The following is a 129,384-nucleotide window of genomic DNA, read 5'->3' as shown; positions in this document are numbered from 1 at the left end:
GGTGTCACCTTTGATGCTCAACCCGGGTTGGACATTCCCATCTCACTAAGCAACTTGGGGGCAGCTAAGGAAACCTCCCAGGCAACTGCTGCTGTGGTGCATTGTAGTACGAGGCTTGGTGCTGGAGTGTTTGCTGCGAGAGGGAAGTGAGACTCAGGAAGATTTCATTGAGGCTGTTGCCTTCTGGTGGGGAGGGACCCCAGCACTGCTGAAGCAAGGGCTGCCCCTGCTCATAATAGACATCTAGGATCTGTTATTTAGCAAAAGTTCACCCCGGATTGTGTCACCTGCAAGGTAGAGGGGGATTTGGTTTCCTGCTCTCTCAGCTGCAGTTAAATTCTTAGGAATTAAAAACATGTTCTTTAGTGAGATCTTGACATGAGTGCTGACATCTCTTGGATGTTTTTGAGCCAAGGCCATTGGGGTCCCTCCCACCTCTTTCACCTGAGACAGCTCTCTGGTGACTATTGCTTCTGCTAGGAGAGCTGATGAGACATACAGGTTTAACAGCCAGCTTCTCTCACAGTTTCTTTCCCTGTGAGAAAGTCACTTTTGAGATCTATTCTAAATCCCCCCAAAATTACCTCTGAACTCCATTTAATTTCAGAGGTTAAGCAAACAGGCAGATTATTTTCTTCTCTAAGTCCATGCTTCCAAGGCTGAAGGACTTATTTGTACCTAAGTTGCAAAAAATCCTTAACGATTTTATCTGACTAAAGCAAAATGAGAAAGGAAAACAATATTTAGAAAATTTCATTAGAAAAGCATTTCTTCTTTCTTTCTTTAACAGCCAGATTTCTGGGTAATCTCTGCCTTAACTCATCAGGGATAGCTGTTTGCATCAGGTATGCTGATGGATCTGATATTGACAGGCTGAGTATGCAAAGCATACACATTACCCTTTGGAATACTCATGCCTCAGACCAGGAATGCGGAGAGCGTCTGCCCCCTGAAGATATCCCAAGGTACAAAACAAAAACCAGACAGGAGGTAGAAGAGCTCAGAGCAGCAGCAGAGAGTCAAGGGCAACTGAACTTCCAAGAGCACCAAGCCAACCCTGCTGTCTGCTGAAGGCTGGGGAAAGCCCTGGGAGAGGAGCCAGCTCAGGTGGTGAATTGCTGTTCAGTGTGGAAACTGTGGCAGCAAGGGGTGCAGTGATTGTGTCTAGTGTTTCAACCATTTGGGATGTCACCCTTCATTCATGAGGGATGGGGTTCCAAATCTCCCCCACCAACACACCTGGCAGCAGCTGAGTAGGAGGCAGGCAGCTGGGCTGCCCTCAGGTTGGTAGGACAAAGTTTGGGAAGGGCTTCACTGTGGGAAGGAGGAACCACTGGCCAGAACTCTCATTGTACATGGGCAGAAGATGTGGCCTTTCCTACAGCAATGCAGTTGATTTTATTTACCAATAAAAGGGGGACCCTGACTGTGTTTCATCATCCACTGTGAGTTTGTTTTTACCTTAAGGAACTTAAAATTTACAAATAAAGCACTTTACATTAGCATAAAGTTTATCAGATATTTAGCATCAAAAGTCGAGACTTCATCCACTGCCTGAATTTGGCATAAATCTGATTGGTTTCTTTTGTAGAAAGCCACTTTAGGAATCAATTATATATTGTGATGGGTGTGAAAACAGCTCCTCTTTGGTCATTGTAGTAGATTGCAGCTTGTAGTCTGACATCACTTAACTGTGTAGCAAATTGTCTGAAAATGAAAACTCCTATTAGGACACTTAAAAAATGTCTGTTTCAAAATTACTACTTAACAACCATTAAAGCGTCTCTATAGAAATGTCACTACCCTCGTTACATCTGTACCTTTGGTTAGTTTCTTTCCCCCTTTCCAATTTTCTCCCAACATCTTGCAGCTTGCCTATTATTTGGATGTATAATTAGAAATCCATTATTATGTTTTATGGAGATGTAAAGAGTAGGAAGAAAGCTGCGTAACTACTTTTTACATGCAGCATGCAAATTATCCACCTTGTGTATTTTGGCTCTGAGTGTTCTGCAGATGTATTTTCATTTCCCTTGGATCTCTGTTTACCCATTTTTATTGCTAGTCATCAAGTATAGGAGCGGAAAAATCAAAGTAGCAGGGGAGGAGGGACCTTCCCATAGAAGCAGCTTCACATGCCCCCATCACAGAACAGTGTCAACATTAATGTGCTTCACCTACACAATTCTGTACATGGCCATTATTTATAATAGATGGTCATGGAAATGGTAGGTGTAATCAACATGTCATGGAAAATGGTCACTGCCAAAGCTGAACAGTTGGGAAAGTGCTTTAAAGGATTCCATTTAAAATGTTCTATCCAGACGCTATGTGTATGGAGGAAGGATCCAGGATGTACCTCAGCTCAGGATGAGCAAACACCTCTTTCCTCAGCCTGACTGTTTCAGATGGCATTTGTTCTGGTCTTGCCTAAAGATAATATCCTGCTGTGTGCTACACTCAGGACCTGATCCAAAGTCAGTGGAAACCTTATGGACTTCATGTCCCTTTACATCAGGCCCTTATGTTTTTAAGGATTTAAGATCCAGTCTTTATCCTCCCATCAATGCACATGGCACAGTGCAGTTTATGGGTTGCACTCCTGCCATGGCTTCTTCAGATTTCCCAGTTCACTGGAGAGCAAATGGGGTGGAGGTTTGTCTTTTCTCCCTCTCCTACCAAATAGAATTGTCCTAAGCCAAGAAGCTCCTCCACTCTCTGCAGCTGTTAATCAGAAAGGTCTGGTGAGACCAAAAGCTGGCAAAGCCTCTAGAGTTGTAAATACCCATTTCAATGCAGCACTAAATGCTGAACACTGTGAAAGAGCTGTAAACTTTGCCAGGCCTTTTAGGTGTTCCTTGTTGGATCCCTGCTGGTGTTTCCCCAAGTGGGAGGATGCCTCCAAGTGGGGAGGTGCCTCAGTGCAATGGCCTTAAAGTAAAGATTACTTAAAAGTGGTGTTGGGTGTGATATCAGTGCACAGAAGTGGCTCCTGGAGAGAGTATAAAAGCACATCATCTTTATTTTGGGGGGGAAAGGAGGAGGCTGCCAGCGTCTGAGGAGGAGCTGGCCTCACAGGAGAGAAGGAGCCTCTTCAATGGGGGTCTGGTAAAGCTGTGATGTGGGAATTATGACTGCACATAATGCATGGTGTTATATGGTTTAGTGGCTCAGTGTAACTTTTGAATATTAAATTTAAAAAGAAAAAAGGGTAAAGTACACCTAGTAGGTGCATTTCAGGTTTTTATAATTGAATATCATCTAATTCATTTAGTCACTGACTGGACAAAACAAGATATAACATCTCTACAATATACAGATTTTTCCCTATTCTAAATAGCTGCTAGTGTTACTTAGCTTTTAATTTCATATAACTGGCAAAATAATACATTGCCCTAGAGTTTCAGTCTCTTTTAGTGATCGTAAAAGTAGGACACAGATTGTGGTCAAGCAGACATTAACACTTCATTATAAAATAGTATTTGATCAGCGTATTATATGCATGTACATACACGCGCACTCTCATATACATCTAGGTATTATACACATATATTATATGTATTAGAACTAGGGAAGAGAGTTTATTCTTTCTGATCGAAGAAAAAAAAGTATTCCATGAGCTAATTTGATAACTATGCTATAGTTATGGCCTAGGGAAGCCATATAGCTATAAAGACTAGAACAATTCAGAATAAAATTGCAGTTAAGGAGCTGTTATGGTGCTGGACTAGCACATAGTTCAGCTCCTGCTCCTTTCCAGAGTTTGTATGGGACTACAGAGAAATTTCTTACTGCTTGACCATGAGCTGCAGGAATTTGGTAATACTTGAACACTGGGAATGGCACCGGAGATCTGTTTGGCTCATGAGGGAGTCCAAGGTTTGAGCAGAGAATCCAAATAAGAACGTGCTAATGCCAGTTGCCCTGATCCTGTCTGTCTGTCCTCAGCAGCTTGCAGCTCATGCTGCAGCCCCTGTGCTTTGTCCTGAGTCAAGTTGCGTCTGATGGCACCAGAGATGCTGCTCTCAGAGAAGAACAGTGCTACCTCTTTACATGCTCCAAGTTGGCCACCAGACCCCCAAGGGCTCAGTTCAACAGGCTATTGGGACTTTTTGAACCTAATATGGCTGCACAATTTTTATCTGGTGTTCAAAACTGGTCTATGGCTTTTTGGAACTGTAGATGAAACAGAATTGTTTCTAGGATGTGAAGCAGGGTACAGAAAGAAGGAAAGGAGAGGCAGGAGGGTGCATCAGACCTTTTGTTTCTGCTGCCACTAGCAGTGCTGGAGAGGTACCATGAATGACCACTGCTTTGAGGTGGCAGCATATCATTCCTCAAAACTGAATTATATCCTTTCTCTGTGTCTTCACCTCCTCTGTGATGGCAGCAGCAGTGGCTGAGCTGGCTCTTGTGTATGTGCGTGAAAGAGGCAATAATACTGCTGTTGCCAGTTTGTTGCAGCAAGAAGTTTCCTTCCATAGATGATGCACTTGCTGTGCCTAAGCCTCAGTTGACCTGCTCACCAGGCGGGTAAAGGAAGCTTTGTCCCAACTAGACATCTGCCACATTTATTCCCAGGCATAACCAAAGGGCAACTCATCTGCATTTGTGAAAGCTTACATATGTTTTTCATTTTAGGCTTGCTGTAACATTTTATCCTTACTTGCAGAAGAGGATGGGATTTCTAGACGTTGGGGTTGTGGCTTGCAGTATCGATACAGTGATGCAGTTTGGCCACATCTGGACCAGAAAGTCTCCAGCTCAGTCCTGTCCCATTTATGGGTTGTATCTTGCAGGTCAAACAGCTGTAGAAACTTTTTTTAATCACTAGTTTAAGAAGATATATCTCTGGATACATCCACAGAGTAGATCTGTTGAGGAAGCAGGTGCCAGTTTTCCATAGTTACTTTTAAGAGCCAAATTGTGCCTTAGTGCTGATTTTTAGTTTTAAGGCAATAGTGAGTATTTAAAAACCCTTCTTTCTTTTTTATTATTTTTTATTTGATCCAGCTGGAGCTCATACTTCCTCTTTAACTTTTTCTTTTATTATTTAAAATCCTTAATTATCTGAGACAAAATTGGTAAGAAAATCTGCAGAATCTAGGGATTCCACAGAGCTCTCTCTATAAACACTCAGGCTATTCACTGTTGCCAAATAGACATGTGCCAACTCTGAAACACCCACCCACTCCCTCCTTCTGCTGCAGCAAACTAATAAGCACATTGATTACATTCATTTAAGGAAAAACACTGCTCTTTTAATCTTTACATCCCGCATGCTTTAGATTTCTGATTACGAGAGATATCCTGTTTATCACACATCATGTGGTGAAAAAGCTACTTGACACACCTCAACGCATTAGATATTTTAAAAGAATATTTTATAGTGTACTAGCAAGTGGTAGTAGGAGATAATTATCATTTCCTGCAAGCTCTTCTACTATTTGCAAGATGAACGAGAGGTCTCTTAAATGTGATTTTTGTAAAGGTCCCTTAAATGCCTTCAATCCCCTCGAACAAAAATGTTCACACGCAGTTTCTCTCTTCTTCCCTCTCCTCTCACCACTCTCTCCCCTCCCCAAATCTGGAAGAACTTCGTTACAATGATATGAGACAACACATAATGCCTATTTTGCTACCCTGTAGGAATCAGTCGTTAAGAATGATAATTATATAGTTACATATTGATAATTATATAGTTACATATAGGTGCATATGTGTATATATACATATAAAAGAGAATACAAAATCATACATATCTGTTGAACATGCCAATATATATTATATATTATATTATATTTGAACATATATTGCTAAAATATATAGTGGACATTTAAGTGCAAAAGTTGAAACCCACCTTTTTTAAGAGCAACTTTTTTGATTTGAGGACTGGCAGGAATGTCCCAAGCCAGGTGCAAAATTCTTTTCAAAGAAAGGTATATGTAGTTATGTACACAGACAGCCTTCCTTTCCTCCAGCAGACCATTGTGGAACTCACCCAACAAACCCCATGGCCATGGAGCTGGCCAGCGGCCAGGGTCTGGTTCTGGCCAGGTTCCTTGGAAGTGTTGGTGCAGGGAGGGGAGACAGGTCCCTCTTGGGGGCAGCTGGTGCTGGTTATGATCTCTGAGCAGCTCAGAAATCAGCAACAAACTCATTGAAAAGCTGTGGAAAACCTCGCTTGAAATCCTCCTCTGTGCCTGTTTGAGTTTACTGTGGTAAATGTTTGTCACAGATGAGTGATTTGGCCACTTAAGGTATTAAAGTCAAAGGTATGGGCAAAAGCAGGGTTTAATATGATTTTGTGAAAATATGACTTAGAAAGTTTGATGGCATGGTTTAATCTGTTACTTACTACACAGCTTAAAGCATCCAAAGGAAGATCAAAGCTGGAAGAAATTTGGAATGATTTGCATGGAAGCCAGGAATGCAAAAGTGGTAAGGGTGCAAAGGATATGGATGCAAAGATAAGGTTGCAAAAGGGTTTAGCAGCACTTAATCATTGAGTAGGTTAACATTTACAAAAGGATTCAATAGGGTTCACTACAATTATGACGATGACTTAGCTATAGATTTGAGATAGTAACATTCATACCATAATCTATTCAGAAGCACACAGGTAAACCGGTGTGTGCACCTATTTATTTGTGTGTAAAGGAACCTACCAAAAATCCCCCTCGGGTTCAGTGAAATACATCAAATCCCTTAGTGTTTCCCAAGAGGCAAGTGTTGCACCTTGAGGAGCATGGAGATATGGGGGGGAAAAAATCAACATGGACCTTATCATCCATGATGGTTCTTTGCGTATCACAAGCTTGAGGGTTTGTGAGCTCTAAGGGAGGTGCTGGCATATCCTGCTGCAGCTTAGGAGAGCTCAAAGGGCCTCCCCTGGGGCCACTGTTTACAGGGTCACAAGGTGATTGACTTTGGTCATCAGTAAGTTTCCATCCTGGCCATAACCCGAGTCAGTAACCACTGGGCTGTTTCTCTGGAGAGCAGTAATGCTGGTACCATTCTGCTAAGGCTGTGATTCACAAATGGTACTACTCCACTGGCCCTGCAATTCAGGTAAATGGTTTACCAAGCCTACAAAGGATAACTGTTTATCCTTCGTTTCCCACCTTGTTTGGGCAGCTGATGTTTCTGGTTGTTCCCACCTCTACCATGCAAGGGCTCCAGTATGACCATGGAATGCCTCACAGTCCAACTGATATGGTCAAGGGATCTTTCCCTGCTCAGTCCCTTCAGTCAGGGCTTGTCAGGAGTTTCTGAGGTAGAGCAAGTCTGAGGATGAAGGTGGGTGTTGTGCACACCAAAATTTTGGATACTGGCATTCAGTACACAGGATCTGCAGAGATGCCCTGGCTACAGCACTGCCTGTGCCCCTAAAGGCAACTGGCATTTGCAGTTCTGATTTCTAAAGCTTCCGAGGCTCCCAATCATATGGAGAGGCTTCTACAGCCTCTTGAAAAGCACCTCAAATTCAGTAACTTGGACCAGATTCTTGAGGTATTTACTGTTTAATGAGCTTGGGTGTCCAAGCACGACCCTTGTTTGGGATATAACGTTCCACTTGTTGCTTCGGGCCACTCTCCCACTCATACTGAGAGGGAACAGTTTCCTGTTCTACCAGCAACCCAGTCAGTCCCCAACTGAGACTGAGGGAAGAAGAGCCACAGGAGCTAAAATTTGCTGATAATCAATTCAAGTCTGTATTGTTTACTTCTGAAGAGAAGGGTTGGCCTTGCTCTCCTGGTTTCATTGCAGTATGCTCTTTCCCACTGCATCACCAGTGATGCAGTTATAGCACCAGCATTTAAAGCATCAGTTGATAATAATTGCTATAGTGTAGTGCCAGCCTGCAGTTTTCAACAGGAGTTTCAGAAGGGAGTTGGGAAGGGCTGGACAGAGAGTTTCCATGGATATTAAGCTCAGTGCCTGAACTGGTTCTCAGGGGCAACATTCAATGCAGGCCGCATGCCAAGTACGGTGGGAAGGGGAACAATACAGAGCTGTGGATTAAGTAAGAGGAGATAAAAGGAGGCCCTTCTGCAAGTGTTATACATGAATATGAGTTTGTAAGAGAAATGATACTCTGCCAGTTGGTGAGAAAAGTAACTGTGCAGCTGCCAGTGAACTTTAAAAGCTTTATTTTGGAGACTCTAAGGGAGACATGGAGGGAAGGGGGCTCTACTCCACAGAGAAAGGCAGAGTGTGAAGGGAAGCACCCCAAAGTTACAGTCTCCTCCTTGCTCTTGCATTAAACCAACAGATTTGGATGTGTGTGGGTGTGTATGGAGCTGGGGAGGGCATTGGTTTGTTAAATGGGAAAAACACCCAGAACCTAAGTAATAAACCAGAATTCTGATTCAAACCCTTCACTTGAAATAACCTGAGTGAAAAGGGTTGATGTTAGGACACCAACCATATTTGCAAACCAGCAACATCCCACAACACTGGGACAGCAGTGTAGTTTCCAAGTCTCAGTATTTCACACCCATGAAGATCTTGACCACAGCTCAACCTTGAGCCTGGCAGTGCTCTCTGAGAGCTTGACAAGGCATTATAATGCAGAGGGACAGCATCTGTAGATTCCCTGGCATTTGACCCTGCAACATATCTACAAGCAAGAACTATCCTGTGCTGGCTCTGACAGTAGAGCTTTGCTTTTCTTTCTCCAGGAAGGAGAGGATATCTGCAGGTATGGGAGAAATCTGTTTGGATCTGGTGTGTCTTTGCTACCGAACTTCAATATTTGTGATTCTGAATTCGATGCCATGTGCTATATAATAGGGAACAGAAATTTGTACATCTGTAAAACCAGTCACCATAACCCAAATAACTCGTGGGCATGAGGCAGTGTGAGTGATTAAAACTCACTGTTCCCGTTTGTCACCTGGAGTAAAACCTGTGGGATTAACATTTGTTTCAGGTCCTGCTTGTGTAGTCATGTAATGGCTATGGCTGAAGTCAGATTGATGTTTCCACAGCTTCTCATTGTGGGTCTGGGGCCTGCTCATATTTCTTAGTATAAGCAGGTATCCTCAGTTATGGATTCATTTTGTAGTTACCTTTAACACTATATATTGTTGTCCAAGTCCATAAATATTTCTAAAAAATTATGTTTTCCTCCCTTGGCTCTGTTCGCCTATACAGTACTAATGCAGATTGAATCTTTCAGTTAAACCCAGGTATGGACAGATATTAGAATAAAACTATCTGGGGTTGTTTTGGTTTTTTTTTTTTCCATTCCATATATGTACAGTCTCCATAGCTATTCTAGTAGACTTTTAAAGGTGTCATTTACTAAGAATTCTTCCTAATATTTTGACTACTAACCAGGGTTTTTTCCCCTTAGAATAGTGTTTCTAATGGAACAATTCAGAAAAAGCACTATCATCATATCATAATGTACTGTGACAAGAACTGTTCATCTTTATGTTTTGGCATTTAATGTATTCTCAGCTCTTCACTGTATCTGGCAAGATACTGTAGAGAAGTAGTTTAGAAAAATTTTCATAGTAATATAGGACAAATTGTAGCAGATCTTCTCTTGATGTTTTCCAAAATGTGTGCGTTTCTGGCGTCTTCCAGCACAAGTAGAAGACACGAGCTGAAGACTTCTATGATTCACAACCACAAAGTTTCTGTAGATTTTCCAAGATTTCCAACTAGACCTTATCTCTGTCCTTGCAAAGAAGAGAGCAACTAGCTCACACAGAAACCCAAAATATATAGAAATCATGGCTTACAGTAGAGGGATTTAGTTGTAAAACTTGTCACTTCCAGAAACTTCATTGGGTTGCTGTTTGAATATGAATTACTTTACTTTGTTATGGGTTTGGATATAGGTCACAAATAAAGAATCGCCTGAATTTTCAAGTACTGATGAGAAACCCACTATAGAGAGTTCAGTACAAATTGTAAAAACATTTCTTCGAGTCTAAAGGACTTGGAAATAAATGAAAGTATAAATTTATGCTATAGAAGCTTGTTCCTCTGGCTACATATTTCTGTTGCTCTTCCTGTTGAGACTCTGCTGTAGTGATCCTTACAGGGAGGATTCCCAGAAGGCCTGATACCTTTCAAATCTTATTGCTTATATGTTTTCTTTTCTTGACAGAACAATATGAAATAGCTGACCTTGCCCAGAGCAATATCATTAAAGCTAAACAAGATGACACTTGTACTGTGTCTTGGTCAGGAGCTGTCTAAAGCACTTTCTTAGTTCTTGTGAAACAATAAGAAAAATTTCAAGCAATTGAAATACATGTGATGACAGAAAAATAATGTTTCTCATTTTAACACAAATTATTATGATATTAATAATATTATATGTATATTGATATATATGTTTAAAACAAATAAATGGAACATTTTATAGCTCAGAAGCTCATCTTGATTTTTTTTTTTTATGGTACAATAAATGAAATTCAGACTTTGGTATTTTGAAGAACCTTTGTTTGAAGGTCTACTAATGTGCTTTGGGCTAACATCAGGTGACCAGCAGAGATCTTTCAGGATGTTTTTTATACATCATATGAAACATAGGAGAACATATGGAGCCCAGCTGACATTATCTACCAACTATCAACTGCATTTCAGTCGAATGGAGAGCCAGTAAGGGCTAGCAAAGGCCACCAGGTAGGGGGAGTACACAGCAATTTTCTGCATTGAACACGAGAAGACAAAAGTGAATTTTTGACAGACAGAAAATCTAGTCTTCCTTTTTTTCCTTTATGTGTGAAGGAATTCAACACAATTTGCATATAGGTCCCACTCATGACGCCTTTGTGTCCACATGCTTAACCGGCCAAATATTTAACATCATTATTCTCTTCAGCTTTTTCTCCCCAGTGCCCCTGAGTCAGTGCTTCGGGAGTTTATGCAAGCACTGCTTCTGGTACTGTGCTTGTGCCATCCAGTGAGCTGCTGAGTGGCAGCTGCCAGTTAAAGGAGTGAGATGATGAAATCTGTTCCTGAAGCCCTGCAGACAGCACAGGCAATACCCTACTTTGGGCAGAGCTTTCCTTGCCTGCCCACGAGCTAGGTGGAGCATCTTTATTTCAGTTTGTGCTTGCACAGGATGGATAGCACTGAGGAGGGCATATAGCCCCATAAAGAGGATTATTCTCCTTTCTGTGTCACCTTTTCCCATTAGGTACTGGTGTATTTTTCCCCGTACGCCACAGCTTTACTAGGCTGGAGTGCCATTCACAGCACACTTCCCATCCTGGAGATTGTAGTTGACACAGATGGCTCTTTGTCGCTGAGTATATGTGAGAGCTAAATTGAATGTGAGCTCTTGTCTAATATTTAACAAAGCACATATTGAGTTAATGACTAATGTGTCATTATTGCAGGAAGCTTTTAGTTCCGAAAGGTTAAGTGGTTCATTTGAATATTGCCCAAGTATCTTTGCCCTGTCAGGTTTTTTTTCCCTAAAGTTAATTTGCTATTGTTGTGATCATGTCTGACAAGTGGTGACTAAAAGCAAAGGCAGGTTATTGGAGTCTGTTTCCATGACATTATTTTACTGGTATTTAGCAAGCTGGATTTACTTAGCTGAGCATCTCATTTGCATGGGCCCTTATTCAAGGATGAAAATCCAGTTTTGAGCATAGGTCATCTTCCATGGGAATTATGTGCAGCAGAATGAAAGGACTTCAGGGAAGTGATAGAAAAGTGGACAAAGTTAATGGAGCTAGAAGAGGTTACTAGAGCTACCAGAAGAGGTTTGCTGTGCATTCACAGGTAGAGGAGTAGGCTTAGGAATTATTGTTGAATATAAATGTGTAGTGGCTGAGTACTAGTAAAGCACCATGGAAACAAGTTTCTGTTGCACTGACATTAATCATATAAACTTAGGACATGCAGTCCTTAAAATGGAAAAAAATATTTCTCTGTGTTACTTTGTTTATGCTGAAATTTCAGTTATTTGAATGAGTTTTTCAGTGAAAAAATAGATTCCTCTTAAACTACTTCACCACATATTTTTCTGTTAGTTTGTTGAGAAAGGGAACACACGCACAGATGAAACCCATACTGTCCTACTTTCCTGCTTTCCAGCACAGGAACAGTTTATTAAGCTGGCATCTGAACCATGCAGGAAAAACACAGCTGTTGCAATTAATCAGCCCTTTTTTGCCATAGTCATTGTAGCGGCTTTGCCACCCTACAGCAGAGTGCAACGCCAAATGTTCACCTGTGGCTTTGTAACACTGGCACTTTTAGCATAGCTGCTTCTTAGGTCTGTATGCTTCAGTTTTATTTGGAATAGATTATAGATACTTTTTATTCTGAATCTTCAATTCAAAAGGCTTTTTAGTGTAACCTCCTATGGCTCCAATTCTCTGGAAAAGAGATCCAACTTAGTACAGCAATGCTAATACCAAGAAAAAAACAATCAGGGAAGCTTTGCTTTCAAGGTAGTGGGTGTGGTTTGGTTTTTTTCTTTTTTCTTTTCCATTTCATTTCATTATTACAATTTCTTTATCAACTCCTTAAATTAGGCAAATTTCTTTGTTTTAAACCATCTAAATTATTTTTTTCTAAATCATTTTTCTAAGGCCATCTAAATTAAGATGGCTGTTTAATTAAGACTTGCTTGCGAATGAACCAGAAAGGTGGATAAAATGAGGCACCTCCTGGTTACATATTGTTGTACAATTTGTAAGATAGAAGTGAAGCTTCTTTTCAGCTCTCAGTTCAATGATCTGCTCTGCCTTAAGCATTAGTAGGGAGAATATCCAGGAGCTAGACTGAGAACAAATATGTCTGTGTGCTAGTAGGGAGATCTAAATTAACAGTCATCAATTAATTTGACACATTTGCAGACTTCTTAGTCCAAGCACCAAAGTGTCTTTGAAAAGGTATCTTTAAAAGCTTTTAAAGAGACTTCTGTGGGCCTTCAAGTAGCCTGTTAGGTGTTCTTGCAGTGGAGTGATTCTTCTGTTCAGGAACACAGCTCTGCAGTATTAGAGTTAAGGTAGAGCTACTAAACTCCTTGCCTCAGAAGTAAACCCATTTTGTCTTTGTTTACTTTGTAGTCTAAAGCTGAAAATGTTTCTTCAAATGGTTCTCAATGGCTCCCTCTGCATCTTTTGAGCACAAGAACAAGCATGAAAATCAGCTTCACCTTTTTCATATTTAGAGTCCAGAGAATTTTGAGGCAAAAAAAATATTAAAATATATAATCTTGCATTGCTACTCAAAGGAACTACTCTCTTCAGGAGAAAACACTGACTGCTCTTGTGCCAAAGACCTTCCCTTCCCAAGTCCAGATCTTTTCCTTCTTTAGAGCAAAATCTCCATGATTCTTACCTGTAATATAATATTGCTTCTCCATGTAAGAAAGTGCTTTGCTAAACGAGGGTTCTCTGTGCATCTCAGCATTGAGATCCAATAAAAGGATCAGCCCCTTTATTATGAGTTTAGACCAAAAATAGGCATGAGGAAGTATTTTTGTAAATATGCTCTAATTCATCCAAAGGCATTATTCTCTGAGACCTAGAGAACAAGATCTTACAGGATTGACCTGATTTCACTACTAGCTTGATATCATCCTTTTTTTTTTTTAACATTTTTTTCTGCCTTATTGTATCCATAGATCCTTTTTGGTGGTATCTCTCACCTCTGACATTTAAAACAGGCAAAGTATATGAACTCAAACTGCAGTGAGTGTCATAGCAAGAGCAGACCTTGAGCCAAGACACTGCATTCTATTTAAATGACCAGGAAGAACCGCTTCAGGAGAGACACCAAGGAAGGGTGACCAAAAAGTGCACCCACAGTGGAATAGACACCTCCTCTACTTCAGGAAAATGTAAAATAGAATGGCTCATTTCAATAGACACTTCTCATTTCGAAAGGCTGCCCCAACAGACAAATAATCTTGGAGGTTATCACTCAGGGATGCAGTGGTGCAGGCACCAGGGCAGCAGCTGTTCCCAGCTCTTCCCAGCAGGAAGTGAGGTGTGAGGGAGCTTCTTTCATTATGCCCGTCACTGCCTGTGCCGAGGGGCCAGACAATGCTGTGCTGAAGCCTGAAGCAGCACTGGAGTCTGTTTATTCCATGGATCTGAAAATGTTTGACCATTGGCACTGTTCTGCACAAGTTGACAGGGGAGGAGAACTAAAAGCATTTTGGTCATTAATTGGCCCTACAGATTTAAAACTCAAATGTATCCAAAATAAATGCAGCAAGCTGACCTCAACTGCTAACCTCAGTGTAAAGACAATATCCTTCTTTTTCATGCACATCAGTGCCCTGCAGATTGTTTTCGAAAGAAGAAAACAGAAAAAAGTGAATGGTGAAAGTGAAGGTGCCGTGTCAGTGGTTACAAGGCTGGCTAACACTCCTTAGCCTGCAGCTTTTGCCATTGCAGTCATGCTTGATTTTCCACAAGCATCTGTCTAGCTGCAGCCTGCTGAGTTCTGCCTCTTACCATATGCTTCTCCCCTTTAAGCACAGCATTTCCCATAGGAACTGTTTCTAGTGCCTGTTTCTAATTACTCTGTTTCTTCCCTACTGGCAGGCAATGGTTGCTGTAGGCAAGAGGTGCCACCTTTGCTCAAGGAGCAGGGCTGGCCATGCTGGCTGTGGCCGGGCATCGCCTCTGCTGCTCCACAGCCCAGCCAGCATCCTGCTCACTCAGTCACTTCAGCAGCTGTGCATGATTAATGGATTATTTACCTTTTGCCGTCTGATTATTATTTTTCTGCCTCTAACCTTTTCACTTTTACAAATATATTTTGACTTTGAAATTCTGGGGATTTCACTTATAACCTTTATGTTTATTGGTGAAGTAGCTATTATTAGACTGTTTTTCCCCTTCTTTCTAATTCTGGAGTTTAATTATACTTTTCCTTCTGCCTTTTGGTACAGGTGCAGTGATTACCTGGCATTAAGTCTGTTTCATGATCATTAAGTAGGCTTGTTATTGTCCTTTTTGTATATATTTTAAAGTTGTAAATAAGTCAGCTTTCTAACGAATCTGCCTGGTAAAACTTTGCTGCATTACTGAGGGCCACTATGGTTTTATGAAAAAAAAAAAGGCCTTTAGTCAGGTACAGTCTCTGTCCCTTTCCAGCCACCAGCACAGAGAGGTCAAAGTGATGAGAGAACTGCTGCACTTGAGAGTGTGGCAAAAGACTTCCAGGTGGGACGAGTCAAGGGGAAGAGGGTAGGTAAGGAGGGGAGCAGCAGGACAGAGATTTTGGTTGACTCTGAGGAGCATCATTCCCAACACCCCAGGAGCATGTGTGGGTGTCTCCAGCCAGGTAGTCCTAAAATCTGGGTGGGTACTGGGGGATACTTGCATAATCTTATTTTTCCTCTGCCTTTCCTTTTCTTTCACCTTGAATTTGACTCATTTTGCCATTCTGCTATCCTTCTCCAGCCTTATCTCTGGATTTTTTAGTCTGTTTTCATAATTCATCTGCTAAGGCACATTGTGCTGATTCCTTCCCTAGTTTTCCTTTGGAGTGTTTCTCCCTCTCCCTGCCTTTCTGATTGCTTGTGTGCGCTGACCCGGCACAGACATTCCTGGGTCTCTTGCTCTGTTGCAGCTGTTCTCCTGCATCTCTGTAAAAAACAATCTGAATTGTGCTGAACCTTAAATAATAAACATAACTACTTAAAACTGGCATTATTCAGGTACAAGTTTGTTTTTAAACACAGCCTTGTGAGCTCAGGGCTCTTGGATGAGATCCCTGACATTTTCTGTGTGTGTGGGTTTTTTTCAGTGTTTCTAAACTACAATTGATGGGATAATGTAATGTGGCCTTTTTTACAACACTATTTAAGAGGTGAAACACTAGATAGCATATTGATGCAGTGTGCATAATTTCAGAAAGGGTGAATTAATCAGCTTTATGTGTTGAGTGCGCAGGAATGGAGTTTGCATGATTACAGACAATCCACTTTAAAATAGGGTAGCGAGAGATAGCAAAAGGAATAGAAATGTCCTGAAGGTGTCTAGGGCAAGGAGCAGGGAGGAGGAAGAGAAGCATAACTCTGTAGTGTTAGTGCTCTTTTCCAGCTAAGGCTGGAAATTTATTCTCTATGATTACATGAGAGGAAAAATGTACTCATCTTTTGGGGCTCATACTCAGGTTTTAATATTTTCTTGTAAGAAACCACATCGAGTGACAAGCATGGACCAGAATAAATATCACCCCTGTGTGGTATGCACCTCTTTATGTTGTGAAAGACAGAGCTGCCAGTCTTTTTTAGATTGTGTGGATTTGTTCAATGACCTTCACTGGTACCATCAGAACAAGTAGAAACATGTTGCTCCTGAGGCCAGGCTGGGTAATTCGATTGAGGAAACAACTCTAGTCAAGAATAATTGTCTTGGGCATCACCAAGTAGGCTGGATGCTGCAAATCAATCTTTATTTTTCTTATAATACTGTTATTGTTCTGCTGTAGGGTGCGTGAGACTAAATTTGGTACTAGTCTCCGGTGCATCTCTTTGTTAGTGCGCTTTTAGAAGAGCAGCGAAGGTATTGAACAGGTCTTCCCTTGGGTGCCCAGCCTCCCACCTACTGCTGGATGTGGCTGAAAGAAAGCTTTCATGGGAAAAGGTCAAATGAAGGACAGCCTTGTAACCAGCTTTGCTGCACAGCTGAGTATGTGATACGTTTGCCTCCAACTTATGTGCTCACCACAGTGCTGGAGCCAGTTCTCGCTCTCTGCAGCACCAGGCAGCACCTGCAGTGGGCAAAGTTGTACTGGCAAGTACAGGTTATACTGGAGAGGACTCACACTTGTACCAGTGCCTTGTGCTTTCTTCACATTGTCGTTATATTACCTACTGGAAAGTACAGTCAGCATGAGCACAGTTTTAGCACCGCCACTATCACTTCGCAGGTAGAGCATGACAGTATTTGAGAAGGAATATAAGATCCTTTTCTACCTTGGGTACAGGTTTCTTCCTCTCAAATGTTACAAAGGATGGGGAAAAAAAGCTCTTTGTATGTTAGAGCATTCCCAGCACTCCAACAGCAGGGGGACAATTCTGTAAAGCAATGGCAGGTGATGAGGCATAAAATAAGCATATCAAAGCTGCTAGGTTTTTTTATGATTTCCACCACTGGGACTACTTCAACAAGACATTTTATCAGTTTTCTGCAATGGGTCTGACCCCATGCTGCAGGTAGCATGCCAGATCTCAAGCATCTAGATAAGACATGATGAATAAATATCTTTTCCTCCACCTCCCTCAGTTTACCTCCACCAGAGACAGAGGTCAGTCTGAATAGGCCCAAAAATGAAGAGAACTTGAAGAGAACTGCCCAAACAGGCTGGGTAGCTTTAGTGTTCTGATGTTATCTTGATGGCATAAAAGCAATAAAGTTCAGATGTAGCTGCCTGTTGCTCTGTTAGCAAATGCTACTGACTATTCTGTTAGGCTGCTGCCAGGGTCTCAGGCTAGATCTAGAGGGACTTGGACATAAGAACTGAGGAACAACCAAGGTCCCTGCACATTTGCCAAATATCCATCATGCCCTGGCAGGAAGGGTTCATTGGTTTGGTGTTTTGGAGATGAGAAAGAATGAAAATGAAGTTGAAGGCATCTCACAAATATTATTCTTGTAAATAATTGTTTAGACATTAAGCACTGTCAGTCCTCATCCCATTCCTCTCAGGCCCAAATCTTGCTGCTAGAGGGTAAAATGAAGCAAACTGTACAATGTTTGCTATGAGTCTGGAGGGGAAAAGTGGTCAAACCCAGAGGGTTTGAGTTAGCCCCTCAGGCGGGACACAGCCTGCACTGCCCTGAAAGCCACATGGCTCTTCAGCTGGGAAGACACAAAAGAACAAGGTGCAGCCAAGTAAGGGAAGATGGCCAGGGACCAACAGAAGCCTGTAGGCAGAGCAGAGATTGGCTGTCCCTGTTTTGGAGCAGCGTGGCTCATTCCCAAGGGAGTGTGAAGGGGCTGAGTGGAGGGGGCTTTACAATTTAAAAAGTCACTGAAGTTTCTTCTGACACAAAGTCAAAACTTGACCTGACAAGACACAAGGTGGGGAATTTGCTTGCAAACCTTTAAAACTTTCTCCCCACACAACCCAGGAGCTTTTTCCATTTTAAAATTGTTCTAGCTCACAATTTCCTGAGGCCTGGCTTTTGCATTCAGAGCCCTCTCGCTGCATTTAGGAGCATTTGTTTTGAAAAAAGTCCCTGGCAGGTCTTCTTTTTAGCTGGCTTTGAATCCTGCCATGACATGGCTTCAATCAAGAAAATCTCTCCATTTTACCTTCCACAGGGAGGCAAGTTATCAGTACAAGTGATTATTTGTATGAAACACTGCACACTCTTGTGATTTGATATGAGGCAGATGGGAAAAGCAAAAGTGTAGGGTATTGAGGCATCGATAATTAACAGCAGCTTAACAAGAGACTCCTCCCTCCTCTGGGATTGAGATTTATTTGGTTTGTAGTTTTTAGTTTTGACCATCTGTGCTGGATTTGGCTTGGATAGTGTTAATTTTCTTCCCAGTGGCTAGTATAGGGTTGTGTTTTGGATTTGTGCTGAACACAGGGTTGAAAATATAGATATGTTTTTGTTATTGCTGAGCAGGGCTTACACAGAGCCTTTTCTGCTTTTCATACTGCCACGCTGGTGAGGAGACTGGAGGTGCATGGGAAACTGGGAGGAGACACAGCTGGCACAGCTAACCCCAACTGACCAAATGGATATTCCAGACCAATGACACCAGTATATAAAGCGAGGTTAAGAAGGAGGAAGGGGGAGGAGCATTTGAAGTGATGGCATTTGTCTTCCCAAGTCACTGTTAGGCGTGATGGGACCCTGCTGTCCTGGAGAAGTCTGAACACTTGCCTGGCCACGGGAAACAGTGAATTAACTCCTTGTTTTGCTTTACTTCTGTGTGCAGCTTTTGCTTTCCATATTAAACTGCCTTTATCTGAACCCATGAGTTTTCTGGCTTTTACCCCTCTGATTCTCTCTCCGATCCCACTGGTGAAGAAGTGAACGAGTGGCCGAGAGGGGCTTGGTCGTTTGCTGGGGTTAAACTACGATACCATCACAGGCATGGGGCCATTCAGCATTACAGAATGAGCAACTGCTGTCAGAAGTACTCCTGGCATGCTGATGCTGACTGGAGTATCTAGAGGGGATGTACTGAGTGGCTGCTGTCCAGAACAAGACCTTTTGGGAAGGTTTTGAAGCAAGGACACTAAAGCTTCTGCTTGACAAACCGGTGTGTCACAAAAGGCCACAGAGATGCTTTGAAATAAGATACGACAAGTTAAAACCTAAAGATGGATCAAACAAGTACAGAAATAAAAACCTCCCTTCACTTTGCAAATGTAAATCCCCGGTGAATAACATCTTTTCAAAAAGCAGATACAAATCCATGCTGTGCTCCTCCCTCACCATCTTCAACTGCTTGTGATTCAAGTAGAAAAACCCGTACTTCTGTCAAATTCTGGGAGCTTTCTGGCATGACACTGCAGAGTAACCTTGTATGTTACAGGGACTAAAGGGATTGAAACATCTTTTCATGCTGCCTGTGACTTTCAGATATAAAGAACTTGCATTTTATTTGAATATACTTCCAGGTCAGAGAAACACGAAGTGCATAATCTTGAAGCTGTCACCAGTTACTTGCTATTTTTTATAAATTCCTTGTTTATGCAGTCTTTACATAATATTCAGAAAAAGAAAACAAAAACCCCCACAAAGCAAATTATTTATTCAAGACAGATGTACCTTTCAGCCCTTTACCTCTCTCTACCAGAGAGTATTGTGGATGCTTAAGCAATACATTGATCTGGCAAAGGGAAGAACAGAAGACATTTGGACCCTTCCCAATCTGGTTTCAAGCTTGTCAGCACTGGTCTAAACCAAGAAAACTAACTTAACAGAAGTTGATCCTGCTTCAAGTTGGGCTTGGACAACACCGTCTCCAGAAAAACCAGCCAGCCTAAATTTTTCTAGGATTTTTAACATGCATTGGGATGGTCAGGCCTCACTCAAAGCAATTAATGTTGACAAGGGGGTTATGGGACAATATCTTTAGGGGGTTATTGGCAATTACAGGCATTATAGGCATTGGTGATGCTGTTCATGGCTGCTATTGGATTTTTAGGAACTATTATCAGCCTTGTTACCTACTGAAAATGTGACATGCGTTCAGCCATCAGCTTTCTGTTGGCAGCCCTAGCCTCTGACCTCACACTGTCCTGCAGCTACAGCTGGTGCAGTGAACTGGACCTTTGGGACTCATTTCTACCTAAACTCAGCTATACTCTATTGATTACTTGTCTTAGAAGGAGTTGCCATCTGGATGATTTAGCATGGACCGTTTTCTAACCATTTTCTAGAGGCAAAACTAGCTGAAATCCCACTGTGCCAGAGTCACAACTTGTTTTGGGAGGTGTTTTTAATGCTTTCTGCATTACCTTTCCTCCACTGACTGGCTGGATGGATAGATGGTTGGGGAAATGCAAACCAGGGCTCTCCAGGGTGTATTTCCTGCTGGCTAATAAAGTCATGCTTATTGAGGCAGTTTTCCATTCCTTTCAGCATTGTGCTGCACTCCAACATTTGCATCCCAAACACCCTCTGTAAGAGCATCCTAAGCACCCATCGATGTTCCCACAACCTTCACTTCAGCCAAAGGAACAAACTTGACCTGACAGGTCTGTAGAAACCTTGCCAAGAGAACACAGACCTGAACTTCAAAACAAGAGCTCTTCCCTGTAGTTCTCACTCTGTTGGATTTTTGTCCCTCTTGATCCTCCTCTACACTGCCCACACAACCTGCGTTTGGCATCCAGCAGATGCCTGAAGCATTGCTAGTGCCTGCCTTGCCTGGCAGAGTGGGGCTGGAAAGCAGTCATGTCCTAAACACTTCTCTGTACTTGTCCTTTCTATTCCTCTCTCACTACCTCCCCTTGGAGACAACACGAGTTTCTGTGGTTTATCACAGACTACCTACCAGCCCTTACCACCCTTCCTTTCCCAGGGTTTCCTCACGAGTAGGTCCTACAGTACCATTGTGATGGCTCTTGCCCCTCCTGCTGGAAATGGAGAACACCTGGTCCTTCGACCCTGAAGCCAGGGCCATTAGCCCTGAGCAGTGAGGAGCAAGATGAGGAACACTGGCTGTCTTCTGCAGAGTATGCCAGCCTCACTTCCATTTTGCAGGGATATAATAATTCCTTTTTCCTGGGAACATGGGCTAGGCTCTGGCAGTAACTTTGCTACTGGCATCCTAAGGGTGAGTTAGGAAGCTCCAGTAATAAAAATTACCACCGTAAAATCTTGGTGGCACTTGCATCTTTGTTTCCCTAATTTTTATTTTTTTAAATTAAGCTCCCTTTCTACCTCTTTCCAGAGGTGCCTCTGCAAAACAGCACTCACTTCCACTGCTCAACTACCAGCTTATGCTCCCAGACCAACACCAGCTCTGTTTCAAGGTCTTCTCCTCAATGGTTTAGTAGTTCAGTTCATATTGCTCCAGGATGTCCATGCACCTGGCACTGACCCGACTCCCTCTGCAACTGCCCGATTACTTCGACTACACAGAGGCAGATCAAGATCTTCCAAAGCTGTAATGGCAGTGGTCGCTTTCATCTGAATCTGTAAAAACCCAGGTTCAGTCAAGGAAGAGGTAAGAGGCAAAACCAAAGTAAAATTCACCGGTTTTTAAGAACACCTGCTTATTTCCATTAACATCCTGCACTTGTGTAATTCAGCCTCTTCACCTGACCCTCTGTGTCAGTCACCCTGATGAATCCTCTATTTACCACTAGAAAACCTTTCCCCTTCACTTGGCCATTCACATTCCAGGGTCTATAGATCTATGAATCAACAACAAACATAATTAAAAGATTTTTTTATTAAAAATCAACATATATATACATTTGTACATTCCACATACTGCTGTATATGTTCACCAAATAACCACTAAGTCCGAAAGCCTTAACAGTACAGATTTCCACCTGAACAAATTTACTGCAGGGGAACTTCAGTTTTGCAATCAATCAGATGCTACAGAATGTCATTACCTTCTTTTCTTCTTTTCCCTTAAAAAGTAGCAGCACATTTAATTACCAGTGTTCACAAGGCATAAGCCCCAAAGTGTTGTACAACAAGAGAAAAATTAATTAGCAAATATAGGCAATAGGAAGAGAGCTCACAATGAAAATTTATTAGTTGCTGCCTATTATGAACAGCAGGATGTTAATAAAACACTTAGAGCCGTGCTGAATAGAGGGAAGAGTTATAAAATAAAAAGTTACTTCTTGATAGAACTGTATAACGCAAAATACTTTTCAATGTCATTCAGGACAGGAGTCCTGCAAAGAACAGATGTTATAAAGACTCAGCAGAGTTGGGATAACACTTGTGTGTTTAAACATGTAATAAAGTTCTCAGAAAACACACACATACTCCATCCCTACCACCAGCTTTCCACAGCTCAGGTTAGTAGGGTTTCATGGGGTTGATGTAAAAAAGAGACATTTTACTGAAGACAAACGTGCTCAAGAGTCCCCCAGACCTCTCAAGATTTATACCCATGTCAATTAAGTGCTAGAAAAGACAACAAAGGCTGGAAAGTTGCTGGAGACTGGGAGCAGGGGGAGCAAAGAGAGAAGTTATCATTGTAACCTGGACTCCTGAGCACACCCGAGTCACCACAGTATGGGCTGCCTGAGGAAGGCAGTTCATAGGTACCTGTGGTGTGCTCTGTGTAACGAATCCCAAATGCTTATTTTCTCCGGACTTTGACAATATTACAAGAATACTGATCTCAGTGTGACAACTTATCCATGTAAATAGAAGAAATGGAGATGTAATTGAATTCTTTCTCATGAATGTACAGCGTGAATCTTATTTTGAGCAGAGTGCCAGATTCTGAGCAATTTTTTCTCATCAGGATTTTTCCTCTTTTTGGCTTACAGAAGGAAAAACTGCATATGATGACATATCCGTATCATAGGTAATTTTTATGTGAGGAAGCATGGAGATATGAAAGGGAAGAAGAAGGTTTAACAAATGCTTTTTGTATGTACCATCAACTGTAACGGTGGATGGCTAAAAAATTCAGAGCTGCAATATTTCAGTAAGTAGAAGCTACATGTTAGGCAAACATGTCTTAGTATTTGCAGAGGCATCCGTATGAGAGACTAATCTTAGTTACTATGTCCTGAATCACAGACACACTATCACATTAAAAAAAATAAATCTATCTGCACTTCTGTTTTGGTTTTCACACATAAAAGTTGGAGGAGACTCACTGGAAAAGGGACAGAGATGAATTACAAACAATTTAACAACAGCTAAATTAAGAAGAAATATTCTGACAGAATCTCCTCTCTCCAAGGGCAGGTCTAAGACATCACATTTCCTGACTGTAGAGAAAAAGATTGCATCAAGCTTAAAGTCCCAGAAAGCATTTAATATCCAAACTATTCTTCTTTCCTGCCTCTCCTTCACGTATCCAGTCAGCTAGATTACCAGTCATTCCCTCCACACTGCTGCAGCCATACCAGAACTTAACACAGTAGCAATGCTGTCCCAGGACTTCACGTACATAAACCAAGAACGAACAAACTGACAGTGCCAAAATAAAAAGAGAAATGAAGTCGTTCCCCAGTGTGAAGTTCTCACCCAAGGGGTGTTGCAGTTGTCCTACCTAAGGAAATTTGAATGCAGACCTTTCACAAATTTCCTGGTGACAAAGTACGGAATACCACATACCACTCTGACAGAGGCCAACATCTCCACTCATCCAGTAGTATCCCCACTGCACACACGGTGGAACAGCATCGTCCTCCTGCCACCTCCCTGCTGAGCTCTTGCTCTGCCTCAGCCTCACATTGTTTTTTTTTTCTTTTCCCTTTTATTACCTAGGGATTACTTCTCAAGTCCACATTTCGGGGGAGGGGGAAGACCTAAAAGAATTAGATGCCCCCAATTTAAATATTAATCGCACTTTCAAACACCTATGATTGCAAATATGCTACCTTGCATTACTCTGATTTCTGTATTTGTTCTGTATGTCAGAACAATTATTATTTCTGCTGCATTTTAGCCAAAACACATATCTGCAAAAAAATATTAATAAAGGATTGTTTAATCTTTTACAGACATACCTTTTCATGCAATAAAAATTAAGAACTTTCCTGTGGCCTGGAATGATATGATCATTATTCCATTGCAACAGTAGTTGACAAGACTAAGTTCATCACAGCCTGGTGACTAGAATTAGTCTAAATCATGGAGAAGGGTCTTTGTTTTAATACTCCTTATTAAATAGAACAAAGAGCACACTGAGGACGCTGGTAGCATATGAAAGTATTTCTTATGAAATGCAGGCTACTGCACGTAAGTTTTACAATCTTAGTAAAAACCACTTCTTCTCTATCAGTAAGTATTTTGAGGACCAAGGACTAAAAATTTGTCTATGTCATCATTGCCAGTTGTATACACAATGTTCAAAACCCACGAATACAAGATAGTCTGCTCATACCAGTGCCACAGCAGAATCACTCAAGCCCGAATTGAGTCAGAAATGCCCATACCTGACTTCTTTGTAAGTGCCTCTCACTAAATATGGCTTACATATCTTAGTAGAAAGCACTACAAAATTCCTTACTTGGGTTTTTAAAAATAAATAAAATTCAACACAACAGTTATACTTTTCTAATTTCAAAATAAGGAAAGATTCAAAGGTCTTTTGCTTTAAAGCAAAGTACTCCCCATCCCAAGTGCTGTGTACAGCTCTGGGGCCTCAACACAAGAAAGATGTTGACCTGTTGGAATGAGGCCAGAGCAGGGCCACTGAGATGATCAGAGGGCTGGGGCACCTCTCCTGTGAAGACAGGCTGAATGCTGGAGTTGTTCAGCCTGGAGAAGAGAAGGCTCTGGGAAGACCTGAAGGGAGACCTCCCAGTACCTGAAGGGAGCCCACAAGGGAGCCAGAGAGGGACTTTGTACCCATGTAGTGATAGGACAAAGGGGAACAGCCTTAAGCTGAGGGTAGGTTTAGATCAGGTATTAGGAAAAAATTCTTCAGAGGGTGGTGACACACTGGGCCAGGTTGCTCAGAGAGGCTGTGGACACCCCACCCCTGGATGTGTTCAAGACCAGGCTGGATGAGGCTTTGAACAACCTGGCCAAGTGGAAGGTGTCCCTGCCCTTGGCAGGGGGGTTAGACTGGGTGATCTTTATGGTTCCTTTCACCCCAAACCACTGTATGATTCTGTAAAAGACATGGATATATTTTTCCCCTGGATTAGGTCTGGGTGCCCCTTCTTGGAGGCAGCGCTACACTTAGAAGCCAGTTTCGTAAGCCAACCTTTCTATCAAAGGAGACTGTATCTAGACAAGGCTCTCAGGCATGTGGTGTGATCCTTGGGGTGTCCTGCAGGAGTTGGACTCGGTGATTCTGATGGATCCCTTCCAACTCAGCATATTCTATGATTCTATAAAGTACCATGCACATACTCCATTTTGCTGTAAGTCTCCACTGATTTGGAATGCTGAAACACGGAAGCAGCTGCATGCTGGTCAGTAAGCTTGGCATTTATTAGAGCTTTACAGAATGAAAAGAAATGCTTTAACTTTGAAATACTTAACTTTTATTTAAAATTGTCATTTTTCTGACTTCTCTTGGGGAAAGCAGCCTCTTTTAAATTCCTGCTTTAAAATGGTTAAATAGCAATGTGAATACAGATCAGGGCAGTTAAATAAGGAGTTTGTGTTACTTGCAAAAACTTAGTTTACAGAATGTTTAGTAGAATATAAAAAATCCAGTACCCCTGTAGTGCACTTTTGTAGATTTCTTGCCAATTATACCTTCTTTCTGTGGTTTTGATTGCACGAAGTCATCAACAAGGACTAAAACCCATTCTTGTGAAGTTCCAACCTGCCTAAGTTATGTTATAGCAAACACTTCGCACATAATCTGTACACTTACGTATCAACTACATCTTAATCCTCCAAAGAAACTCTAGAATGATAAGATCAATTTATTCAACTGTATGTACAGTATATTTGCATATTAATAAATAAATCAATATTAAAGTTAAGGTCTCTTCCCCCATATAAAAGTGACTACAGTCTGACCAGACAATCTTTGTTGTTTTTTTTTTCTTCTTCTTCCAAGCACACCTGTGTGACTGAGGCTGTCAGCTTCCACTTACAGTTTATTACAGTAACTACAGGAGCTGAAACCCAACAGACCAGTGCTTAAATTTAAATTCCATATAGGTGGATGGGAGGGAGGTACTAAAAAGTGCATCAAGACCCAACATTTTGTAGAGCAAAAAAAATGAACTTCATAATGTGATCCTGGGGAAGAGAATCCAGCCCAAAAGAAGACATGCTGCATCAAACATTATAATTGACACACGTTTCTGTCTTGATGGTAAGCTGCACCATGCCAATCTTGTCCTGTCATGTTTCTAGAATTCCAACTCAATAGATGCCATCTCCACCTCTACCAACTTATGAACATCACATTCAGTGCAAAGTGACAGTTCTTAAAATAACTGTTTGCCTTGACTCAATAACATTCCTCCTGACTGTGAAGAAAAGGCTCATTTTCTTTAAGTGTTTATTCCTATATACAGAAGAGCCCATATTTGCACCTCTCCGTGTCTGGTAGTGAATTTTTTTTCTATCTACATTCATTAGAAATCAGAAAGATAAGTGGCAATATTTCATATTTACTGGAAGTTTTCCTTTTAACCCGAAAAACTAGCTGTCCATCTTGATTTATACTTAAAGTAGCTGCACTTCATCCTTTCTCTCCAGCCCACTTTCAATAGGGTGTAAGTCATGGGAACCTGTGGGACTGGAACACAGTTCAAGTCTGATTGCTGGAGCTGGAAGAGTGATGAGTCACATTTGAATTCAGATGTCTGTTGGCAGCACAGTGCGTGTGGACCACACTCCCATTTGGGTATCTTACAAATACAGGCTCACAGAAGGGATTTTGGCACACCTGACAGACTTTTTTGTCTGAAAGAAGAATGGGGGTTCCTCTTTGTTTAACCTAAAGAGAGAGAAAACAATTCCAAATATGAATCTAGCAAGAAAGGAAGGGAAATGATGAAGCATATCATTTCATATGGATAAAACAAAAACAATTTTAAGAATCTGCTAGGAGCTTTAAGCAACACTGCCCTAGCTAGGAAAAGAAGAAAGCTTCACAACTGAATTTACCATTAATGAAATCTACTAACAAGCTTCAACTAATATTGAGTTCTGGAAAAATTTTTTTACAAATTTTGACAGGTCTCCCTCCTAGCAAAAGAAATGATAACTCACACTTGTTAAAGTTTCTGCAATAACTTTGCTAATCTGTAGATTCACTTTCATTCAGCCCAGAAGCTCACCAAGGTTGTTCCTATTTCAAGGCCCACATCTTCCCTTTTGTTTTACAGGGAGAGCATAAAATTAGTTCTGAATCTAGTAGTCATAGCAAAAAACTCTAATAAATGCAGCAAATAAAAGTGCCAAGGACACGAAGACAACTTTTGTCCTAATTCTTCAAACTTCTTCTGATTATTATATATCAAAGGACTCAACTGTAATGCTTCAAAGTGCTTCCATTTAAAAAAACCCAGCAACCTACCTTCTCATGCTTGTAAATTAAGTTTTCAGCTTGTGCTAAGCCAAGTGCAACCTGAGTCATTCTTTTTGTGTGGATGCTTTGTCTCACTGCTCCGGTCAGGAATGGGGAGAGGAGCTGCACTGACCAGCTGTCAGGCACCACCTGCAAAACTAGACCCGCATCAAATTCAGCAGCGTGGTTATTCAAGAGATCCACAGCAGCCATGACTAGTGCACAGTCCGAAGTGCCTGGAGTTAAATACACTGACAGCAGCATATGGAAAAGCCTCCGTCTGTACTGCATGTCTCTGTTCTCAGAGTTCCATATACAGTATTCTTCAGCAGCATGGAAGTCCTTTAACTCGTGGACAAGGATATGCAAAGCCTTCTCATGTTCTTCTAGTTTCCCATATAAAATCGCACTTTCCATATGAAGGTCTGTGCCCTGGATTTTGTCTGTTAAGTGAGAAATAAAGCAATATTTGCTCAGTGGAATAGACAACTGCTCTCTCTCCCAGAGTCAATGCAAACATGCCCCCAGAACTCAACTCCTGCTATTTTTGCAGGGGTGCTGGCAACTACAGAGAGGACAGATCACAGAATCAACCAGGGTGGAAAAACCTCTGAGATCATCCAGTCCAACCCAGGACCCAACACCACCCTGTTAACTAGATGCTTGTAAGCACAGGAGTGCCTAGATGTATGGAAACACATCTCCAAGAAAAGAACACCACAAAATCTGGGACAAAAAAATTACTAAATAACAGGTGATAAGCCACTGTCTTGCATATTTCTGCACACACTGCTACCATGTATAATAAACTGTAAGATGAAGCTGCAATATTAAGCTCTGCTTCTCCCAATACTACAAGTAGTTACAAAATAAAGTCCATAAAACCCACTAAAGATCAAATAGCACTTTCCTTTAAGAAAAGGACACTACAAACACTTAATCCAGTGTGACAGTTTAAAGTTTAAGTGTCAGCAATAGGCAGGTGGAGTGACAACTTCATCTGGCATTTCAAGATAAAGTAGAAAATCCTCTACTTATTGTAAAGGTGATAAAGATTTGGCATAGGCCTATACAAAATGTATGGAAATACAATGTTTTTCTCAACATAATATTCTGGTTATCAAGGAAGAACACACTACCTTGCATTGATGTCACTTCCAAGTAACATTAAGAGTTGAAATACAGGATTTCTTACTTGAAAAAAAAAAATCTATTTTGTAACTCTTGCCCTTAAAAATTTATTTAAAAACTAAAAGATGAAAAAGAGGAAGAGTTTCAATGACTGTGTTATACTTGTACATTATCTGTCATATAACATTTTGCTGTCTGGAAAGGCAAGGGAACATTAAACATTGGTAAATTATTTTAGTTGCTACTCAGCTATTTTTATTTCCACATCCACTGGATTTTTTCCATTGAATTTCAAAAAAATCATTTAACATCGTTCAGTGCAATAACAAGTCACTTCCCTTCATTCAATATTCCATCCTTCCTTTCATCCTTCAGCCATCATCCTCCATACCAGAGAGGCTTTAAACACATGACTTCTTAATTGCAGTGTGTTTTGGAAACCAGTGGATGAAACATTAAAAATTAACCATTATAAGCACTGACCAAGGAAAAGATTTAGCTCAACTGTTGCTTGCCTTACACCAACAGTAAGATGTATGTTGCACTTTTCACTCAAAAAGATGCTCATGCTTTTGTTTAACATGAACCCCAGCTTTTTGGGTGAGAGTTTCAAGGTTACGGACAACAAACAAGTCCTTGATAATCAAATTCCTCCAGGTTTCACTTCCATTCACTGAAAAACAGACTGCTTAAAAATGAACTTGTAAATAAATAAATAAATAAACTTTCATTTGCAAAAGGCTGTCACAAGTTACATGCTCATCATTAAGAAAACCACTATTACAACAATTGTATGAAGATATTTTTTCTAGTCAGTTATGGTATTTGGTCTTTGGTGCAGTGCCAAGCATATGATTGTACCTCATGAGCTATAGGAGAACACGGACAACACTATATGTTGATATGACTTCTAAATTAACTTGTGTCTGTTAGAAATATAGCCTACCAAGCACACACACCTAGAAACCTCAGATCTCTCAGTTTTATATCCTTGCAAGGACTTTTATTTTGTTTCCTGCTGGAAATGACATACAGCATTTCTAACAGATGACAAGCAACTTACCCAAAATAAAGCGAACTCTATAAAGATCAGATTTCTGAAGCAAACTTCGTAATTTAAACAGCAGTTCAGTTGTTTCTGTACAATTATCTGTGGTCTCAGATTTTAGCTGAGTTATTGCCTCCAAGTACAAGACAGCCAGATGAGTATGGTACTTCTCTTTCTACAGATGAAAAGAACAATGTTAGCTCAGTTTGCAAAGATAACTTCCTCTCTCCCCCAGTAATAGTGATGAATATTTATTTAATTATATAAAAATGTATTTTAACTTACTTCATTTGAATTAATCACAAAGTCTTTTGTCCATGCAGATAGACAACTTAATTCAGACCAGCTTCACAACATACACTATACCTCTAAGCATGGGATTCCTCATATTCGGGTATGTTCTTTGACCTTTTCTATTTCTGCAATAAAATCTGACAGACAGAGCTACCAGAGGTAGACAAGCACTCTGTAGGCACAGTACTTTTTCTGTTATCCACTACCTAATATTGATCAAAACAAGTTGATGATTTGACTGTTTGAAATACTCTCAATCATTCGATCTAAATAATTTACAAGAACCTAGTAATTTCTAAAGACTGAACTGATTTATAAGCCAGTCTTTACTAGCAGGTAGATTTCATTGCAAATTATTTTTGTTACAAATAGTCTACAAGGCATTGTGTATAACTCAAAAAGTTTGTTTGAAAATATCCATGATATCAGAGACCAATACCTTCATCACTCATGGTGTAACACACCTTGACATATTTGCAATAGTGATAAAGGGAAACTATTGATTCAACACATGTATTTGAAAAATGTATATTAGTGAACTGGTCATCATTTCTGCCAAGTTCTTTCACTGTTCATTTCCTTGCTTTATTTGCAGGTTAAAGTAATTTCTCCTGTGCTTAAAATGTCTCATATCCAAATACAACAATGTTTGGCTGCTTTTGTACTGTGCTAAAAAACCCAAAGGTAGAATACATTGTCACGTAGGACTTGTGAATGCATCTTTTGGACATTCAACATTTAGAGTGGTTTGGAATTCTACAGTGAGGGGTGCATGGTTTAACTTGATAATTAATTGCTCAAATCTCTCCAGACAGACAGAATCAAACACTCCTACTAGCAAAACATTGAATTAGCAATTTTAATATACTGCTGCCATAGTGCACTAGGATTAGCAGTTGCTCAATCATTTTTTTATGATCTTACCAGGAGGTTTGAGCCTCAATGAAACAGAAAAGTGTGCAATAATCAGATGCAAAAAAACCCCCCAGAATCTGAGGGGAGGTAACTGTCTTATCAGAAGAGTTGAAAAGTTCAAAATAATGCAGTTATCCACTCCTCATTGTTTACTTTAATCTTAAAACCATTCCTACCCTACTCTGAGTACATCTGAAAGACTTCATATTATGCCTATTTCTTCTAGCCTTTGCCTTTTTTCAAGCTTGCTGATCATAACTTGCATTCTGAATCCTATGACTACCTTTTACCATTCTCACAGGACTCACCTCTATCTTTCTTTCCAGTACAAGATGCTCTAGATATTTGACACGTGCTTTAGGATATTTGTTAAGGCAAGTGATGATATCATCTGGATTAATGTTTTTCTCCTGTTCTTCCAAAGGCCTTTTAGTGAAAATCTGTACGCCAACCTAGAAAGAGTTAATTGCATTTAGGAACTCAATTGCATTTAGGCAACTATTTTATTAAATAAGTATTTAAAATTAAAAGGTAATAGCAGTGTTGGATTAGTTAGTGCATTATTCAGGAAGATAAACAACAAAAAACTGTGCTCAATACCACAGGATTACACTACTCTGTGTTTACTGTGATCTCACTCACTCCTATCTCCACTGCCTCAATCTGTAATCTATATATCATCCAGCCTAAAAACCTTGGCTTGGGCACAACTTCCACCAGCCACAAAGAGTATTGAACAGATTTGCAGAACTGCAGAACAAGAGATTTCAGCCTTTGTAGCAAGAAAGTTTAATTTAAAACCAGAATGTTTTAATCCTTTTCACATGTGATGACGTAGAGCAAGAGATTTCTGTAATGACCAAAACAAAAGTTTAGCAATCTGCCATGGTACAAAATAACTAAGCTTTAAATTAATACAGATCAGGAAGTGACAAGTTCCATCAGCACAGACTCTTTAATACAGGATCAAAACATCTCACTTAACACCACACCAAAATGATGTTGCAATTTATTTTTTTTTAAATTTTGGTGGATTAAGTTAATTCTGCTATCAATGAAGTTTTGTCTTAAAAGAAGGCTATTTATTCCATGTCCTGGTGTACACAGATACCACCCATTCGTGGAATATATTTTAAAAAGAAGCAGCAGCAAGAATTAATCTGTAAATTGATTTACTTATTTTAAGATTTGAAAATTATCTTACTCAATATGAAGAAAACAGAAGACATGCTGTATTTTTCATTGTACACAATGCCCTAAACTTTGTTTTCAGAATTAAAAGAGGCAGTTATCACTAGCACTTGTCAAGAGAGGGACTTAGAAGAACTTAGAACATGGAAGTTTTCTTCTGCTGATCACTATTTAACTGGCATTAAATATTCTGCATAAAGGCCAATTAACTAGCAGGAAGGACCAACACAAAGGAAAACCCAAACACCACTGCAGAGAAACACTGGTGTTCTGTGAAAAGTATATCAATCACAAACCTCTTCATTCTTTTGTAAAATCCATGCAGAGTACTTCCACACAAGGTCTTGGTCTGAGCAGAATGTCAGGAAGTCTACTATATATTCATAGAGATCTGAACGTGTAGAATCTTCAATGTCTCCATCAACTATTTTCACCCATAACTGCAACAAAAACATACACATATTAAAGTGCTTAAAACATGTAACTCTTCCACCTCAAAATTTATGCAAGTTACTACAAGATTTGTGGAATTAGAAAGAGTTGCCAGGAACACCAATTGCAAGGAACTTCAGTGGTCACTAAACTTTGGCCATCGCAGTTTTCTCTTGCACCTGCCACATTCACCCAATTCAGACCCCATGTCGTGTGTGTTCTCATTCTGAGAGTGACTGAAGGAGGTACACTAATCACAAAGAAAGCTTCTATCAGAAGTCCTTCTCTCCAATGCACGGTATACTTTTCATGTGTTCTGCATGTTTGCAAGACTAAAAGCAAATTATACAAGCACCTTAGAAGAAAACCTGACTTTTTGCTCTTCTTTCATTGTGACTGAAGAACTTCAAGTACCATATGATATTGTTTCTATATACATTATAATCGGAATTAAACAGGTGCCATATCTAGCAGAACAGCTTAGCAATAAACCTTGTTTCTTGAAACATCAAGAAAAATATTTTGCACGTGACAAAGGTACATATTGCCTTTGTTGTCCTTACTGGTTTTCTGCTCAGGCAATTAGTATTTACACAACTGACCTGAATGCATCTGATAGGGTTACTATGATTAATGTGCTCAAAAGCCACACAATAAGGCAAACTATTTAAGGTACTGGATGTGGTCTGAAACATACATGCTATGTATTCATCAAGAATTTACTAATTTCTCTAGATGAAGTTATGCAGACAGGAACAACAAAATTACTGTGTGACATCAGACGGAGGGTCCCCAGAGGTATTAATAACCCAGCTGAAACTTAAGATCCTGCAGAATGCATTCACTTTCCATCATCAGATAAGGAAACAGACTCTCAGTTGCTGTCCATGTCTGCCATAAAGATTATAATACTGTTTTGCTGTGTGTACACAGATCAATCAGCCCAGGCTATACTCCTGAAGTCCCATAAATATCTTTTAAAGTGATCATTTGATTATTTTAGCACTTCTGTCTAACTTTTAGGAATACAAACGTTTGTTCTGGTGTGCAGTTTTGCTTTAAAAATAGCATACATGCATCTAAATAGCTGTCAACTTGAGTAAGCTCTTCAGACTTTTAACATCTAGCATATTAATTTATTCAAGACAGTCTTAGCATAAGTTTCAAGTTTCTCATATATATACATACACATTACAAGTTTTCAAACAGATAAATCAATACCTCAGACTTATCTCAGAGCTAAATCGCTATTTTGGAATGGTTTACAGATGACAGTAAAAGTTTTATTCTAACCTGAAGCGCTGCAGCATCCTGACCATTGTAATGATACAGGAGACCAAGAGCAAAATACCTGTAAAGAATGAGAAAATAATATTAAAATTGCTAGAACTTTTCCATTGATTTAATTATGGATGGATTAGCACAGAGTATAACAAATAATTGCTTACAATGACATGTTCATGGCCATGTCTACACTTGAACACTAGTCTCTGTAGGTTGTTTTTCTGAATCGAAGGAGAGAAGTTCTGCCTTAGAAACGTGTCTCCATCGCTCCTGTCTCCCAGTTTCCAGTTACTAGATCCAACTTAGGTAAAGTATGTGCCAAATTACAGATGTTTCCCATGCCATTCTTTCAATTTTATGGAAAGACTTAACACATTAACTCCAAATAGATATTCCTCCAATGGTTAATCAGCTTTCATTAAATCAAATTTCACTATGTTTTTACTTAAACTCTTGTTTTACTATCAGAAAAGTTTTTTTTCTTTACTGCAGCACGAAGTCAAGTCAGGCAAAGAAGAGCTCTGTACAGTGCCATTACAGAGTGGCTTTTGTGTACTGTAAGAAAAATACAACTAAGTTCTGCGATGGCTGTTCTCATGGGACAATGTTCTAATATTCATTCACATCTACAAAAGTAGAGGCCATGCAAACCACATTTGCCAAGAGGTTTTAACAAAACACCTGAAATAAATGAAATCACTCTAAATATAACCACAATTAAAGACTCTGCCTTACCACTGTACTACAGTGGTACTGCACCACACAATTTAAAGCTTAAAGAAATTAAAACCAAAACAGACATACTACCTAGGACTGGAGTCTGTATTTTACACATTTACTACATAATGTTTCATGCTTAATGACTGTCAATTCTCTGCCTGCTGACAGAGAATTGAAGTCATTTGCACTGAAATCTTAAGGAACCTCCTTTTGGTGAATCAGTGGGAACACAAAGTATGCAATTCAAAAGTAAGAGCTCCTTCCCTGAATAAGCAACAATTTTAAAGACAGATAAATGGTTAATAGTTCCTATCTAATGCAGTGCATGCTTTAAGGCATCTCTTCATTTTGTGTACAACTACTGCAGCCATTCAACTCTCCCATTATCACATGGGCAAACAATTCACTTTTTTCTCCCAAACTGGTATCAATTCTTTATTTTTTTATTGGTTACAGAAAATTTTAAATGGAGAACTCGCTATTTACCATGCATTTCCTTTACCTCAGACTGTCAATCAATAGCTTTTCATCAATATTTTTAAATGCTAACAACGTTAATTCAGACTGAGTTGTCTTTTGGATCTATAAGCACAGAAACTGCAAGTACTTGAACACACTGTTCTAGAAGCCAGTAGCATCTAAGAATTTTCCCTCTGGTCTCGAAGGCGCAATAGTCAAAAAAGCCACTCACTTCTTGTGTTTTTCCAGCCAGGCAGCACTATCTGTCAAAAGACAAAAGTTCTCTGAAACTAGCAGGTCCAGCAGGCTTTCATGATTTGCCTCTGCATACAGCTTGAGTAAAGCAGTGTCGATATCCTCCTTGTAGCCATTCGCAACCTCGGTGCTGCGGACTTCATTCAAGTAACTCATGAGGAATCGTTTGCACTTTGTCATCTTCTCCTGGTCCCCTTGGGTCAGCTGGTTTAGGTCAGCATACTCGTGCAGAGGGGGATGAGACCGGATAAATGAAGAGGAAGTAGGCAACAGGAAGGGGTAGAGAGAGATCAGCTCCCGGACATCAAGCTGGCCGCTTCTGCAATTACAGTGTCAAACTAGATGAAGCAAAAAGAAAGAAAAAGTATACATAGGCACAAAAAAAAGATGTGTGCTCACATATGCTTAGAGTCAGGACACTAACAAGTTGTCAGTTTCTGAAAGCTATTGTCTTCTATGCTGGAGAAAATATATGCAGAACAAATCTGGAACTTTTTTTTGCTATTTCTTTATTTGTTTTACTTATCATTCTTTTTCCTTCTCTAGACATAGGAAGCTCCAAGAATTTGGAGACTGGCTAGCCTTTTGCTTTTGACATCCTACAGCTGAAGGGCGCATATACTTTTATCCAGCAGCAAGTTGTAATATAAATATGCCATGCAAAACATTTTTCTTTAGGCCTAGATTGAAATTCCTCAAGCTTTTGAATACTGCATGTTGTGATAGAAGAATGAAATGAATGGGGTTTTTTTTGGGTTGTGGTTGTGCAATGGACTGAATGTTATTTATGTCTTAAACATTGTTGAAATCATATAAAGACTTTTGTCAAACTGCAAGAAAGCAGCAGCCTGTCTGCAGCCACTGAAGCACTTTTCCCCCACTCCCCAATGCCTCCTGACTGGAATTTGGACTGTGACTGGGAACTTGAGATAGGACTATTGTCTAATCATCTCAGGTCTGAGGAGAGGTAAACAAGGCTCAGGAAAGAATGTCTCTGTGTTAAGAATTCAACCTAGCTGAGATCAGTGGGTGGCAGGGGAGAGGGGTTTTTGGTGTGTGATGGTGAAATCTCTCCTCACTAAACCAAAGCAGTAACCCCCCCACCTCCAGGAAGACCAGGTACACAAGGGACATTCACATGAGAGGCAGCTGAGAAGGGGTCATAAACCACCAAAGACCCCCAAAGTGCCCCCCAGGGTCCAGAGTCCATTACAAGAGACTGCAAAGCTTCCCCCCCCGCCCCCTCCCATCCCGTCAACGGGAGGTGCCTGGCATCTCCTGAATGTATACTAATCCATTGGACTCTGTTTTTGGGAGACACTCACCACCAAGAAGACCAGAAGAACTGGACCGACAGGACATTGCCAGGTTACACACAGTGGTGATAAATTTTCTATTTTAATCTCTCTCTGTCACTCTCTTTCTTCTCCCCCCTTCAATTCCTTTTTCCTATTTCTTTCTCTCTCTCTTTCTGTGTCACATTTACCATTAAATAAAACCTATACTACTGACTCTGGCATCTAGTCTTCTTTGCACCTTAATTCAAGCAGAGGCATTTTTAATAATTTTAATAACCAGACCACAACAGGTTGTTGGGGTTTTTCTGGTTTGGTGGGGTTTTTTTTTTTTTTTTTTTTTTTTTTTTTTTTTTTTTTATGGCAAACAACTCCCTAATTTTCACAGCCAGAATGACCTCTCTTCCCAGGTCTTGCTTCGGGAGAACAGCAAGACATCAGGATTTATATTTTAGTTCACTGTCAAAAGCTTTTATTCAGAATTCATCTTTAAAAATGAACATTCTTGAAATAAAGGAGATACTGTTGCTGAAAAAAAATCAAAATGATCTTGACAGTTCTCTGAAAGAAATCCTGTTTTGTTACTACACCTTTGCAAATAAAACTCTTCAAAAATAGTTCTTATCTATATAGTGATCAGCGAACTCAAAAGACTTTCTCTTCACAACCTTGATTGGAATGAATTCCAAAAAGAAACAAATTATAACCCAGAAGTAGCCAAAGCAGCAGATTTCTGCAGGCCGTAAAGTGTGAAAGATCCTCACAAGCAGGTTCATCCCTTCCATACTGTTGTAAGGTAACTGAAGAGTGGGGCGTGCTCTGCATTGTTCACTTGTTGCCATTGACACAGTTCCGAAACCATCCAGGAAATATGAACTAGTGGGAAGCATCACCATGACTACACCTGTTTAGAACTTCTTTTTAATACTATCCTTTGGTTACAAAAATCTATACCAGAAGAATGACATTCTGGGAGACAGCAGCAACAGCAAATTTAAAAGCAGCAAGTATCCTGCTCCAGAACCTCATGACTGCAAAGCACAGGAACAGCAACATGGACAACAGAGGACCACAATATAGAAAAATCTGAATATGAGAAGCCTTCCCATAAGAAGAGGCTTGACCAGCAGGTCTTTCCGATTCATACACAGAGCTCCTACTGCCTAAAAACCACCTCCTCACTAGAACAGTCCACCTCTTTCCAAGGGTAAAGTGTTCGTGCCTACTTTGCAGATTTCTGCAGCTGAAATGTCTTTTTAGTTCCTCTTTTCAGACTTAATATTTGGCTTAGAAATTCTGAGATCTACATTATGACGGAACTCACAAGGAGACGAAGACTTTTTTTTTTAGAGGCAGAATAACGAAGATGTAGCAAATTCTGTCAGTGGTGTGACCTGATGGCTCAAAGAATATTTGAGTTTTCAGTATGAACTTGTTACAGTAATCTAACTGCAGTTTTGACTAGTCCAGCTCCTCTGAAGGTCCTGAGAACCTTCTATTACATGAGATGTTTTACACTAGAAAACTAACCCTATTTGAAGAAAGATTTTTTATTTTGCTCCAAGGTTCTTCCCTGATTCATTTTAGAACAGAAGTTAACCCATAACTTGAATAAAATCCAAAGGCTACTCAAAATTTGTGCAGAAACAAGGAGTCAATAAATTCGGAGAAATTCATGTATAAACATTCGTTCTCTTGCAAGCTATGCTGTCAAGTATTTGGAGGTGGCCTAAGCTTGAGATGGAGACTATGACCATGCAGATGGATGAAGTTAAAAAATGCTATATTTAAATATGCCCCTTATAATAAGCTTTAAAACATTTTCCAACTTCTACAGTAGCTTCTGAGTCCTTTCATCTTACCATCCAACTTTTCCTAGATGAGAAAGTAGTCAGCTACTTTCTGACTAGTAGTCAGCTACTACCTCTGACTTCACAGACTCTGGCCTCAATGATGATCTGTTTCCAAAGGGAGAAATAGCTTTCGAGGAGAATCAGCTTCCAGCTTGGGATAGCCCAAAGCCTGAGCTGTGAATCACCAGTGGTTCTCTCAGCAGGTCTGACTCAAGCTCATGTTATACAGTTTTGCTCTCCCCACAGCAGTGGCAATCAGAAATCAAGCAGCCTCCTCAGAAGGGGGCTTCCACAAGCTTCTTAAGGAAAAATAGCAAATACCAAACAATGACCAAGAAATGCATGAATGGCTAACATTCATCCCAAGGCTTATGGCTTCTGGGATCTGTGGATGTCTTGTGGCTCTTTCCACTACATCTGGACAAAACCATTTAAGAGCAGGTACAAAGGACGTCACCTCTTTCGAAACACACATCCGAGTCTTCAGCTTCTAACATCTCAGGTTTAGTAAAATATAGGTAGCAACTTATCTCACATTAGAAAACAAACTCAAGACAAGTTGAGTCATCAATGTTAAGAGACAACTTCCCTTCAATCAATTCTGCATTAGCTCTTTTTGGGCTTCATATATACAAATAATTCAATAGGTAGAATCCACAAGTTTTCAGGAAACTTTGGTCTAAATTCAGACCCTCATATTTACAGATATCAGAGATGTCAAAGAAGCCTACAGTATTAACTATTTTGCCCAGATCCCACTGGCTGTAACAGAAGCTTAAATTCTGAAATCATTTAAGATGCAAATCTTACACTGTCCCTACTTCTTATTTCTCAAGGCATAAGTACCAGCAATTTTTTAACCTTTCCAGAGTAGGAGACACTTATTCCTAAAGCCTCTCTATAGATTTTATGAGGTGAGAAATATCATGAAAAGAGTTAACATTTTGATTTGTTAAAAAGAGCAATAAAGTTTAGAAAAGTATCTGGTGTGTCAGAATGTAAGCAACATCCAATCAGTGAAAAAACACTGAAGAGAAATAGTTTCACTGTGACAGCTGCCAATACCTCAGTAAGACATCTAGAATTCAGCAAATGGCCTGCTAATCAGCGCTGATTGGTCTAAATGCATGTGACCCTCTAATGATAGTAACATGAAATAGCATAAATATAAATCACAGCTACATAACACAAACACAATTCTGTTATTGTTTATAACAGAATTTGTCAGACCAAAGAAGCCCTACTGCGACAGCTCACTCAGTTTAAGATTAACAGATCCAGCTGAAGAAAATTCTCCTCCCTTTGTTGGCTACTTCAGTTTCAATAAAACTATCACTTACTTCCTTTTTGTCAACCTTCTTCAGTATTCAGAAGTATCAGCATAACCACAAGGAATTTTGCAAAGTATTCCTCTTAAAAGTTTCAGTATTTAAGAATTAAGAATTTAAGCATAAGATATAACTGTTTCTTGACAGGTTATCCAAGAGGGATAATCGATGCAAGAAAACAAAGACCTTTAGTCCAATATAGTAGTTTCCCCAGCTAACCTGTAACTGATAGATATTTTCTGAGTAGTAAGATAATCTCACTTCATATTTGTCCAGAAGTAGGCTCAAATCCCACCAAGTTCCTGAATGTACTGCTATCACTTTGTTTCACTGCTTAAACCCATCTTTTCTCAGATAGGTATCAAGTTTCCCTTTGGCATTAAGACTGAAGTTCTTTCTTATTAACACAACACCTACCGTGCAACACATCGGAATGGGAGGAAGTATTTGCACAGACTGCCATTATCTTTCCCATTTTTCCTCTGAGCATCAGTAAGTCTAAAATGAGCAAGACTGATTGAGAGTGTATCAGGACACACCCAGATACTACTTTAATTGGGTGTGTTCACCAGGGCTGAAAATCAAGGAACCTAGATTCCATAACAAGCTTTTTTAGAGTCCCCAAAATACTCTGAATAGTTTATGTATGACTGGACAGAAGAAAAGCACAGATAAACTTATCCTTGCTTTCCTCCTCAAGCAGACATCAGCAATTCATGAACTGTTGTTCTGCTTTGGAGTTGCAGCTTTTAGAGGAAGGGAACAGCCTGGAATGCTGACTCAGCTACAAAATTCATGCCTGGACAGCATGTTCTCATGAAGCATGTTTGTTTCTGTAGAGGAGCTCCCACAATCCTATTCACTAAAGCTTATTTGTCAGATGGACTGACAGCTGGATGGAGGCTGCATAACTGATCTTGAACTCCTTCCACAAGGTGGTGGAGCTCCCTGCAGGATACATTTTCCTCTTCTCACTCCTTTTCAAAGATTCCCAACTATGTACAGATTGTACTCCTACTTCAGATACACAACACAGGGTTCAGATACACAGTGCGTGTGGAAGATTATAAGGGTGGAGGAAGACTGCAAGTTGCTCACTAATGACAAAAATTACAGAGTGATACAGAAAGTGCTTGAGGCTGGAAGAAATTGCAAACAAACGCTACTCAGGCCTTTCCTGTCAGTCCCTCATCTTCACTCAGAGTACACTGCCCATTCAAGCCCAGTGTCTCCCATTACACTGGCGAGCAGGAGGTAAAATGGCAAAGTCCCTCATCGGTAGCAGAATTCCCCAAAATCTTTTCTTCAACTCATTTCCATAAACCCAAGGACAACTTTTTTCCTACACTGTACATGTTTACAATATACAGAAAACTATCTAAGCTTAATCCTATTCCATAGACTCTACATAGGTTTAAACTGAATTTCAGCAGATAACAAGGAGAGTTATTTTATGTAGTCAGCACGGATTACACTAATAACAGACAGTGCCCCATCACAGAATGAGGCATGGCTAGCAGAAATGAAATTATCAGGTAGAATAAAGATAGCTAGCGGAATTTTCTTAATGCAAGTGGAATACCAAGGTCAATTTATAAACATGTGACTGCTGAAATGGCTAAACTGGGAAAGTTAATACAGACTTCAAGAACAAATAATCAATCTGCTTTCTGGAAAAGGTCTAGCAGAACAAGTGTTAAAACAAATTCAGTATCAGCATCCTCAAAAAAGTTAGAGCACTTGTATCAATAGTATTTAAATTGTAACTAATATTTAAATTATACCTTTTTGTTAAAAGTTTTTTAAAAAAAAAACCAAAGCAATATTCATGCTGTAAATCACAGCACAGGCTCAATAACAAAGCCTTGACCCCCATGGATATAAAGTAAAAAAATCTCCACATATACAACACTCAAATATCTAAAGCTACTGTATGCTAGCATACAAAAGAAAAAAACCAGTTGCATTAACTCTTCAGCTATAAAGTTGTTTCAATGTTACTTTGTTCTTACCCCCAACAAAAACATTTTCTCACAGTGAACTCACAGCTGCATCAAAAGCCATTCAAGTTTTTAAACCCAAGAACACTAACTCCTTATTTAAAGAAGGTAAATTAATAAATTTCTTGTCACACAATTACCTGAAGAGTTCTTTTGCTTCAAGGAACTGAAGCTGTGCAAACTGTATAAAACCTGCTTGCTGCAGGATTCGTTTGTACATTACCTATGAAAAAGAAGGGGGGAAAGAAAAGGTTTATTATATTTGTATTTACATAGTGCTAATTCCAACTGCAATAGCTACCTGCCACAACACTGAACACATGATCTTCAACCACACTTGTCAAGTCACATGCAAAATAAAGCCTTGATCCTCTACATTTTAAGTTATGTACATACTGAATCTGCTGCCCAGACTCAGTTTCTTACACAAATTGTTGTGTGCTCAGGAGTCCTTATTAAAAGCAAAGTCAACAGGCAGTAAGTTGAATTTTTCCTGTTCACATAATGACTTATCTGACATCACACCAATTTGCCTCAAGTTTCTGCTCGAATTATTTGTAAATGTAAAAGTCAATGGTTATCTTTGAAGTTCTCCATGATTCAGTAAGCACAAGAAAAAAAAAAAAAAAGGTAAGGATGGTCCCACTTGACCACACACAGCCACTTCCTTCCTGTGTCATCTCACTGCTACAGCAACCTTGCTGGCAATTCTGTCTCACCCCCAGCTGATGACCATAATTTTGACTTTTGTTATTTTGATTTTTTTTTTAAAATAAAAATACTTCCAAAGCAGTTCAACTTATCCAATATGAAGTAAATTATGCAATGTAGATCAAAAAACAGTTAAAAACCAACTAAAACATATGAAAAGCTATTTGTTATCAAGTTTTACTGTTAAAGTCACATCTAGACAGAAAATGTTGAAAAGAAGTTCATCAGAAAAAGAACATAAAAACTACTTTAAATGATAGGTAGTTATTAAATCTGAATGGTCAACCAATTACACAAGATTAAATGAAATCCTTATGCCTAGAATACTTTTAACAGCAAAAGAGAACTACTAAAAGCAAGGAACCTAAACTGTGCTCTGCAAAGCATCCCGTTTGTGACAATGTTGGTATTTTGGCAAATACACCCAGCTACCTCCACATGCCTTCAGTTTTTCCCTTCAACTTGCTCATGAATATACAGCTTTCTAACATTTCACATTGTACATGAAGGCAGACTTAAAACAGACTTAAAAAAGACCATTTTCAATGAAAATACCCTGAGAAACTACAACACAATAAGAACACATTCCAGGCAGAAATTACTAAAGAACATCAGACCTCGAGTACAGTGGATTGATTCTGTAACTGATGATTTTTCACCTTGATTAAAGATTATGGATTTACCAAGAGAAAAGCTTGGTTTCAGTCCATTTAGTCATGCTTTAAGTATTTCCTTAAGACGAACCATTAGTAATCTTGGTAATTAGCAAGCCACTGAAACATATTGATTTGTAAGGTTCTGTGGGATTTTTCTGGACTCTCCAGTGTGGAGGAGAGAAGGGGAAAGAGAAATGTTATCTGGCACACTTTTTCAGACAATATGAAAATATAAAATTAATATAACAATATAAAATTAAATGAACAATATTTCAGGACATCTTTATATGAATTAATGTTTTACATTCATGTGTAATAATTCAAAATACACAGTTAACTAAAGTTAGTTTTCTAAACCTAAAAGGGAATTTAACTACGGTTATAAAGTAAAACTTCCTCAGGTGATTAATTCATAAACTAACCAAAATATTGTGGATTTCTGATAGTGTTATTACATCAATACACAGTAATCTGTGAACTGATGAATACCCACCTAGTCACATTCTTAAGGCCACTGCTAAAGGATTTCAATCTGCAAATAATCTGCATCTTGTGGCAGCAGAAAAACTTTAAAATCTGGCTTGACTTTACAGAAAAAGTCTTCTCACCATGCTGACTAGTATCAAAAGTAGATAGGCTGGAGTTTTTATCCTCCCTCAAAGTCTGTTTTCAATTTTTGCAACAGAATGATCACTAAAACTTACATATTTAGTAAATTATGATATTGTAATTAAGCTTGAATTTATCTAAGACACTGAAAATACTGCTTTAATTGCAGAGCTTAGTCTGTACAGCATCTTTTCAACAGAAAGTTGAAAAGAGCACATTAATAGTGTAACTACAGCTTGAAGGAATAGTTTTAAATCTAAACTGATTAAGTGGTATTCACTTTCCTTTAAGTGTTGACATATCTTCACTTCTCCCTGCATGCAACAGAAAAGTTGTAGAATATCTACAGACAGGTGCTTTCCCAACTTTTTGAAGATGCAGTGATAGAATAGGGAGCATCCAGGTAGCTTGTTAGTCAACAAGATAAACATTAGACATTAGGTTGTCCTGGGGTAAAGATTAGGGAAGCAACAGACCAGACTGTCTGTGGAAAATCCAATATTCCCTGTCTTACAGGTTGTTAAGAATGAGCTAGCTATATGCCAAATACATACAGTTAACTTCTGTTTATGACAGAAAAAACACCTTGAGTACTTCCAGACCCATAGGCCAGAATACTGCAACAGGCTTTTTTTACCAAGGTACTAAGTTACATCCAGTCAAAATTCAACACATTCTTAATCTCTTATAACTTCTGAAGAACTACCATAAGACTTGAAGTGCTTTAGGCAAATTCTATACTGTTGACTGAATTCACATAAAAAAACTCACAAAATAAGTTTTGTATTAATTCATGAGTGAAAAAGTCCTAGACAACAGAAAGATGACTGCTGAAGCTGTAACAGATATAGCAAAGCCTTAATTCACATAACTGCTAGAAAAATCATTTCTAAAATGGTCAGAATTACCAACTACATTGTCCAAAAGAATTTTTCTAGAAAGCTACTTTGTCTTGTGGTCAGGTTTGGGTGCAGTCAATATGTTTTTTTGAAACTAAAAAGAAATGAGAGGGAAAAAAAAAAGAAAAGAGAGATACCTATGCAAGATGTGTGTCAATCTAACCAAGGTCTTCACTACCATCAACCATGATTTCTGCAAACGTCAGCTGTCCTGAAAAATTAATAAGTAGTATTCAGTCATTTCATGGTAGCATGGTAGAAAAGCCTTTGTATTCTTCTATCAAAAATGATATCCAGTAAAGCCATCTCCTTGGAATACTTCAGCTTAGCATCTTTTACCTAGCAGGAATTCCTGATGCTCAAAGACATTTTCATCTGATATGGCAGAGCTAAATTTGCAGTCTGCAGGGACTACAGGTTAAATAACAAGTTAAAGCTACTAATGCATGACCTGCTACTTTCCCATAACTAAATATTGACTATACAAATAATTCTGAGTACAGAGCTTCATTGCTATTCCACCATCATTCTGCATTACCAGCACATATATATTTATGCTGATATACTACTGCTGATATACAGAGGGAGAGCATGCACCTGTGCTTTCATGCAATGACAAAATATTGAACTGTAGGAAAAAAAAAACATTTCCTCAAGGTCTACCCTACAATGCCCTGACTAAGTTCAAGTCACATATAAGATGGCAACAGCCATTGCAAACTGCAGAACTAAAGCATTACATGGCAAAGGGGACACTCTACTTCATGAACCAGATAACTAAATTAGTATTCTGCATGCATCAAGTGCCTTAATGCCAAACCTAAGCATTTATTCCTACTGCTTGTATACAATGGCAAAATAAAGCCTTGAAATTGTCAGCTACTAAGGAAAGTAAAGCTTGCAAAATAGATATCCAAAGATAGCTGTTAGAAGATGCCTATTGTCTATCTAACATCAATTATCTGAAGATAGCTCTTAGACAGGACTTAAAAACGAGAGAGTATGTGATCAGTTAAAGTATGCCAAAGAAATGTTACAACAAACATATGTATGGCATTTAGTTTGGTTGAGCTCCATCAGATTTGCATTACATGAGACCACAGTAAAAGAAAGTCTGGTGTGCTTGGAACAGACCTGTAATGACAGCACTTGGTATTGGAGTCCCATTAGAAAGCAAGTTCAACATGCTGCATTTCCAGCTACGGAAAGGCTCTGAAAAATTGCACTAACATGTCAACAACTAAGCCAAGTTGGGTCATTTTAATATGAGTGAGTGGGAGACTCCATCAATTCAAACTGGTTAATATCAGTTTGCAAATACAGCCCAGAAATAGAACAGGCCATTTTGCTTGCAAGTGCTATGTTTTCTGTTTTTCAGCTGTAGCATTGACTTAAAGTAAGTGAACACCTTTAAGAGCACATTAAGCTAGAAATAACTTAGAATACTCTAGAAAACTAATTTCAGGAAGACAGATACTGTGCACATAAGATATCTGTGGACAGAAAGTAACTTGTTCTAAAGACTGAAAAATCCTAAATGCAAGAAAACCGAAGAGGAACGAGATTTGATATCACATGTTTTAGGTAATGAACTGCAGTTCATCCTGTGGCAAAACACAGGAAGACATCTCCCACACCACATCTACATAAACTGGAAAGAAATAATTGCAGACTCATAGGTCATAATACATAGTAGAAGACATTGATTAGATCATGCATACTGTCCTCACAGTAAGATATTTGTTTGCTTCTGTAAACAGATCGCAAAGGAAAAGTTGGAAATGAAGATGCAAAGCAAAACATGCTGGAAAATGAACTCCATATTTCCCTAAATACTTTTCAGCTTCAAGTACTTCCAGATAGATGTACCTTAGTAAAAGGATGGAAACACTTTTCTCAACAAGCTTTTTACTTCCAGAAGTTTCCCATCTGTTCATTCAACAGAGGAGTCAGGGATCAAAATGAAAACGGATACAACCTTCATTTAATTTAATGACTGCTTTTCAAGGGCCTTGACCAAAATTGAAATGACAAGGAATTAGAAGCTTCTTGAAATTTAAAAAAAAAAAAAAGAAAAAAGAGATCATTTGGAGCACTGCAATTCTGTAACTTCCACAGTCACGTTTACATCTTTCTAAAGAAACCAGAAGTAATAACATAACTGGTACTATTTTAATGGCAACAAAATGCACCGAAGTATATTAAAAAAACAAAAACAAAAGACACACTAGATTTTCTTCAGGTTACAGATCAAATTTTGCTTTTACAGAAGGAAAGAAACCAAATATTCGTTCACGTACTCAGTGAGTAGAGGTTTCATGCTGTTTTTTCCAAGTCTCTAAATAGAAACAAATACAGTAGAGTATGTATTGTAATGTAAACCAGAGGTAGAAGGAAGTGAGTACAAATCTCTAATCAACACTCAAGACTTTGTAAGACACTTTCCCATACAAAACCTTTAAAAGTTGAGTTACACAGCAATGCAAGTACTACTTGTAAGAGTTTGGAAGCAGGATGTATTTGCTTTAGATTTCCCATTACTTAACTTTGAAGTTGTACTGCTGTGGAATTTAGGATACAGTGAGAATCTTTGGTAAAAAAGGTAAAATGTAAAAATTCTCATTTATACATTTTTAAATAGCAATAGCAAATAATAACTGAACCTAGTACTAAGAAAGCATAACATTGGATTTTCTGTCACTAGGTTTTTGGTTTGGTTTTGTTTTCAATTCTCTCAAGTTTCTTGGGGGGGGAGGGGGGAAATCAACAAAATCCCAGAAGAGCAACAGCATTCCCCCTGCCAATATCACAGCCTTCACAAGTACAAGCCAATTTAGCAGCACATGTATTTCCTCAGGTTGAAATCATAAAAGGTATTACAATTTCTCTTCAATGTAAATTCCTCCCCCACCCTCTCCAATCACTTGAACACTGGAATACATGGCCCCACTGTGAAATTTACGTTTTCATGAAAACTAAAGGAAGGACAGACCTGAAATTTCTCTTTTGGAATATTCCTTCGAGCTCCTTTTGCTAGAACAAGGGCTTCTTCTACTCTGTGGCTAGCTAGAAGATCTTGAATCTGTTTTTCCAAAGGTAGTGGTACCAAGATATATACACCCTTGTTAGTAGCAACAATCACCTTTCCTGGACAGAACAAACAGACATATTCCGTTTACATTCTCTACAGAAAAAAAAACAATTTCAGAAATAAGCTTTAAGATATACAATATAAGATTTAAGAACCTATGCAGTGTTACAGTTCCAAAACGGACCTTTGCTGTTACCTCATTCACTAGATAGCAGCTTACCTGTAAACTCCACCTTAGAAATACAGAGACAATGGTAAATTTATTTATTTACAGCAGATTTTGTTCCACTCTAAGTAAGTGAAACTGGCTATAATCACTCATGATGAACTATGCTGTCAAGACCACTGAAATCACTGCCCAGATTCCAGAGATTAGGGAGTTTTAACTGCCAGGTATTTCCCCAGGCTTACATTTGGAAATCAAAGGTAGGAAGTAACACACAGTTCATAGTGCTAGAGTTTGTAGCTTCTCTGGAAAAAAAAAAAAGTAGTAACACAATGTATTCCATACTTAAGAGTTCTTAACTGAAGAATACACCAAAGGAAATGCTTGTATTTTTTTTTTTGTTTAACAATTCTTTATATCCAATTTTAAAATTCTTACACAGATATTTTAAAAATCACTATTCTTTTGTATTCTTTTCTAATTTGGTAGAATTTTGTCAGGATAGCCAATGTACCAGTAGTTCACAATCATTCAGATGTAACATTAACACTGCTCCTTTGAAAGAAATAATCAAGTTAAAAAAAAAAAAAGCTGTAAACCCATGGACTCCTACCCAACAATCACCTTGACAATCAGAGCACATTTAATGAGCATACATTTTGTTAGAGGCATAGAATTTTGGATTACTGAAGTCTGCAGGAATCTAACCAGCAAAACAGTTGCAATAAAAGTTTCAACAGTCAACAACTTGCTAGATACTGTGTTTAAAAAACAAACTGAAGAGACTGCAGGCTGTTCCAGAATTACTGATGCAACAAAGTGTCCTTTTTAGTACCTTCAAAGTCCTGTAGAATGTGACCTTCTTTAAAAGGCAGGGTTTGCTTTTGCTGCTGGTCCAGCATGCTGTGCACCGTAATGAACTCATCATCGAGAGCCACCACATAAGGAAAGCACAGAGCTGCCCCAATCACATTCTCTGACCAGTGCACTGGGGCGCGCTGTGAGATCCCATCTACAGTTGCAAACATGCCTGCAAAAAGGGAAAAACAAAGCCTGAGGCTCATGCTAGTTGAAGCCTAGTTGTTTTCCCAGCACAAAGCATGGGTACCAAGGTACAGCGATGAAAACTCTCAGAACAGATACAGGCGGCATGACAACAGCACATCACACCTCCCTGGACCTGGCGATTAATTCAGTTCAGTCTTTTTTTCCCTTCTCCTTCACCACATGAACAGACAACAACAAAAGCTGAGAAGAGATGAATACTGAAAGAAACTACAAAGAATTATTCAAGTTTAGTAAGCTTCAGGGTTTTCTTATAAGAATTATGCCATGCAGTTTGAATTAATTTCAGAACATTAACATTTATTGAGACCCAGTTTTCAATCTTGCCTTAGTAGGAGCTGCAGACCTGCACTGCCTGAGCTGTCTGGCACTGCAGGCACGTTAGTTCCTTGCTGTATCAAATGTCTAAAGAGCATTTTAGTGGACACAATAGTTTACTTATACTTCTTCACTTTTGACAGCAATGTTTTCACAGAACAAACGTCCAGCTCCTTGGGATGAGTCACTTCCTGTGAAGCATCTGTGTTTTCAATCATTTGAAAAAAATGCAGAGGCTGTTTATAAAGCAGCACAGAGTAAAGACTTCCTAATATCCCAATGATAACTCCTATGCTGCCTTTGAAATAATCAGATTAAAACTTCAATTAATTTGGGGGGGGTTTGTCACTATCTTTCCTCCTGTCTATTTTGTCCTCCTTCCTTCTCCTAGCTTAACAGACTTCTAACTTGCTTTAGGACTGTATGCCAGTGGTTCTATTTATGCTACTTTGTATTTCCCAATTCCTTCTGAGACACTGACTGAAGAAAAATTTCAGTCAAAATTTTGAGGCCTAGTTCAGTAAACAATTACCAGCTGAGCTGTACTGAAGCAGTACGTAAGCTTCTGTTCGAAATATTAATTCATACCCATTAAACCCAGTATTCTCATGCCATTAAAAAGGCATGCTCATGAAAATTGATCTTTGGCAGCAGTGAGCCACTTGACAGCTGGCAGAGTAAGTCTGAGCTCAAAAGAACACAAGAGATTAAAAGATTATGTTATTTAATTTACAAAATCTCTTCTAAACAGAGGATAATGAGGCAAGGCGAGCTGGGTAGAAGGACCATCTTGGAACTGAAAAAAAAAAAAAAAGGGAAAACAGAAAACTAACCACAAGATTGTAGACTTACAGAACTATGGTGTAGAGACTAAGTTTCTGTATCCCTTATAGCAGCTTTTAAATGATCAACCTTTCCCCTTGAGTAAGGGTTCTTTTTCACTACAATGATCATCTTTTCAACCAAAGCACCTTACAGAAAATCATTTTTGGGGGTTGTAATATATTAATTCCCAATTTACTCTATTGGTCTTGATATTCTTATGACTCAGAAGTAAAATTTTATGTCAGGTAAACCACATTGTCCACTTTTAAAGGCTTTCTATTATTACTCCGTGCTATAATCCCATTTCAAAAAGTGGGAGAAAACTTGAACTAAACACATCCTAACCAGTAGTAAATTTAGAGCTTATTATATTTAAAATGTTAATTCTTTGGTTTTCTATTTCTCTGATGTTTTAACAGAAATAATTATAAAACACATTTTTTTTAAATGAAAGAGCTCTTTTTTTAGGTAATTTAAAAAAATCCTTTACAGAAGTGAAAGGGTATGCACAGCAATGTGTGCTACTTTTTCAAGTCAGTATCTCTCTACATCCCTCTGCCCTCAATAGCTAGGTGGTCTATCATTCTGTGGTAGAACGATGCATTTTCTGTCTTCATCCAGCTCTCCCCTAAGGATAACAATAAACATAACAACTACAATCAGAAACCACAGCCTTTTTATAGTACAGGAATGCATTTGATCAAACTTGAGATGAAGTCAGTAATCAATTCCATATTAAAAATGCATAGGCTATCTAAAGGTTACAAGAGTTACCCAAAACACAGCTAGACTCTTTTCAGCACCAAGAGACGTAGAAACGTTTTGTATACTCTCCAAACTTGTTGAAGGTGTGCTCTTCCCCACCATCCATGTTGTTTAAAGATGACATTAGTATTGACCTCGCATTGGCCCCCTGGGGTCAGGACTAGTGACTGTCATCCAGCTGGATTCAGTCCCGCTCACTACAAACCTTCCAGTCAAGCTTTCAATCCACCTCACTCTGTCTCTAGCTTATTCTTCATCTGTTTGTCTACAAAGGGTGTCATGGGAGATAGTGCCAAAAGCCTTATTGAAGTTCACAGTATCACTGCTCTCCCCTCATCCACCAAGCCAGGCATAGAAGGCACTCAGTCTGGTCAGGCAATTGTCCCTTTTTAAATCCATGTTGATTACTTCAAATCACACTCTTGCCCTTTGTATATTTGGAAATAGCTTCCAGGATTTTCTCAATCACCTTCCTGAGGATCAAGGTATAACTGGTCAGCCCGTACTTCCCTGGATCTGTTCTCTTGCTCATCTAAGACAGCAGTGAAGACATTTGTTTTCTTCCAGACCTGAGGAACATCCCCTGATCATCACATCCTTTCAAAGATAATAAAGACTGGCCTCACAATGACATTGACCATCACCCTCAAGCATTCATGGGAGCATCCCATCAGGTCTGTCAAGTTTACTTGAATGTTTCATAACATGATCCTTCTCTGATGAAGGCAGGTTTTTGCTGTCCCAGATTTCCCCACTGTTCCTAAGCGCTGATAATTCCTGAAGGAAGGTCATACCAGCAGACTGTTGTAAAGGAGGCATTAAGCACCTCAGCCTTTTCCATGCCCTTTGGCACCAGGTCCTCCACCCCATTTAACAGTGGGCATCCATTAGCCTTCCGTTGCTGCTGATATGCTCCTTTTGTTGCTGTTCATGGTGTTCAGCAGAGTCAATGACAGACACACATTGGCCTGTGTCCTGGTTTTGGATTAATTTTCTTCTTAGGAGGTGGTACAGTGCTGTGTTTTGGATTCAATATGAGAATGATGCTAACACACTTATATTCAACAGAGCACATTGCTTCATCGGTTCCTTAGTTACCAGCAGTGCACTCCAGAAAACTCATGGACTGCTTGTGCCCTGCTGTGCTGCCCCTCTGGCAAGAACTGGAGTGGTTCAAGTGCGCCCCAAAAATTAGGGCCTGCAAATGAAGGTTTCTTCCCATTACCTGAAGAAGGTCTTACCTTCCTGATAAAGTGGTCTCTAGCAGTCAGCGACCACAATGTCACCCATATTAGTCTGCTCTCTAACCCTAATGCATAAACTCTCATCTGCCTCCTCCTTTGTTCCAAGGCACACTACCACATTTTCCTACTGCTACCACGTAGAGAGCAACCCTATGTCTCAGCTGTTAACACACAGGTGTGCTGATTTCCCAGAAAAAGAGAGCTTCCACTATCCTGCTGTTTTGTAAAGACTTCGTCTGTATATGCCTGAAGTATGACCTCTTCAGCTCTGTTTGCCGCTTATAAAGTCTCTCATTACACCATCTTGCACTCTTTGCGTGCCAATTCAGCCTACAACCATCACCACACCTAATTTAAATCCTCCTCACCAAGCTGATCGCTCAAGCTGGCAAAAACGCTTCTGCCTCACCTGGCCTGGTGGATCCCATTACTTCCTTAAACAGGGATCCATAGTCATAAATTCCAAAATCCCTCTCAACACAAGCTGTGCAATCAGTTGGTGACCTGCACCATCCACACATTCCTCAAGATGTTCTTCCTTACCAGCAGGATTGATGAGAAAACCTTCATTGCCAATATGAGGGAGTGTCCCACTACTCTTACTTGCTAATTCTTCCTGGTGCTACCACATTGTACAGGCTCAGACAATTTGTTGGGACAGACCTTCCTGCTCCTCATGTGCTACTATAAGCACTGAACTTATTATATAGATGTAGATCTGCAGGCAGAGAAGGAGAATTCTTCCTTCTTTGGTTATGACAAGTACTTCCTTTCTTTTGTTATGACAAGTCACAAGTTTCCAGCCTTGGCCATCGCAGAACAAGCAGAGACTTAGCCTGTCCTTCCCTCGGTACAGTTGGAGGTACAAGGCTCACATCTGGATCCTGGAGAAGAAGTGGCCATGCACTCTGCTGACCTCCTCCTGCACCTCCTTCACATGGCAACAGAAATCCTCCACGAAGCACACATCTCCTGTGGGCAAGGACCACATTCTCCCCTGCTCCAGTCTCCTTGCAGGAGATAGGAGGTGCTCTCTTCAGCTTAAAGCTTGATAAGCTGCACCCCCTCTTGGGAGCTCAGTCTGAGTTGACACCTCTGATGTTTTGGGACAGTTGCTCCCGCTGGTGCTAAGAAGCACACACCCTGTGCCAATATGCAAGAACTGTCTGCTGCAATTTTCAATACTTAAAGCCTCTGCACAGCAGGAAATCTGATTAAAAACATGCAATAACAGCTTCCCAAACTCAGAAACTGAATTTTGGTAAGCATAGTTTCATACATATCAGAAAGAACTGATTTTTAATTCTAAATGAACTAATTACTGGACAAAATGAAGATGCATCAAAAATGAAGTTCCTCCTCCTCCTTCTGAAAGAACAAGCTAAATACTAACTGCAAGCAGAGACAAAAGAGTACCAAATGGCTAAGATCAGGGATCTTCTGTGAACAATTCTAACAATGAGTCTTAAATCCAAAGAGTCCAGGTAAGGAAAAAAGTTGCATACCCAATAAACTCAAAGACATTTTACTTTGATAACTATTTTGAGCACTTGCTTTCTGCCTATTTAAATTCCAGTCTTAATTCAAAAGCAAATTAATCTAAGTGTATGCCACTTCAAACACTATAAAGCCAAATATATTAATGTAGAATACATCCACCTCAGTAAGAGGCTGGATTTAGCAGAGGCTTTACCAAGTGCCAAACAAGCATGCCTTAACCAATGAGACACACAAAACCAAATCAAAATTAGAACTCAAGATTCACATCGAGCCTTTTCAAGTCCATTCATTTTACAGCAGAAGCCTACCTCAAATTCCAAGATACACAATGCTTATCTATTATAAAGGTGCTCAACCACCTTCATAACATCAAAGAGACAAGTGTTAAAGACACTAAGAATTTTACCAAGGAAGAACAGCAAGATGGATAGTACTAGTCAAAACAACAAAAGGGAGGGAATAGAAAACAGGAGATTAAAAAAAAACAAAACAAAACAAAACACAAACAACCCACAGTTGAGTTAGGCAAGGAAACACTGTACAATTGATAGCAAACAGTCTGCAAGGTTTCTGAGGCAGTACAAGATAGACTTTGCCTGTATCATGAGGAAAAGGGTGGTTTATAGCATGTTTAGAACAGCAAAAGTGCATTTACTTAATATCTCACATACCTGATATTCTAACCCCAAGACACGCTACTTACACAAGTATGTTGGATGAGTAACATTCTCGTATCTCTGTCTTACAGGACACCAGATAAAAGCAAAAGTCAGACTAAATAAAATTCTGCTTTCTAACTAAATACAACTATGCTTTTGAAAGTATATCTATTCTTCTTAAATCAAAAAAAGAAAATTAACTACTTGAACAGAACCTCGTTTGATATTCTTAAAAACATTAATAAAAATTAAAAGTAAGACTGGGATCTTCTTAGTAATATGTCAAAAGGGAATATTTTCAGACAGCTAATTCACAAATTTAAACTTTTACAGCACTCCTAAAACAGTTAATATCCACAAATACATATACACATTTAAAGCAACTAGAAGTTTCAATAAGAAGCGGGCAGCCAAAATGACTTAGAAAAGCCCTACATCTGAAAAAAGCAAATTCATCTTGGAAATCTTCAATTTGCATAAACTGACATTCTAATGAGAGTTTATTTCTTTCAAGAACAACTGGTGAGTTGATGTACATATCCCACTCTGGTCAAGAGACAAAACTTCAATATAAGCAACTAATTGTATTCTTTATTTTTCTTTGGAATTTATATTAAAAAGCTAAATTCAGATCCCTGAATTAAGAACATAAATACTTGCATCATGCTATTCCTAATGTGTCAGGAAAACTACATACACTGCATCTCCTAACAGGAGAGTCATATGGGAAACAGCATGAAAGCCTTCTGCCTGTGGTCTGTCAGCTCTGGGATATTGCAGCTTTTCCAAAAAAATGCTCAAGATTACCAATTGCACAGCATATTGTTGATTTTGACAGATTACAGCAGTAGTAGTCCTCACAGTCATTTATCTATTAGGCAAGAGCATTATTTCACATGATCTAACTTTGGTTTTACAGTTGTTAAACTACCATTTTCTGTAATATGGACCTGAAAAACACCATTAAAAAAATTAGGCAAATGGAAGCATAAAAACTGGGTAGTATCTGACAACACGCAGATTTTAAAAGGAGTTAGGATACAGTATATATCCACTAAAATTTCTTACTAGCAGTGTAGTACAACAAACATACTTGTGAATCTGTTTCAATGTAAAATGGACTTCATGTGAACTCCTCTGAATAGCAACTGAGGAACAAATTAACTCATCTACACGAATTTAACAATTTTATAGCAACACAGGGCTCCTCAAACCCAATCTGACTGGTCACTACAGAGAGCCTATCGGTCTCTGAAGTTTCACTTGGTACCAAACAATTCTTTTGCTCAGGGCTGCACGATACTACTACTCTTAGCTGTCTATACAGCAATGAAGCTTTCTACAGACATGATTAAAATACAAATAATCATAGATTTTTGTGTATTGAAAAAAAAAACAGGAGAGTTATAATAGTATTAAGTACCAAAAATTTACCATCTCCCTTTTTATCTCAGCATTCCAATATAGACCTGTGAAGTAAATCATTATTATGATGAAAAATACTTAATTAGTAAAGTTTTGCTTCACAAATGAAAGAAATCAAGAGAAGTAAAAAAAAAAAAAAAAAAAAAAAAAAAAAAAAATGGAAAAAATTAACATTCTTAGTCTCACCTAGGCCTCCAGGGCCAGCCAAGAGAAACTCTTGTCTTCCTATCCTTTTCACAATTGGCCGTTTCTCATCACTGCAATAAGGAAAGAGATCCTGGGAGACGCCAGTATTATAATTCAAAATTATATACTGTGTAGTAAGTGCAAGGCATAAGTAGTATCCATCTACAGCCACAGCACAGGGTTGCTCTGGAGTAAACACTTCCTTCACTATCTGGACCCTGTCTTCAAACACCATGAACATCTGAATGGTCCGACGCTTGACCGAGATGATGCAGACTTCCACACAGAACGGATCCCCGCTCACAGGGTTTTCATTCAGCGTGAATGTCACAGCTCCTTTGATCCTAGCACCGGTGGGGACGGGTTCCAAGTTTATCATGTTAACTAGTGTTATCGTGTTGTCACAAAGCACGAGAAGTCTGGTGAGGGCAGAGGCCGCTTTCAACTCGCTCACAGGCTTCTTCAAGCCCAGGTATTTATGCAGTTGTTTGGTAGCAGCAAAAGTTATTTTCCCAGCTGCTGATACCTTTTCATCCAACATGAAGTGATAGATAAAGCAGTCATTGGTTCCAATGTAGAGGTTCTTCCCACAGCACTCAATGCACTCGATGTTGATGTAATTTTTGTCTCCCATTAACATCTCCCGCTCAACAGCAGAAACGAGCTTGAAAGCTTTAACGCTCATTGTGTCTTCTGGGTGATCTGATTAAAGAGAAAAAAACACTATTTACCTCCACACACATAATCAAATATCAGAGGCAGCAATTTAATATTCACCAACACAAAAACTTAACTGCTGCATTTTTTAATAGCCTGTACTCTATTTCCAACCCAATTACACAAGCCAGAGCAAGCACACTAATAACCACAGAAATTAATCAAATTTTATGCTTCCACTCCAAACCTATTCTGAAATAGATTCACAAGAGCACCCAGTTATTTTGAAGTGATGCTTTCTCCACATGTTATTGGCTCTCTCAGACACTTTGGCACTACAAGTGGTTATTACCAGTACTTAGTGATTTATAAACCTGTCATGCACGTGTTTCTATCACCTGTACATGAAAAGAGACAAGCTTCAGGTCTTAGATTTCTTGAGAAGCCACAAGGCATTCAGTGCTATTAGTTAACATCTCATGTTGCTTTACACTCAATTGTAGGTCTCTTAGTTCATAAAATATCACAGGTTTATTGCATTTTAACACATACTTTACATTCCTTACTCTTCAGCAATCAGAAATACGTAACTTCCAAGCCAGTTAAATAAAAAATTATGAAAAATATCGTCCAACTCATAATAAAAGTTGTTGATTTGTAATTTGTTTTTGTTTTTTTAATATCTGCAGAATGCCCATTGTATTCAGTGCTACTTACACATTCTCTGCATCAGACTATATGCACCAGCAATTATAAAGCACATATACCCAGAAAATTTGGAAGAGTAGCCCATAAAGCATTAATTAAACTCAAGGTGCAATATCGCAGAAATTAAGACTTCCTGTTCTCTACTATCACAATCATCCCAAAAGTCTGTCTTTAAGTGCTAAGCAGCACTTCTAATATCTATTCAACAAAATATACCTACCCTTTTGCAATCAAACATTGTCAAGGGACAGATGCAATTTATGAAGCAATTAATTGTGTTTTAAAAACAGTTGCAACTTTACTGTACTCCAGATTTGTGCTATTTTTTTATAAGAAACCAGCAGACAGCTGTGCTCAACACTCCAAAAAAAAGCAGATGAGAAATTGCTAACCTGTAATGGCCACTCGGTCAACACAAGGGAAGACACAACACTAAATATCTTGCGTGGATTTAACAGGTAACATATACAATTGCTTCTAGTGCACAGATACAAAACATCAAATGAAATCTCTGTGCACCAACAGAGAGACCAGTATCAACAAAATGCTCTTTTGAACAAACTTCAAACTAAGCACAGTCAAAACGAATTTAGTTTATAATTATTACATATAACAAAATCCTTTGCTTCTGTGAGAGAATATTGAAAACCATGGCAAAAAAAAATCCAAAACTGAGTGAGAAAAGGTAAGGTACACAACGTGCAAGTAACCACTACATAAAATTAGATCAAACTAAGAATACAGCCAGAAGCAAACCATGTTACCAAGAGAAAGGAGTTATCTTTAATGCCAAGAACTTCAGGGTTTGTTTTTTCAGAAGTTAAAAAGATTTTAGTTTAGGCTTCCAAATTTTCAAATTCCATCCTCACCTGGAGTGTAAATTAGTGTTCTGTCCTTCAGCCAAAAAAAATCCAAACAAACCCAGGAAGTGCTGGAGAAATAGCCTAAGGTAAAATGATAATGCAAGTCTCTGGCAACACAGCCATGTTATCCCTCAACGTGATCAAAAGAAACAAGGCATGTTAAGTTAGAGAGGGCTGTCCAAAGGTTGACTGACAAAAAAACCCAAACCCAACAGTTTTTAAGAGTCTGTGTACAGCCTGAACTGATAAACTATCAATTGCAGAGGTCAGGCAGCTTTCATACTTGAAGTTGCCAACAACTTAACGCTCCTGTAGCCCAAATTACAAATGTTAATGTATGCCATTGGGAGAATTTTACTCTCGATCAAGATGTATTAAAAAGCTCCAAAAGAATTGCCTGAATGAAAGTAGATGAAAAGGAAAAGTACAAAAGAAATCATAACAAATATACAGTTCCTGAGTAGAAGTAACAAGGAATCCATAGCACTACTTAAGTCTGGTAATAAAGACATTCATTCTAGGAAAAAAAAGCTCTGAGAAAAAGCTTTTAGGAACAATCAATGTCAACAAATGTGATGTGGATTTTTTTTTTTTTAAATATTTCTGTCCTCATTTATAAAACCTTAAGGGCCTACGTGCACTGCAAAGGAACAGGTTCTGCAGAACATGATGTTCCTTTTAAGTGCAAGAGGCCACCCCAGAGTTACAGTCAGTATTTTTTGTAGTATTTCTTAGATGTTCAGAACTCCGGAAAACAAGATAATGGGGATGTTTGCTATCAAAACCCAAACCGCTATAGTCAGGAAAATTACCAGTCTAGTAGACACTATTTTTTAGGCACACCAGTAACCCCGCACGCACACATTTCCGGAGAGAAATGCGAAGTAGCTCTCTCTCCACCGCTCTTGTTAAGTAATAACCTTGCATTGCCTGTTCCCGGCTGCTGCTCTGCAGACCGGCCCCCTGCCTGCCTCACCTCCGCACCGCTCCCTCACCCACACCCTAAGCGAGCGCTAATTAACCTCTGGACACGATCTCACCGAGCCCAGGAGCTGGGCCACCCCAGCCCCCGGGAGGGCAGGGGTGCGCTGCCCGGCGCGGTTCCTTCGCCCCCGTCCCCTCACTCACACACACACACACACACACACACACACACACACACACACACAAACACACACACACGCCGCGCAGCCAGGCCCGGCACCGACTGGCCCCGGCGCGCCGCCTCCGCCCCGCAGCCAGGGAGCCTCCCCCGCCCTCCCTCCGCCCCGCACTTGCCGGCGCTCGGCGGGAGCCGGGCCCGCCGCTCCGGGGCCTCGCGGTGCGGTGCCGGCGGCCGGGGCCGCCTCGGGGCGCGCTCGGATCCGCCGGCGGGCGGGCGGGGAGGACGCGCCGCTTCCGCTGCGGCGCCGGCCCCGCCCGGAGCCGCGTCAGCGGGAACGGGAGCGTCCGGTCACGTGCGGGAAAGGCCGCCCTCCAGCGCTCGGGGACCTCCGGCTTTGCACCCAGGAGGGGGGACGTACACATCTATATATATGTGCGTGTGTGTATGTACGTATATTTATACATGTATATGTATGCATACAGCTGTGTATATGTATATGTGTGTGTGTGTATAAGATAGATAGATAGATAAAAGAGATTCCAATGACTTGGAATTATTGGACTTAATAGTAGCAATGTTTTAAGTCTCTTTATATGTGTGTTTATATATATATATATATAAAAAATATACTTAGTTGTTATAAGTCTCATATATGTGTATATATTTATATGAGACTTTATACGAGACTTGGGAGCTGCTGTTTTCACACTCCAAGAAAGTGCTGTCAATCTAATTGGACTTAATAGCAATATGTCTCATATATTATAAAACCTATAATATTGCCATTATTATATATATTATATATGCTACAAGTCTCTTTTACAAGATATTTATACTATGATTATTATACTCTATATGAATTATATATATAAATTATTTATATAATCTACATACGTTATAACATTCTTATTATTACTAAGTCCAATTAGAGTGAGAGCACTTTCTTGGAATGTGAAAAAAGCTGCTCCCAGTGGATGTCTGGGTGTTAGAAAGATAAATTACTTTTCAGTAGAATTGCCTTGTTAAGGTTTAGAGCTTCACACGCCTCAATGATCTCAGACTTAGCAGGAGGTTAACAAACCTTGGGGAGAAGGATGTACTGCTGATAGTGGACACAAAGAATGCAGAATTGTGGGCCACAGGACATTTGGCAGAACTCCCAAGATAATGAAGAAACTAACAAAGCCAACTCAGCAAATGTGCTGCAATCAGCTCCGACCGGCAAAAGGTAATTCTGGCTACAGGAGATGGTGACCACTGACTCACAGCCCACCGACTCAAAAGAAAAGAAGGACTGAGCATGTGGCCTAATTAACATGAGAAGCAAGGGAATCATTAACCAATAGGAGGTAGAATACTAACTATAAGGGAACTAGGCAACTTGTAGCCAATGAACATTAATGCCTTTGTTTGCTAAAATGTATAAATAATGAAAAGTTTTGGTGGTCGTTACTGGCTTTGTGGAATTGCCATCCCTTTCTGTGCAGAACTGTAAATAAATCAAATACCTTGACTCTGTGTGTGGATTGGCCTCTTGCACACCAGGTGAAAGAACCTATTTTGGGGCAACATATACAGCTAATGAACAAAGTATAAAGGAAGGTATCAGAACTGATATAAAGCATTGTTTTTCTAGTTGGAAAATCTTAAAAAGAAAAATAATGGAAAATGACATGTGGTATCATTAATTTTAAAATTATTAACCAAAAAATAGAAAAAATTATCTCTACTATAAAATGCAATAGGATCATTCAGCAGATCTATGAAAACGATATAGGTTATAAAAATTTTATCATTTTTACAGCAATTTGAAAAGAAACATTAAGTTTTTATCACACTGTTTACATTTCATCCCTGTCAGAACTTCACCGTGAGAGGACATGGTCTGGTTAACCAAAGAGGAACTGTAATTTTGGGTACAAATCCCTACAAAATAAATATTAACATAAGAAACTCACAGAGTGAAAGTCATGATCAGCAAAACTAATTTGGTTAGCAAGGATATGTTTTCCATGAGGAAAGAGCTTACAAGATACTTTAGGAAGAGAGAGATGATCCATGTAATTTACAAGACAGTCATTTCATTGGCTGAAATAAGCACCAAAATACAGGCTGAACATTTGCCTTAGAAAGTATATTCATTCACAAGATTACTCGAATTAAGGTGATTTTGTGATGTAATTGGCTAAAGTGAGAGAAGAGTGAGAAAATGAAAATAGAATTAGTCTATAGGTGTGTTTGTGTGTTGGGCACACAGCTATAAAGTTGGGGCTCTTGGCAGTTGGCAATCCCGGCGCACAGCCTGCGTTTCCCCTCGGATGCAGCTTCCCTGGAGAGAGAGGAGAGGGAGGGTAACTGTGCCCTTGTGCTGCTCCAGTGATGGGAAGCTCCTTCCTTGGCCCACTGGACCCCAGCCTGCCCAGTGCGGTCTCAGAAATAACCTGCGCTGAGCGTCAGGGCCAGCATCCGAATTATGCATCCATGCAGAGGAGGAGCCCATCCCAGCAGCACAAACACTGGACACCACTCATGGTCTGGGCAGCTCTGGGAGAATCCATTTGTTATTTCCAAACACTGGAGTCACATTACAGATCATAGTAACGGACCGAGCCCAACCCAGGCATACAAAACATACACATAGGTAGAAAAAGCAGTGCTTCCAAGAAAAATCAAGCAGTAACAGTAGCTGGGGTTGGTTTGGGAGGAGGGACAGAGGGAAAGCAGAAGGAATTGAATTGCATATGCTGCCAGATGGCTGTTTTGATGACACCATTATGAAATAATGTTACTACTTACTTGTACACTTAAATGATTTTTAAATATTCAAAATTTGAATTCACACAGAGAAACACTGCATATATGTAGCAATAATGTGGCATACATAGTGATATATCTGCAGCTCGTTCATGTGGATGTACACTTAAAACCGTGACATTATGTTACTTGTGTTACATTGTTGCCTGTACCTCATAATTCTGTAAAATGAAAATCAAGTACTTCAAATTACGTTGCAATTTTGTATTGTAACAATGACATGGTTATTTACTCATAATCATTTGTAATTCCCTATTCTGCTTTTAAATATGTAAGCAGATGACTAACTCCAGTGGACAGGCAACTATTTTACTTTGGAATTACTAAGCAACTTTTGTTATTGCAGATCAAGCTGCATTAACAAGCAGGTGCCACAGGTATGGGCAGGATGGAGATCCCGTTTCATTTCAGTAGCACAGCTCTGGCATGTAGCAGCAAAAGTGGTTTGTATTCTTGTATGTTGACAGAATTATAATAAAGTGTGTTTTCCCTGCTCAATGCTATCAGCTGGGGGATAACCTCACCTCATCAGCAACACCTAACTCCATGGAAGGCAGGGAGGCCCTGCAGAGAGACTCAAGACAAATTAGAGGGCTGGGCAATCACCAACTGTATGAACTTTAACAGGGCAAGTGCAGGATTCTGGGATGGGGCAACCCTGAATATACGTACAGGCTGGGGAATGAGATGCTGGAAAGCAGTGCCATGAAAAGGGACCTTGGGGTCCCGGTCAATGGCAAGTTGAAGATGAGTCAGCAGTGCCCTGGCAGCCAGGAGGGCCAACCGTGTCCTGGGGGGCATCAGGCAAAGCATCGCCAGCTGGTCGAGGGAGGGGATTGTCTCACTCTGGTTTGGCTTCACCTCAAGTACTGTGTTCAGTTTGGGTGCCCCAATATAAGAAAGATGTAAAGCTATTCGAGACCATCCAAAGGAGGCACATGAAGATGGTGAGGGGCCTTGAAGGGAAGCTTTATGAGAAGCAGCTGAGGTCACTTGGCTTGTTGCAGAAGAGGAGGCTGAGGAGAGACCTCTTAGCAGTCTACAACTTCCTTGAGAGAGGAAGAAGAGGCGTAGATCTGTTCTCTGTGGTGACCAGTGACAGGACCCAAGAGAATGGCCTGAAGTTGTGTCAGGGGAGGCTTAGGTTGGATATTAGGAAAACATTTTTCAGCCAGAGGGTGGTTTGGCACTGGAACAGGCTCCCCAGGGAAGCGGTCACAGCACCAAGCCTACCAGAGTTCAAGAAGCATTTGGACAATACTCTCAGGCACATGGTGTGACTCGGGGCTGTCCTGTGCAGGGCCAGGAGTTGGACTTCGATGATCCTTGCGGGTCCCTTCCAGCTCAGGATACTCTGTGATTCCGTGTGATTCTGTGTATTCCCGTGCACCCTCAGTCCCGGCCGCCTCGCGGAGCGCAGCTCCCTGACCGGGCACGCCCGCTCCCGCTGTTCCCGCCCCCCTGCAGAAGGTGACGCCACTGCCCCGCGCGGCTGCTCTGGAAACGCGTCTCCAGCCCCGCGCGGGATTGTGGGAGGCTGGAAGGGGCTGCCGGGGGTCGAAGATGGCGGCGAAGGGAAGGGCCCGGGCGGGCGGTGGGGACTGCGAGGAGGAGCATCCGGGATCGGCACGCTCGGAGTCGGAGGTGCTGCTGCTGCACCCGGAGCTGCTCTCGGAGGAATTCCTGCGGCTCACCCTGGAACAGGTGCGTCCGGGAAGCCGGGCCGGGCCGGGCCGAGGCGGCCCGGCGGCCCCTGAGGGGGAGTTCGGGGGAGAGCAGCCCCCGAGTCGGTGCTCCATAGGCCACGGAGTTGCTGAGAGGAGGCCCGTGGCGTGGGAGATGTCTCCGTGTTTGCAAAGGGCTGTGTTTGAACACCGAGGCTGCTAAAGAGCAGTTTGCCCAAATGGACATAGTGTCTGCGTACAGTAAAACTGTCTGTGGAAAGGTGATATTTACACTGTTGAAGTTGCCACGTCCATACCCAGTGTAACCTGCTCCAGGTGACCCGGCCTTGGCAGGGGTGTTGGACTAGGTGATCTCCAGAGCTCCCTAAATATTCTGTGATTCTGTGAGTTAAGGAAGTGCAGCCTACGTAATCAGTCAAACTAATGCTTAAATACTGAAGTATTACTTAAGTATTATTAATTCTTAATAGTTGAAAAAAGAAATTCAGTTTGAAAGTGAATTCTAAGCAGTTTAGGACCATACAAAGCTTTTGTTGATGTAATTTGAAATACTTGTTACCGCTCTGCCTGAAAATTTTAGGTTTATGAAACAACAGGAACCAAAGTTTCAGGTTTTTGTATGAGCTCAAAGAATTTTCATGTGCTCTCGTCCATGTAGTTTATGCGGACAAAAATGTACACCTTTCAGGCCACCATCAGAAGTCATGAAGTGTTGCCAAAAACATTAGTGACAGAGGCTTCACCTGCTTTTGGTGACCTCTAATTTGGAGGATGTTAGTGGAGTTTTTTTTCTCTTTTAATAAATCTGACAGGAGGTACCAAGAAATGTTCACAACCTCATACATGATTGAAAAGAAAACTGGTGTTCTGGTAAAACTGACAGTTCCTAGAAATCTCACAAAATCACAGAATATTTAGGGTTGGAAGGGACCTGTGGATGTCATCCAGTCCAACCCTCATGCCAAGGCAGGGTCACCTAGAGCAGGTGACACAGGAACTCATCCAGGTGCATTTTGAACGTCACCAGAGAGGGAGACTTCACAACCTCCCTGGACAGCCTGTTCCTGTGGTCTGCCACCCTCAACATAAAGAAGTTTTTCCTCATGTTGAGCTTAAACTTATCTCCCTTATTCTTTGGGAAGTGGGGAAGGAAGCACAGTTCTACATTCACAAGTCTGACCTGCATTATGTTCTAGTCACCTGGTTTTTAGAAGAGTGAAGAAGAGCTCTGGTACTGTAGTTGGATTCAGAGAGGTGTGTTTAAGAGTGCATGAAAACATCAGCCATCAACAGTATCTCTATCAAATTTTTTTTCCTTTTTTTTTTTACTGCTGTTTTTACTGGCAGAACCTGTGGGGTTTTGGATAGGGAGGGCCACCATTGCAAGTGGTAGAAAAAGAAACCACTATGCACTGACCAAAACATCCTGTGTTTTCCATCACCTCACTGAAGGGAGGAACTGAGTCTAATCCACAGATTACCACAGTTTTCTGCAGAGAACAAGGGAATTTCACAGTAGGAAGGCAGGAGACCAGGCTGTCATTGGCAGTGGGCAGTTCACGGCCTCTCCAAAGTGATCATCCCAGCCACCCGCTTATTTTTGAAACTCTGACATTTATGCCCAAAGCAGTACCTTAAAGTGTATTTTGAACAAATAAATGATACTATTAAGATGGTCGTGCTTTGAATTTGTCATGATAATAACAACTTTTTTTTCTGTCCCCCGCAGAAAAATATATTAGTCGAAAATGATGCGAAAATGGACAAAGACAGTCTCACTGATCTCTATATTCAACATGCCATTCCCCTGCCTCAGCGTGACTTACCAAAAAGTAGATGGGGGAAAATGATGGAAAAGAAGAGACAGCAAAGTGACCTGAAAAGTGAGAATAAAAGGTAAGTTAGCTTTTATTGGGCTAGACCTGGAGAATTTAGGGCAACGCATTTAGTTCAATCTTTGTTTGCCTGATTAATGAAATTTGTGCAGCTTTTGGACATTGTCACAGGTTGCAGAGGATGCCGTGTCAGGTTTCCTGTGTCAGAAGTGATAGATTCTCCTACTGCAATAACGGGAAAAAGGGAAAGATAATGTTTTTGTTTTGTCATCCAAATGTTATTAGTGGTATTTAGCTTATATTGCTTCTTGATGTAGAACCATAGAATAGTTTGGGTTGGAAGGGACCTTTGATGGTCATCTAGTCCAAAGAAATAAAGATAGGTGGCTAGATGTTTTTGGGAGAAGGAGGCAACGTTAATTTTTAGATGACAGAATGACTTCATCCAGAGTTTATATGTACAATATATGTACAATAACTTTATTTTGGTACAATAAAATGCAGTAATGGTTAAACCATTTTATTTGATGGGAAAACAGTAAGTATAAGGAGATAACTTTAATCTACCAGTCGTTCTTTGCACTTAGCATCTAGCACACTAGACTTAGTCTTTTGCTCTGTTTTTAGACCGTTTTAAGATTTTCCAGAAGTTGCTGTTTTTGCTTTTATTACCTCTTTCATACTTAACAAATATACTGACAAAATACTGTTTAGAAAAGTTAACCTTTTCCTACTAGTATTACTAACCCTAGAGAAATGAGAGAAATAGATTATCATCACTTTCAGCAAGTAAAAGTTGCACAGAAAAAATTTCAGTTTTAGTACACTATATCAAGGAAGTTCAATTGTCCTTTTGGAATATTAGAATATTACACTTTTCCTCATAATTGTGTGCACCACTTAAACAAAATCAACACGATGCCATTGTGCAAAAGAGGAAGTAGAACTTGGCATTCTTGTTTCTAAAACAAAATCAAAAGTCCTAGATATTTTGAAGCTGTAAGTTATGTGCAAGTTGGAGCTGGGAACTAAGTGTGCTGTTAGTTCACTTTAGAAATCAGATAAACTGATTGATTGTATGAATAAGAGAACTCTCTGATGAGTTCTCTGTGGAAATCACATGGAATTAGTATGAGGCTTGAAGACTTGATCAGCACAGTTCGGTGAGTTTTGGCTTGCCTCTGGTAATTACAGATTGGAGGTAAAAACACAATGAAATTTAAAAATCAGTATTGAATATTGTGTTTAGTTTTACTGCTGGTGATTAATGTCATGTCCTAGAAGACTTGCTGTATGTCAGCTGATTTGATGTTATACTTCAGTAATGCAGTCCCATATCTGAGGTTACAGATGAAGGTTTATATATCTTATTACTGAATATCTGAGTTTGCAGACAATCATAGCAAATAAGAACAAGCACAGTCTTTCCAATTTCAGACATTTCAGAAAGTATTTGTGTTCAGGGATAGTTAATTTTGTAGATCTGTAAGATCATCTTGCCTACTGAAAGAGAGAGGATGATAAGAATCTCACAGTGTATATGTAGTTTCTGAAATGCCAGCAAGTCTAAAGACTCTCACCTGCAAAAGCTCAGTCTCCAGGAGTGCTGTGGCTATTCATCCTCATAGCTGTGGTCTTGGTAGGGCTCATCATTTCTACTTAGTCTTCTGAGAGGTCACTTCAGTATGCCCTGAGAACTGCTAAGGTGCTGATAATACTGAGTTCAGTGCAAGACATCGTACTTCTGACCAGTTTCACAGAAGAGGTGATCACGTGCCTGTTTTGGTAACAGGCAAATATTTAGGATAATCAGGGTGTGGGAGCTAAAACCTACACTTCTCTATGATTACCTTAAGTACCAGATTAAGCTAGACAAAAATAGGAACATTTTTCATTAAATTGTCCTCATAACTGGGAGGCCATCCTGACTGCATGAGTAATCATGTGAGAGAGTGGAAACCCAGATTGCTCATGTAGTGAAGCTTTTGCTTTCTCTAGTAAATCTTGTATCTTACCGTGCACTTCAAAATAAGCAGCAGGATTAGATGTAGATGTGCATTGAAATCTAGGTTGCACAGAAGGTGATCTGCAGGAGGGGACACAATCCCAAAATGGCTGATTTCAGCAGTTAGTGAGTATCAGTGTCCTCCCTCAGAAGAGTGCTGGTCTACAGGAGTCCTACTGTGAAGCTTTTATAGTGCCTGTACTTTATATAAATGAAGCAAATGTCACTCCCAAGGTTCTGTTTTGTTCTGTGAGACATGTATCTAAAAATTGGATGTGACATTCCTTGACAGTACAGCATCCAAATTTCTTTTGGAATGTTCCCAAAGTTTTTCTCTGGGAGTGTTACCTGTATTATGTCATTTGTACAGGTGCTGCAAATTCTAAAATTGGGTTTAGAGTAGATAACAGTCCAGGAATTGCAGTTAGTTCCTCACTTGCCACTTTTCACCAATCTGAATATATAAAAACCCTGACTCCATAGGAAAAGCAGACTTATGGTAAGGAATGTGACGGGGAAAAAAAATCTAAGACCTGAACTTTGTCTTGCTTTATGAACTCCTAAACTGTGACCACTTCCCTTTTTTTAAAGAAACCCCTGTTCTTGACAGAAACTGTGCAAGTGATGTGCAGTTTCTTAATATGTGAGGTTTATCAGCGGCTACTAATCTAATGTTGTTCCAAGTCCAAACTGATTAAGTCTCTGCTTGTGGCTTATTTTGAAGTCTGTTGAGATACCTAACATCAAAATTGTCAAATTCATATAGTTGCAAATCAATGCAAATATATATTCAATTGTTGAAACACTGTAATTCAACTTTTATTCATCTGTTTAGTATGAGATGACTGAACAGTCAGTGTATACTGAAAGCTGAAGTTTCTGATCAGGAATATTATATACCTTAATGGTGGTTTGGGTTTTTTATTTGTTAAATATGCACTTTCCAAACACTTTTTCTTTGTCATTCTTGAGCAATGCTTTTTTAAATCTTTGAATTCATGTAGAGTGAGTTATGTTTACTTTGTACTTTATTTTTTCGCAATCAAAATATTTTCTGATAATATTGTTTTGATATCAGCTTGATAATATTCCTTTTCATGAGTCACTGAATTGGCCAGCTCTGACTACACATAGGCTTTAAGGCACAAACTATTAAAGAAAAGTCATTAAATCCACTTAGGGTTCCTGTTTAAAGACAGCTTGTTTTAAAAACAGGTGTTCTTTTTTTGCTTAATGGTTTTATTCCTTGTGTAACAATCTTTTGGACTATCTTAACATTATGATTTTGAATAAGAGTGGAAACAGGGAAATTTAGAATTATCAGAATATTAGATGCTGTTCTTGTAGGTAAGGCGGCACATGTTTTCTCAAATATTCATCTTTTGAAATACTTAACACCTCTGTAGTTACTCTGGAAGAGATGCAGTGGTACAAGCACAGAGTCTTTGTACAACTGTGATTGTTTGCCTTCACAGTTCCTCACACAACTGTCTTTGCTGAGGAACGCTGTTCCTCACACAAACCCCTGCCCCTTTATATTTTGGAAGCAATTTCTGTTGCTTTTTATTTTTATTTAAGTATATGTAAGTTTATATAAGTATTTTTATTTTAAGTTTGGAGCAGATCAAAGTTTAATTTTAGTGTTTTGGAATACATATTTACTTTAGACAAGATTAAATTCATTTTCACTACTCGTGTCTTGACTATGCTATTTTTTGATCATATAACTTGTGTTTCTGAGAATTTTACGATTTGTATTTTCAGTGTTACAACAGTGGAAGGATTAAGGAAACGGCCATTGATTGTATTTGATGGTAATTCAACAAGTACAAGCATAAAGGTGAAGAAGACAGAGAATGGAGCTGCTGATCGCCTGAAGCCTCCTCCAGCTGGAAGCCCCACCAACACTGTTCGAAGGTTATCGGTTTCTTCAAATGCCTCAACATACATTTCAACCTCCAGTTTGTCAGAGGACACTAAGCTGGGAATGAGGAATAGTGAGGCTCAGCAGAACAATATTTCAAAGACTAACAGTGGTGTGCTGACTGGCCTGAAGGTTTACCCTTTGTCTCCAATAGCAGGAACTACTGTTGTGAAGTTAAAGAGGTCTGTTCCAAAAGAAGAATCCAGTTTGCCGGTACGTTTGTGCAGTATCTTCTTTTGCAGCTTTTTTTAGTTGAAACTTACAGAAGCTGAAGTTAGACCTTTGTAAGAGTTTTCAGGATTATTTTATTTTGGAGTAATAGAGTATTTAGAAACAGATGAAGGTGTAGCTGGTTGGGAAAGATTAGAAGGAAATAAATAAAGTACTTTGCACTTGACGGTGGGAAACTTCTGTGTGAGAGCTGCAACTCTGTAGAAACCATGCCCATAATTTTAAAACGAGTAGGTAGGTAAAACTTAAGGTGGTGCTGGTAGCAGTCAAATAAAACACCAACTAGATAATTCTACTGGTAGGTCTGAGAGAAAGAACAGGTTTTGTAGAACAACATGAACAGCCATGGAGGGAAGACAAGTGATCTGTTTTCTGTAGTAGGGAAGGAAAAAATGAAATGGTTTGTAGCAATCACAGTTGAATGGTTGAGTAGGACAAGCTTTCACTTGTCACAGTAAAGGAAGAGATATTACAGTAGCAGAAGTGAGATGCTGAGAACCACAGAATATATCCTTAGAGGAAGAATGCCATCTGTTTAAAATCTTGCATAGGAATTAGAAAACTGGAGGAAGGAACTGGATGTGTTAATCTGGAGAGTGCTTAGACTGTGGGTCTGAATGAGAAGCCAAAACAACAAACTGTATCAGTCGAGGTGAGACGCCAAAGGTTGAGGGCTCGTTTTGAGACAGGATTTTAATTGGATACTTGGGCATTGAGGAAGACATGCTGAGATTTTGAACAGAAGGGTGCTGTTCTCATGTAGAAGTCTGATGAGTGAGATGTTAACCATAAAGGTAAATAAGTACCTTCTTTCTGCAAGTTGGATTTGGCTGTAAACAAATTTTGTGTGTACAAGAGAACTACACTACAGATGGGGGCAGAACAAAGCTGATGAGCTGAAGGGATGAGTGAAGAGCTAAGGCAGGATCTATGAATTCAGCAGGATGTTATAAGATGTAGGTAATGGTCCTGAATGTAGCTCCCAGATGGGGAGATGGAGCAGTGGTTGATTTTGACAACTGTGTAGTTAGTCTTAAAGGGCTTGTCAGTGAGCAGGAGCAATGGGTAATCTCTTCAGAACATGCCACGAGGTAGGGATAAGTCTTATATTTGTGTGGTATTCCTTCATGATACAAATGAGGGAGTTTTCACATTTCCACTGGAGTACAGGAATATCTGAAATAAGTCTTGGCTTCAAAGGAAGAAAGAGAAATGCAAACTCTTAGTTGAACTGCAGGGGGAGCTTTAGATATACAGTGTGCAGTTACATTGATTAGAATTTTCCCAAGACATGAGACTGAACTGTTTTCTCAATATTCCCTCATTAAATGCTTTCTGTTAATATCTTCTTTAAAAATCCTTTAATGAAAGAATGCAGGTAATATCCTTGCTGCGTGGATTGGTAGGTTCCATCAGACTTGTGTTAAACACGAGCACCTAAACATGTGTCTGAAAGACAGCTTTAGCAACTTTTACAAGAACCATGGCTGAGGCTCTGAATGAAATTTATGCTGGAGAGATGTGTTTCTTACTACCCGTATTACTAACTTCTTTTAGTATTTAGAACTCTTCCAAGTGTTGGTCAGATCTGAACCTACAGAGCTTTTGAAACTTGTTTAGTGTGCACCTCTCAGCTTCTTTATATTTCATTTAAATGTTTTGTAGACACAACGATGGCACTTGTAAGTGCCACTATATAAGTGACACTCAGAAGCTATGACCTCTGGCATTTGACTTTCTACATTAGCCACAGTTAGGTTGTTCCAGTTAATACCTGCAAGTTCAGTCATGCCTTGGCTAATGTGGGTCAGACGTGTTTGAAGTTAGGCAAGTGTGTTCTATGGATGGTACTTTACTGTCTGAAATTAAAGAATGTGGTGTTGAATAGTAAGTGATGCAGTCAGGAAGTATCAATGTACTTGGCAGATGGCTGTGGAGTGTAAAGCCTGATCTATTTTTAGTATAATGACAGTAGTGACAATTTTCTCTTCAAGCAAGTTACTGTTCTTTGACTTTCAAGAAAAACTGAAGTTCTTGTGCTGAATAGCACATAACTATCCCTCTTATCTTTGGGTCTGATTCTCTTAAACCTTTCAGTGGTTGCAGTCCACAGGATTGCTGTAAATAACAGTGAGACTCTTAAAGACAAGAGTTGCAATGAGTTTTAGAATGTTCTTGAAAACTCGTATACCTGTCTTTACTCTGCTTGTATGAACTATTAAAGCTCCATTTTTCAGATTTCTTTTGTTATTATTATTTTAGATGGTGAAAGGTAATTATTTCACCGCTTCATCTCCCATTGTTTTGCTTCAGATTTTCTTGATTTTTACAAGTTCCTTGGGGTGGGGGGGCTTGAAAGATGAGTTCATCTGAGGCTTTGGCGGTTATTTATCTTTTTTTATCCAGATCATTACAAAGGAAGACCAAATTTTCTTTCTCTTTTTCTAATGCTTTTACTATTTGACAAAACTAAATTGGTTTCCTACTTGTACGCTCGGATTTTTTTCCTTATGCAATTCCATTTCAACAAGTGTTTTAAGAACACTATCTGAAATAACTTTGGAAGTGTGTTTTGAAACTCCAACAGGTACCTGTTTCTAACCTGCATAATTGAAAGACATTTTTTCAGATTTGATTTTAGATTAGTTAAAAACAAATACTTGTATGATTTGCAGGTAGTTAAATTCATTGGCTCTATTTTTATCTTCTGTAGAGAAGTTCTGTGATATTTAACTTTCTCCACAAGATGGCAATAGAAAGCTATTGTAGTAACCTATAGCTGAGTACAGCAGTAGTAGCAGATTTGAATGTGTCAGATTAATGACTGACTTCTATTTGCACAGTATGCCTAAGAATACTTATATATTTCTTTGTATTTCAGAATGACCTAAAGCCTACGGAAGCAAAGAAGAAAATCCAGCATGTTACATGGCCATGAAGTAGCTAATGGTGCTTGAAACATAAATATTACTTCCATATTTTAAAATAGATAGGTATATTTAAACAATTTAAAATTGGTTTTGAACCTTACAGAGATTCAGATTGCTGTGAAGCTTTAACAAGTTTAACAGTTCCCTGTCGTAAATCTGGAGTCACTATCACCAGTAACCTTAAGAGTGTCTACTCTTGCACAACAAGTAGTTAATTACTTCTTTAGCAGGTGGTGATATTACACTATACTAAACCCTTCACTTTTAGTTTTCAAGGTTATTGTAGTTCATCTCCTCCATGTCACTATGATTCACACGTTGTTTCACTAAAGTTCAGTTTTGTTCCACATCTGGTTAAATAGTTAAAACAGCTGTTGAGATTTAGAGTGATCCCAAGAGCCTTCTTGGCTTTAAAAAGGTAATTAATTTGGCTGAGAACACTGACCATTCTGCTGATAAGATGGTCTACAAGAAATTTTTTTCGTTTCTGTTGCGCAGAACAGGAGTGTAAAATTTGCAGTGCAAGTTAGGCTGGTAACGAGAGATGAACTATTTTAACAGCATTACTTCAAATTGAAGTTTCTCTTGATGTATGTAATAAGAAATGCACTGATGGAAATATGTTATTAGACTGTGTGATATGAAAATTTGAGAGGAAGTAGTGAATGGATTAGTGCCATGTTCTCTTAAGTACATAGGCATATTTTATACAGGCATAAGTGTAAAATTGTGCCAATGTAGCAAATTTGGTTGCTTTCCTGGTTACAATCATGCTTATAAAATATGGGAAAAAACAGTGGAATGCAAACCAGTGATTTTTCAGCTTATGAAGTTGGAGAGGGACATGGAGAGGAAGACAGAGAAGTACCTTGAGAGCATTAACACATGTAATTGCACTCTAGAAAAAAATACACAAACCTGTTTTCCTTGCTTTGATAATTTAAGATGGATTTTGGTTTTCTGTGAAACTTGATGTTTCATCTGAATTGTTGGTAGTGCCTTACAGGGCAGAAATCCAATTAAGTTGATAGAAACATTTTTATTAAAATTCAGTGGCTCAGGGTGAAGCCAATTTAGATCAGTTTTAGATATGGATGGTAAATAATAACAATGGTCCCAAACTTAGTAAAACAACAAAAAAAAATCGACTTCTGAATCCTCTTAGTTAACCCACTAAAAGAATCTGTCAATAGTGATCAGAAAGCTTGTTTACATTTTTAACACTGGTTTATATTGAAACCAAACCCTGTAGTTTAGTTCATTACTTTACAGAAGTTCTCCATTCACTGTTACGATATAAAAGGCACTTCTCGAATGCTGTAAAATTGTAAGAATGTGTGTTTTAAAATAGTGTGCTGTTTCCCTTTTACTAAACACTTGTGCAGTTTTTGTACTTGAGTACAGCAAACTTTAATGTAATGTACATTTTGTATGTAAAGACTTGTCTTTTAAGTAGCCTTATCCTATTTAAATAAATTAAATTAAAAGCAGACAAAGCAGTGCTGACTTGTTTTTATGATGTAATTAAGCTTGTTGATTTTATACAGTTATATTTCAGTGGACTTGAAGTGATCAGGTTTAGCAGCAGTAGTATCATGTGAAGTGCTCGTTCTTGCACTAGTGTAACAGTCTGATAGGAATTCTGTTTTGTGCTTGGCTTATTGTCAGTGATCTAGAGTGTAGGATGTATTTTGTGTAGTTCCAGTTTCTAGGAGCACGTGTGTGTTGGTATGTGTTAAGGAGGGATATTCAGAGCTGTACTGGAATGATAGCATGATGCTGCTATTGCATGGTAACAGTCTTGGTTTTAAGCCGGTATGCTTTCCAGCCTTGCCATGTTTCACCTACCTTTCCCCAAAGCTGGGACCATTTTGCCCTCTGTTGTAGTACTTGGGAGGCAAGGTGCAAGCCATGCTGCTCTTACTGTCTTCATAGAATCATTAAGGTTAGAAAAGACCTCCAAGATCATCGAGTCCAACCCTTCCCTGGATACCACCACACCCACTAAACTATCATGAAGTGAGTGATTCCACTGCTTCCCTGGGAAACCTGTTCCCGTGTTGGACGACTTCCACTAAAGAAAATTTTCCTAATGTCCAACCTGTACCTCCCTTGTCACAACCTGAGGCTATTTTCCCTTGTCCTATCACTAGCTGCCTGAGAGAAGAGGCTGATGCCCATCTTGATTCAGTCTCCTTTCAGGTAGTTGTAGAGAGCGATAAGACCTCACCTCACCCTTCTTTCTTCAGGCTAAGCAACCCCAGCTCCAGCCCCTTCACCAGCTCCGTTACCCCTCAATGTCCTTCTTGTAGTGAGGGCCCAAAACAACACAGTAGTCGAGGTCTGGCCTCCCCAGTACTGAGTACAGGGGCATTACCCCTTTAGCTAATAGTAATCCTTCTCTCAGCAAAGCACTAGGGCAGAGCTGCAGCGTGCTGAGGGATTGCTGGACCCCAAAGGAGAGTAAGTGAGGTGTTCGCCCTCCTCTGGGAGGTGTGGATATAAAAGGGAGTTTTGTGGCTATTTACTACAGCTTTCATCATAAAATGAAATCACCAAAGGATAGAATTCAGTGAGTTCTGGTTAGCACAGTGTGCACTTCAAAAATGTCAGTCAGCGAAGTTCTTCAAATGGTGTGCAATACTCTAAATCTGATCTGATGCATATATTCAGCTTGTTGAATTAATGAGAGGGGAATGACCTGTGAGCACTTCATACTTGGTACAAAAAGAGACAAATTCAAGAGTGGTGGCAGAAAGTAGGAGCAAACTTTCCCTACCCAGTTACACACAGAGTAAGTATATTCCTAAATCTTTCCACATCTGAAGATTCCTGTTGGAGGTGTGACATATTTCTTTCCTCCTTTTGCTGGACACAAATGGATTCCATTTGGAAGGTGTACTGTGATCGTACACTGCATAACATGGCCATATTTCTTGCAGTTTGCTTTGGGACAAGAGTTATCTTCCTTTGGATTGTTTCCTTTTGATTTTATTTTCCTGCCAGCACCCTGTTGCTGACAGTTGCCTCTGTGGCAAACATGTTGCAGAAATTATGCTACAACAAAGGGTGTTATGTATCCCAATACAGAACACAATTAAAGCGTGCCCTAGTATAGAAGTTAAACTGCTGACTTTTGCAAAGATAAATGTCTTTTGAGTTGTCTTGACCTCCTTGCTTGATGAGAAGAAAAAAGTACTTTGGTTTGGAGTTTAGAGCCTACGAACACATTTTTATCAGCTGCATTCAGTTCAGTATTTTCACACACTCAGTTTTGCTGATAATTTTCCCACTGACTTCAACTAGTAGAGGACTATATTGTATCATCAGGACCCTTCTGAGGATTGTCTAAATTTCACACCCCCAATGACTGGGTGCAAAAAGGGTAGTATTTGTATGTGTTGTGTTTCTTCAGACTGTGAGAACATTTTACTTGTAAATAACATGTAAATACAATTAAACCACAATCACAGTTTTGTTTTAAATTATTTTATTTTGAAAAATACACTGTGCAGTGTAATGTCAACCAACTGGAATACTGACACTGTCAATCAGAACTTGTACTTCACACAATGATCAGCTAGTCATGCAATAAACTGTACCTATTGTGACGCACTCCCAGTTATCATTATCTCTTTATGGTATGGCACAAATCCCTGTACACTGAAACACACTCTACCTTTGCAGTCTTTATACAGATTTGACAGCACACGCTTGTCACACAGCTCAAGAACACTGGGGTAAGACCATCACTTTACTGAAATTGAATGGCATTTGCTGTTAATTTCAGTGGGCTGAAGGTTTCACCCTAAATATCCACTTATGAATGTGTTGTGTGTGGCCATTGTAATCCTTGAACTGTATCACTTGACTGTAACTGGAATATTTACTGGAAGGAAAAAAAACAAACATGAAAAATAGTATGTATGTCAAAAACAGCCAAATGGTTTTACATCTTGTATTTTGAATCAGTTTTTGTTTGCTGCAGAAATCTTACACACCAACACTGCTACTGGAGATATTCGAGTTGTTTTCCCTCCAGACTTGGAGAGTATAATGAAAAAGGCTAAGTAATGTTAATAGTACAGCGAGACACAGAATGGCAAAGCTAGTTCTGAACATCCATGTGTTTCAGACTATATATTGGAAGCACGGCTTTCCTCTCTCTTCTTCCTCACCTCTTAGTTTGAGCATTAGATATCCTTCCCACATTCAGGGCAAAGGATGTCATACCTTTCTGTGAGGAAGCCACGACCTACCAATGAAAGAGAGCACTTCTTACAGTTAAAACAATCATTATGCCACTGCCGTTCTTCAAAGGAGATGTACTTGGTTCCTCCGAGTCCTGTTTGAAAACAAAAGCCTTCTGTTAGAAGCAAAGAATAGCACATCAGCCGTCAAGTGATGCAGACTCCCCTCATTGGCATGGAGATCTGACACAGAGTAGTGAAAAAATGCCATCGTGACAAATCCATTTGTAACTGTGCTAGTTTTACCATCCTTATTCTGTAGCGACTAATATATTCATCCCCAAATAATTCTGTTGCTTTCAGCTAAGTTAGTGAGTGAGGCTGTTATAACTGGTAATAATGGTAGAAATGAACTTTTGAGGAATGGCACTGGAACATAGAGCTGAAGAAAAGCAAAGCACCTGCCCTTGAACAGAATTCTCATAGTTTTTTACAGAATGTTTTATGGCATCTGAGCAAGTTATTTTTTTGTTTTGTAAAAGTGCATTTAGATCATTAAAAAAGAAACCTTTCAAGTTGTGTCATGACTTGATTCATAGCTACGAAGGAAGAGTGCCTCAAGAAAAGAAGCAGATAGTAAAGAACAGGGAGGATTCCAAAGTTTGAGGCTATGGAGGTTATCATGAGGGATATTGAAATTGTAGAAGAAAATATGTCTTGGTGGTAATTGTCTTTTGCTTAACCTCAGAAATGTCAAAAAATTTGAATATGGTGCATTAGAATGAATACGATGCTTTGGAAGTCAGTGAAAAGATTTAGTTGGCATATCTCTTACCTGGTGAGAGAGTTTTTTGTTTAGTTTTGCCTTTAGTAACAACATGTTGAAACAAACCATATCTATCTATATCATAGAAAGGACTGCAATATTCAAGAGAGAAATACCTCTTTTACACGAACATAAAACAGTACCTTTGGGGTTATACACTGGCTTTTCTAGGACCTATGTAATCAATGCTCCAGATGTAACTGACATTTGCAGTTTTGGACTGTATAGATCATACTGTTAAAGGCTAATTACTTCCTAGAGGAGGTTATAGTTTTATGCTATTTAATAGTAAAGTTCTAAGCAGTTGCTCCTCTAAATACTTGTGCACTGGAAAGCAGTATCTAAAAGCCTTGTGACTTCTCAGCTGCTGTCCTGAGAAGGCAGGGAAGAAATGTGCTCTGATACAGCATGAGGTATAAGCCAGTTAGACACTTCCTGCTGGTTTAGGGACGGTTGTTGCTGAGGTCAGTGATCCCTCTAACGAACACAAGTGGGACGATGTACAGAACATGCATATCCCATAGGTCTGTTAGTGCACGTCCACTGTGTTCCATGAAAATCAGGAGAAAAGGAGGAAACTTCAATTTAAGGACCTCTTCCATTTCTTTTTGTTAGGCACTGGAAAGGCATCTTAAGTATTTAATGTCATAGATCTTGAATTATATAGTCTCTTCAGTCTTTCAAGTTATTCAGAATAAATTATTGAACCACTTTTAATATTAGAAGTAGTTCACTGAAAAAAAAAGGCAAACCAAAACAAAACCCCAAAAAACCCAAACCAAACAAAAAAACCCTAACACACAAAACCCCCACAAAATATAAAAGCTACGAGAGACCTACCACTGATTGGGTTTGTGCACCCAGCACACTTTTTGGCATAGAGGTTGCAGAAGCAGCTCAAGCAGTATGCAAACTCGTCCCTGGAGGTAAAGCGTTGTCCGGACAACTGCTTCTTGCATCCAGTACAAACGAAGCACTCCTTATGCCATGGCTGCTCACGGTAAGTAACACCTCCTGTAGTGATAGCCTGTTTTAGGAAAAATAAGATAGAAAGTGTTTTATTAAGGGTGGCAGGTTTGTGTTTTGATTTGGTAGAGAGGAAGGGTGATGAGATTTTTATGGGTGGGAGTTGATCTTGAGAAAATTACGCAAGTCATTTATTATAATTTCTTAATTTATACAAACAAGACTCATAGTAAAAGTACTTTATTCTGCATATGTTGTGAAATCTGCCTCTCAGTTGTCCTCTTTGTTTTTCAAGCTATTCTTTCTATGTCGCTTTTCATACGCGTGTGCTAGAATCTGTCTCATCACTGTTCCTTTACCTTCTCTTTCTTCATGGTGAAATGACTACCTTATGTATTTCAACTTGTTACTTTGGCAAAGACCTGGGCTTGGCTACTCTTGGGAGCCAACCAGATGAGCAGGGGGTGTTGCCAGGCCCCATTGCAGGTGATTTAAAGAATCTCTAGGGAGCGAAGTGGACAGGAGCAGGCAAACAGGGGTGTGGCACATTTGTGAGGGTGTGGCACGACAGTTTTCATGGCAGTTCGCACAGGCAGGATGAGCAGAAAGGGTGCAGCCACTCTCCCTGGCTCTTGCTCGTGGGTTGTGTGGTAGGTGTGCATGGTTTTATTTGGTGATTGTTTTTTTTTGTTTTATCTCCTACTCAACTAGATCCAGCAATGGTTTCCAAATGATCAAAAGCCACTGCTGCTGCTGCCAGCAGGAGTGTTCTAACCCAGCAGAACCCCCCAAGAAGAAGGCAGCTGTCCAGGTCACTGGCTGTGGGGAGTGTCTGAGCCTGGTATGAGTACTGGAGGACAGTGCTAAAGACACCTGCACGCGGTGCAATCAGGTGAATGATTAGCTCTGTTTAGTGGTAGAGCTTAAGGAAGAAGTAGAGAGGCTAATGACTATTAGGGAAAGTGAAAGGGAAATAGACTGGTGGAGTCACACCCTTTCAATCGCAAAAGTTCAGCAGGAGTCAGAGAAGCCCTGCCCCTCCTGCCATCAGGCAGATGGAACAGACCAAGTAGATGGAAGGGAATGGAAACAGGTCCCTGGTCAGAGATGTAAAAGAATCCCCTACTGAGCCCTATCACCTCCCCAGGTGTCCCTAAAGAGTGGGTATGAGGCCCTGGACCTAGAGAGTCAGGCAGATGACACTCAAGAAGAAGATCTGTCTGGAGGGTCTCTTGGTTGCAATCCATCTATTAGACGATCACAACCGCAGCTATTAAGAAAAAAAGAAGGGTAGTTATAGTTGGTGATTCCCTTCTGAGGGGAACCGAGGGCCCTGTATGTTGACTGGACCCATCCCACAGGGAAGTCTTGTACCTTCCTGGGGCTGGGGTGAGGGATATTAACAGGAGACTCCCCTAGCTAATTTGGCCCACTGATTATTACCCACTGTTGGTAGTACAGGTTGGCAGTGATGAGATCAATAAAAGAGGTACCAGGGCAATTAAAGAGGACTTTAAGGCTTTGGGTCAATTAGTTGATGGGACAGGAGCACAGGTGATGTTTGTCTCAATTCCTGCAGTAGCAGGGGTGAATGAGGAGTAGGAAAACCCATTTTATCAATAGGTGGCAAAAGGATTGGTGCCACCAGCAGAATTTTGGGTTTTCTTGATTGCAGGGCAAAATTTATGGTACCAAGCCTTCTAGAGTCAGATGGGCTTCATCTGTCTAGCAAGGGCAAAAGAACCCTAGCATATCAGTTGGCAGGGCTGATCAAGAGGGCTTTAAACTAGGTTTGAAGGGGGAAGGGGGTTGAAACTAGGCTCTCCAGAGAAGAGCCTAAGGATGGAAAGCCAGGGTTAGGAGTGATATCAGCAGCCCAGCTGAAGTGCATGTACACTAATGCACGTAGCTTGGGAAACAAGCAAGAGGAGCTGGAAGCCATAGTGCAGTAGGAAAGTTATGACATAGTTGCCATCACGGAAACATGGTGGGATGACTCATGTGACTGGAGTGCCACCATGGATGGCTACATGCTCTTCAGAAGAGATAGATAAGGTAGGAGAGGTGGAGGGGTGGGCTCTGTATGTTAGAGTCTCTTGACTGTCTAGAACTTGAGGTCAGTGACGATAAGGTTGAGTGCTTATGGGTCAGAATCAGGGGGAAGACCAACAAGGCTGACATCCTGGTGGGAGTCTGGGAGTCTGTTACAGGCCACCCAACCAGGATGTAGAGGGTGATCAATTATTCTACAAGCAGCTGGTGGAGGTTTCAAAATCACCAGCCCTTGTTCCTGTGGGTGACTATAACCTGCTGGATGTCTGCTGGGAACTCAACACAGTGGAGAAGAGGCAGTCTGAGAGATTCCAAGAATGCATGGAGAATAATCACCTGTTGCAGCTGATAAATGAACCTACCAGAGCTGGGGTCCCATTAGACCTACTGTTTAAAAACAGAGAAGGGCTGGCGGGAGATGTGGTGGTCAGAGGCCATCTGGGGCACAGTGACCACAAAATGATAGAGTTTTCAGTAATTGGTGAAATAAGGAAGGACATCAACAAAACCTCTACCCTGGACTTCCGGAGGGCAGGCTTTGGCCTATTCAGGATGCTAGTTCAGAGAGTGCCTTGGGAAACAGCCCTTAAAACCAAAGAGGTCCAGAAGGATGGACAGAAAGAAATCTTGAAGGTGCAGGAGCAGGCACTCCCTATGTGTTGAAAGGTGAGCCGGCGGGGAAGACGACCAGCCTGGCTGAACAATTAAGGACAGTTGAGGACAACAAAAAGTGTTTTTATAAATATTTCAATAGCAAAAGGAGGTCCAAGGAAAACCTCTGTTCTTTGTTGGATACAGAGGGGAACATAGTTACCAAAGACCAGGCTGAGGTACTTAACACCTTCTTTGCCTCAGTTTTCAATAAGAAGACAGGTTGTCCTCAGGAACACTGGCTTCCTGGGCTGGTAGACAGCAATGGAGAGTAGAATAGCCCTCCTGTTATCCAGGAGGAAGAAGTTAGTGACCTGCTGAGCCACTTGGATCCTCACAAGTCTATGGGACCAGATGGGATCCATCCTAGGGTGATGAGGGAACTGGCGGAAGAGCTTGCCAAGCCGCTCTCCATCATTTACCAACAGTCCTGGCTCACTGGGGAGGTCCCGGATGATTGGAAGCTGGCTAATGTGACGCCAATCCACAAAAAGGGCCAAAAGGAAGACCTGGGAAACTACACGGCTGTCAGCCTGACCTCAGTGCCTGGCAAGGTTATGGAGCAGAACATCCCAAGTGTGATAACATAGCACCTACAGGATGGACAAGGAATCAGACCCAGCCAGCATGGGTTTAGGAGGGTCAGGTCCTGCCTGACCAGTCTAGTCTCCTTTTATGATCAAGTGACCAGCCTGGGAGATGAGGGGAAGGCTGTGGATGTCTCCCTGGATTTTGGGAAAGCCTTTGACACCGTCTCCCACAGCATGCTCCTGAAAAAGCTGGCAGCCCACGGCTTGGACAGGGGCACTCTGTGCTGGGTTGGGAACTGGCTCGAGGGCCGGGCCCAGAGAGTGGTGGTGAACGTCGCTGCATCCAGTTGGTGGCCAGTCACTAGTGGTGTCCCCCAGGGATCAGTTGGGCCCAGTTCTGTTCAATATCTTTACTGATGATCTGGATGAGGGGATTGAGTCCACCATCAGCAAATTTGCAGATGACACCAAGTCGGGGGGGAGTGTTGATCTGCTGGAAGGCAGGAGGGCTCTTCAGAGGGACCTGGACAGACTGGAGAGTTGGACTGATTCCAACGGGATGAGGTTCAACAAGGCCAAGTGCCGGGTCCTGCACTTTGGCCACAACATCCCCATGCGGTGCTACAGGCTGGGGACAGAGTGGCTGGAGGGGCCTGGGAGTTTTGATTGATAGGAAGCTGAACATGAGCCAGCAGTGTGCCCAGGTGGCCAAGAAGGCCAATGGCATCCTGGCCTGGATCAGGAACAGCGAGGCCAACAGGTCCAGGGAAGTGATTCTTCCCCTGTACTCAGCACTGGTGAGGGCACACCTGGAGTGTTGTGTCCAGTTCTGGGCCCCTCAGTTCAGGAAGGATATTGAGGTGCTGGAGCAGGTCCAGAGAAGAGCAACAAGGCTGGTGAAGGGACTGGAGCACAAGTCCTATGAGGAGAGGCTGAGGGAGTTGGGGTTGTTTAGCCTGGAGAAGAGGAGGCTCAGGGGAGACCTCATCACTCTCTACAGCGATCTGAAAGGAGGTTGTAGCCAGGTGGGGGTTGGTCTCTTCTCCCAGGAAACCAATGGTAGGACGAGAGTATGATCTTAAACTCTGCCAGGGGAGGTTTAGCTTAGACATTAGAAAGAAATTCTTTACACAGAGATCAGACATTGGAATGGGCTGCCCAGGGAGGTGGTGAAGTCACCATCCCTAGATGTGGCACTTAGTGCCATGGTCTAGTTGACAGAGTGGTGTTGGGTCACAGGTTGGACTTGATGATCTCAGAGGTCTTTTCCAACCTAGCTGATTCTGTGATTCTGTGACTATTTTATTTCATATTTTATCTGAAGTCTTTACTTTCTTCTTCTTCAGACTTTGTCAGGGATTTTTCTCTTACAAGAAGTTGTTGCCTACAAAAACAGCTCCCCTGATTTAAACAAACTGAATTTTTGATCCTTTGAGGATTCCTAAGAAGGCTGTAAAATTGGATAGTTTGATTTTTCTTCCCTTCTTCACTAACATAAAAATCCCTGGGAATTGAGTCTGTATGTGATCATACTGCCTGATATATGTGTATATATATATATATACACATACATATATATATGTATGTATGCATGTATGTATGTGTATGTATATATTTATGTCTGTCTTCACCTCTTTCCCGAGTTGAGTCTGTTCTCAAATGTGGTTAAAATTGGACAATAAGCAGACTTTTTAAGATTTGAAACTCCTAGAAGTCTCAGAAAATTGATGGATGGGTAGGAGGTAGTAAGAGTAACTAGGTAAATTTTTGGTAAAAGGCTGAAAGAAAAAATTAGCTTTCACCTATTTTGTTCTGCCTGTGCAGCAGCAAAGAAGCAGCTGTTTCTGGCCAGTTTGTATGTCTGGCCAAGTTGCAGCTTTGCTTGACTGGAAGGGTGAATGAGTAGGTAGCACATTGGGAAGAAAGTCTGGGTAGTGTGGGCACAGGTGGTGACTGAAGATATGTAGAGGGTAAAGGGAGAGGAAGAAGTGGCAGTGGGAAAAGAAATTTATTGTGGATATAGCCATAATTTTGATTGTCTTTGCCTATGCATATATCCATAGGAAAGTGGGATTTATTAGTTCCAAAACGATGAGACAAGTCTCTTTAAGAAGGAATTCTAAAATATTTTCAGTGTCTGTGTATGAAATTTAGGAAATTCACAAATAAGAGGTCCTTAGCCTAGAAAGCCATACTAGTGTTTATTTCAGGAGCAGCACTTGCTCTGTGTAAAGTTTATCTCTCTGTCTTGAATGTCATTAGAATATTAAAAATAATGATCTGTGTTATCTCATCTTCTTTCTATCTTTATCTTCCAGCTGAAATGTTTAGGTACGTGATATATGATGGATTATATTGGAATGAGGTTAATTTTTATTTTGTTTTTATTGTTTTGTTTGTTGCTGGTTTTTTGTTTTGGTTTTGTTTTTTTTTTTTAGTATGCTCTCAGTATGCTTTCAATATAAAGGGATCTTTAACCCTAAGAGAAGTCTCTTTGTAGCAAATGCTGTGCCTGATGCAGGATGGGAACTGAAAATATCTCTTAAAATTAGTTGATTCTGGATCTTTTTAATACATACAAAAATGAGATATTCTACCTCTTTGGACATAGAACAGGATGGACTTCAATGCCTTAGGTTTCAGGTAAGTAAAGTAAGAGCATTACCTTCTTGCACTGGACACACTGCATGGCAAATTGCTTTTCATAGCAGGGTACACAAAAGTTTTGATGGTCCTTAGGGATGAAACTCTTTGTCCCAATAGGCTGTTGGCAGCGGTAGCAGATAAAGCAGGTCTCATGCCAGCTGTTGCCTTTGTATTCCATCTTCCGAGTACCTGTAATGAGACCAGAGCATCAACTGAACTTCTTCTGGATGAGATGGATGCCATTTGTACTTGTTTGCCTGGCATCTGGCTGTCAGTCAATAAGCAGCTCTGAGCTATAGGCTATTTCATGTTTCCACCAGCTTTGTGTAGTATTGAATACCATTTAAAGTTTTTGAAGAGCAAGAGGTTCTTCTCCTCCTGTGAAGAAGAGAAACATTTATTGATAATAATGATGGCTTAAAACACCTTTTTGTGGTATTATTAGGCTAATAATGAATTCTAATGCAAAGGAAAATTCTGGCGAACTTGAGAGATGCCAATAAAAGCTGCTGTTAGTGCTGAGTGAAGGTAAGGCCATTCCTTGTTAAAGATTGACTTCATTCATTTCAAGTCTACTTTGTTTCTTTTCCAGATAACAGCAAGATACCTGGTTAATTACAGAATCATAGAATCTTTTGGGTTGGAAGGGGCCTTAAAGATCATCTGGTTCCAAACCCCCTGCCATGGGCAGGGACACCTCTCACTGTTTAAAGCCCCATCCAACCTGGCCTTGAACACTGCCAGGGATGAGGCATCCAATTCCTGGCAACCATCTTTCTTCCCTTTCCCAATGAAGTATAGTCACTGTCCGAGACAAAGGACTAATTCATATCTGCTCTGGGGTCTTTTTCCTGTCCTCATTGAGGTCTACTATGAGTTTGTAATCATTTCCAGCTCAGCAACACCTAATCTGAATGTTTTTCTGTCTCTTGAGACTTTCAGTAGAAAAGAACCTTTCTCTCTAAGTTGAAAACATAGTTGCAACGTGAAAGGGAGAAAAATCTTTAAATAGTCCTTAAATGAAAAATAGAAAAGTGGTTTAGTACTTAGGAAATGAATGATTCTCTAGAATCAAGGTTTAGGGTTCAGATACTTTGTTTTGCAGATTCTGTCCACTGTATGACAGGTGGACTCTGAGCCCTTCCAGGAAATTGGAGATGCCCTGTTATATGGACAAATTTCTTTGCACACTGTATAATTTCCTATTTACCACTTCAAGTCAGAATATTTGATACTGGCCAGAAGGATAAACAAACAAATGTTGTTCCTACAGTTCTGCATCATTCTTGAAGCCTGTAACAACAAACATGATGTCAAATGCTTGGAAGACTGACAAGCCAAGCACGTTGGCTAATGATGAAGAACCACACTAATGCCCTTAATGCTAACTCTCCGCCTCACCATTACTCGCAGAGTGAAGTTTTGCCATTTTCCCCCTTCTCAAATATTAATTCATCTTTGTTTACTAGTTGCATGTTTTTCTTCTTTTTTTTTATGGTCTCATTAAATTCTACCCAGAGGCATACTTCAAGATTTATTTGGTGCTGGGGTTTTTTAAAGCATTTACCTGCAGCGGTAGTAAGTGAACTGTTAATTATCTTTCTGCCTGATGCTTATATGCTTGAATATTTCTGTTCCATTTTATTAATGGACATCTTCTAAAAATTATGCCCTCTCTGTGCTGCTAAATTTCTATATCATGCCAAGGAGCAAACAAATCAGTCCTTGAAGGAATGATGTTGTGGAAAAGGAGATGTGAATATTTTTTTTTGTAGTCTAGAATTTTATTTTCACATTTTCAGCTGTTTGCTCTCAGGGATTGTGTTGTCACTGAAACTCAAGGCAGGGGGAGCCTGGACCGAAGTCAATGTGAGTTTAATTTTCAGAAGGATTGAAAGATAAATCTTGTAATTACTTTAGTATTTAGTATTTAGTAATTATTTTAGTATTACTTTAGTATTATATTACTTTTGTAATTACTTTAGTATTAGGCATGTCATGATAATGCTGCTTTTAAATATTGTTGTTATTTCTAGTTAAAAGTCCTACTTTATCATCAAGCCCTCATTTTTACACCTTAGGAGCACAATGTTTTGGTTTTTCTTTTGTCTAAGGTGACCAATGTCAGAACCAGCTGACGAAGTAACTAGTAATCATAACGGAGTGTGTACAAGGATTCTTCAAATTGCCTTTTAATATTTTATTTCTGCACTGATAGCCCTTTCAATTTAAAGCCCTCAGATTATTACAGAATGTTATAGTGTTGACGTGACCAGATGAGGTTTTAACAATATATTACTATAACCTCATGTTTCATGTTGAAAAAGAAAATAGCTCTTTCCTGTTTCTTCATATCTTTGTGCTCAAGAAGGACCTCAGAGTCACTTTGATGAATTTTTCATTTTTTTCTGAGAGAAGCTAAATTTAGAGTAATCACATAAAAAGCTAAATTTCAAATTAAGTAAGCTGTTACATTTTCAAGCTGTTTCCAGTTTTCAAGAAGTGGAAGTCAATCAAGACAGAGTACAAACTTGGGATTGGATAGAAAGATCAATATTATTTTTCCAGACATCAAAAGCCTTTTAATGAACACTGCTCTAAAAAAATTATAAATCCTGTTAATAAAAATGCTAAGTAAAATAAATACTAATTTTCAAGAGTTATCTCTTTTATGTGAATTATAATTCTGCCATGAGCAGAACATCATGAACATAACAAACATTACATATTCTGGTCATGGAAATAGCTGAGAATGCACAATCAACTATATTTTACATAGTTCACCATGATTTAGCAGAAATAGTCAAGGAAAAAGATCTGTCAGAAATGTTGCTGAGTTTGGGCTTAATATTTAGCCTAATCTTTTCTTAGTCCAAAAAGTGAACATCCTAACCTGGCATAATAGTCTTCTTGCACTCATTACATTTGGAAGAGTATTCATTGGAGTAGCAGTCAGTACAAAGTAGATGTTCCTCTTTTGCAGCAAAAGGTTTGTCCACCAATGAATTCTTGCACTGGAAGCAGTGGAAGCAGGTTTCATGCCAGTGGCGGTCCTTGTAAGACAGATCCTGTAGAAATCCAAAACCACAAAGCAGGTGAAATGAACAGTTTGCACAACTAGAAGCTCAGATAATGCAAATATATCCAAATCTGAACTGCAGCCAGGAGCTGGGACTAATTTGTACAGTTCAAGAAAACAAAATGTTCTGATGAAGGTGAACTTATTTTGCTGTGATAACTAAGAACAGCTCATGACAACTACTGACCCTTTTTCAGTTCAAGGTAACTTTTTTTGTATGCAGCAGAGGAACAACTAATTTCATTTAGGTATTTCCTTTGAGAATAAAGCTCCACTTTTGAGGCAGATTTAAACTTGTTAACCTCATAGGTGTGCCTTATCTATTGCTGATTCCTAAGTAATTTCATACATATTCACTCCTGAACAGAAATCCTTTTCCCAACTGCTTTCTGGTACTTTTTCAGTTCAACAGACTTACACCAAGGGTGAAACAGATCTGACCTCTTCGGGGTTCTTTTTCACTGCAATAAATCTTTACAGACTCTTATTAAGTTTTGTTTTACGTATATTTCAATATACCTATATGTTGGACTGAAAGATGCGAGATCACATTGTACCTGCACCCAGTGATCCAGAATACTGGCCAAATGATTAATGTGAGGGCATAAGTATTTAAAATACTCTCCACGGCGGTCCTCTTATTATTTAAAAAATGCCCTGTCCTTCTAAAAATTGTGACCTAAAGCAATGAATTGGGCTTTTTAAAATTTGAATTAAGGTGGCCTAATTGTGTAACGCTTGAACAGTGACTTTGGATTTCTCACAAAATGGAGCTTGGATCATTACAAGAAAAGGTGTCTACCCCAAAATATATAGGCTTTAGTTTGGGTTGGGAGTGTGAGTGGTTAGTACTGTCATGAATGGAGCAGAAATAACTTCTAGCTCAAGATCTACTATGTATTTGTTGCAGACACCGAGCTAATCTGGTTAACTGAAGGAAAAGAATGAGTTGTAGAATACCAGATTTTTTAGTTGTGTAAAGCATCACAAAGTGTTTGTAACTGATCTGGCCTAAGCTGCTCTATGTCAGTCAGTACAGTCACAGGTAACTCCAAATGAGCAATCTTAGCCCAGAGCAAACAAAAGATACTGTGGATCTGGGTTAACTTAAAATAACAGCACATTATGTCTTCAGGAGCCTTGTTCTCATAAGTAGCTTATAGGAAACACTGATATAGTTTCATCTAGCTTAGCTGATATGTAGTAACTTGTTAAATGATAGTGATTTCAGTCAGAAATTGACCATGCAATTAAGCATTTTTGTTTGGACATCTGCACTACTCACCTAAATTTCCTAAATCACTGTGAATAACAGTTGGTACCAATGTGTCTTGCATCTCTGAGATTGCACTCTGTGACAGAATATCTAAGACTCCTACTTTACAGCTTCCAGGCACTTGTTTATTCAGCTCACCTATTCTTTTCAGCTAGCACCTTTTGAAACAGCACAAATTTCTCACCGTAAAATTTTAATCTTTTTTAATAGCAAATTGAAAACAATTTTTTTCAGAAGTTGTCTACATTTTTTTCTCTTTAAACCAAGTTGAATAGCCTAAATCTGATCTCAGATTATATTTTCAATAGAAAAGAACACAATATACAGCCAACAGTGATTTCCAAAATGTGAAATTTGCCTGGTAGAAAGTAGAATCACAACATATCTGATTTTCTTTCTTTTGCAACATGATGTATTCCATTCTTTTTCCCCACTTGCTACCTTTTTTCTCTTTTTGCAATTTTCTGCAAGCTATCATTTAATCTCCACGGTTCACGTGCTGATGTCTGCTTATTTTGTCAATAGAATTTTACCCTGGAGAAGGTGCATGCCTTTTAGAAGAGGAGTAATGAAGAAAAAGGTTAGGTGTGAATGATGAAAGATTTGATTCTTGAGTCAGTTATGATGGCAGATTGTATAGGTAATAGCTGGGTAGGTGAAAGTAGCAGATATTTCATCATGGCAAAGTGATAAAGAACAACTACAACACAAAGTACCCAAGATAAAGACTGAATTGAATAATCTTCAGATACTTTGGATTATTATAACAGGTATTGTCATTGAATGTAGAGAGAATCTAAGATGCCTGGCTTTGAGATGCCTACAACAGAATATTAGAATGATGAATTGGATATCGCCTTCTCTGAGTCTGTCACATCTGAAAGCAAGGAAGTCCAAGGTACTGATGAAACCATATATGCATCATGATTCTTCTTAAATCAGTGTAATAAAGTAACTGAAAAGGAGATTTGTTCTACTTCAGTGTGTTGTCTATATCGCTGAAACCTTTGGCTTGTTCGTAAGCTGTGGATGTATTGATCTGGAGCAGATTCTACACTGGAGAAGTTGCACGTGCATAACTGACTTCAAACTTATCTGAAGGTCAGGCTGCTCCTCTGCTAAACTGAAAGAGCATCAGATTTAGTCTAGGCATGTGAATGCTAGTTTATGCTAGCTGATTGTAACCCAAATAAAGCTGTTCCAGCAGAAGTTACAAGGGATATACAACTAATTCCTGTTTATTGCATGGATTTCCAGGAAGAACCAAAACAGAATATTGCTATTGTGGACTCAGAACTACAGTATATCCTTAAAATATTGATAGGCATGACTTTTCAACTGTTTCGTGCAGCTCAAGGGAAATGAGTCCCTGGTGCTACATATTTTAAGCGTAGATTTTAATGCAACCTCCTATGTTGCCTAAAAGAGTCATATAGAGAATGACTCTTTCTGCCATCATCTGTGCCTCTGTGAAAACTGACTGCCATGTGTTCTTGTTAGAGAAGGCACCTATGAACATATATAAGAGACTTGTTAGACAAAGCACAGATAAGAGACTGAAGAATTACCATAGGCTGGCATTTGAGAAGTGGAATGGGAGATGCTTGCACACAGGTGCTCATGAACATGCTCTGCCCTGTACAAGCATTTTGCAGCTGAAGTGTAGAGAGCACCAAACCAGTTTGAGCTGTGCTACTACAGCAAAGAGAAAGGGAGGAGGACAATACCATCTCTGCAGAGCTGTGATAAATCCTGTAGAAGTATGAGAATTGAAGAAGAGAGAGAATTTTCTCTCTCTGTAGAAGAGAGAGAATTTTTAACACTTCATTCAGTGACATTTCTTCTGAATATAGAAAATAATCCTTCTCTCGTATAGTTTCATTTGAAGATTAAAAATTAACTAAATTAGCAATCCCTGAAACTACTCATATTTTAATGGGCTCTTTTCTCAGCCTGATCTCAGTATCAACCTCAGCTGAAAATATCAGCTCGGGGTTCCTTGACACAACCAAATGAACAATGAATGTTTCTCAAACAGACATCAGAGTGTCGACCAAGTGGAGATCTTTTGTAGGTGCTCAGATGACTGTAAGCAAAACTTGACGCAAGATCCTATTTGTATCTGAGACTTTTTAGAGTCATGCCATGCAAAACAGGTTTGAAACTCATGGTTTTGAAAAGCCATTATGTGCTTTTAAAGTAATTTTATTTTCTCTTATTTGCCTTATGTCACTCACAAAGAAAACTTTGACAAAATAACTGTTAACATTGGCAAGATGATGTTTTAACAGCTTTTCCATGGTTCTCTACAGTTTTGCTCCAGTGTGGTTTATTTAGTCTCTAGGGTGGGACTGTGACCTTTTTTAAACTAGAAAATTGTTTTTAAAAAAACCCAAAACCTAGAAGACCCCAAGACTAGAGTTACCAGGTCACCGAGTTATGCTTAAGGCTCCTCATATGTTGTCTTGTACTCTGGCTTTTTAAATCTAAGTAAACTGAAGCCATTATGCATTAGCATTTTTCCTGAACTGGCTTTCAGCAGGGACCCAACAGGAAGAAGGAGATTAGAGAGCTTATTACCAGAAGAGGAACTGCATGTGTTGTTCACAAACAAAGACTACATTAGGCTTTTTTGCCTGCCACAATGCTCTTTTCAGAAGAGCAGAGGAAACGGGGTACGCCAACAAAATGCTGTGCAGATTGTACACTACACACACCCTGTAGCAAAGCACTTAAGTATGTTAGACTGGCACATACCTGTCAAAAGCATGTTGAGAAAAGATAAAACCAAGCGATACTGTGCTGGATCCAGACCCTTAGGGGTATGAGAAGATATTAGGGTATCTACCTCTTTTACCATTCCACTTTACAACTAGTCTGAGATTCAGTAATGCACTGAAAAAGTGCTGCAAGTCAGGACAAGGTTTAAAAACTTAAAATGAGAAAAATAATTATTTTATCCCTTTCCTTATCTGCATTACTAGAGGTTTTAATTTTTTGTTTAGTTTATTTAAGACTGACCCTTCTGACTCATTTTTGGCCTGTGTGCTGAGACAGTAGCTTCATCTCACAATCCACTTATAATTTAATTCTCGCGTGTTGCAGTAAGAGTGTTCGCCCCTTCCTGCCTGCCAAGGACAACTTGTGGACTGCATTAAACACTGGATTACTGTAGGTATTTCCTGGTTTTGCAATGATTTCTATACCATAGTATGTGCAAGGAAAGTATTAAAAAAGCCAAAGTCAACCAAAAGTCATGCTTCAGCAGTTAAGCACATAGGAATATAATGGATGGATTTCCAGAAAGAAGCATGAAACTGTAGGTGTGGTAAGTGTTCACCAGGGATGTAGGCAACAAAATGCCTTTTTTTTTTTTTTTTAGAAAAGGTAAATTTATACTAAAATGTGTTAAGATATGAATAATGTATAATAGCTGTGAGAGAAATGGTATCGTATTTTTCTACTGCCTGCCAATGCCTTCTACCATGCAGTGTGTGAAGCTTTTAATCTGTCTGTGAAACATCAGCTAGAATTGTTTACAGTTAATGAAATGGCCTAAATCCAAAGATGTCATTCAAACACATGTTGTCAATCTGGGATTTTTTGATGGAAAAAATTTGATTTTTTAAAATAAAGAACAAATCAGTTATTACTCAGTTACTTTCACAGCTACCCATAAATTACTATAAAAACTAGAAAGATAGTGAAACAAATTTTCCCCTGATTTGAATTCAAGGAAAGCCTTTCTTCAGTATGGTTATCTTGTGGGCTCTCTGTGCCAGAGCTTAAACACAATGGGAAAATCTGGCATCAGTTTCATCCTCTCAGATCCCAGTGCTGTCAGAATTGGAGTATTACCAGTGTCTGAGCAGGCTTAAGTTCAACTCAGGTGAATTGATTCTGTGCATCAGTGCTGGTACACTACAGGAGTTCAGAGATAGAGAGCTGGCTGTCCTCTTGTCAACACCTGTTTTACTTTGGTTTAACCCTGTCATCTAAAGAAGGGCTGCTTTTAATTGGGAGGGCTGGAAAGAGGGAAATTAAGAGCACCTGGTTCTCAGTGCAGCTTTTTTAAGTGTAGAAAAACAATGGTGGCCTAGAAGGGACTTGCAAAAGAAGATCTGAGGTGAGAGCTGCGTGGGACTTTCCAGTTGTAATGTGGGTGCAAGAATGGGCACCCCTGCTAGATGCAGAGGCCCAGACGTGACCTTTTCTGATAACACTATCACTCCACTAGATTTTTGTTCCAAATTTTACAACCGTAGGTTATGTCAGAACATATAAACAAATGTGGAGTCCATTTTGTACATGAAGTAAACATACTGGTTTCATTCTCAAACACAGTGCAATTTATCTTCTTTGTTGAGGTGAAAAAGTAAATGCAAGGTTTAAAAAGATATATAGAAAAATACGTGTATGTCTGTGTGTGTATTTCTTATGTATTTATATCCCTATGTATACATACAGTTTAATGAGAAGCAGAAGTCTGATTTTTTTGTGACTTTGTTTCACAGCTGAATTATGCTCAGTCATATAGTGGACATACTTAGTCTGAAACTTGTCTTGGGGCTGAGACATTTGTAAGGGCTCTCTCAAATGTGTTCTCTAGTGTCTGTTACTGCAACTGAAAAACTACTCTAGTTTTCTTTTCGGTGGGAACATTCATAGCATGTCTTTTTCTACCCAAGTACATGTTGAGGTTTTTTTTCAGAAATCTTGTAGCAATTTAAGTTGCAGCTTTTATCTGTCTGGCAGAATTTGGTTAAAATTGGTCAACACGTTCAAAAGCTACAACATAAAGCATGGACAGGCACAAACAGCGGTCACAGAAACAAAAAAGGACATGTTCATTTCTGGTATGCTTCATAGCTTTTTAAGAAATATTTATTTACTATCTCTTATTTGTGTTTTCCACATATAGTTCTGGTTCTTTACATATATAAAATATTCCTATATTGTAGACTAAGGGGCCCTTTTTTTTTCCCTGTCTGCTATTAGAGTGCGTCTTGCTTAAAAAAAACCAGTATATTGGATAACACCCACACTCCCTAAATCCATAAATCTGGGTTGAAAAGTTCAGCCTGATTAATTCCTGAATACTTTGACCGAGATTTGTTGAAGCCAATCCAAGTTTTTAAATTCTCGAATATCAACACATGGAAATATCTTCTCAGGGGATTAGAAAGAGACCTTAAAACAAAGCACATTCTGGAATGGGACAAAAATATTTTGCTTTTTCAGGTCAGGACAGGCCAGCTGTATCTCTTCTCTAATCTGAATATTTATGAGCTGTAGGAAAGCTGGCAATTTTATACCCCCTTACAGACTATTGCCAGTTCCCTGTCTTGATGATGAAACATTCTCACCTTTCTAAAGTTTCTGAAAGGGACTTTCCCACTGATTTGCCGATAGAGTGGGGTAGATCTATTTGGAAGACATGCAACATCTATTTTTTCCAATCTGAGTAAGCATATACTTTTGTATCTCTGAGCTAGTGATTGAGTAGTAGTATCACTAATAGGAATTAATTGGTGCTTCTAGAGGTACAGATAAGCAATGGAGGAAATCAAACGTCAGATCTCCTTGTATCGGTCAAGAATCCTATGGTCATGCAATGCAAATTGCAAGTCTACTGCAATCTCACTCTGTCAGTGAAACTCTTGCCCAGGTTTTGAACAGGTCAATTTTGTGCAAGGAGGACGGCTATTGGATGGAGTCAGTCTGTAGCAGTCCAACAGACACTTCACTGGATGACTCATCTACCTTCATTCAGTCAGGGTGAAACTGGCATGAGCTCCGGTTGTTTTGGTTATCTTAAAAGAAATGCAGGTGGTTACACCTTATTGTACCAGGGAGGTGTTTCCATGTGGTACAGCAGTGCACAGATCAAGCAGAGTCTCTTCTCTGTCCTTTCCAACCTTTAGTTAGACTCCTTTATCATCATTTAAAAGGCTATTTTTTCTAATTTTATCTGATTTATTATGTGGGTCAGCATTACCTGGATTTTGTGGTCCCCAAGTTGGCACTTTATCTTGAGCGTGTCTTGTCTCTTTGATGACCATAGAATTATGATCACTGGGAAACCAGCAGTGGCTTCCCTCTCTCTGACTCAAAGTTAAGAAAAACCTGCTTCTGCCACCCTTCCAGATCGCAGCTGGCCCTGAGGACAGACTCTCCTAATGACTTAGAATTTCTTACATCAGATCATTTTATACCTTGCAGGAAGGCATGTCTATTACCATGCCTGGTAAAGAAGGGTTTGACAAATGAAGTGCTAAAAAGCAGGTACAGGGGTCCAGAAATTATGCTCTCCGAGCAAAAAGAACCCCTATGTAGTTGTTAAGCTGGATCCTTCCAGGTCTCAGCTCTGTATCCAGGCTGCTCTACCAAGATTTCTGTAACAAGACACAAATCTGGCATACCTTGCAGTCAGCGCCGATAGGTTTTTTACATTCCTCGCAGGTATTGGAATAAAGATTTTCATAGCATTTCACACAGTAGGGGCTGTCCTCCTTCAGGATGTACTTCTTACCAAACAGGGACTCTTTGCAGTAGTGGCAGTCAAAGCGCTCAGTCATGTTGGTATCTGGAGTCCAGCTATCCTGTCACGAAGACAGAAACAGGCACATACATGTCAGACTGAGCTACACTTGACCCAATCCCCCAGGAAAGGTTTATCAATTCTTGTTTACCACATTGTACCTCAGTTTTAATCTGACTTTTGGTCAAAATAAATGAACACAATAGGAAGAAACTGGACTATAAATTCTACAGTGCAGGGCAATGACAATAGCCCATCTACTTCAGTCATCCACTGATCTGTCTTTCACCAGAACTAGTGTTAGAGACAAGAGGGAGGAGTAACCCTTGAGTCTGAAGAATTCTCATGGGATTTGTGAAGGGGATTTGACCAATAGATCCAAAGCAAGAAGGTGTCTTTGTAGGGGGTGGAGGGAGCCAAGTACATTAGGAGGATGAGCCAGCTAATCTTCAGAAACAACATCTCCTGCATAAGGCAAGACAAAAGTTCTCATTGCTAGCAGACTTTAGTAACGCACAGACTCTCAGGCACCACTGTTATGTGCTTCCGCACCTTCCTTCTCTGCGTACTCAGTAAGCCAGTGTCTGAAATTGTTCCCCTGCAGGCAAACACCAACTCTCCATCTCTCCTCGTGCATGAGACTATAGGCACTGTTAACAGCAGGAGGTATAGGGTTGGTGATTGTATATCTCATTCTTCTCTGATGCAACTGAATGAGTTATCCAAGTGCACTGGCACACAAGTGGGAGCTAGATGCCCTGGCTCAGACAAATGTCAAACAGTGATTATGGAAGGGGAAAAGCAAGTGGAAGAAACTGCATAGGATGTTTCAGCTTATCTGAATTAGGAACAACTGCTGTTTGCTCCTCAGGTCTTATGTCTCTATTATTTTCTGGATGCACATCCAAGCAACAATGACACAAATGCTTTTGATTAACCGCAATTTATTTTGGGTTTCATTAGAGTCATCAGCTTCTTTCCTAACCTGAGGGTTGCAACGTGTTGCACCTGAAATCTGTTTGGAGGTTACAGCTGGAGAGGGCATAGCTGCCTGCTTAGGAAAGCAAATTTCACAAATGGAAAGTGAATGCCATGTGGACTGCATGATTTCCACTGCCTGCCAGGCCTCATCTCCTCTTTAAGCCACATTTGATCTATAAATCCTCAAATGTTTTGAGTACTACTGGCTTAAGTGGGTACCTCTGTCTTTCACACACAAGTGACATTTACAGCAGCTGCAGTCCTTTTGCCAGTATCAGCTCTCAAACAAAAAGTTGTTACTTGCTTAGTGTTCTTGGCACAGGTTGCTGGATTCTGGAGTTTATCCTATCCTTCTGGTGGTGGGAGCCACCCACAGGGCATTCTGAAATCCTGAGTTCTCCTCCAGAATTTCAGTTTTTATTATTATCTTCCATTCACTATAGCTGAAATGTGATTACGATTTTAGGGCAGACTCAATGGGCAAGTTTATATTGTTTTGATGGGTAGAAAGCTTTTTTTGTTTGGCTTTTTTCTAATGGTTGATCAACCGCTGAATTGACCAGCCCAGACTGAGGAGTGAGTGGTTTTTAGGGGTGAGGGGTGTGTGCCGTAGGTAAGTGATGGCCCAGCTGCTGGAAAGTCTTTTGAACTACAAGTAACTGCTAAACAAAAAGCAGAGACAAACTACCAAACCCCAAAATATGCTTGGAGGAAAAATCATGACAACTGGTCATCTGTGCTACTGACAACCCAGAATGAGTAGCAGTCCAGCTGCTTTGACCTTAAAGATGTTCTAGGAACTGATTAACTTTCTTATCCCAAAGGGCAGCTGGGAGTACCTTAGGTGGTCTTTGTCCTTAAGGACTAGAGAGGATCATAGGGACTGATAAGACAAAGACAGAAGGTAAGAAGACATGCTGCAGAGAGGAGTGCAGTGACTACCCAAAGCTCCCATCTAGCCCATCTCCAACAGCAGTAGCTAGCAGTGGAAGTCAAAGACAAGAGAACAGGGACAGTAGAGAAGGACATTTCCTTAACAACTGCTTCCAGCAAGTTAGTCTCCTCTTGAAGTAGAGTTGCAGTCATTACCACAACATTTAAAAGATGATGGTGGATTTATTTTGCTCTCTGTTTTGTGCCTGTTTACACCCCTAACCTACATAACATGCTTGGACTTGCCCATGAAAGAACTAGAGAGGACTTAATTTCCTTCGTGGAGTAATTTCAGCAAAATGAATGGAGTCAGACCAATGTACACTCAGTTGCACATGTAAATGTATGACAGATTCTGAGAGGAGTGATAGCTTTTTTCAAATATTTTGTATTTAAGACAGAAATCTGTACTTTTTATCAGATTTTATTAGATTTTTTTCCTGAATGATAGGATTTGGTTCTATATTTAATATGCATTATTGCTAAGATAAAGTGTGAGCAGAAACTGCTTATGAACTGGCATTTGTCACTTTTCTGCAGAATTAGTTCTTTCTAGCCCTGATACCAAAGAGTGAAAAATTTCTCTTCAGTGAAGATGTGGAAAAGCAAAAACCAGAGAGTGTGATTCCTTTACAGGTTTATACCATTTCTGTATTCATCCAAAGATGCCAAAGTGCATTGTGACTGGAAGAAGGACTATTACCTTACAGGCAGATGTTCCTATCTCTTGGTCACAGGAGGTTCCTTCTTGAGTGTTGTATTGTCTTCTAGGTGCTTTTCAGGGGAGCAGAAGCAAGCATTATGTAATATATTTATTTAATAATTTATATAATAGTGTAATAATTTATTTAACAATTATTTAATAGTCGCTGCCCTTAGTGCCTTATAGTGGGCACTTGCCTCACTATCCTGGAAGGGATCTAGTTTTGTTAAATGTGCTCTAAGATTGTCACAGTAGATTGTCCCTCTCACCCTGAGCTGGGAGAGGCAGTCCTCATTTCTATGTCCCAAACAGATTTAGGGATGAACTATGCTCTTTGAAGACACTGCAGGGACAGCTCTGGATGGGATATGAAGAACAACTCCAGAGATCTGGGAAATCAAAAGACAAGAAAGGAAAGTTTCCAAGATCTGCATGTTGGTTTTAGTTATGTGAAACTTTATTTGATCCGGGACCAATTTTGGATCCAATATCTCTTAAAGTTAGGAATTTGTGTTCATGTGGTTTCATTCAGAAAGCTGGAATTCAGGATTAAGCATCCCAAATTCCAGGCTGTTTAAGTCCTGGCCTTGGACTGGATTTCAGGATCTACTGTGTGATATTTTGAGGATATTGTGCAAGTTTTTTCTGCGCCAGAGAGAATTAAATGTAAAGTAATCATGGGCCCTATTTACTAAATATTAGCAATAACTTCAAACAAATTATTTCACTGTTGTCTTACAGTGAATAAACGTGAAATCATATTGATCAACAGTTTTGCCTGTCACTTTGTACACATGGTCCTTTACATTGACGGTCCATTGACTCCTGTTATATAAAACCCCCTCTTACTTAGCTTAGTGCAGTCTTTATGCACTGTTTTGGGCTTTATGAAAAAACAAAGCAAAACAAACCAGATGACTTGCATAGTTCTGGATGGACACAAATCGCGATTCAATCTCCTTGCCATTGATCTGTTTCTTCCTCTTGTATTTCATACTTAGTGACTGTAAAGCTTTGTGGGCCAGAGGCTCATTGTTATTACACCGCTTTGTAGTACAACAAGGTCTTTAGATTTTATTGCAGTAATCATTCTATACTTATGCTTTTTCAGATTGCTCTTAACAGTATCATGAAAGAGAAATTGATTTTTTTCTGCCATGCAGTCTCCCTCATACAGAGTCAGATATAACAAATACATCTTCAAAAGGAAAAGAGCTTTCTGTTGCATGCCCAGAAGAAAAGTTACAGCTTATGCCAAATGTTAGCACTACCCACACTCTGTCTTCCAGGAAGAGTAAGAATTGGCAGGAAAATTACCAAAAAATTAGTAGACTGACTTAAAATCTATGTTTCTTTCCTCTTCTTCCCCTGCTGGCTCAGTCTCATTGTACTAGCAGTAATTGCTAAAGTTATCATATTACCTCATAAAAATTATGGCTCATCATGTTATTAAGAAATCATCCAGCATTCCCCAATCCCATGACACTATTGACTACTGAAAAAGCAGACCTTGTCTGCTTTTCCAAATAGGGGCTGCAAGCCTAATAAGTGATGTTCTGTGCATCTCTTATTTCAACCCTTCTTATGGGGTATTGAATACTGGAAAGTGCAGATGCACACGCACAAGAGAGAGAAAGAAGCCAAGGTAAACTGTGTAAAACATGTAGGAGTTGTTTAGTTTATTCAGTGAAATTCTGATCTCTTTTTGTAAAGGTATCTGGAGACACAGAATTCAGAATTAAGCCCCTGTAGATGCCAAAGGGGGACTTGCTGTTGACCTCAATTAGGTCAATAGTACTAGGGCTCTACATGTGCTCCTGGAGCAGAATGGTCTGTTACTACCTGTACAGGAAATAAAAGGTCCTCCAAGATGTACACACATTTCTCCCACTTGACTATTTTTCCAGAAGAATTGTGCACATGGAGAACTTTCTATCTGTTTATTTCCCTTCCCCTTAGAAAGGAAGATTTGTGTCTGGCAACTTTAGTGATATGAGCCATGCAGGTCTAGAGCATTTGGAAACAATTTATGTTGATATTCCAAAGGCTCAATTGCAAAGATTTATTTACAACTATGAACTAGCAGTTCAAACTATGCTGGTCTTTCTGGCAAGAGCTGACTATTTTTCTGTAACTCAGCTGCTCTTGCCACACTCATTATCTATCATCTCATTGCAGCAACAGCAAACCACTCTTCAAAGACCTACACATTTTTCCAAACCGGTCCATAAGGCCATGCAAGGGGAGAAGGGGGAAACCTATTTTTATTTCTTTTTGATTGACTTTAGGAAAAGAAGAAATTACCATTTTCCTGTAGTATTGGTGAGAGGTGTGTGGGAAAGTTACATATGGTCATAAACCATCTGAATCTCAGTGTGTGGAAGTTAGTTGGTGTAGATGCACATCATGGGCACCCAAAGCAGTCCTGTGTGTTTAAATTTACTAAAACATATTAAGGGGTGCTATCCCTCTTTCTTTATCTGTCCAGGTCTGGCTTATCTTCTTCTTCATGGAATGAGTGCCAATGAACGCTTATGACGGAGCAGAGGGAGAGCAAAGGGAATCGAGTGCTTGGAGGTCTTGCTGGCCATAGGACAGGTGTTGCTGCTTTAAGTTGCCTGTATCCCTGATCCCCCAGCACCAGGCTCCTGGCTATGGGGAGTCAACCAGAAAAGCCAAGTCTCTCTCCATGGGCCACAGAAGGACATTTGCAAAGATGGCCAATGCAAAAGCTAACGAGGTGATGGGAGGCAAGTGATGCACAACTCATCCTGCAGGAAGCACAGCCAGCCACTCTTCCTTTCCATAGACCCTCTGCCCCTGCCAGTGGCTTCACTGCTGTGTCAAGGTACCCTTTCTGAGTAAAGAGAGAAAAAGGACAATACATTTGCAAAGTTATTGAAACACTGAAGCTTATTACTGTGTTGTTCATACCAACATCTTTTTGTGGGTCGTTAAAAAGAGGAGGCAAGACTACTATATGGAACAAATTGTTGGGTAACCCTGTGCCCCATGATCTGGAGTTTATGCTTAGCTCATAAATGAGACAGGGATGCTTAGGCAGATGTGTTTGCACTCCTTCTCTTTTGAATTTTTAAGGTGAGAAGAAAGCACAAGAGTTTTTCTCTTGCTGCTGCTATGGAAGAGCAATCCTGAAGTAAGCCCATCAAAAGAATCTGGTGCCCTGTCTTCAAGAAATCAAGGCCCTTATGTTATGTCATTGGTCTCCCAGAACAGCCCTGTTAACGAGCCCATGCTACTTTATCAGTGTCCACATCAAGGTTAGAATAGTAGAAGTCCAATTGCAGAGGTGTTCCTTGCTGTTTCTGAAAGTTTTGAGCTCAGAGTAGATATTCACAGGTCTCTTAGAAGCTCCCCAGCAAAAGCTAGGTTTGATATTTGAAAAAAATCGTAATAATAAAAACAAAAAAACCCCAATAAAAATAGGCCACAAGTAAATAGACCTCTTCCTAAATATCTCAATCAGGCCTTTAGATGCCAGCTCTTAAAAGCTATTTTAAAAAAACTTTAATCTCTAATAGACTTTTTAAATTCAACTTATTCTTCAAAATCACAGATTTTTCCAAGGACTCAGTTTCCTTGGAAATGGCTGACTTATTTTGCCTATGGTATAACATTCCAATGTCTCTTTTTAAGTATTTTAGAGCAATTTTCCAAGCAGACAGACTGCATTAACATGTGCAGATAACCAAAGCATACCTGGCTCCTGTCTGGATTGCACAGTCAGCCTATCATGACTTGGAAAGTGGATAGTGTGTTATTTAAGACTGTTTTCCTTAACATAAATAATAGACACCCCCAAATAGAAAATGTTTCTTGTGTATTAAGGTTCCTCCTGCATCTGGCTAAAGTAATCCCTGTTATAGTAGTGGAGAAGGAATACTCTACTTGTGGTTTCTGTGTAGTTTATTGTGTTTGGCAGCTAGTAAAGATCTGCTCCAATTTAGTCATTCTAGCAGTGGTAGAATGAGCACCAATGGTAGTAACTACAAATACCACAGAAGAACTGAGCATTGACGCTTTGAAAGTTTACCCCACACAATTTACACTATGATTATCTCAGGCTGACATTGAAATGACTGGAGGATGTGTGGTCTTACCAACCTTCCTGCACACATTTCAATTAGAAAAGGAGTCTATTGAAATAACATGGAGCATGACTCTTAAATCTACCACAGCAAGGAAGAGCACTGTTCAAGCAGAAAGGCTTGTTCTTATTTTCTATTTTAAAGCCTTTTCAAATTGCTGTCTTCCTTCTTTCTCTTGCAGAATAAGCAAAAGCTTGCTCAAAGAGAAAGGTAGAATACTTGATATTACGTAAGTATAACAATTCATATTGCTAATAAGAGCATTTAAGCAGACAACAGAAAATGATAGAGGAGAAAAATAGTACATTAATAAACCTGATTACTATCTCTGGCCCTACCCTGCATAAGTAATGTATAAGCTAAGTGTCTGCAGACATTAAACTCCAGTGGAGGTTTATTTTTCCAGAAAAAGATTACTTTCTCTTATTGACAAGAACATCAGTAATCTCAGAGAAATTAGACCATGAGATAAAAATATCCAGAAATGCCATGTGATACCATGCAGTGACATTTACAAATTCTCCTATATTTGTGAAATCCTGCACACTACTATCCAGGGCAAAAAACCAGAACAGTGTCCCAAATATTCTGTTTTTCCTTCTTTATAGAAAGAATATAAGAAAATCTGGGAGGACTCTGTGGAAGAAGAATGCTTTTTCATTTGTTCTGACCTCTAGAAGAACAGCTCTGGTTCTGTTTACTGAGGTAAGACCACAAAGCCCCCTCCTGCCTGAGATAATTGACACATGTGGTGGTTTGGAGGATCAGGTAATGTACTTCTTACAGCTGCTCTATAAAACTACTGTAGCAGTGGATGCCTCAGAGCTGTGAGGTATCCACACTTCTCTGCTCAGCTACCATGCCCTTGGCCTTCCAATCATGACAAACAGGCTACGTAAACCTTAGAGGTTTACCCATTCATCTGGGCACATCTTGGCAAAACAGATCGACTGCACCTGGGCGAAACCAGTTTGGTCCAATTTGTTTGGGGTTTGGGGCTGGAGACTGGACACAGAGAGCAAAGAAATTATCTTCTAAGGTTGAGCCAAAGTACCTGTGGTGTGTGAGAGATAAAGAAGAAAGCAAGAAAGAGACAGAGAGCCTGGGCACTTGGACAGAGGAGATCTTTTTGCATGCAAGATCCTTTCTAACTGAAGAAGGAAGATATTGAAACCACAGAGAGATGCATGGCATAGTATGGAGGGGTGGAATTCATCACAGCCAAGATCCTGGTCTCTGAAGACACTTTTGTTCTAAATCTCTAGAGTGCTTCAAAGCAATGGCAAAATACATCTAGGGAAATGCAACTCGCTACTTTTATTATGCAGATGAAGTAAAGAAAAAGTGATAGGCTTTAAGCCCTTATATCTGTGCTCATCAAGAATCTAGAACTGCCTCACGCCATCAAAAGTTATATCTTAGACCTTGTCTGATGTGGTTCATATATTTGCAACATTAAAGTTGAAAACTTGCTGTGAAAGGGAGAGATAAATATGCTTATGTCAGCGTTATGCTCACCTGCGTTCCTCTTACAGCATATTACTATATGTGTAGTAGCCGTTCAGCATCCTAATTAATATAATTCAAGATAATAGAGAAGGGTATGTGAAAAGGAACAAAATTAGGACTGTAACTTTTTCACCTGGCACGAGTATTTTGATGATCATCTTTAAAAGAAGACTCTGGTGGTTTTTAATCAAATTCTGTCTATATAAATAGTTAATTAATATTGTTGAAATGTTAATGCTTCAGTGGCTGTCAGTGTATCCAAGATTTATTTTCATGAAACCTGTCATCACCCTGCCATTTCACTCTCACTTGGGGTGAATCTGCATCACAAATAACTGTGCATATGTAAATGAAACATTAAAACTACACCATTAGAATTAATCAGTCTAAAAATGCAAATTATGAGATCCCCTAATCTCTGAAGCAGTACCCAAGTGAGAGAAGATGATTGCCTACAACACTACACCATCCAGAGTTTGTCTGAAGATGCTCAGGACAGATTTATCCATCAGAGAAACATAAATGAGACTTAGACCTGAATGTAACTGGTCCACAGGGACCTTGAAACAATGTGAGTGTGCTGGCCAGCAGCAACAGGCATTGCTTGTGGCTAATGGTGTTAACATTTATCCAATGCTCCCTGAACTCTGAATGTCCTGACCCCTGTGAGGCAAGGAAAGGCAAGGCAAGGAGATGAGGACATCAGCAGGTAAGACGTTGCTTGACTCAATCCCCTGGAGAACTGAGCCAGGGGTCACTTATGTGACTATAGGTCTTTGCAGCCCTCCTCATCCCTTTCTTTGGGGATGAAAGCTTGAATTTGCAGTGCAATGCAGCAAAAACTGTCGCTAACCCTTATAATTGTAGGAGTTGTACTTTGTCACCAATCTTTGGGGGTTTTTTTGGCTCCTGACGTTCAGAGCATGATGGGATTCTGGCAGACTGTGTTGTGTGTGATCAAAGGAGTTGTCTGATCTTTCTTCTAATGCAAGGTGTGCCATCTGGGAGAGCTGATGTCTGTATGGACAGAAAAGATTTCGGAGAAAGTGCTATCTTTAGACTTTGTTACGAAACTGTATAATCGTAGGTAGGAAACAGATCATTATCTATACCTGAGTACTTCAGCTGGGAATCACCAATTCATGCTCTTCACGGAAGCTTCACATAGACAAACAATATCTGACACAGTATAAACACTGCTATGAGATAACAGTGATCTCGCAAAAACTAGTGATATTTTCCTATAAAGCCAAACCACCTGGAAGTGACTATTTGGTGCTTGCATGTGTAGGACTGCTGATTCCCATGGAAGCACATTTGGCAGAGTGGTGAGAACCAAAAATAGGTATATTCTACCCCTGCACTTTATCCATCTTGATCTTCTAAGCTTTCTCAAAAGACTACAAGAACTGGTCCATCCCCCAGCCTCAGGTGTGCTAGCCAGATGGAGATGTCAGGTGGGAACCCCAGGTAACTTTTAAAAATTTGACTTCTCAACCATGGTATTTAGTGTCTTTTTGGCTACCCTGCTCATCTCAACCACGCGTTGGCTTGCAAGCCAAAGATCATTACCTATGCTATGGCTAGGGTAAAAGATAGTTTTATTGGTGCTCTGCTCTGGTTTTGATAGTGAAACTATGGCCTGTTAGGAACTGAGTTTTCAGTGTAGCAACTCATATCCTTTTTTTAAAATTTTTTCCAAATGTGGTCAAGAGTACACACAAGCTCTATTGAAGGAGTAGCAATGAGGATGCATCCTTTCCCAGGTATATGTACAGGCGCAAAACCCAGAAAGTTTTATAAAATAAAAAATATATACTATTTTTTTTACCTGCGATATCCAAATGCCTAAAGCAATCATTTTCAGAGTTTACCCTCTGGCTGCTAAAAGGCGCAAAAGATTTTGCTCAGAAAGCAGGGAGTCCCATAAATTTACGAAATTATGAAAATAGGGTTTGTAGCAGAAACACAATGACAACCTTAATTGTAGCACTCCTTCACATTTGGATGCATTTGCATATCTAATAACATACAGCCTTATGTTAGTCTCTTTTAGCACAATTCCCATTTAAGATAACATATAAATATGCATAGCCATCAATAAAATGTTACAGCTACTGACCCTGGCAATCTCAGTGTCAATTAGCAATCTTAGTTAATATACCTCTAGATTGGAGTCAGGGGAGTAACAATCACAGACTGACTGACTTGCTGGTATATATTTTTTAAAAGATTTGCTTTCTTGTGACTATGTGTGTCTCTGTACACAGCAAAGCTGAAATATGCAGGTCAACTAAATAAAAGCTGTATGCCTTTGGGGAAGGAGGAAGTTTAGAACAGCCATTAATGCAGACAATGAAAGTTAGTATTTCCTTTATTATGTACACAGAGAAATCCACACTAGCATACAGTAAGGACCTGGGTTATTGTGGCTGCACACACATGCACACAAAGAGAAGCACAAAAAGAAGGAATTCAGAGCTATTAATTAGGATCTGTATTCTAATTTATTCTCTCCACATAAAAAGGAGAAATACGATGCTGATGGCTCCCCATTTTTCCCACACACAATCTGTCCACAGTGTTCGCCTGCAAAGAGGAAAGGCTACCTTTGTTTCATGTGCATCTGCTCTTACTACAAAAATGCTCCTTTGTTGAGCTCGGCAGCAGTAGTGTGCACAGAGGTGTAAGGAATCTAAGACCTCAGCTTCTACTTTTTATCACCTCTCCAGTGGATTACACACGCAGCACAATACAGTCATTAAAAATAGTTACACATGAAAGGACACAGCGCCTCATCAGCTCGCTGATGTGTCACTTTACTGACGGACATGCAGCAGTAATTGCTGTGATAAGAAATTTGTCTTTTTCTGCTCTTTGCAACCCTCCTGTGCACTTAGAAGAAAGGGAGACCGGCAATCTCCCTTCTTGCATCCCTCCCCAACAACCCACTGGGGCATTAAACAACCCTCTCCTCCTCTCTGCACCCTTTGTTTAAAGCGATACCTTCACATATATGTTCTGTGGGTAGTGGGGAGGGAAGGGGGAAAAAGGGATATTTACTTACAGAGCAGTAGCAGGCAGTTAATGTCACCTCCTGGACCAGGGACAGGGGGTCACATCCACTAACAAATGTGCAGAGAGCACACTGGCCTGCTTGCAGCAGAGAGCTGTACAGCCAGCTGGGGCTTTCTACTGCCTGCGAAGAGCAGCTCTTCCGATTCCAGCTCTGCAGTCAGTGTTGTGTGGAAAGAGGCTGCTGCCTTCCCCAGCCTAGTGAAACCCCTCTCTATCATTTTACCATATAAGGAGACAAAAGCATTGGAGACACTCATTCTTTTAGACGCTCTGCAGCTGGCATTCGACACTTTCTCTATTCCAAGGGTGTCAATGCTTCCCCCTCCTAAACATCTTGTCTTTCTTGGCCCCCTTCCTAAAATAAGGCTCCCCCTCCCCTCCTCTAGCCTTTGTTTCTCTAAACCCCTGATGCTTATTAATAACATGGGTTTGCTGAATCCAAGGGCTCACTCTTTAAAGGAAAGGTTTTACAGCAACTCAAGCCCAAACATTTGTAAGGCTCTTCACCTGGCTGAAAGAATAAAGTCTTTGGTTGAAATTGGTACCAGGCTTTATTTCCTTTGGTCATTTTGCCTGCTGTGACTTAGTGTCTTGTCCTAAGAAGAGTGAAGCAAGCTGTGTCTCTTCTCCTTCTTGGAGCAGTGCATGTTTTTACGAGAAGCAAGTGTGCAGGTGTTTCTTTACGAGCATTCAGAGCCCTTTCTACTTTTTCTCCACCCTTCTTTCTTTCCAAGTTCCCCCGTAATCAGAAGGAAAGAGAAGAAAACTAACGAAATGAAAAAACCTCTTTGTGTAAGAGAAAGCCAAAGGAACAGATTGTCTCAGCACATGCTCAGTATCCAGCGGAGAGCCCTGCCAGTGGGCACATGTTAAGGAGAGGGGGAACTATTAATCCTCCCATAACCAGGAACTAATTTTTCTGCTACAAAATCCAATTTCATCTATCAGCCATCCTACCAGAAACACATTCTGTTAATCAAAACAGTGAGGGTCCTGGAAAACCTCCCAGAGGGAAGAATTTGGATCAGAAGCACATGGGAGGTGTCTGCTCTGTAGATTGAGGGGTAGGGTGGAGTGGCATTTCAGGGTAATTCTTCAGTAATGACTGGTGCTTGCCAGAGGGAGGTGCTTTAATTTGAATGCTTTCAACCTTAAAGGAAACTAGAAGGACAAAAGTATAAAGGACATTAGCCAGAGACAGTGTTGCTGTTGTTTGGCATCCAGAAGATGCAAAGTAGTCCGGTGTCCTTTCGTGTTGGACACCAGGTCCTGACATGTGTCTGGGCAGTGGCACAGATGTATACATGTATTAGCTAAGGGTTTTTCCTGCAAAACAAACGTATGCCAGAACTATGACCTGTACTTGCCGTTCTCTTGTGCACCCAAACGGTAATCAGATTTGGAATGGGGATGAAATGTATATGGTTGGTCTCAGTAATACTACAAATCTAGAAAAGCACAGACAGAATAAAATGGTGGAGAAGGGCAATTCCTAGTTTTTCTATCAGAAGCCAAATCTCCTTAACAGATGTGAGTAATTTTGATGACCACCAATGCCCATGGGTCTGTTTGTCAGTTGATTCAGCCTTTGCCGTTGCATTTTCAAAACAGAGGCATCATACCCTGGAGGACTGACCATGACCGTATAGGATTAAGGATGCCATGGCAATTAAATCTCATTTTAATCAAAACTGCTGCACTGCCCAGCCACATGGGGAGTCCCTGACTCGTCCCTTGCATTTGCACTGGCAGTGGAAGATGAATTAAACCAGACAGAGAGAAATTTTCAGTGAACCCTTGAGCTCCACTGGAGCTGCACCTATATCTTGGGAGAGCTACTGGTTGGGTTTCTAGCCCCATCACTGACTTGCTGGGTGCTCTTGGACAAGACAATGCATCTTTCTGTTCTTTAGTTTCACTGTCTCTAAATATAGAGCTCAGGACAGCCAAAATTCTGTACGAGTTGTTGACAAATTTACAAAGGACTAGTTAGTGCATCATCATCATCATCATCATCATGAATTTTCTTTCTTTTAGATTCAACTGTTGCACAGTGACAATAATAATTTATTTCCATCTTAGTTGCAGTTCTTACCTCAACTCTGGTTTAAAAATGTGTATAAAGAAGATGAAAATTAGAATTGGGCTATTTGAATAAGTTTATTTCCAAAGCTTCTAAATAAATTAAATATTCTGAATGTGTTAATTATTTTTTCAATTTCCATGATATTTTCACTTCTCTGTTTGTCCACTGACAGCTACTGCAGCAACTCTGACAGAAATTTTTTTATGTGACCTGTACACATAGAAGATGAGTATTCCACTATTACAAATTAAAATATATACTGGCTTCAGCTGAAATGGTTTAGTTTAACTGTTGCAGGTCATGGGTTGACTTCAGGAAAATATTTTTTTTCTGCTTTAATCTAATATCTCTGACTCCTTGAAAGCAGCGGAGTCTCTGCCAATTAAAAACCCAATGATCTATGGTCTCACTATGGGACTTAACTCTCAGCAGCCACATCAAGACTGCATGGAGCTGTGAATGGAATGAGGGAGAGTTACCAGGCAACACCTTCCTTCATCCCATAATGAGATATATGGACTCCATCAAATACTACTAGGGAAGGTACAGGGAACCTCTGACCTCTTATCCTTCTTCATGAGTTCCAAAGCTGCTCACTCCAAATTTTATCTCATAAGTAAATATTCATCAGTGATTGGCAGCACACCACCCCCCCACCAATTTCCCACAAGAATCAAATCCAATGGAGATGGGTGGGTGGGAGAAACCCAAATTTTCTTAATTGTCAGCGATATGGGAAGGAAAGGGCAGGGGCTTTATTCACTGGCAAATGTATTATGTCACCCACTTCTTTATATATATATATATATATAAATTGTGTGTGTATATATATATACACAATAAATAAATAAATAAATAAATTTAATAAATAATAAATATAAATAATAAATATATATAAAATATATAATAAATAAATAAATAAATAATAAATAAATAAATATAAATAAAATTGTGTGTGTATATATATATAAATATATATATATATATACACACACAATTTTATTTCTACTTCATTGGTTCTCTGATTAACCCAGCACAAATGAGTCATCTTCAAGGCTTCAGAGGAGACAATTCAATAAAAACAGGGGCAGTGTTTCCAATAGTGGGTTAAATTTAAGGGTGGAGGTGCAAGTACCATTCAGTACAATCCTGTGAATTAGAAACACATCATATAGTTCGTATTTTCCTCATGTATGTAGCATTTATGTAGCATATATTGCTTGTTCTTCAGTGGTATGTGTGTTTAGCAGCTTTAATTCTATTTGTAGGATGCTGTACCTCACATATGGGAAAAAAAGATGGAAAAAGTACCATTTTCATGGCAGGACTTCTCAATGATTTTACTAACCATTCATAAGTTTCACTTCAGCAACTGACTTGATGCCAGAATAACTATCATTTCAGCACTTATCTTCTTTTCTGGCTGAAAAGAGCGAACAAAGGAGTATAGAAATATTCCACTTCTAGTTGTCCCTTTCCACTATTTCCGCCAGTTTGAGACACGGAGAAATATAATGCCTCTGAGAGAGCAGGGGAGGTGGGAATCTACACTTATAAAGTGGCTAAGCTACTGGCTGATTCTTCTGTGTAACACAAGCTTTGTTTGAATATGAGAGTATGCATTTAGGAGAACTGCTATTTTTGGCACTACTACTTAGGAGAAAAGACAACGCAGAAAGAATCGTGCCTTGCAGAATATACCACCTAAGGAGTCTTTCTGCTGTGCCTTTTGCAACCAGAGTTGTCTGTCTTGTATTGGCCTTTTTAGCCACCAGCGCACTTGTAATAAACGTGGGTGGAGCCCTTCCCAAATCTTCGTTCGCGAAGCCCAGCCGTGATGATGACTTAGGAAGTAGTATAGATTTGTGCAGAGGTTGCATTTTAGTTCATTAAACCTAAAATAACACCCAGGCAATATTAAATCTTCCTGAAATTTCATTCTCATAAGATGTTCACAGATACATAGTTTTCCCCAAGTATATGAGGAATATGCGATGGATAAAAAGGTATTTTCAACATTTTTCTTTCTCAATTCAATCTCCTGGTCACAAAGCTTTTTGCAATATTTTGATCTTCTTTTCTCCCCCTAGGTAATTTGATCCTCCAGCAGAAATACTCAGCAAGCAAGAAATATCAGGGTTTTACAGATTCTGATGAAGGAATTACGGACATCCTTGGACAATCCATTAAAACCACCACTGTCACGGCAGCTAATGAAAGTCTGTCTGCTTTGGGATGATGCAAGACTTATTTGATTTTTGGGAGGATGTTTAGCCTGAATCAGTGTGAAAAGATTAGTGTTTTAGAAACTCCAATCTGATCTGGAAAAAAAGTGTTTCCATGTTTGCTTTCTTAATATGTTTGAATAGTTTTCACATACAGTGTTAAAAGATTTTCCTCAGTAATTTAAAGATGCTATGGTTCAGTAGCTTCGAAGATCTTCTGATTTTGTATGGGAAAAGTTATCTTTAGAAGGATAATGTAATGCTATGTTATAACACAGATGATATAGAGTCAAACCCAAGTGTATTTCTGTAATATAGTGATATGGGATGGAGCTGAAAGCATTTTAGACCATTATGGTCAGTTTGGACAAAGATTTCATTCAGTTTTTAAATTTAGTCTGGACCTTCTATGGAGCTAGCCCTAGTTTCATTCAGAGAAATCTATCCCCCAAAAGAGGTGTCCCAAGGTGAATGTGGCAGTGAGACACTGGTCAATATGTGATCTGGTAGTGTCATTGTAATTGCTCCTATACCCCTTTGTGGACAAGTGAGATGTGGAGAGGGTTTGCAATGGATGACCCAGGCAGTTGTGTCCCTGCTGCTTTCCCCTCTCCCAGCTGAGCAGACAAACAGCTGTTGACACTGATGAGCAGAGGAACATGGATTGATCACAGAGACGAAGAGTGGTGGTGCTTCAAAGGAACAGACAACACATCCAAGGAAGCCTCAAGGAGCAATACAGGGTTTAAAGGCACCGGTATCTGCTAAGAAAAATCCTTCTTGTTAATAGTTAGGTTTTCAACAGCTTGGAAAGCTGAGGCAACTTGTTACAGGACTGACAGGTCCTTCACTGGACAAGAAGCACCATCAGGAGATCCATCCCACGTCCTCATGGATTAAAGAAAAGCCATAAAATCCATTGCAGGATAAAGGCAGCCCATCAAACAATTCCCCAAGCAGTAGCTGTCTGTACCATGTAAGGCAGCCACCCTGAATAGCCCTCACCGGGCTGCTGACTGAGCGAAGAAGAAATAAGGAAGAGCTGTAACAAAGAGAGTGGAAAACAACAATTTCCCCCCCTACTTTCTCTACCATTCTTTCTCCTTCTTTTCCCTCTCTAAGGAACAGATGGTGCCTCTACTTTTAAGGAAACTAGAGCGAAGAACTTGGATCTTTGTCATCTGCACAATTCTTTGGATTATAAGTGTTCTTTAAACCCCTCAGCTCCATAGTATGTTCATCTGTAACCAGGGACAGGGACTTTGGTGGCATGTCTTTGGAAGCACTTTGGAACAGAGAGAGACAACCTCCAACAAGAGGTGAGCAAGCAGTCTTTAGGAATGATGACTCTAAATGATGATAATGCGAAGACCTATGCCGAGAAGCTGTTGCTTCTTCCCTTTCCTCTGGATTCAATTGACTGTTATGTGGGGCCTGAATATGACAGATTAGCACAGTATTTTGTGTTTCCTACCCATACAGATGGAACCTGGAATGTCAAATTGCTACAGAGGCTGCAGTAATTGCTGGTCTTCTGAACTGGCAAATCCTAACCCTTACTTTCGGATTTATTAATTTCAGTAAACTCATGATTTATCATTCCCTGTTCCAGACACATGAAACAAACACACTGTGATTGTTCAAAAAAACTAATCACTCTGTGTTTCTGATAGGATGAGAGACTTGTTATTCTATACAAAATAGCTCATATTCCCTGTGGTGTTCCCAGCAGAACCCTTCAGTGTTTTAGGTGAAATCCCCTTTCCATAATCCTCCCCCTCCCACTGCCCCACTGCTCATGGCTTCTCCAAAATGTTACTTCTGTGTGAATAATTTCCTTCTGCTCACCTTAGCACTTTTTCTGTCTCAATTTCTGATATCTATTATGACCCTCTTGAAATAGCCAACAGCAACATTTGAAATTGCCATTTCACTTTATGAGGCAACCAGAGGCCTTGGGAGCTTCTGAGAAAAGATAGGTTTGAGAAAGTGAGCAGTTGGCAAACACCTCAAGAACCTACCTAAGTAACTTCTGAGACAGAAGTGACAATGTCTAACTCATCCCTGGCAAATCTTTGTCTGATTTGCCCTTAAGGATTAACACTAGGGCTCCACAACCTTCAAAGTCGAATGAGCATAAGTTTTTTTGGTCAAACAGGGATGCAAAACGAAGGAGGGAGAGACGGAGGTGATGAGGGAGGGAGGGAGGTTGGTTCAGAGTAAAGTTTTCATGCCTGTAAAGGATTAATAGTGCCAGGCACAACCTGTAATTTGTAGTTATTCAGATCACACCATAGCAATATGAGAATCATTGAACAGAAGGCTCCTCCAGTTTGTTATGCTGCTCTTGGGAACTCAGAAATGTCTTGGGAAGAATGTGAGAAGAGAATGTAATGATATTTCTTCACAATATTATGCCAGTCTACAAGAACTTTTGAGTTGGGGATTTCTCAACCTGGAGGCAGTAATCATACTGAATATCACTTTCATGAAGTGATATCACTTGCACAGTTCCCTCCTGATTCCCTGTAAGGAAATTCAGAGTTTCCTGCTACAGGTAGCCCTATTCTGTGTTGTTGAAAAACCATCTTCCTTGTGTTAATTTCAAGCATATTACCCACTAGTTTTGTCTGAGGCCTCCTAGGTCTTACCTTTGGAGAGATAATGAGCAACTGATCTTTATTCATGTGCTACAGGCTGTTCATGTCTTTGTCTATTTTTATCATAACTCCCCTCAGCCATCTCTCTCCTAGGCTGAGGAGTACCAGTCTACCTATTCAGTCTGTATGAAAGCTACTCCCTGTGTTTCATCATTCCTCCTCAAACTTTTTCCAATATGACTATTTACTTTTTTAGATTATATGGCCTAAATTTTAACATTCAGTTTGCTTTTTGGCTGCTTTTGACCAGTTTGCGTTTGTTTGGGGTTTTTTTGTAAACCTATATAACCTCTAAATTTTACACCCAGGTAGACATCTCAGAACCATTACTCTATAGCTAAAGTTAGATTTTCCCCCACATTCACTGCTTTATGGTTATCTACATTCAGTTTAAGATGCTGTTCCAGTGCCCACTCCTCCTGTCGCCTAAGATCCTTTTTTTTCCTCAGCCTTAGAAGAATTTCCACTAATTATCTTCTATTAATCTTTTTACTGTAAAACCTGCCTGTTTATCTTTCAATTGATTTTATGTAATACATGCAAATATTTTCCCTCTTACCATGTTACTAAGTGTTTTTAGGGGTGTATGGTGAGGGCCCTTATTGAGTACATGGAAAAGGACAAATAAGCAGATGCTGTCAACCAAAGGTCTCCTGTATCTCCATGCTGCTTATTATCTTACAGGAACACAATGGATCTGCAGAGCGTGATTTCTCCTTACCAAGCTATATTGAATTTCTCCAATTTATTGTATTTACACATCTGCTCTATCCTGCATAGTGATTTCTACTAAATTTATCTGTCTTACCAGGCTCTATTTCTCTTGGTTTCTCTTGGAACCATTTAAAAAGGCTGACACTGTATTGGATACATTCAGGTGCTCAGTTTTAAGTCTGTTTTAAATAAAAGGCCATGCACTGTTATTATTTCAGCTAATTCATCCTTCAGTCCCTTTTGGGTGAGCACCATCTGGTTCTAACATTTTCTTCCTATTCATTTTTTTAATTTGTTCCATACCTCTTCTACAGATGCTTCAGCTTGAAATAGATCCTCTGATGATCCCCATAAGGAAGCATTCCACTGAAGGAAGCTTTCCAAGTTCCTCACAGTGAACACAGGAACAAAAAAAAAAAAAAAAAAGATAATTTAGCATTTTCTGTTACAGCCATTTCTTCCCCAAGGACTGGTTTTCTGTTGGCCCTATCATTCCTCAAACCCTTCAACTTGCCTAGCATTCAAAAACATACAGTTAGTTGCAAATCACTTCCCAGATCACTTCAGGCTCATACTATTTTGATGTAAGTAGAAACAGTCCCCCTCTCCAATCTGAATATGACTGGGGACATCCTATTTTGCAGAAAGATCCTTCTGTATGGCAACAATTATTTTTCTTCTCAACTACCGTTTGTATATACTACAGATAAACTGAGAGGGTCTGAGACATAGGTTCAGACATATATTATGATTGAATATATGAGCTTAGATTGTGCACTCTGAAGTAGAGTTCTTGCTGTTGATCCCCTTTGGCCTGTGCTTACTTTGAACCCTATAACTGCTCATGCCCTTTAAATAATAGGATTAAAGTAATCATTTGCTTGCTGATGTGAATTTCATATCTAACACTTCCCATAGAGCTGGAAAAATATACCATCCATTGTCAGTCTGATAGACTTATGGATTTTGTTTGTCCCTGCCAAGTTTATATTCACGTGGCTGTCTAGTGGAGTTGCTGTCTTAATGTGAATGAAATTCAAATGTTTTGAGTAAAATGAAATAAAAACTTGTAACAATGGCTTATCTTGGATATAATGTGTCTCATGCTGGAAGATAAGTAATTTTTCTGAATCGTTAGAGAGGAGTCAGAACCACATTATGAAGCAGTGCTAGTCCTTTTGTTTATCCCTAATGTTTAACCATAAAGTCTAGTGAGTCCTTGCTGGGTTGCTATAATGTAAATGCTTTAAATGGCTGAGCAGTGCTCATTTGGCTGGCTGATCCCTGAAGGGCCTGCCCACAGTGATGCTGACTCTTCCTTATATCCAGAAGGATTTCCAGGAATCCAGATCCCTCATTTGCAACGGGGGGTTTCTAAGACTTGGATGTCCAGAAAAAAATGTGCGGAAGGGGCTGGCTTGTCTGGCAGCAGACACAGCACTGGCTGGCAGCAGGAACTTAACTTGCAGGGGAGGGCAGAGGAAGACATGAGGAAGGCAGACTGGTCTGCTTGGCTGCCTACAGCACTTCTACAGGCATGCTAACTCTGCTTCTCCTGATGGCTTTCTGTGTGAGTATGCCTCGGACCCAGAGCTGTCAGCCATTTCCTTTAGTAAGCTGCATATCCACCCTACCTTTGCGTCAGTAAACACGGGGAAAAGGCAGAAAGGAGGCATGGCTGTAGGTACTTGAGCAGGTATCCAGGATAAGATTCTGGTCACAAATCATAGCACATAGAATCACAGAATGTTTTGGGTTGGAAAGGACCTAAAAGATCCTGTTCCAAGCCCACAGCCATGGGCGGGGCCACCTTCCACTAGACCAAGTTGCTCAGAGCCCCATCCAACTCGGCCTTGAACACTCTCAGTGAGGTTATCCACAACTTCTCTGGGCAACCTGTTCCTGTATCTCATCCCCCTCATAGTAAAGAATTTCTTCCTAACATCTAATCTAAACCTGCTCTCAGTTTGAAGCAATTCTGCCCTGTCCTGTAACTACATGCCCTTGCAAAAAGTTCCTCTCCATATTTCTTGTAGGCTCCCTTCAGGTACTGGAAGGCCACAATTAAGTCACCCCAAAGCCTTCTTTTCTCCAGGCTTAACAATTCCAATTCTCTCAGCCTTTCCTCATAGCAGAGGTGCTCCAGCCCTCTAATCATCTTGGTGGCACTGCACTGGGCTCGCTCCAACAGATCCATGTATTTCCTGTGCTGGGGCCCCCAGAGGTGGCTGCAGTGCTCCAGGTGGTGTCTCCCCAGAGCAGAGAAGAGGGACAGAATCATCTCCCTCGACCTGCTGGTTACACTGCTTTTGATGCAGCCCAGGACATGGTCAACTTTCTGGGCTGCAAGCCCACATTGCCAGGTCATGTCCAGCCTCTCACCCACCCACACCCCAAAGTCCTTCTCAGCAGGGCTGCTCTTGATGTGTTCGTCCCCAGCCCGTATTGATACTGGCGGATGCATCCAGGTGCAGTACCTTGTACTTGGTCTTGTTGAATCTCCAGAAATTCCCATTGGCCCTCTTCTTGAATTTGCCCAGGTCCCTATGGATGGCATCCTGTCCTTCAGGTGTGCGTCAACCTCACCACTCAGCTTGGTGTCACCTGCAAACTTCCAGGCACGATACGCTGGATGTCCCCATGCCCTTCATGTGCAAAGTCTACATCAACTCAGCTTCTCTCATTCAACAAATAAGGGAACCATTGCCAAAAGCAGTCAACTATGAGGAGTGGCAGACTCCAGTAAGAAGTAATGATAACAAGGGGAGAAAAGACTAGGACAAAGCAAAGACCATGCATGGCCACAGGTGATGCCCAGCATACAAGCTGGGTGCTCCTGCTCATAGCGGTAGGAGTGGGTGGCCCAGACACACCACCCTGTGTGTTCGTCTTGCCACTGGAAACAAAGTGAGAGCTGCTGAGAAGAAAAGGTGGATGAACAAATTGCCCTTGTACACTGCAAACTCCTTGTGCCAGTGGCAGGGTGATCTTCTCAGGGTGACCCCATCACCCATTCCTCTGGTCCCTTTAACTTCCCCAATTGCATCTAGTATCTGCAGTTTGTGCTAGCCAAAACACTACAGAAGGTGGTCCAAAGTGAACAAACTCTTTCACACCCTTTCATTTTGAGATGGCAAAGTCATTTCTGCACACTATCACTCTCTGTTACAGCCCCACCAAGTGAGGAAAAATTCCTCACAAAATATTTCTACTTCCTATATGGGTAGTTGTTTCCACCAGAAACACTTTCCATTCATTTGATTTGCTTTGTCTGTGTTCTGAGTCCCAGGTTGGACCTGGAAGCAGACCTTCAAGAATTCCTATAGCACCAGGGTAGCCTTGGTTCGCCTCATGAATCTCCAGACAATACCCCAAAACACATCAATATACAGGAATATTAATACAAGAAGTAATAATTACCAAGGAGAAAGATGAGAAGCAAGCATGACCCGATTCTTATTATAGAGAGTCTACATTGCTAAGCATCATGGTTCATAAAAGTAGAAAGGAGAGTTTGCTGGTCAACAAATCTGTTCCTTGATCAATAAAATGCTTTGTGTAACCTTTGCAAATAACCTGGCAGCCATCTCACCTTATTTTAACTGACCAAATATTAGCTGACCCAAACAAGCCACCCACGATCCTGCTACAGTGGATGGAGAAAGAGAGGTGTTTGTGAAGAGTGATTTGTTAGACACCTGTTACAGATAACATGAATTACCCCATAAGTGTGCTTTTCTTTTCCCCATTGAATTTAGAGGGAATCCAGCTGTCTAATTCAGATGAATACCTGACTTTGGACAGCTAAATCATGGCATGTATGTCCAGGCAGAATTCCATACCTGAATTTAGCCACTATAGTCCTTGATGTTTAATTGAGTAGAACTGGACACAACATCACTTATGTTGGCTAGAGGGTCTTCAAGGCACATGAAAGGAAGAAAGGGGAGAGACTCTCTCCAAGACTTATTCCTTGGAGTCCTGGGTCACTGCAGTCCTGAGTTTGGTCTCCTGCCAATCTGAAACACACTTCAGCAGCTGAGTCTGCCCTCAGATCTGGCCCTTACTTCCCCTTTCTGAATTAGGAAAATGTGCTATTTTTTCTGTCCTAAAAAGATGTTAAGATGCTGAGAGAAGAAATACTTAATGTGAAATGCAGGTCATACAAGTGCATAACACACAATGTGTTTAACCTGTGCTCACACAAATTCCTGGGTCCAGGCTTACGCAGTGTAGTTGTACAGCAGAGTTTATTCTAAGATCTTTCTTTTTTCTGTTGTTCTGCACCGAAAGTGCCATGTTGTATCCCTCTCTTCATATTATAATTAGTGTTCTAAGCTTTGAGTGTCCTGCTGCCTTCTACACCCAACACTGGAGGCCGTGGAATGTGTTGCAATGGAAATCATGCATAGGAAATTAGGTTACCCAGCATTTAAAATATGGGCTAAGAAACTGAATAATGGGTTTCTGTGTAGTGGCATCTGTGGATTGCAGGTATTTCTGGTTTCGTATGGTAATCTCTGTGAGTGCTGGGCTTTGCTTCCCTAGCCACAGACTACTAGAAAGGAGCACTAGTCAGTGCTGCCTATTTCCCTCCTACAGAAAGCATGCAAATTTCTAGGGAAGCTTTGGTGAAAGTCTATTAAGCTTGACAGGGAATATGGTGATCTGGAAGCCCACTAGCTTTGTTTATGAAATGTGTGAAACAACTTCTGTCCCCATATAAGTGCCCATTCTATTCTCACGATAAAGTGGTTTCATAGTATACTTATACTTTTTTAAAGGAGAGTTTTCCTCTAATTTGTTGTGGTATGGAAGTTCCACAGACATAGTAGGAAAAAAAATACAAAACAGAACCTGTAAAACTGGCTTTGTAAAAAAAAATTACTGAAAATACGAAGTGAGACTGAGGGAAAATATTTTTTCTTCCATCTCTTTCAGTTTTGCTACTTCTTGGTGGTATGTCTTAACAGTAGCCAGTAAATCAACCTGCAGCAGAAACATTTTGAGTTTTATGAAGTCGATGAATCCCTTTGAAATGTTTGTGGTAGTCTTCCTTCCATGTTTGTCAGAGGGAGTTGAGCAAAATCAGGCAAAATTGCTCCAGCTGCTTTTAGAAAAACTAGGATTTTGTGTAATATGACCTATGCTTCACAAAGCTAATCGGTGTTAGACGATGAACATTGTTAAAACAGCCTGAGATTTATCAGCATGAAACTGTACTCACTGTGACATAATGCTGAAGATAAAATATTGCAGTCAGTAATAATTCATCTCACTGAAAAACAATTGTGTCAGAGTGTCTGTGCTTTGGTTAGACAGTACACAGCTACAAAAAAAAAGGAAAAATGGTAAGAAAAAATATTAGAACACACATTGGTGGTGCAAATCTACACAAGTAGATTAGAAGGAAAGGAAATTGATCTGAGTTTTGCTAAAATTAGTGGATATTTCTGGGAAAACTCCTATTGATATCTGTGGGGCCAGGATTTCACCCCCTAGTTAGTATTCACATTCACTTTCTTCTCTGGTTTTCTTCCTTATAAAATAGCCTTTTACATTTTCTGTATTACAGAAGCATTTGAATGAGTCTGCCCCCTCCCAGCCTCTTGCCAGCTGCAGTCAAAGGTCTGCCTTGTTCTGATGGCTTGCTGTTTGGAAGGGAAAAAGTAAAGTTATTCATCTATTAATCATATTTTCAAATGCTAGGTAAGAACAAAGTATTATTGTTGGAAAGACTGCCTTTAGAATGAGTTCACTTTGTAAATAGCCTTTGGATCTTTTTGTTTAATTTCACTTTTAAATTCAAATCCAGTGAAAAATCACTTCATTATTGTTTATATTCCTGCATTTTATTCGAGCTAAAGACCTTTGGCCAACACAGGTTTTTTTTAAAAAACCTAATGTTTTGCAGTACATGATTGGAATGCTGCTTCTGCTTCTTGTTTTTAAAAGGAAACACTGTCAATACACCACTGGCATTACTTTTACACTAAGTGTAAAAGCAGAATGATTTTCTTATTTTCACTATTTTAGACTGAGGCTTGGATGATAGACAAAGAATTTGAGGACATAAGAAAATTTCTTGTATGGGAGAAGTGAGACTACTCTATAAAAAATATTAGTTTTGCACACAATTTCTTTATTGCACAATTTACTGTGGAGGCACATCAGCTTAGCTTAACAGAAAGGTCTTGGAATAAACAGACCAAGTGGAGCAAAGGACCAGTGAAGGCAACTGCCATCTCCCACTGGGATCCCTCTAAAACTCTGCACTCTCTGGTGGGACACACTACCTTTGGGATAACTTACGAAACTCATCTCACCAGTGCTGTGGAGCCGAAGGTTGGAGCTCTGTGCACATCTGAGCAGACCATGGTCTAGCTGCAAGACTGTTACTGCTGAAGAACAGGGAGACATGTGGAGATGCTGGCTGCAGTGTCTGAAGACATTAAGCCTGCCGAGGCATCGGTGCGGGGACAATAAGCCTCAACATAAGATAGGCACATGTGCGGACAATTTGGTATTTTACATTCCTTTTTTTTTTCCACTTACATGCTGTTCTTGACATGAAAGGTGGAACAAACTTGTTCCTAAATATGTTGCTTCAGCTTTATCTACACGGACTGTCACAGCCCCCACCAGCATAAGCGTGGAGAGCTCAGACAGACATGTTAATTGAGGACATCCACCATGGCAGTGGGTCCCCATCGTAGGTAAGGCTGGATACATGGGAGCACCCCCAGAGGCATATCTGCAATCATAAATCAAATAGGACACCAGGATGCTGCCAGGCACTGAGACTCAGTCAGCCATGCTGGTCAGTTGCCCAGACACTGTATGGGGCTCTCCCACCTGGGCACAGCTTAAGAGCAAATCCCATCCCTAGGATATGTTTTGGATGTGGCCACTAAATTTCAGAGGCTATGAGTGTGTAATAGCCTGGGCACAGCTCAGGGCTGCCTCTCCTGCAGGAGCACTGTCAGGTGTATTGCACGTGTTGCCATGGTAGAGCCCAGGAGGCAGCCCTGGGACCAGACCCAACTTCTCCACGTCCACTGGCCCAATAGCACCTGATGTAAACACTCTCCACTCATCTAAAGTCAGTGGATCTCCAGCAGCTTTAGACCAACTAATGATCTACCCTTCTGCCTTTGAAATCCTTACTTAGGATCTGAGCTCAGTCTCAAACTGAATTGGGCTGTCCTTTGGGCTTTGTGTCAGGTCTAGGGAGTCGTGCTCCCCAGGTACTTGGGTACCAGGGACAAAAGATCCTGTCCAAGCCTGTATAGGGCTCAGCATTTTGAAAAAAGCTGTCTTTCATTTAATTTCCGAAATAATGGAATAGTAAACAAACTCTGGTGTAAAGTGTGATAGCTTTAGCTTTGGGACTAAAAGTTAATTGATATTTCTTACCTTTGTGTCACACTTAGTGATCCTTGGATTTGAAAACCTTTGGTTATAAGAATGTTTATAATAAAACCGTATCTGTAAATGCATCTAAACATACATACACAATCTTATTTTCCCTAAGAGCTCTTCTTTTATTGGCTTCATTTGAAAATTAATGCTCTCATGAGATTAAAACTAATTTAAGGTAACAATAGCCTGATAATTGGCGTTTGGCAGTTATTAGTAATGCTATTTTACAGGCTAGTTTCGATGAATTCCTGCTTTGCAGGAATTGTAACACCCAGTTATGATTCAGTGCTTTGCTTTTTTTTCCCTTTTCACACAGCTGCTGTAATCAATACCAAGTATTTGTTTAAAACATGAAATCAGCAAGCATCGCCTATAATTTTCCTTTCTTTCTTTTATGGCCATTAGGAAATCATGTGAAAGAGGTGAAAAAAGTAAAATGTTCCTCTGTCCTCTTTTTTTTTCCCCCACTATCTATTCATTTTCCAGAAAATGCTGATAGAGGGGAACCCCCCAAAAAAACTAATGAAAAGTTTTCTGCCTGAAGTCATTCAGTTTGCTATTCAAACCAGGGAAGTGTCTCTAGGTAGACATGGTTGTGTTCCTTGAGAGCGTGAAAACATGACAGTGTTTTATTAGTGAAGAAACTGAAGAGCAGCTGTTAGTTAGCACCTGGTTTCCAAAAGCTGACCAGAAATACAAAGAGGGATGTTCTGTGTGTGCCCTGGAATAAACATCTTAAAATCCACTCTTCCCCTGAAAAAGCAGCACTCCCTTCAAGATGTCTATAAATTCTGAGAAGTCATTGCAAATGGCAGGTGAAAAGGAGAAAAGGTTCAAAGAACAATGAAAACAAAAACAAGGCGTTGTCTTACCTTGCTGCAGCTCAGTGCTGCCTCTGCTCATGAGTCTGCAAACAAGAGAGGACAGGGACAGACTCGACGCTTTATTGGATTGCCCAAACTACGTTTCGTAATGAGACAGTTGGGCATTCGTGCTTCGGGTGAGCTATAAATATAATATCTCCAAAATACCAGCCATTGGCAGGAGATAAGGACTGCAGCATCTCTGTGTTGCCAGCCTTTTAAGGCATCACAGCTAGAGCAGCACGAGGCCCCTGAAGGAAAGGGCTGTTGTGCTCCTGAGCAGTCCCAGCCCGTCACTTTGCTGTATTGGGGACTGCCTGACCTTAAAATACAGTCACCTGCTATAAGAAGGCCCTGCGAGGGACCTCTAAGGAGATGGTGATATTTCAGGGCTCAATACTTTGGCTGAGATACAAGCAACTCTAATTTCTCAATCAGATTATTTTTCAAGGCTCTGGGATTGACAGAAATGCCCTCAGAAATTTTGACTGCTCTGTGAATGTAACAAACTCCAACTCCCTTTTTTTTGTCTGTCTGTCCACCCCAGGTGTGCAGCCTTTTGCAAGGTACTTTGTTCCTCAGGGCCTGCCTTGTTTTAGCCCTGCACCTCCTGGTGCAGGGAGCTGTAGTGCCAGTGCTATCATCTCACTATAAAAAAGATAGCGACTTTAGAGATTAACCTGAGATCACGAAGGAAGTCTATGTTGGCAGCAGGAATGTGGCTCGGGGGTGAGTTTTCTGCTCAGGGCTCCCTTCCCACTGTAATATAAGTGTGTTTCTGGGTGAAAGGGACACTTGTACACAGAAAAACCAAGAGGTTTGATGTGGAAAAAGGTCTTCCAGCAACTCCCATGGGCAGTGTCTTGCTGGCTTTGGAGGAAAACTTGTCTGAGCAAGGCTGAGTGCAGAGGTGGGGTTACAACCTGTCTATCTTCTTGCCAGTATTGGGTCCATCTCTGCATTGCAATGTACTTCTGCAGAGAAAGTTGCAACAGAGACATAGTCCTTGATGTGAAGTTAAACTATTTTAAGAGGAGGAAAATTAAAACCTTTCTTTAAGACAGGGAGGTGAAGAAATAGCATCAGGCAACCTCTGCGTGCAGGTAAATGTCTCTACACAGCAGCATCGTTATCTGGAAAAGTACTGTGCTGTTGAATTGAGGTTGCTGGTTGTTCCTCCTCCTGGCTGAAGCAGCAGTACTTGCTGAGGGATTCACTTTCTTTGCCGGATTTATTTATTACTTCCTTGGTCCTGAAGAACTCCTCATTCCCTTCCTCTTCTCTCTCTTCTCTTCAGAGCTCTGGTCAAGCCATAGTCCTTAGGAGATAGCATGACCTCCCAGCTTGTCTCTGAGCAGTTCATTTGGACAGCAAGTGCGGGTCAAGCTGCAGAGAGTGGATACTAGCACAAACTGTGTGCCAGGCTTTCTGACATGACAAACTGATTTATGGTTTGACATGGAGCCCAGTCAGGTTTTATGGTTATAACGCCAAACCAATGAGAAGTTGGTATCTGAAGCATTCATCCTAGCATTAAAAAGCCTATAACAGCATGTCCTCAGCCTCTGCCAAGCGGCATGGTTTGACAGCCTGAGTCAAGCCTCTGGGAACAAATGACTTTCACACATCTCCTTTTGTCCATGCAGAAATGCCTGGCTTCAAAGAACCATGGATGAGGAGCATGACCCAGAGACTTTGGTTAGGGAGATAAGAGAAATATCCCACAGATTCCTCAGAAAAATATTGTTCATCCTAGATCTAGTGGCCTTTTGCCACATGTTCCTTTAGCTACCATGTAAACAGCCCTTTCACATTTCCCAGAACAATAAACAGTTATGAAAAGCTGTTGAAGCAGCAAAAACGTGGTACTTAAGACATATGTTTGGACAGCTCTGGAAAGCCTCAACCTTTTCATGTTAGCCAATATTTTTGTTTGCACAATTCAAGGATCCGGGTGATGTTGTAGGAACAACCTGGAAAAACGATGGTTGTCCCTGCCCCAGTCCAGGATGTTCTGGGCAGTAATGACATGTTTAATCCCCAGGTGTCAACCCAGCTGCAGAGCATATTTGGATCTGGTGTCCACATCCAGCAACTGGGGACCAGCTTAGTGTAAATGTGGCCTCCTAGCACACTTCATTTGAAAACTTTAGATGGTGGATTACAGCTCAGATTTTCTCTCTGAAAAGAGCAAACATCCTCTGAAGCTGGTTGGTTCCCACTGTCCCTCTACTTAGACTGTCCCAGTTTTATTTTGGGTATTGCTTTACTGTTTGATGAGCCTCCTCAGGGAAAGGAGGACTACTTGAAAAAGGATGCTACCAGAAAACTAAAATATCAGCAATCTGTCAGGCTGCTGGCCCTGATCATGGGTTCCTGGCAGCAGGTAATAGTTGAGTCACTTCCTTGAGACAGGCAGGGGAATGCCCCCACACTCAGGGCACCAGCAGTTCTGAGATACAGAAGGGTGGCAGGCTAACAAGAGAGGAGTGGGTATTGCCAGAAGCAGAGACCTCTCCAGGTGTCTCAACTATACCGTGGTATTGGAATTTAGCCCTTTAAGAAGAGGAATGGGACCTGAAGGTCTCTGACCCACAGCAGTGATGACACAGCAGGCCCTTTCGCCATCTCCATGGGTCTGCAGCCCCTGTTTCTTCCATGACTAAGGCACCAGCAGGAAGGAAAGCAAAAATTTCAGCCAGTTCTCTACTCCAAGGTGATGGGAGGTATGTGTACTAGAAGAGCTGCTTTACAATCATGGAATCATTTAGGTTGGAAAGACCTTTAAGATCATTGAGTCCAACTGTGCTTTAGAAATATAAAGTAAATGTTGCAAGCTGTAAAGCAAAGCCCCCACGAAAACCATACTAAGGTGCTGTTACTCATTCATTGCAGTGAGGTTAGAAGTTTTACCACTGGTCCCTTGCAATTGGGATTGGTGCTGCCATTCTCTGCAAGCCATGGAAGATGCCAGAGTATGGGCATCCAAGAAGGATGTAAGTGTTCAGGATAGCTTTAACAAGCAAAAATCTAACCATCTTGAACTAGTACAGTCTTTAATAAAGGAAGAACTCTACTGACAGATATTCATGGAAATCTGACCTTGCTGTCTTGGTTCATGACAGGTAGTACAGCAATTAAAACTGTTATGATATTGTTGAGCCTTTAATCTAATTTGGAAGATTTAGAGGTAGGTTCAGTACATATGATACTGACTGCCAGAGACTTAGGAGCAGGGCCAGAGGGGAGGAGGAAGTCTGTGGAGATTTTGCTCGTAGTCAATATTTTGCAAACTCTTTACACTCAGGCTCTAGCAGTGAGGAATATGGGATTAGCATTTGCCACTATGAACTTGGGATTTGGCTGTGTTAGCAAGCCATTGGTCTATCTGCTTCCTTTAGCCCTTCACAGACACAGGTCACATCAGTGCCTTCCAAATTAGACATCTGCACATAAAACTCCACACCCAACCCCCTCATACTTGAGGGAAGAGCACTCTCAAATGCCAACCTCCATGGAAACCTGTGGCCACACAGCCTTTTGCCAGGAGGCACATAGGGTGCCAGGAGCATCAGACATCTTCAGGCCTTCCCACACCTGCGAAAATGCTTGTGGCAGGCAGCATTTGGGCTCTAGCAGCAGCAGCCTTAGGGATGCCAGTGACCTCTAGATATCTGGGGATGGAGAAGTACCTGGAGGAACTCAGCCCTAGCTTCCTCCTGGTGGGCAGCTGTCCTCATTGCCCCCACCATGTTCAGGCTCTGGAGCACAGGTGAGACGGAGGTGCTTTTGTATGAAGCAACAAAGCATGTGTGATTTCCAAGGGCCTAATCTCTGCCTGGTTTCCCCTTACGTGCTGTGTTCTGAGCTGAACCTCCAAGAAGACGTCATTCCTGCAAAGATATGCTCAGGCTGGAGAGCAGGCTGAAACACCTGGTGCCCTGTGACCTGCATGTTTTCTGTGGGCACTGTCATCAGCAGTTCACCTCACCCAATTTTTGACATCAAAAGCTGGCATCCAGTGTAAGCCTGTTATCTGTGTGCTTTTCTGTGGGGGCTGGAGGTGCCTATCTCCTGCTGACTACAAGCTGAGAGGAGGTGGCTCACACCAGACTTACTTGCACATAAATTCAATCACCAGATAACTTCTAGTGACTGAATTTATGTGAAATGTGCCTCACTTAGCATGAGATGCCCTTGCTTTGTGTAATGTGCCTCAAAAATATCTGTTGGGCCATATGTAGGTATACCCTTGAACAGTTTCTTGAATTCCCACATGTTTTGGTTGAGAACTCTCTGAGGCAGAAGCAAACCGTATTTAGTGACTTCAATGCAACTATTTTTCTTTTCTTTCAGTGAGTTTCTCCAGCTGTTTCTGAACTCAAATGCTCGGGATGTTTGGTCCATCCCATGGCCAGTCTCTGCAGCTTGCTCCCCTCATGCCTGATGGCTGTGAGAGCTCAGAGCACAGGCACGAGCTCTTCCCCCAGCACAAACAATGCCACATTCAGATAAATGATGCAGATGAGCCTTAATTTGAAAATTCAGACACTGAACTCTCCAAAACCTCTAAACCCAAACTTTGTGTTAAAAACCTAGGGAGATTTCCACCTTCTCCCCCTCTCCATCCCCTTTCCTATTCACATTGAGGGAGATGAATCCAGTCCCCAGGCTGCTTTCTGCCCCTACTTAATGGCCCCATATCTCAGGGCTCACTTTGCAGACCTGGTGACACAGCACTGACAAATGCCCCGAGTAAAGAGAGGACTGGATGGTGACTGTCAAGCCAGAGTGCAGAGTTGGAAAAGCAGAAATAATTTCTTCTTCACTTCTCCATTTATCTGCCCAGCAAATGTTACAGCTCATAAAAGGCCACTGCTCTTAGCAGCTGTTTCATGGCCCCATCTCTGCCCTTTCCCATTTTGGCTGAAATACTTATTCACTATGCTTTAGCTACTGTTTTTGGATCATGCTGAAACTTTGGTCCAAAGCTAAATCCACCCTCACAGTCCACTAAAATAAGTCCTGACAAAGCTAAGGAAGGCTTCACCTAACAACAAACTAAGATATAAACTTTTGTGAGTTGTAGTGACAAAGGGATCCAAGTGATTGCCTGAGTTCAAAGCAGCTGAGAGAAGCAATCCCAGTAACACTGAATTTTGGTGCCCTATTTGCACATTTACCTGCCTATCTGAATTAATGTCTTTACCCCACTGTACCTAACTCCACCAGTATGTATGAGTATGTGTGCAAAAAAACCTTTTGAAGAGAGGTATTTTCTCATGAGATAACTGTTATCTGGCAAGTGCATGGAAGTCCCAGTGAAGGACAGAGGAGCTGGAAGTGCCAAGCACTTTGAAAAAAAAAATCAAATTAAGCTCCCTGGGGCTCAAGTTTCCCACTTGTAGGGGAAACTATGAGAGAGATCATTGCTCGAGAACAAGATTTGGAAAATACAAAAAGGATAAAATAAAACCAAAAATACTGAAATAATAAAAACCCCCAACCCTTAGTGGACTAAGAATTTCCCAGACCTCCACAGCCAATAGAAGGATCCTTCTGGCAGGAGCACATTTCCCAGCAAAATGTCCCAAGACTGGCTCTGATTGCTCTTTCCCCACATTTTCTGACTCAGATTTCACACTGAGTGGAGGGCACATGATCTCAAGTAGAGGTGCTTCAGCACCTCAAAATCACCCTGGCTGCACTCATTACTGTATTGCAATCAATAGGCTGTTCTTAGAACGTATAAAGTAGGACTTGGGTTCTAAAATTAGTTTGACATTATACTACCCCCAAAGGCACTTCCCAAAACAGTGGAGAAATAGAAACTAGGATAATGCAGCTGGAGCGGTGATAAACGCAGAATCTTGCACAAAAATATTTAAGCCTTGTATTGTCTCTGCACACTATGGAGTAGGAGCATGGTCACCCTTCTTGGTGTTGACTTGATACAAGCCTGGTGGCTCAGGTTAGCTTGCTGAAGACCACCATGTGCAATTTGAAACAAACCCAGCAATATTAAAATTTATGTTTATAAAGAGCAGCTGTTGGCATGACAGTGTATATCCTTCCCCTGGAGACACAATCAACTGGTAACTTAATCTTTGCTGGAAGTTTGTTATGTTGATGACAGAAGTGCAGCCTAGGGCTACCGTGTACCTCTTAGGCCATTTAGCACAATGAGAAACATTTCACTGTAGAGCCTAGATTAGTCTGGATACAAGTGCCAAAACTAATGTCAAACCTGCCACCTGCCACTGCCCCTTACTCAGATCCTGCACATGACTGTGATAAACCTCAAATGTTTGTTTTCTCTTTTCATTGGTCACTGATTTTCTCATCCATAACATAAAAAGTCTTCAGATGATTGTATTTATTTTATCTGTTTCACTGATGCCTTTTGTGAAACATCACAATGATTTTGCTGGTGGATGAAAAAAGTTATACATATTAAAACTGTTACCCTAATTTTATGGTCAAGTTCAACAGACAACATGACGTTTACCAGGAAAACAGATCCTTATGATCCCTCAGTTAAATAACAACTACTTCTGACATCATCGGGGCTTCCAACCTGGTCAGATTTTTCAAAAACAATTCAAGGACAAATTATCAGCTCTATGGCTGCGTATTATTTTGAAAG

General features: G+C 40.2%; 3 protein-coding genes across 4 annotated transcripts; 1 reads left to right on the top strand and 2 right to left on the bottom strand.

The window, feature by feature from the left end:
- Positions 1-25,549: 25,549 nt before the first annotated feature.
- TGFBRAP1 (transforming growth factor beta receptor associated protein 1) lies at positions 25,550-59,499 on the bottom strand. The gene is made up of 12 exons (XM_039390568.1): positions 59,448-59,499; positions 55,942-56,643; positions 48,790-48,984; positions 47,690-47,844; positions 41,963-42,045; positions 35,324-35,665; positions 33,922-33,979; positions 32,493-32,636; positions 31,314-31,457; positions 29,812-29,971; positions 27,627-28,060; positions 25,550-27,044 (listed from the first exon to the last, which is right to left on the bottom strand). The coding sequence occupies exons 2-12, from the start codon at positions 56,624-56,626 to the stop codon at positions 26,856-26,858; spliced, it is 2,589 nt and encodes an 862-aa protein (XP_039246502.1). The 5' UTR covers positions 56,627-56,643; positions 59,448-59,499; the 3' UTR covers positions 25,550-26,855.
- Positions 59,500-63,632: 4,133 nt separating this feature from the next.
- On the top strand, positions 63,633-74,197 carry CUNH2orf49 (chromosome unknown C2orf49 homolog). The gene is made up of 4 exons (XM_027743864.2): positions 63,633-63,792; positions 65,503-65,669; positions 69,378-69,750; positions 72,650-74,197. Exons 1-4 carry the CDS (start codon positions 63,652-63,654, stop codon positions 72,704-72,706), a joined length of 738 nt encoding a protein of 245 aa, XP_027599665.1. The 5' UTR covers positions 63,633-63,651; the 3' UTR covers positions 72,707-74,197.
- A 1,974-nt stretch (positions 74,198-76,171) lies between these two features.
- On the bottom strand, positions 76,172-106,926 carry FHL2 (four and a half LIM domains 2). 2 transcript variants are annotated; one of them, XM_027743867.2, is made up of 6 exons: positions 106,758-106,926; positions 95,337-95,516; positions 87,453-87,627; positions 84,579-84,748; positions 78,555-78,741; positions 76,172-77,043 (listed from the first exon to the last, which is right to left on the bottom strand). In XM_027743867.2, the coding sequence occupies exons 2-6, from the start codon at positions 95,490-95,492 to the stop codon at positions 76,892-76,894; spliced, it is 840 nt and encodes a 279-aa protein (XP_027599668.2). In that variant the 5' UTR covers positions 95,493-95,516; positions 106,758-106,926; the 3' UTR covers positions 76,172-76,891. The 2 variants fall into 2 exon arrangements, with proteins under 2 accessions (XP_027599668.2, XP_027599673.2); XM_027743872.2 differs by having other exon boundaries at positions 95,337-95,511; positions 106,758-106,827.
- Between the last annotated feature and the right edge of the window lie 22,458 nt (positions 106,927-129,384).

Source organism: Pipra filicauda, unplaced genomic scaffold (assembly GCF_003945595.2).
Source record: "Pipra filicauda isolate LSUMZ 115617 unplaced genomic scaffold, ASM394559v2 scaffold83_size3615187_pilon, whole genome shotgun sequence".
Taxonomy (NCBI): Eukaryota; Metazoa; Chordata; class Aves; order Passeriformes; family Pipridae; genus Pipra; species Pipra filicauda.
The sequence above is the reverse complement of the archived record's forward strand: the minus strand, read 5'-3'. Positions and strand labels throughout refer to the sequence as shown.

Coding starts and splice junctions, on each gene's coding strand:
- CUNH2orf49 (XM_027743864.2), top strand. CDS start 63,652: ATGGCGGCGAAGGGAAGGGCCCGGGCGGGCGGTGGGGACTGCGAGGAG. Junction 65,670..69,377: donor CTGAAAAGTGAGAATAAAAG/GTAAGTTAGCTT, acceptor TTGTATTTTCAG/TGTTACAACAGTGGAAGGAT. Junction 69,751..72,649: donor AAGAAGAATCCAGTTTGCCG/GTACGTTTGTGC, acceptor TTTGTATTTCAG/AATGACCTAAAGCCTACGGA.
- FHL2 (XM_027743867.2), bottom strand. CDS start 95,492: ATGACTGAGCGCTTTGACTGCCACTACTGCAAAGAGTCCCTGTTTGGT. Junction 87,628..95,336: donor CTATCGGCGCTGACTGCAAG/GTATGCCAGATT, acceptor GGATTTCTACAG/GATCTGTCTTACAAGGACCG. Junction 77,044..78,554: donor GTGCACAAACCCAATCAGTG/GTAGGTCTCTCG, acceptor GTTTTCAAACAG/GACTCGGAGGAACCAAGTAC.
- TGFBRAP1 (XM_039390568.1), bottom strand. CDS start 56,626: ATGAGCGTTAAAGCTTTCAAGCTCGTTTCTGCTGTTGAGCGGGAGATG. Junction 35,666..41,962: donor GAAGCAAAAGAACTCTTCAG/GTAATTGTGTGA, acceptor CTGTAATTGCAG/AAGCGGCCAGCTTGATGTCC. Junction 33,980..35,323: donor TGGCTGGAAAAACACAAGAA/GTGAGTGGCTTT, acceptor CATTCTTTACAG/GTATTTTGCTCTTGGTCTCC.